The following is a 144,179-nucleotide window of genomic DNA, read 5'->3' as shown; positions in this document are numbered from 1 at the left end:
GCAGTGCTTGGCATCAGCTTTGCCATATTATATGAAAATGAGTCAGTTGCATCTTTTGATTCATTTAAATGAGCTCAATGAACTGTGAAAAATGTTAATTTTCTTCACGGGGGCCCTTTTGTGCTTCACGTCCCTAAGGAAATGGCAAGAATACATTGCAAAAGTTGGACCAGCTCGAACTTGGTTCAAATCCAAAAGTGATGTCACTCTGCGGTATACGGTAAAGCATGTCCTTATTTTAGGTGAGCTTTGCTTCACTGATCCTACATGGCGCTTTGGGTCCAACATAAAGGCAGTTAAGTTTGCCCGCTGAACACACGGTGATACACAGGGACTAACAACAAGACAGAAATACAGGCTCTTCCATTTAACAAAGACGGCACTTGAGTAGACTATTTGTCAGAGAATGCACATACACATGTACTGTATACTGTTGGGGTGCAATATCTCAAGCTAAACACTCAGGTTTCAAAATAGTCAAAAAGTTTAAAAATCACCATATGTATGTATATCATGTACATCAAACTTCTATAATCATATATGGTACACTATGGTGCATAGTTTTACAGCTGATCAAAGACTTATTTTCTAACACGAGATAGACCAAGTAGCACATATGCCCCCTGGTATTTGTGGACATTGTTATGCGTAAAGTGTATAAGCCGTGATTATAAACTATGCATGTTCATGATCAACTCTGACATCTATAATTATCATGATATAATCCATCAAAGAAAACGTGACTCTTTTTAAGACCTTTCATCATTTAGTTCAAAGAAATCATGTCAGCCATATATGATACGTCTTTCATGTTATCTGATGGCTCCGTTTGTAAGAGGCTTTTAAAGCTATGTAAAACTCACTCGAGTGATAATGACACCGCTTCTCACTTATGGTCCTTTTCTCGTCACAGTCCCCTGACAAAACTGTTGTTTTAAACAAAAAAAAATCCACAATATTACACTTTGTACCCGACAACAATTCCTTTTACAATGCAGTGAAGTAGTTAAATCTGCAAGGGGCAACAGAAAGGGTTGAGGGTGAACACAATAAGAGTGACCATATTGTTGTTTGTTGTTAGTTCATATAAAAGGCCACCATAAATATGAAAATGTGTTTGATTATAGTTACCACGTACACTGGAGACATTAGACCATGTGGCTTGGTTACTGGAGAAACCCTTTGATTTGGTATTATGAAGCATTTTTTATTAGGGCTGTGGCGGTGAGGGAATTTCCACTGTGGTGATTATGATTGGCTCAACAGCGCGATATGCAGTATTATAATTGCAACTTTTTCTTTTGCAAATTACTCTATTTATTCAGATTTTAGTGCTATATAAATAGGCTTTATTGTTAGGCTATTATAATGTATATTGTTTAGTTAAATGACAAAGATAAATAAGAATTAAATACTTGCTTATTCTTGCGGTCGGCTTGTCAATATTGCAGTATTGTGGTTATTGGGTTATTGTGACAGCCCTATTTTCTATACTGACCCACCATCAGGCTGATGACTAAATTAATATGACCATTACTCTTTTCCTACTGGGCATTGCATGCCCCACTTGCACACATGACGCACACTGATGCAGGCCACTGCCACAGCCAGAAAGAGAGAGAGAACATTCATTTCTATGTTTGAAAATAACCAAACCTGAACCTGACCCAAGCTGAAGCTAAAACTACCCAGACCAGATCCCAAACCTGATACTGAGTCAGGACACGTCAGGCTCAAGTTGGGGACCAGATCTCTCTTTATTATAAATAAAATAAAAGGTCAAGAAAGTTTAGCAAATTTATGTGAAAGGCCATAGTCAGTTTCCAAGTATAGTTAGGGCCCGAGCATCGACAACGTCGGGCCAGCGAAGGCCCTATTGAAACTGAAGGAATTATTATTATTATTTTTCAGGCAAATGAATCGCCTTTTTGAGGCCTTTCCCATGCTCAAAAAGTTGTTAAACTTGGCACACTTATCAGACGCGGTGACATTTTTTACATTTTAAGGGTCTCTGGCTCGGGTGTTGCAAAATGGCTCGCTAGCGCCCACTAGAAGTTGGAAAAATTGAGCCCCTCGCTCTGGATTAACGTACATGTATGAAATTTGGCAGACAGATGTAATATGTGGAGACGCACAAAAAAGCCTCTTGGAGGTATGCCCAAAACTCAACAGGAAGTCAGCCATTTTGAATTTAATTACATGTTGTTCTCAAAGTCTAGCGCAAGTAGATCAACAAACAAAGGCGTCTGCGTTTTTTGCTCAGACAGGTCACAAAAACTATGAATAAATGATCTGATTTGGCTCAAAATAGTTACAAAGTGTACCTCTAACCCTTCTTGATATGTGCCATGTGTGTGTGAATTGGTCAACAAACAAAAAAGCCTATATATGTACTGTATATTATTATTACTATTTTTTTAGTATTTAGTCAAATAGGTCACAGAGTTGGACAGTCCAATCGGCTACATTATAGAACACGTCTAGGGAATAAGTGTACCTCGGTTTTTATAAAACAATATAGTTATGGCTATCACATTTGTAAAAATTTGGACTGCAATTATAGCATACTTTTACATTTATAATGAGTTTCTATGACTTCCAGGCGACCCTAGAGGCTTGAAATCTTACATAACCCATACAGATCAGGAGAACAATACGGTTATAACCCTGTTGTCTTACATCCTGAACTCTATAAAAGTGGCCTCAATCAATCTGTATTTTCACCAAGTATTCTGAAAACAAAACAGCTCTGTGCATCAGCGCTTCCATCGCACCAAAACAGCTGGAAATAATTGCAAGTCATTAATTTTTTTTGAGGACAGTTTCCTTTAATGGAAAAAAAGACAAATGACCTTTTCCCTTGTCTGTGGGAGAATATTAATTGAGATTTATACCTTTAGGTAACTTTGAGTGCAGCTGTCTTGATGAATGTGCCTCAGAAAGCGATTCAGGAGGCCGTTATAAAAGTGTCAGGTTTGTGCTCCTTCAGACTCCTGTCGCTGAAGATGAGAGCGGGTTCATGTGGCGCGGTCTGTGACGAGGCAGGGCATTGATGAAGGAAACAGCAGGGGCCACACACTCTACGTCCCATCTCCATGGTGCAACATATTAAAGTCTCATTTACTGACAAAAGACATTCAGCCCTGCTGTTAGTCACACTAGTGCTACAACAAGTAGTGGCAGAATGAGAGATGGCCTCTCTTTGTCTTAATCACCGCTCAACATATCTGTTCTCTACTTTGAGCTTTTTAGTGGTTCGAAACCTCAAATATTAAATGCAGAAAGGACACACACATATCACAAAATTCTTACTTAACAACTACAATAACCGGCAGGAAGGTACAGTATGCTGCTGAAGAGAGTGATAGTGTTTTCTCGTGCATGTTTCATATCCAGGAAATGTAAATTTGCTCCGCACATTTCGGCTCCTATGTTGATAGAGTCGCTATTTTCCATTTCAAACAGGAATTAGAGCGAGAATCCTTTTTAACAGAGCAGTCTAAATTCTTACAGTACGGTAAGTGGTTTAAAAGCTGTGGACAGGGATAAAAAAGTCTGTCTGTCTGTTTAATGGTTGGATTTTGACACAGAAACACCCTAATCTGCTGTTGCTTCTGCTGTAAACAGAAGTGTTCAAGACGGCTTTGTCAAATGAAGCACCATCATTTTATGCCACTGCTTCCATCACTGATCAAAATGCTGTCTGGTATTTTCCTAAATGCATTTTCTTTTCTTTTTTTCAGTGTGCAATCATTTTAATGGCAGATGTTGTTTGTATATTCAATAGATTCAAAGCTCAGTTTTTGTTATTAACTCTGTAAGTGCATATCCAAAGCCCATGTCATGCTTTATTGTCAAAAACCACCACTTACAGAGCAGAGTTTCAGCTGTATTATTCCATATTCAAACACAATTTACAATGTATATGAACAAGAAAATTAAAAAAAAACGTAGTGAGCTCTGACTCTTTAATCTTTAGAAAAACATTTACTGTTATTTTACAATGAGTTGATTTACACAAGATAATATAAATGCAAGTTTTCTGCTTTGTGTTTTGTATTTAATAACTCTCTGTTCATTGATTTAGCCGTACAATTACTTAAGCGTAATGAATACTATAAATCATACTGTGTCCCATAATTGTTTTTCCAACTATTTTCCAAGTTGTGCACGGGCAAAATGTTTTATGTTTCATAAGCTCATGTGGCGGAGGAGGTGTGTGAAGTGGAGGAAAAGTAAAGGTACTCATGCAGCAGAATGGACCCCGTCCATGTTCTAATATTATGTTTTATAATACTGGATTATTATTATTACTGATGCATTAACGTCTATGCAGCATTTTAATGTTGTATTGGGTTAAGGTAAAGCTCCTTTAAACTATTGTATATACTGTTTGGTAGTTCAATAACAGCTAATCATACTTAATCAACTGAACACGTGTAAAATCTTAAACTGCAAAGTAGCAGTCACATAAAAGTAATGGAGTAAAAAGTACAATATTTCCCCTTGAAATCTAGTGGAATGGAAGTATAAAGTGGAAATAAATACTCGAGTAATGTCAGTGTTTCACCTAGGATCTTTGCCAGTATTTTTATTTTGCGCTGCCGGAAGATATTTAGCGCTTTCGAGAATTATTTGTACACAGTTGCAGATGTCGAATTACGATTAATAAAATGCATCAGGACTCAAAAATATACACTTTTATTGACCATATAATACATTACAAATAACATCAAATCAAATCATGTCAAATCAAAATTATGCAAAAAAAAGAGGTCAGTGTTTTACAAACAAGAAGCTTCAGTGACATAAGTCACAAGTCTGTCTCCTCCAATATAACTATAATGTTTTGGAGGAAATTGGTGGAGGTTATTGATGCTCCTGATGTTAGGTATTGCTGAAGGAGCAAACATTTTTAGCTGTTGACACATTGCAAACAAGTTTAGCTTAGCTAATCAAATCGTAACAGAAAACGTAGCCCAGTAAAAACCCACACCGTCTACTATAGGTATAGACTAGGGCCAGGGATAATCACCATTATTTTGATCAATAGAGATATCACGATTATTTATCACAATTATTCATTGATTTTGAGGACAAAATATTTGTATTACACTTTCACATTTAAGTTAACAAAGCGCTTCTTTCACTTCCATGTTGGGCTACATTCCTGCTTATGTACAAATCGTTGCACCAAAATAAGACTAGTCCTTATACACAGTTCATCTCCTAGAAGCAAAATAAAAATGGTAGCAAAACTTTTTACACAAAATTAAATCAACAGAGCACTGCTTTCACTTTTCTGTTGTGCTACATTCCTGCTAATTAACAAATCTTTGCATCAAAATAAGACTTGAAATAAGGTTCTTCTACAACTGAATTCAGTGCATTTCGTAAAAACGGATGGGCAAAGCGGGTAATATACAGTATGTAAGGAATTGACTGCAGCCGCTACATTCAGGAACGTTGTTCACAGGCTGGCATTGTAGGGTGGCATCACAGCTCCCCAAAGTGAAGCCAAAACCTTTCAATCACCCCCTGGTGGCTTGCTGTTTAGTTTAGGAAGCGCTTGATTCGATTTGCAGCAGAGTTTTCTATGAGCGGAGCACACATTTCAAACGTCAATATTGCAATCGATCATGTTTCCTTAATTGTGGGAAGCCAAAATCTTGATCACGATTAATATTCAATTAATTGTGCAGTCCGAGCATAAGCCTGAAGTTACATTCATTAATAAACCGTGAATTTGATTTGATATTTGCTACTGACGTTTCTACCCCGGGACCACCCTCGATATGCCCACAAGCGGGGACATTTTGGTCCCCTTCCATAAAGACAAAGAGGGTACCCCCTTTGACAAAGAGGAGTGGTCTAGAGCTGTTCCACGTCATCTCTACGTCTTCGCTGTTGTAATAGGTAGGTACCGAGACCTGCAGCGGAGCCCTCGTTGCCAACTGCACTTTGGAACAAAATAACAGGCTGATAAATGGTGGCAATGTCTGGGGGTGTTCGATTCATAATCTGGCTCATCCCCAACTTTGCTGCTTAAAGTAGAGATAGCGAGTTTATTGCATTTGGGGAGATTTCTATATGGCAGCATCGCTTATCATTTAGCAGCGCCACTGTGAAATGCATATAGGAGAAACACTTAAAGTACTTCAAATACAATGTTTTTTCTTGTACTTCTCTATATTCAGATTGTTAGACCACTGTTTTTTACATTCAGCAACATTATGAAATTATGTTTCCACTGAATTGCAATAAAGCTGTCATAGCTTAGTTCTTCTTGAGCCATGACAACACATTTAATTAAGTCCTATATATAACAACATTGAATCAGCTAATGTAAAACAATATCCACCACACACACCCATAAGCTCCCATATGTCCAGCTTGTAACCAGCATATGCTGAGCTGTTGGAAGACACATTGTCTCTCTACTTTAATCAAAACTGCTGTTGCAGTGTTACATCCTCCTGAGGTCCATTAACGCCAGGAAACTTTTTACTTTCCTTGGGAAATCTACCTTTTAGCTTACTGTGTATTTAAACGCTGAGGGGCTTTTAACAGAGATGAGCGACATGCAAATATAGAAATGTACTCGAAGATTACAATTGCAGCATAAATGTGGACTTTTTAAAAAGAAAAAACTAAAGAAGCAAACAACAAAAATGCTGCTTCTTTTGTTGTTTGTTTGGACCACTCATATAGACCACAGAGGAGACTCTGATCATTCAATCTTATCTCTCTGCATGCAGGCTTAAGTCTGCAAGGTCTATAATCCAGCAGAATATTGTAATACCAGTATTTAAAAAATGCCTTGATTCAACTGAATGCAATGTTTTCTACAACATGACCAGAAAGTTTTACAGAAAGCTTTGTAGAAACATTTGTTTCTGCAAGATAAACAGACACAATAGTCAAGTTCAACAATAACCGGCACCGGTGTTCTCACTATGCCAAATGACTACTTCTGCCTAATCAGGAAGGAAGAAACAAAAAGGCAAAATTCCAGACATAGAAGGACAAAGCTGCCAGAATGAGAAGACAATTTTAACACACATTTTCTCAGCTAATGATAATGTAAAAGTTTGCCCTCAGGTCCTTCAAACATCACAAATCATGGAAAAAAACAAAAGCTCTGCTGTACAGAAACTGCCCCTTTCCTCACTAAGTCACCCTGTTTATGTAACATATTATAATATGAGGGTAGGAATAACGATGAGGCTCTCTTTATTGCAAAAAATGAAATGTGATTTCAACATTTCCTTGACTCAAAGCCCAGTGTAATCTGTATTCCAGGCTGGAATGGCTCTCTGCTATTGCCTTGTCTTTGCTCATTCACCTTGTTCACAGCAGCTTTGGGTGACAAACCTAAACGGAGCATAACACACCGAGGGGTGTTGGAAAAAGAGGGATCAGTGCCCAGGGAATGAATGCTGTTCGCCTCAGACATGCTCATGTCAATGAAGTGTGATATCTTAAAGACGCCGAGGCCCAACTGGACACAGTTTAAACGGTGTGAAAGCTCAGGGGGAAGCCCAGCACCGATGGTGAGCGTGTTACACTGCCAATCGGCATTCAAAGGTTCATGTAAAATTTACACACATGGATCTTGTTCATGGAAAGGGCACCAATTTAGATTAGCTTGTTTATTACATGAACATGGTTGTCCAACGCTGATTGGATTATGGGGATCAGACAATTAATTTTCACCTGTTTGCCAAATAAATGAAGAGGCTGTGCGAGTTAACAACTTTAATGAGGGTTAGGATTGTGTTTACAAAACTAAAGTGTTCATTAAGATTAGGCCTGCAACTAACGATTATTTTCATTGATTAATCGATTAGTTGTTTGGTCTATAAAATGGTGGAAAATGTCGATCAGTGTTTCCCAAAGCCCAAGATGACGTCCTCCAATGTCTTGTTTTGTCCAAACTCAAAGATATTCAGTTTACTGTCATAGAGGAGTAAAGAAACCAGAAAATATTCACATTTAAGAAGCTGGAATCTGAGAATTATGACTTAAAAAAATATTACTCAAACCTCTCAATCGATTATCAACATAGTAATTGATCAATTAATTAATTGTTACAGCTGTAATTTAAGATTACAACAAGATTTGGTTTATGATCTTAAAGGTGCAGTGTGTAGGATTTGGCAGTTGCAGTCTGCAACCAACTGAAACTTCTAACGTGTGCCATGCGTGTAGAAGATCTATGGCCAACACAAAAACATGACCAGCCCTATCTAGAGCAAGTGTTTGGTTTGTCCGTTCTGGGCTACTGTAGAAATGCAAGACCTGCTCCCTATGTAGATATAAACGGCTCATTCTAAGCTAACAAAAACACAAAGTTCTTAGTTTCAGATGAATATACACTGAAGAAAACATACTTATTAATATTACATTCAATGTTTGCCAATATAGCCCCCTAAATGCACACTTTTCCTTTAATAAATACATTTAATAAAACAGACAATATTGGCTTATTGAAGATAAATAGGTATACTTTTGTATATGTTTTCTAATTTGTGGTTATTTAAAATTATAAAATAAATTCAGGGGAAAAAAATATTTGGCAAAAAGTTTAGGCAAATTGACGCCCCTGCAAAACGAGCCTGTCCTTCCAAGAAGAATGACGGCATCCGCTGTTTCAGCAAGTGCCCCAAAACACCACACTGTACTGTATGCTTACGTTGAAGTGACAAAATCCTCTAGTGGCTGTCCAACTTGTGATGGGAGCAAAGGAGGAAGTCAAGTGATGTTGTTTTAGAGAGCAAAGTCCATGTAGGGAGGAGGTCAACAAAACATCAGAGTTTCCAACAGACACTTTTTTTTTTAAACACGAGCCCCATCGTTCTATAACCTTAACCACGTGTTAATTAATGTAACCATGATGACAAAGCTCCCCTAACCTTAAGGGTACGTCACACATGCACGAATGAAGGCAAGTGACCATTGCTTGCGGAGGTGATATTCGCCTGAAAGTTCACCAGAACTCCACGCGAATTCGAAGATGCGAATTTGCCTCACAACCGTAAGCGAATGTTGTTTTCGCCCCTTTGCTCGCATAAAATGGAAGTGAACGGGAGGCAAATTTTAAGTAAATTTTTGCGCATGTGTGACCGTGCCTCAACAAAAGCACTTATTTTAACCCAAACCATGATCATTCCCTAAACCTAACCAAACCTTAACCATCAAAATCACCACCAAATATCGTACCATTTATTCTTCAATGGTTTTATTAACAGATGACATATTTTGTAATTTAATTTGGAGGAACTCCATGGCCAGTGTTTCCCCCATGTTGCACTATTTCAATATTGCATTAATAAACATTTGTAGCCCTGTGTGCTTCATACATCCATACATCATAATCATTGTTTCAGTGAGAGAAATTACAGTATTTTATTTTAGAGACATCTTTTCTTTTGCTTTTTTTTGTATTTGTCATGCCATGTCACCCCACTGTGTGCATATTATAGTATTTAGATGGGATTAGATTATATTTCTAAGCTTCAGACGACAACGTTTGTCTCTCGTTATATAAGGATAAAGCTCCATGGTGGTTATTTAAAACATGACGAAGGAGTTGATTTAAGAATTCAACAATTTGTCCCTTTTCCTCTCTTAAACAGAAACAGTAACTTTGCACCTACAGTACTGATTTAATGGCCTTCAGTCTGCTCATTTAGAATTGTGTACTTTTTCAGTGCACAACTCTGGGTGGCTTGTATAATACCGTTTGTGTTTAGTTAATTCTGTGGAATAACAAAGGTGTTGCATTTGGGGCCCTTGTAGGAATAAATCATTTTATAGTACGTTGGTGTTTTGACTCTGCCTTTAGAGCTCAGTGAAAATCCCATTACCAATTACTGTAGCTGCCTGACAAGTTACCACATGAGAGTAAAGCCTTTATTGTAATGCAGGTTCATTTTTTAGACAAAACATTCTGTAGCAAAAAACTAGAGGCAGGGCCAACTGTTTATACAAATTGTATTACTTATTAGCTTTGTAGAAGCAAGAACCACGTAAACGACGGCAACATTTCAACAGCTAATAGAGACATATTTGTGATATTGTGTTGGGAGTATAGTGGCAGTAGAGCAGATGGAACCAGATTGTTTCATGCAGCCTCTCAAACACTGACAGCTCTGGAGTAGCTTTTTGTGTAAACCCACAGTACTGTACTCAAGTACATTTTTTGAGGTACTTTACTGACTATTTCCTCTTTTTGCTACTTTATATTTCTACTCTAATACCTTTGAGAGGGAAAAGGTGTAGTTTTTACTCCACTAAATAGCTTGAAGACTTTACGTACAAAACATATGATCAGCTTTCAAAATGCGATGCTTTTATATAGATATAGATACGGTACTGTGGTATATTTTCAGGTCTTGCACAAGACAGCGAGGCCCCTAATTGTAAACATATGTGTAAGAAGCATACGTGGAGACATACATGGTCATACGCTAAGACCAGGGGCTGAAAGATAAACATGTAGGATAACGGAGACATACATGGTCATACGCTCAGCTCAGATGTTGCATGACATGAACCCGATATAAGGAGGCGCGAGAGCCCCAAAGTGGAGGACTTTCAGATTTGACTTGAGACCTCCGGACGCTCTAGACGTCCGTTATGACATTTGTTGCTTGTTTGTAATAAACTCTATTATACCAGCAAGAACAGTGTCCGCGGAGCATCCTTCTTCATCACTTCAACAGCACTGTCGCAGGAAAGATACGACAGTACATATGAAGTAGTTACAGTAGTGGCATACAGTATCATCTTTGTGTGTCAACTAACTAATGGTTTGGTCCATAAAACATTAGAAAACAGTGACAAATGCCCATCACAGTTTCTTAGAGCACATGGGGATTTCATCAAATGCCTTGTTTTGTCCGACCAAACAGTCCAAAATTCAAAATAATATTCAACTATCAAATTTATTTTTTTGCTAGTTTTGGGTTGAAAAGTCACGCAATAGTTGCTGATTAAGTTTGCTGGTTAAAAAGTGTCCATTGCATAGTATCCACTTGGGGATTGACAGGACAGCGAGGTTGTCCTGTAAGCATTGGTGTGTCCCAGTCTAGAAAACAAACAAACTAAGCAAGGACAAACTGTGACACTGGTTATTATGATTATACTGACTTAACTGTACCATGCAATACTCTGATTTACTCTGGAATTAATACTATATTAAACTCTATATTTCACGAAAAAATATTTATTTATACTATATTCCTGCCTTTTTCAGAATTCACATTAAATACACATATTTCACATATTTCTTACTTCTATTTTTCCATATATATTGTTATTTTTATTGTAGTATAATGCACACATGTTTACATTCTTATTTCTTATTTTTCTTATAACTTCTCTATGTTTATATATGCTTTTATTCTACAATGGAACAACTGTAACCCAATCAATAAAGTATTTCTGATTCTAATCATACAGTAGTACACAAGTCTGACTATACTGTAGGCCTTTTGGCTTACTTGTCTTTGCCAAGTTTCATATAGTTCCATACTGTAAATACTGTACATACTGTGATCCATCTCTGAGAAGTCTTTATAAAGTCAGTTACTGCGAGGCAGTACACTACAGTATATTCTGCTCTACCTGTTTCAGATTTCATCTAGATAGGCAGATTCTCCACGGCAAGCTGTGTATTTATAGCAAAGAGAGAAAAAAGCTTAGTCAGGACTCAAAAGCCAAAGCACAGATGAAAATATCCACATATCTAACAGTCCTTGCCCACAAAGGGAGATCACAGACTTTATCCAAAGTGTATGGCCTAGGTTGACATCAGGGCTCTGTGATTTATTTCTGCCCAGACAGGTAAGAATACCCAGTGATTCAGAGACCCCCAAAGGACATCTGAGAATCTGAGAAATGAAAGCAAAAGGTTCACATAACACTTTGGTTACAGGCTCTCATTTTTTCCCTGATACATTCATGAATGAAAGACTTCAGATTAATGAATTCTTGTAAAAGTGTGTGATCCAATTATTTGCAAATACAGATGTATTATCACATTCTGGGGTGAATTGCCTTGTCCCCTTTGTGTCAATGAGGAAAAATGAGTTTCCTCCTAAATAGTGCTGTGTCCACTTCACACAACAGAAACCCAGAGAATGTCTGAGGGGCTAATGTTAACTACACAATACATAAACTAATCGGACCCCAAATTTGATGCTAATGCAAGTGAGCTGTTGTGGCTAGCCCCATTACGTGACCAACATAACGTAAGCAAGTGCATATCAGATGCATTACCATCCTCATGGTATCCCAGCTGCTGCTGCTGGGTGATCTTAAGCCATATATTGTCCTTTATTTGGTTGTTGAGGTAGTTGTGTTTGTCGTACATTATTGGGTGTTGTTGGGTGAAGGGGACGGCCCATTGTTATTCCGAAACACCAATAGTCCGAAAAATGTCCCATTGGACCGAAAAAAGCCAATTTGTCCGACAGTCCGTTACCCCGCAAACAAATGCTCATTGTATCCAAGTGCAACAAACAGAAGCACATGGCTAATTATTATGCAGAATGACGGATATCAGTTGGAACAAAGGATTTCCGAAATTTCAGTCGAAACCCACTGAAATCAAGGTCCGTCCGAATATTTACGTACGAAAATCCGTGCTTGGTATGAAACGGCTTTTCCCATATAAAGTAGGAGCTAGGGTAGCGTAGCAGTCATCAGAGTCGTATTGGATTTAAAGTTATTTGCATCGTTACTTAACATATGTAGATCAAATGTACTGATCAAGTGTATATTTATTTAGAAATTTACTGTGTAATCATATTGCATGTTACATATAACTGCCTGAGAGAACCCTTTTGAAAGAGACGTGCTGTCATATCTCAGCAGAGTCTGTATTGTTTTATGGCAGCAGTGATCTGCAGAGTGGGAATACATAGAAAACCCATCTCCTGATGAAGTGGAAAACTTATTGTGTAAAGTAAGATAAATATTGAAACGCTGACGAGAAAAAATGACACACTTGGAGAAAATCCTTATTTTTATTACCCCAGAAAAATTACAAAAACACGTAAACATGAATTCACGTCTTTACTGAGTACAGCAGCTCCCATTCACTCAGCCTGCAGCCCTTCCCAGTGTCTCTCGACAACATCTGAAGGCTTAGCTGAGCAAAAACTGTCTGCTTTCAGTTTCAGGCCATTTTCCGCAGGCAGGTGCCCACTCTGAAGTTGCAACAGCAGCCTCGATGGTGCTCAGGGCCACTGCATGGGCAGATTATATAATGTCTTAATACTGTACAGCGAGGCAGATGAAGTCTCTCAGTGATGCTGTCTGTTTACCCCTTGACGTAGATACAGCATGATGACTAAAAAAGCCAGACAAACAGACAGTGCATGCAGTAATATTATGGTATACTAGGGGTTTAACGATTCATCTGCTACATCGATGTATCGATTTATATTCCTACGATCCAACTACATTGATAGGTACTCGGCAAGTTGTCCTTCATAGGGGACATATAGCGATCTAAAATAAAAAATTTGCAAGGTAAATAATCAATTATACCGATACTAAGAATTTGCACCTTGTATTTAAATTACCGTCACTTTTTTAAAATTTTGGCATCGACTTGGTACCGAAGTATCGGTTCTCGTGACATCCCTAATTTAAACACGACAAACTTTATATCGATGTATTTTTTAGCACTTATAATAGTAAAGAAATGTTAAATGTTACTCCGGTTCACGATCCCTGTGTATGACATCATTGACATGCGCCAGCAGTGCCAATCTCAGAAAGACAAAGACAAAAACAAAACAAAGCAGGGCTGATGGCGAGGAAGAGCCAGACGAGCGAGAGAAAAAAAAGTTACTGTATCAATTTCAAGTCACCGCATCGTATCGTATCGTATCGTATCGTATCGTATCGTATCGTATCGTATCGTATCGTATCGTATCGTATCGTATCGCATCGTATCGCTCTAGATGAACCAAATATCGTCCTTGAATCATATCGGAACCATGGAAAGTGATACGTATCGTATCCTTGTATCCTCGTTGTAACACCCCTATGGTATACATATGTGATTCTTGTCATTCAGAGATTTAATGAATTGTAAAATGACAGAACAATCTCACATCTACTATGGATGGCTGCAGGTCAGGGCCACCGCTAAAAGCATCCGATTCTTTTATTTCCAATCACTGAGTGCTCCTGCAGAATAGTGTTTTTGTTCGTAGCATCCCTGCCACCAGCACTTTTTTTCTCCTGGAAACACACACTAAACAAACACACACAAGCAACCACACATAACCTCTACTCCTGTGCTCCAAATAGTCAACCACCAGCAGTCTGCAAGGTGACAAATGAATCCTGTCACTTGGCTAAACACCCACTTGCACTTTTATTACAGTTATGTACTGTTGTTCAGTGTTTTTGTTGTGGGGGTTTTTCTGTATGTGTGAAAATTCTCAAAATATCACGCTGAGACTTTTCTCTTTCATACAAAACCCCTAACCTTCCTCCCAATCCTCACACACCAAGCAAGAAAGATAAAAATACACCCTTTGCTACACGAAGAATGGGGTTATTTTAAATGATAGTACTATCACTGGTATCTAAATGTGAATGCTACAATAATAGAATACATTTGACTAGATAGAGAAGTGGTTGAATAAACCTGTAACCCCGTGTCCTTCACGCCACCCAGTTTTCTATCTGAGGGCCATTAGGGGAGTCGCTGAGAGAGCGAGTGTCACTCTGCATTAGTCCACCGGTCTCGTCCGTCCATTCCTTTCTGTCTGATAGGATACAGTCTTATATCATAACCCTGCTGTGTCAAATCTGAAATCACATAGGCTGTAGCGAGCTTTATCGCCCCCTGCACTGATCCTAATCACGCTAATGCATTCTTTTATGCAAAGGCCTAGGACATAATGTCTCGGTGAAAATATCAAGATGATGTCCGTACATGAGGATCCTGATAAATCACTATATCTTCTGCAGCTGGTCAGCGTTGCTCATCGTGTCCAGACAGCAACATGAGTTCTGGGAATCACAATTTACCTTAAATTGAGCAGAAGCTGCACAAGACGTCGGGCTCTCCTCCTGATTGACCAGGAGAGAAACAACATGAAAATATACCAATTTGCGGTTCTGCATGTGTGTCAGTTGGAGGGGGGAGTTCCTGTGCGGCTCGCAGGCCGTGATTACCGAGGTTTGTTTGTGTCTGTGTAGAGGACACGAGGGCACATTGTTACATGTGATGAGATTTTGTTCATTTTGTCAAGAACTAATGTCTGATATGAGAGCAATCAGCTGAATGCACTTCTTGAACCTGTCATTTCGCTGCATTGTGGGGGCGTTTTTATCAGCGATGTGATTTGATTATGTAAGATCTTAACGCTCCGATTAGATCCTCTGGAGCTAGAGGAGTGATATGCAGTTTCTGGAAGCCAGGGACTTTGTGCTACCGGTGTTTAAAAAGACCATCCAAGTTATATCAAGGTCAAATTATTGCTGCATGCAGATTTTTCACAGACGGACAATCTTTAACAAACAGTGGCAGACATACCACTCGAAATTCTTGATCATTTTCAAAACAATGAGACCTTGATTTCACACAGGTTGAGAAAACCAAACATGGCGTTTTGGCTTAAAATAACTATGTTTCATCAATCCGATCTGCGGCCATTTGCTGCATGTCATCCCCTCTCTCTCCCCCTTTCATCCCTTTCTCTCCCTATCAATGGTCTTATCCATCACCCCCGACCTCCACCCCATACGGAGTCGCTATGTATACATGTCATGCTATGTATACATGTCATGCTATGTATACTACAGCGCCTGACTTTCAGTTCTTCTCCTGTCATAATTACTACGGTCACTGACGTGTTCTTTACCTTCTTTGATCTACCATGTGAATAGATGGTAAAACCTACTAGTGGGTCTAGTAGGTCCCTACTGACCCACATCTATGGTGCTTATAGCGACCAATAACGCCTATATAATGGCCTAAGAACAGTCTAATCGGCTGGTTAAACTGTAAAAATGTGTCTAATAGTACAGTATTTCCTCCCTCTACTACTGTATCTTCAATCCTACATGCTGCTTCTGCTTCCTCTAAAGAGCTTCTAAATGATGATCTAATATTTGCGAGACACATCACCACAGTAATTAGCTGATATTTTTTTCTCTTTGAGAAGAAATTATTTGATTAGCTTGACCTTTTCAGGGAGCTCAACCTTTTGAAATGTCAGGTGAAAAGGTTTTAAAATAAGTGTGCCATATTCTCAGAAAAATCCTGTTTTAGGGGGCTCATGATGACCTATAGAAGAGTGGCAAAAAGAAGGTCTGACAGTGATGAATCTTACAGCTCAGAGCAATTTGTTATAGTTCAGGTATGTTCTTGGAAACCCCTTAAATCATAAAGCAGAACTCCCACTGAGCTGGCCTGACCTGTCTGTGGGCTGGTATAGCACCCACCTGTCCTGACTTTTTAAAGGGATTTATCATATTAGGTTTCTGCTCACTAGGGTGTTTTATTTCTAGATAACATTAAACTAAAATCTGGGTTTACTAGATGGGCAATAGAGGAGAAAGTCTAACTGTTCCCCTCTGTGACAGGGCCATTTGTTTGCTTTGAGGCAGATCAATCCAACTATCTTTTCTGGATTTCCTCTGCCTTTGTTGTCACCACTCTAGCTGTCTTTAGTAATCATCAGCTTTCATGTCAAATAAATGAGCTGTTTTATTGCCGGTGTTTGCCGCAGCTCCACCGCTGGTCAAAAATAAATGGAAATGAATAAGGGTTATTTCGCAAGGACATACGTACATGCAGAGTAAACGTGGACGAGCAATAAAGGCTTCTGTCAGAGCGAATTGGATCAAGCAGATGACACATCTGGTGCACTTTACCTCGAGAAGAAAAAGAGAAAATATGTAAAAATTTAATGACACTAAGAGGAATGTGGTGTTCAGGAAAAATGACACGAGAAACGTGATAAACTGAAGGATGTCATAGAAGTGTCCTGGAGACAGGATGTTAAAAATAAAGTGGAAATTGTGGCAAAAAAAATATCTTGTTTTAGCACGGTGAGTGTTGAGATTATGTTATTTTCCAGCACAGTTCAATATTGCAGATCATTTTGATAAAAAACCATAAACCACAGCGTGCATCGTCGTAGGCCATGACAGCTCTGTGGTAATCAGTTAAACTGCAAGCAGTATCTTAATCTTAATGAACACTTGAAGTGACTAAAGTGCTTATGGATAACCTCTCCAGCTGTCAGGTGTGCACTGTATGTTCTAGACGTACAGTAGAACATCTGCGTCTCCTCTGCTGGCATCAGTAAATAATGCACTCCTGTGCATCTGCAGCCCAGCTTAATATATAATTCACACAACGTAGGCAGTGAAGCAACCCTTATGCCATTCACACTACGCTGCTTAAACCTACCGCAATATGTTGCTCCTGACTTTTATTTGCTCCTTTAAAACGCTTTGTGGCCAGTTTGTTTTGTGTTCTGTCAATAGGACCATTATCATCAGCTCTACTACCCACGGCTGATCTATCTTTACATGAAATCTTAATACAAAGAACATGTGGCTTGTACTGTAAGCTAAGGGTAACATTGATGGAGAGAATAATGCGCCTTGTGGATGTTTTATGACTATGTTTGCTGTCTATTTTCTTTTTTCTTTCACACTATTATACCTCCTATGACTCACAGCTGATGGAAACCTCTCTGAGATGGCTCCAGCTTTGCGAAAATGTTTTACAGAGTCACACAAGCGTGCAGAGATGGTTTTTGAAGGTCTGCAGGTGATGTTTATAGGCCGGCGGTGGCCTTGCAGACGTCCTAATGTAATTATAGCAATAGTCGTCTGCCGAGCTGAACAAACACCGAAGCGCCTCCGCGCTCCACCGCCACCCGCTGCTGCCACTGACAGCACACTACATGAGAATATGTAAATAATCATCAAAAGAGGGGGAAAATTTCCATTTAACTTCATATTCCAAGGTGATGTTTCCAGGGTGATTTGTATTGGGGGGGAAAAAAAGCTTAATTCGCGTGCAGACGAGCCGCCTGGACTTGGCCTTGTCAAGCACTCGTCAGTATCATACATGAGAGATGTTGCAGTCCAGACTTGTTGGGTTGTGCTCAGTCGGGCAAAAAAAGTGGGGGGAAAAAGTGGCTTCATTTCAACTTGCACCGCTAAACTATTCTGTTGAGAGCATTGCATTAGCTAGATTACAGTTTTATCTGTCAAATGAATGCGCAGAAATAGCTGACATAACATTATGTTGCAAATCCAATTTGGTATTGATTGACAGTGTGAGATTCACCAAGCCCCGTGTTATGGCTTCCTGCGCTATTAGAGCATATTGCGGTGTTATTTGCATTGGAAAGATGGGGCCATTTGCTGGGAGTAATTAGTTAAGCTCCTCTGACTTTGGAAATTTAATTGCAGGTACAGTAGAGCGGTCTAACAATGGGATAACTGAAGCATTACAGTCTGTGAGGGACTAACAAACAGCAGGAGCTTCCCTACTGACAAACAGCACTGGAACACACAAAAAGAGCATACATCGCCTCCTGACCTCTTGATTCTTTGATCCATTAATGACATGCAATATTCATACTCCCAGCTCCTGAATGTTTCATTATAACTGCAGAGATGTGGAGTGCATTATTAAGAAGTATGGCACATGCTATCTACAGAATGTTTATCATTTATCATGCGCTGTTGGCTTAGCGTGTTGCTTGACCTTGAATGCTGCGTTCATGTCTCCCTGTATGTTGGAAATCAAAGCACAAGGGACTACCATTAGGTCAATATCAGGCGCTAAATGTGCCTGCAAACCTGCACGTCTGTGTATACAAAGAGAAATATTTTCCCTTGCTTTTCTAATATGCCTGTGGTTATCGTAATTTGCTGCACTTTATGAACATGTACGTTTAGTGTTGCTCATCATGTTTGCCGTTCAGCAGCCTACACAAAACCGTATGTAACAGTGCTGTTAAATCACCTCAACCTGTGGTATTTACTCACAGAGAAGATCTATCATACATTATAATATGTAAGATTGATTTATTAGCAGGTTTATCTTAACACCCATAATAGCCGGAACATCACTCACAGGCAGAGTGCTGTTAACGTGACACAGTGGACACCGTTAATTATTTAAAAGGATCACTGACTGGTGAATGGTATTTTGCCTCACCTTTCCCATTATCTGTAGCAACCAGTTTGTTTTCCTCTCAATTAGGCACGCAGGCAGTGAGCAACACCCATCTCCTATTACTGGGATATGGCAACAGAGGCCATGGGGGAAGGGAAAATAACAGGCTGCTGTTGTTGTTATCACTGCTGCTACTGCTGCTGCTGCTGCTGCTGCTGCTGCTGCGGCTGAGGGATTGTTTTTAGCATTTTCTTGGCTGCCTTTCATTTCTTTATTCTTTCCACCATAACTTGCCTCTGCTATTAAACCTTTGTCGCTCCCTTTTGAAGGTCTAAAATGATTGGGTCACTGAAACCTAACCCGCGTCAGAGCCATGATGTGGTCGGTGTGTTTTTTTCTTACACCTCTGTGCTGTGCAGATGACATTAAGCGGAGAAAAAAAACCAAGCCTGAGATGTAATGAAAGCATCTGAAATTCTGCCAGTAGTGGGCAAGTGGGATTTGACATGTTCTTTTAGCCAGAGCTACAACAGCTAGCGCTGTTTGCACTTTGGAAAAATGGACAATTACATTATCAGACAGGTCATTTGATTGATTGTTTTGACTGTTTGACTGTCAAACAGTCAAAAAGGCTCTCAGACAGTTCTCGGACACATATTGATTTTCGCCCAACTAATAATCTAAACCCCAAAGATATAGAAGTTTATAATGATGTAAAGAAGAGAAAATCAGCAAACCCTCAAAGTTGACAAGCTAAACTTAACATTTTTAGAAGCAAACACTAGAATTTTAGATGCTAAAACTAACATTTTTAGAGGCTATAATTACCATTTTTAGAAGTTATAACTGGCATTTTTAAGCTAAACTAGCATTTTGTAGGCTAAACTATCGATTTTAGAAGCTATAACTTGCTTTTTTTAAGCTAAACCTAGCATTTTTAGAAGCTTTAAATAACTTTTATTTTGTAAGTTAAACTAGCATATTTAGAAGCTATAGATAGCATTTATTGAAGTGTAAAACAGGCAATTTTTTTTTTCTAAACCTAGCCTTTTTAGAAGCTATAACTAGCATTTTTTAAGCTAAAACCAGCAATTTTAGAAGCTAAAACAAGCAGCTTTAGCATTTTTACAAGTGAATACTATACATTTTTGCATTTTCTTTTGCATTTGTGCTTCTTATATGACTTCAGTGTTTAATCAATTATCACATTAGTGTCTCTAATCTTTCTGTTGACCCACCAATTGTGTAATAAACTACTCATTTAAGCACTAGACCATATATAACCTTCTGACCGCCCACACAAATGCACAGATAGCATGAATAACCTGACATGTGTCCTGTGATTTAGCTTGTGCACATGTGCATGAACATTTATGTCCATTGCATATTTGTGTGTTAAGCGTGGGGTCCCCTTCTGGGTGCACATGGCCGGTTCCATGTAGCTCAAAGCTCATGCGGTGAAGATGTCTTCCCGCCACGCTGCGCTGACTGCTGCGGCCGCATGCTTCTGACTGTGCAAAGCCAGAGGCAAGAGAGTGAAATGTGTCAGCCTGTGCAGCTGATAACGCCGCCTCTGTCACACTCAGGCCAAAGACTGTTTGCTGGGAAGCCAAAGCGCGTGATGGGTTTGTGACGCAGCACGCAGCGGCATTTAAATAGTGAAATTGGGGTGGGCGCTTTTTCCTCATCCTTTGAACTATGTCACGTCATTTATCTTATGCCACATGATGCGTTTCCTTTTTTCCTCACGGGGAGTTCACAGGGAACGCCTTTTCCATCAAAACGCTCTGCCACTTGACATACACCGCGTTTTATCCCACTGGAGATTTCTTTTTTTTACACTTTGTTAACCAAATGTGATTTCCACATTGTACGGTGTTTGCACAGAATGTTTTATTCAACTCGATTTGTTGTTTCTTTACATCTGTGTGACACTCTGCCACAATGGCAAGTGCTTCTCTATCTCCTTAGGCCATAGCTTTCCCGGAGTCTCTTTCATGGGAAGAGGCACTGACAGAATAAAGAAGAGCTCCTTGAGAGCGGAGTCTCTTATCAGCCTCCAACATCTGGCCAAGACTGATGGGCTCTTGGAATAGCTCTCCAAATATCATTGAGTTTGAGCTGCATAATGCTTGTTTAACTGCATCCTTCCTACAATACTAATTCGCCCCCTCTCAATATGTGTCTTTCACCAGAGGAACCCGTTTCTATGATTACTGAATTTAGTTTCTCAGCGGGGTGGGATTGATGTGAGACAGTGCACTAAATGGTAGGAGAAAAAAAAAAAGACCGATTTGAAAGTTGAGTCATATGAGAGCAAAAAGGAACTGAAATGTGATGTGACGAGTCCTGATCATACAGAAAAATATTGAATTTTCAAGGTGTTAAGTGTTTAAATCTTTGACATGAAAAGCAATTTTCTCTGATATGCACGCTTTTTTTTTGCAGGAAAATGAGCCTTGTTAAATTGAAGTCATCATTGTAGATTTAAAACGTATGGCCTTGATGCGCTGCAACCCATTTGATTAAAGCTCTGAGGTAATCTGCAGCTGATTTAAGAATTTATCTGAACACCTGGTTCTGTATCTGCAAGTCGCTGGATGCCAAAGCCTCTGATCACACATGAGGAGGGTTTGGAGCAGATGTGTCATACTCAGCCAGTTTTTTCTTGTCTCACAACAGTATGACAAACACATGGGCAAGACGGACCAAGCAAATTATGTTCATGTTTTCTCTTGATCACAGAATAATTCTTATCTCGGCACAACACGCTTTGTTTTCTTGTGATCATGAAATCATCATTTAGCCTCTATGTCTAATCTAGAGTCACTTTATTGTGATTGCAACAGCAACCTTTCAGTCAGTTGCAGCTCTTAAAGTGTTATTTGCTGATGTTTTTTTTAATTTATTTATTGGTTTTCTTTTTGCCATTTGTCCCCATTTGTAAAAGCCAAACCTCCATGTACCATGGACCCTGCTGCGGTAATGCCCACTGCTCTCCTAGGGAGGGTGTAGACGACCATGTGCTCCCTCCGATACGCACAGAGCCGCCAGATGCTTCTTTTCACCTTACAGCGAGGAGCTTCACCGGGTGGGTGCAGCACACGCAGAGGTTCAAAGGATCTCCTGCAGATCTTAATACAACTCCACACAGACCGACCAGTAGGAGTCACCATTGTGGCTATAAGGAACGCTGCCAGTTGGGTTTTATGGAGCTGGAAACACTGGAGCCACTGGATTAAAGCTGAATGCTGCAGTGGTGGGCGAGTGTTTTCACTCTGCACCTCCTGGGTATTGCATTTAAGCAATGACATGGGCTATTTGCTTCCCTTGGACTCACAACACTGTAGTCAAACATTTGAAAGGAAGACAGTGTTGTGAGTGTTTTTTAACTAGAAACCACTGTGTAGCTTTAGGACTCAGCATCTGGAAAAGACAGTTGTGTTTTGCACACTGTAACATGAGCTCCCAAGATAAATCAGAGAGGTCACAAGATGGTTCAAGGAATGAGTAAAAGATATGTGTGTTACACAAAATTATGTTTATTTCGTTCAATATTTCTCTATCTTTTGTTTTTTTTCATGAGAAATACTGGATACTTTCACCTCCTTAGGCCATTGAGGATTATTATTATTATTTTATTTATTAATAGGCTGTCAATGGGTTCTATGGGTACCTACGAGTTTCCCCTTTATAGACCCACTTTATGATCATCACATGCAGTTTGGGGCAAGTCATAGTCAAGTCAGCACACTGACACACTGACAGCTGTTGTGGTTTGTTAGGCTTCAGTTCGCCATGTTATGATTTGAGCATATTTTAATACTAAATGCAGTACCTGTGAGGGTTTCTGGACAATATTTGTGATTGTTTTGTGTTGTTAATTGATTTCCAATAATAAATATATACATACATTTGCATAAAGAAATCATATTTGCACACTCCCATGTTGATAAGAGTATTAAATACTTGAAAAATCGCCCTTTTAGGTACATTTTGAACACATAAGAAATGTGTGATTCATTTCCGATTAATCGCGATTAATCATGGACAATCGTGCGATTAATCGCGAATGAATGTTTTAATCGATTGACAGTCCTATTTATTAACTTTTATTTGACATTCACAGTCTAGAGAGAGACCGGAAAGGGAGGACGTTGACGTTATATGGTATGTGCTGTAACGCCTTAGGCCACTTGGGGCGCCCTCGCTCTGTAGCATCCCGGGGATCTATTAACAGAAATATAATATTCATAACTGTGTTTTTATTAGCGTATAATCACCTGAAAATAAGAATCGTGGTGTTTTCGTTAGCTTAGAATGAGCCCTTCATATCTACATAGGGAGCGGGTCCTCGTCCATGGAGTCTGCCATGTTGCTCCGTCATGTTTCTACAGTAGCCCAGAATGGACAAACCAAACACTGGCTCTAGAGAGAGCCTTTAGTATTTTTACGTTACCTGGAGGCCACCACAGTTCTCCGACACGTTTGTGAAACTGCGATAACGTGAGCCACAGAGTGCAGAACTTTAGTACCGCCAGCCGCCGTCTGGCCTCTGAGCGAGGGGAACGATGTTACTACAGTTTTCGCAAGGGAGGGGTGAACGGAGGGGTACTCAGTTGGGTGCAATCTGCAACCACACCACTAGATGCCGCTAAATCCTACACACTGTCCCTTTAATGTCAGGTCACAATTAGACATTGCTTCATTTTAAAGAGTCATCACTACACGATTACTTGATTTGTCCACCAGAAAGGACCGACCAGTGTAATTTTCATCTGTAAAATGTCCCGCTCAGTACAGACTGTGGTCTCAAATCTCGATATCCATTAGACATGTTTTTATCATATGACCACAAGAAGAAAGTTTGTGTTAAATCATTATTTTGTGATCACAAGAAAACGCGAGCTCGTTATTTCAAGATGACAGCATAATTATCCAGTAATCACGAGTAAATCAACCCTAAAAATAATCACACCCGTGGCCCCTAAACTCCCATAGAGACAGGGGCTGTCAATTTTTTAATAAACGTTATAGCTTCTAACTTATTTGCTCGCGTATCCTCAAAGAGGCAAAGATGAAGATTTCACCCTGTTGTGTGAGGACGAGCAGGCAGGGAGCAAATGAATAATTCTTGCTGGTGAGGCTCGTAGTGCTCAGAGCTATAGCCTGTGAATCATCATCATCATCATCATGAGATAAAAGGCAACATCTTTTCATCTATTTTTCAGCCTGTTTCACTTCGCCTGCTCGAGTAACACTCCTGTGAGCAAATCCAGGAAGGCATATCATATAATTATTTGTTTTCATATAGATCATATCTGGTGAATTTCTACACTTTGTGTGACAAAATTAAATGCAGAGGTTGAGCTTAGATGATAATGCAGCGTGGCCAAAATGTCCTAATGGCAGATAATGCAGCACAATTATCCCCCTTTAATATCAATTATATCGAGGCCTTATCTCAAATGCTCGGGCTCCCCTTGTAGCAGGTAATGTTTTTCCCTTACTGGTTTTTGTTTGAAATGACGCATGATTACCTTGATTCACACTGAGCGCCAGCGTGCACTGTAAATGACCAATTAAACGGCTCCTTTGGTATGCCGTCGATTAATTGTTCTTTTAGCAAACCAACATCACAGGTGGCCTCTTATTGCTGCTAAAACAAGCATTAACCGTTCAGGTGCAGGTGTGATGTGATGTGAGTTTGTGGAAGTGGCAGCGGGTCACAGTTTGACATTGGTCATGATGACTTCAGCCATTAAGGTCAGGCGACTCTGACACAGAGGCTGTGGCGAGCAGAGAATCAATGTGATGTCATCCCAGATTCATCCCCAGAGGGCCGCTGAATCGTGGGAATGGAGATCAACTTTGACTCCGTTTTGGAGAGGAAATCCCCCCTCTGATGACTTAGGTCATACCATATCATTACTTGATTGGCATTATTGATTAATACCACACTTTCAAACACATGTGCCCAGTCACTCTTATGTTATTTATATAAAAAAAGATCCAACTCATCATCCGAGTCTCTCCGATCTTAAACATGAAGTTATTTTCTGTTCTCTCATACACAACACAGGCAGAATATACATCCCTGTATTTGTCATCTCACCACTGGCTCTCCCAGAAATAGTCACAAAATTGAAATTGATTTGTGTACATAGACAAGAATTTCAAATTTTTTTGTGATGGTCAGCACAATTCGTATGTAATCCACGTACTTGTGAAATGGGAAGTATAAAGAGCGGCGAACGCCATGTAAGGAGGAGGTTGGGGTGGATGGTTGGGTCAAAAAACACAGGACTTTCGCCCACGAGTTTAAGTCAAAGTTGATTTATTTGTCACATACGTTCCGTACTTAAGTTACAGCACTTCAGGAGTTATTTTAACCCAAACCGCAATCTTTTCCTAAAGCTAGCTAAGTAGTTTTGTTGCCTAAACCTAACCAAGTTGATCTAATCCTAAACCTAACTAAGTAGTTTTATTTTTGAAAAGACTGGAGTGGAAATTGACACATACGCGACACATGTTGCTGGACATTCGTAGGAAAATGCACAAAAAATACATTGTTGGAAGTCATGCCCAACGTCATGAAAATAAAGGGAAATTTGTGTTTATGTACACAAATCAAATAGATTAAATTTCGTGACTATTTCACAAACTGCAATGAGACTGTGTTGTACCAACAGAGGTGGAAGGACTCAGACTCTTTACTTAAGTACAAGTAGAAATACCATATTCTAAAAATACTCAATCCCAAGTAAAAGTTCTGAATTCAAAATGTTACTGAAGTAAAAGTACAGAAGTATTATCAGCAAAATGTACTTAAAGTATCGAAAGTAAAAGTACAATATAGTAGTATGCACAATGTTATAGTAGTATTTCAATGTTGTAGTTCGTTAACATGGAACTAATTTTAGATACTTTGTGTACTACTGTGTAGATTAGTAGTATAGTACTTCATCATTTATAAGCATATCATATGCTTTTATGTAAGAAGTACGTAGCCTGAGTGTCATATACATATAGTGGAGTAAAAAGTACAATATTTCCTTCTGAGATGTAGTGGAGTAGAAGTATAAAGTAGCAGCTAATGTCAAGTACAAGTATGTCAAAATTGTACTTGAGTACATGCATTTGGTTACATTCCACCACTAGTTACCAGTCATTCATTTTTCTTTAGGATCAGGTTACGCAGTGTAATCCTAACCCTGCACACATCTTTTACTGCTAAAAAAGTTTAAAACATGACACGCAGTCCGTCATATGTTAAAAGCACCTCGGTGCATTGCAGTATCAATAGCTGAAGCTTCAGCCGTTTGCAATGCAATTAAAAACTCAATTTTCAAAGCGCTTTGCTGAGGGTGATGAATGGGCCAGTAATCCCTTAATTGTTCTCTCTTATAGACAGAATCACAGAAATGATAGATATTTTATTATGAAAGAGTGAGACTTGAAGTAAATAAAATAAGACTGGGAGATATAGTTATAGTTTATTCAGCTGATTAGACTGTTGTCAGGCTATTAAATAGGCGTTATCAGTCGCTATAAGCCCCATAGATGTGTGTCAATAGGGGCCTACTACATCCACAAGTAGGTTTTTATCATCCATTCACATGGTAGATCACTGAAAGCAGGAATAAAAAACATGACAGCGACCTCTAGCGGCCGTAGTAATTATGACAGGAGCAGAAGAGGAAGTCAGGTGCTGTAGGAAGGGTTTTCACCCAGGAGACCGGAGTTCGCATCTTGTGTGAAACCAACAATTTGTAGTTGTCTTTGTGTTCGTAGTTATTTTAACAGAAAACAAGATGTTTTTCCCTAAACTAAACCAAGTGTTTTTTTGCCTAAACCTAAAAAAAATTTAGTTTTGTTGCCTAAACCTAACTGTTTTTTTTGCCTAAACCAAAGAAGTTGTAATTCTGTTGCCTAAACCTAAAGAAGTTGTAGTTTTATTGCCTAAACCTAACTGTTGTTGTGTTTTTTGCCCAAATCAAAGAAATTGTAGTTTTGTTGCCTTAACCTAACTGTTTTTTGTGTTGCCTAAACCTAAAGAAGTCGTAGTTTTGTTGCCTAAACCTAAAGAAGTTGTAGTTTTTTTTTTAATAAACCTAAAGAAGTCGTAGTTTTGTTGCCTAAACCATCCATTTCATTCAGTTTTACAACATTTTAGAATGTGTTGCTTTTTAATTTTCACTTTTATAACACAGTAGGCGCAGTAGGCCCCTAATGACCCACATCTATGGTGCTTATAGCCACTGATAACCCCTAATATGTAATGGCCTGACAACGATCGAATCGGGTGATTTATTATAATCTAACCTCCTAAAAAAGGCTTATAAATAAATGTGTTTCCGGCTAGGTAAAAAAACAAAATGCAATGAGCCAAAAACATTTTTTCAGTCACTTTCATGATCATTTTCAGGACCATAGACAGTTCTATTGGCTCTATGTATACCTCACATGTGTGTGCCTGTATGTATGTGGTATTGTATGTAACTTTGTCCTCTCATATATTGCTTTCCCCTCTCTCTAACCTTTTAAAATGCCATTGCATGCACTGAAGATAAAATATGGATAGAGACAGATCACAGAATGCATGAAAACTTTCCCCACTGTGGGAATAATAAGAACCGCAGCATCTCTCTCCATGTTCGCCTCTGCGCGGTTTCTCTGTAGATCTGCAGCAGCAGCAGCAGTATTTGGTGAAGTGGCCAGCAGGCTGTTCGGAATCATTGGCCACCAGAGATTGCAGTGTGTTTCTATTGATTGAGGCCAAACAGAAGGCTATAATATTGACAAGTGCAGCGCGTATTCCGAGCCGTCGTAATCTGGTGGGTTGAGGCTTTTTTTTTTTTTTTTAATTTAACGTCAGATCAAGTTTGACCAACATCGGCTCCAATCGGAGTTCAGATCAGCTCCTTCTTCCTCTCCTCCACCACTAGCCCACCCTCCTCCTCCTCCTCCTATCCCTCTCTCTCTCTCTCTCTCTCTCTCTCTCTCTCTCTGTCTCTCTTAGTTGCAAGAAGAAAAAAAACCTCTCTGCAGCTGCTGGGCTGCACCTCAATGAACCTAATTGGTGCACTGTGAGCGACCATCATCTATCTCTCTATCCGCTGGATTTGCGTCGCGCCTCGGCTTCCATCCAGAACATATGAGTCTGCTCCGACAGACCCTTTGAGAGGAGTTGAACACATCAGGTTCGGAGGGGGAAAAATGGCACAACAACGAGTGGTTTTGTTTCTTCTACTGTGGCTCTTTGACAGATCGTTCGCGGGATTTCCCAATCAGATTAATATCGGTAAGTGTCTTTTTTTTGCTTGAGAGGCTGCAGATTGCGGTGTTTGTGTGGGAATAAAGATTGCAGTGTTTTATTATAGGCTACCGGAGAGATGTGACAACGGAGCGCGGAGCTCTGCGCAATGACAACTTGATATGCTGCGATCTTAAAGATGCTGTAAAACTGAAAGATTAAAGCTTCACAGAGTCTGTGTAGTCATTTCTTTAAAAAAAAACACATAAGTGTAGCCTATAATAATAATAATAATAATGATGAAGGAGACGCTCGATGTGAAGAGTTCCAGACAGGCGCACCGTATCAAAAAATGCATACTAGTTCTTCTTTCAGCCTCCTTTTCTATGACAGTGGGACGTTTATATAGAGTTCCTTCTCACTGAATCAAACCAACATTGACTAAAGAAGAAGGCACAGATGTGTGATCTTTGGTTTCCATCTCTCTTTGTTTTATTCTAAGGTGGACTGTTCATGCGATCCACGGTGCAGGAGCACAGCGCGTTCAGGTTCGCAGTCCAACTCTACAACACCAACCAAAACACCACGGAGAAGCCTTTCCACCTCAACTACAACGTCGACAACCTCGAGTCGTCCAACAGCTTCTCGGTCACCCATGCGTGTAAGTGTGTGCTTTCTATTTCAGTCATGTCCAGATTCAGATTCACCCCCCTCTCTATCCCCCATCCCACACACACACACACACACACACACACACACACACACATGTGTCCACAGCACAGCAGAGCAGAATTATTTATGTCAGATCTCATCCATATGGAGCTCATTCATAGAGGAGGCTACATCTCAATCCAGAGAGGAAGGAAGGAAGGAAGCAGTCAAGTTCATCTCACTTCAATCTGGCTCATAAAGTCCCCATGGGGGGAATGTACAAATAGAGATTTTTTCTAATGTACACAGTGTTCTTCACATATTTACCCGTAACATCGTTTGCTTGGGTTTTTACCACAAAATGCAAACATGGATACATTATTTTGTTTACATGTAAACATTTTACAGACAGTAGCATGTGGTTGGAAATAGGGGTGGGGAAAAAGAAATCGATTCACATATGTATCGTTTTTGAAATTGTATTTTTAATGCCAGAATTGACATATTTGCTTCATTTGAGTCTATGCGGAGGGAGAAGGAAGTTACCGCTTTTGTTGTTGTAGTCTGAGTAATGTGACGTCATATCCGTTCCGTATCCGTCAACCAAAACAAACAAGCAGAAAGTAGAAAACGGCGGAGGGTCCCACGTGGATACGATCTGCTCCCTTTACATTTTAAATTCCAAAGTGGTAAACACTTCAAATACAGTAAAGAATGGAAACACTTTAGGTTTGCCAGGAAAAGCAGAGCCGTATTGCGGTAACATGCGGTCAAGCCAGCCGTTGCTCTCGCCTCCGTGGTCAAATCATGCCGAAGCTACAACTGTAGAGCACCAATATACTGACATTTATATTAAATGCATTGAAACGGCCCCGAGGGAGCTGACCATGGATGTATAAAGAGAACGGAACTGACGGCAGAGCTAGCGACGCACTTGGAGAAGTTAGAGGAAGTATACACGTGCGACTACGTCTGGTTCTCAAAGTCCCTTAAAAAGAAAATACCACTAAAATGTGAGGGGAAATGTCTTTATTCTTTGATTTTTGGGTTGCTGGAACAAAAATTGATAAATAATGCCTGAAAATGACTGATATATATTTGACTTTAGGACATCTCTGACTACATACTGTACATGCTGAAAATTAAACATTTTAATGTATTCATTTAGATATTTTCCAAATGAAAAGTCCCTAGAAGTGTATGATTCAGCTTTTTCCTATCACAATAAATCGTAATATCGAATCACAATACTTACTACTACTACTACATATCGAATCGGCACCCAAGTATTGTGATAGTATCGAATCGGTGGAAAGGTGAATCGTCCCAGCCCTAGTTGGAAACCACATTCACAGCGTTTATGTCTGTTTTGTCTTGAGGTGATATATAAAAAATATATAAATTCCACATTGTAAAATAAGTCCCTTTGGTGAAACGCTAGCTGTATACATGCTGGCCTTGAGAGTGCAGCCAATTGCACAACAAACCCTGTAACAAGGACTCTGGAGGAGTTCATGTGTCATGGGACACAATTGGATGTGCGTTGACTTGAAGTGTTGACTCACTATCCGAGAAGGAATTATATAAATTGGTATAGTAAAGAACGCTTTCCTCTCCATGGGTGTTATTATGTGGTTATGGTGCATCCCATGGTGCAACTGGTGCAGTGGCTGATCCGACAGATCATTTCTACACCCCCATTGGCTGCAGTTTCTTGAAATCAGCAGACACAGAGTGGACGAAATAGAGTGGAGAATGCCATTTTGTGATGTCATTCGAAATGATGAGTTCAGTTTGACTTAAGAGACGGGCGTCTCTGTCTGGCCGGTCCCTCTAACCCCCTGTGTGGCACGCTCATAATGGCCCCTCTGACTCTCCATGTGCCGGAGCATTCCTCCCGCGCCGTCCTCTGACTCCCCCCTGTCTTTCAGAGCATCTCCCCCCAGCATTGCAGAGTCAGCTCATTAGCACCCAGCCCTCATAGCGCCTCACCGTGCTGTCATTGGGCGAAAGGGGGGGAAAGAGAGAAGAAAAAAAAAATCCATAGCTCCCCCAACCAACGCCAGCAAATGAGTCGGGCTCAGACCTGCAAGAGGAGGCGGGTCTGAGGCGGCGAGGGGAGATAAAGCGAAGCGCCGTATCACAGGCAGCAGAGCCGCGAGTGCCCTAACGAAGGCATTCGTAAGAAACAATAAGCAAATGAGAGTGAATAAATAATAGATAGTGCTGTGCAATTTCACGCGTGTTGAAGAGGAAGGGAAGCATAGTAGGAAAAAGGCTTGATATCAGAATCTAATTAAATTCAGGGGCAGACAGAGCTTTAGCGAGAGAGGAAGGGGTTCCTGTGGGAGCCGTGGCCCCGTTTCTTGTTTCTCGCTGCCACGTCTTAGCATCTCCATCAAGAGCTCTGTCTCAGGACCGCCTTGAACTTCAGATGCAAGAGAACTACGAGCTTTTAATGATGCAAGGAAACCAACGCTTTAAAGAAATGTGTTGCAAAAATAGGAGAGCGATTGTCAAATGTCATTAAAATGTTTGGCGAGAGCATCTCTTTTCGCTTTGATGTGCGTATTAATAATCTGCTCTGCTTGAAATGTCTCTGTCTGTTTAGCGTGCTACATTATAAAGGAAGACGTTTTACACTTTACACTACTTAATTGTAAAATAATCAACAAACTCATAGCTGTTAAAACAGTCTTTCCAATCTCATTTGTGTAACGTGTGATCTGAGACTTTTTTTTTTCAAGGTAGTGCCCCGAGACTCTCGTCAAGCTGAGTTCGCAAACCGCCGACAGCTCACGCTGAGCTCACAACAGTCCATAAGCACCTCGGATTGTCTCTACCAATGTAGTGAGCAAAATAAAGATGACGGTTATTAGATATCACTTATCTGCTGATTTCCAGAGGCCGTTTGAGGCTTTGACTGCGCTGAGTGAGGACCTCCTGCGTTTCTGAGTTTTATATTCGTCAGCGTCGTTGTGTTTGTTCCGCGAGCTGTCACAATTATTTAGTGGACACTCATCTTTCCCTTTGTCATCAATAGCCCCCCCTGTGGTTGACTCAGACCTTTGTCAGCAGTAACACACGTCTATTTTATGATTGGGCTATCGGAACTTTTTTTTTTTTTTACAAAAGTTGCAGGTTTGGGGGGTAAATCTATTTCGAGCTTCGTTGCTTTGATCGAGATGAGTTGTGGCTCTCTAAGGACGAGCAGAGTGGTTGAAATGACAGCATTTTTTTTGTCTTATTCTGACTTTCTTGAAGCTGCTGCTTTGGCGTGCTTTACTCTGGGACAGATGCTGCCAAAGCCCTTTTCCTGTGACTCATCATGTAGATCACTCCCCCCTCATTTGCTGTGCATCCTTTTAAAAAGTACCATAATGGAGACAGAGGAACAAGAGGACACGCATAACACAATAACCAAACATGCTAGAGTTTATTTCGCTTTTTTAGAAAGAAAATATGGAAATCCTTTAGGTGCGATGAAGGCAGGACTGTTTTCTTTCAAGTCGGTTTAAAAACCTTTACGCTATTAATTGAATTAGTGGCCGGCAGCAAAAAACAATGTGTGGCTCCTGTAATCCTTAAGGCATGGCTTTGTACTGCAGAGGCATGGCGGTGAGTGCTTTGGTGGCAACACTGTTGTTGCTTTGAAGTGACATCAGAAATTGTGAAATGTGTAATTACCGGTGCAGGGTCCATAATAGCTGTGGAAACTAGGAGTCAGGTACGCTTCACAGAGAAGACCGGGGTAGTTCAAAGCAGAGGGGACCAGTTTGAAGAAAGCAGAGTAGACAGCATTAATGTTCCTGATGGTCACGGCTAGCCAACTTAATGACACCACCATCCCTTTCTCTCCTGTTTACCCCTTCTTCTTCTTCTCCCTCCTTTACCTGAGGCGAAGAAAACATCAAGCACCCCCCCCCCACCCCCCCACCTTCGCCTCTCCTCCTCCTCGCCACGCCATTTATTAGATTACTCGCCTTGATTCCTGTTAAAGGCAAATTTTGCAATGCTTGGCTTTTGAATCTCATCTCCCCTATTCCTCATTCCTCATTCTGTCATTAAGCTAATGGTCTGTGTCCCCTCTGCCAGCCTTCTTACATGTGCCTACCCCTCTTTTATCGAATCCTCCAGGTCCTCAAACCCTGGCAGTTAGCAGATGCTTCTTTTTTGCCGCACAGTTCAGCCACTGCTGTCAGCTACTGTAGGCAAAGCTACTGTAGGCAAAGCTGCTGTGCTCCGAGAGTATGGAGATAAAACAAGAGTCACTGTGATTTGTCATTTACCATGGCAAGAAAGAAGAGCAACAAGCTGAGTGACTGTAAGGTGTGATGGATCTTATTGTGAATAGAGAGAAGATGAGGTTTAAGGAATAGTTTGACATTTTGGGTGGTATCAATCTTCTCATCTAGCTCTTGGCAAGAAAGCGGACAGGTGTATTTCCCAAAATGTCAAACTATTCCTTTAAGACTGCTTCAAGTGAGTGGCAGTTCATGTCAAGAATGAGTCCTAAAGCCTGGACATGAATTAGCATTTTAGCACTTCCGGTTCCTTTGTCTGATAGTTAATGGTCTGTGGTTAACACAAGCTTAAGAGATTTTATTACACGGCTTTGTTGAATACTTGATTCTGATTGGTCAATCATGGTCATTACAGTCTTTTATTCCTTTATAGCAGACCGTTGCTATGGGCGCAGCTCTGATGTAGGACTCTGGTGGACCGTTTTTAGGGCAAATGATTGATTTCTTAAGTAAGTAATCGAGTAATAAGTGGGATAATGTACGGCTAGTGGGTCATTGTTGTGAAATAAACCCTGCAAGACGCCGTCAGGGTTAATTTCACAACAATGACTGGCTTGCTGTACATTATCCCGTACTTAACGTTTTGTTCTACGATATAAAATATGTCAGTAAATACCCCACTCGTGAATTTTGAAGCTTTTATGTGTCTTAAAAAAGGCGGTTGCTAACAAGTGGCTAAATGAGACTACAATACGTCATCACGCCGACTCGTCCGTCTTTACAGACTCGTCGCGTTTACTAGTGCTCATGTGACCGCGGCGTAGTTCGTTTATAGCTTAACGTTAGCTTTTTACTTCTGGCGATTGCATTACCGCTTCAAAAATCATAGAAGTGGTGTTCATTTGTGAAGATTATCTTGCTGAACAAAACGTGTAAATATCATAAACGTTTGTTCCCCACAGATCTTATTTTCTGCAATAATCCAAAACCCAATGGAACAATCCCATTGGGTTTTTGACGAGGGAACCCGGGCGATGCTAACTTCCTAAATACGTCTATATAAAACACTCTATTGTCAGTGTGAAGCATTGTACATCTGACTGGATGTTGTATTCCACATGATGCAGGTGGGTGATCAAGGTGTGTGAGCAACATTAGGACAGTATCAGGATCAGAAAGTGTGTGGCTCAGGAAGTAAACTCCAGCAGATGCTTGTATCTGGATAGAGCATCGCAAACTCTCAATAACATAAGAGTGCACAAGCCTATTTTTGTTGTCTAGACACAACACAGTCTTAGAAACATCTTCTCCACTGACCTTTACGCCCACCCAGAGCGCGCTAGCTCTGCACATGTTGCCCAGAAACACCAACGGTCTCTTTCCCACCGGCGGCCCACACTATGACTGAGCGCATGTGGCAAATGGCATATGTTGCGAAGCGCAGTACGAAAGGGGCCCTTACCAAATCCTTGCGTGTATTGTTCTGTATAGCTTTTGGGGCTGTTGTTGTTGTCGATGGCGATGGTGGTGGTGTGTGAATGGATGGTAAACAAAGCGACAGGCAGGCATGTTTTCGCAGCGCATCATGGCCTGACAGATGCAGGCTATGGTCGAGAGAAGCTCCTCAGGTGATTGTAGTGGCGCTACACTCCTTGTCCTTGCAGGCTGTAACTCAGCTTGAAAGGTGTGACCGGGGGAACATGGTGGGAGAAGCTGAGTAAGAGAGGGGGGCGGGGGAGGATAGAGACGAAGACTGCAGTAAGAGAAAGCAGGATTGGATTAAAGGATGTTTTAGATGTTCCTTATATAAAACAGTTTGTGTGTGCACGAGTGTATGACTGTGTGAGTGAGTGAGTGAGTGAGAGCTCTCCAGGCTATGGGGGGTTGTTCTGGGACATGCCATCACAGTCCAGCTGTGTTAGAGGCACAGATGGAGGTTTGTTTATGGACGCACAGGCATGATGTGCATATGCATGCGTGTGTGTGTGCACATATGCACAGAGCCACGCGAACAGACACCGTATGCATAGACACACACATCCTGTCTCCCCCCTTAACTGAGTGCATTTCAGTGTTTTGTACTAAAGCTCCCGTGACACACTTCATCATTCATCCAAAGGAAAGGTCACGGTGAAAAATACGCTCGGCTCACCCCGTGTCTCTTTGTGCAAACACTGTTTTAGAAGATACAATTTTTGGAAATATACGCAGGCTTAGGATTCATGTGAGGTGCGATGAACAAACGAGCGTATTTGATAAGCACCATGACTGTGCAAAAGAGAGAAACACAAGCCACTGTAGAGTAACGTAATGGTGTGATTTCGAGGCCAGGCGGTCTCGGAGGTTCTCCGTCGAGGCGGCTGGATCAGTTAGATGAGTGGTACAGTAATGGGCCGGGATGAGGTTACATGCTCTGGGAACTGCGAGGCCTCTGTGGAGAGGAACGGGACGTCAGCAGAAAGGAGGTGACTGACAGCACAGCTCAGATATAGAAAGGATGAGTCAGAGAGAAGGTGGAGCCTCTGTCAGATACAGTCACATGTTATGATCTGACTCGAGTTTAAAGATGTCTGGCTGAGTTATTATTATTAGGGCTGTCAATCGATTTAGATATTTAATCATGATTAATCGCAAATTAATCACACATTTTTTGTGAAATATTTAATACTCTTTTTCAACATGGGAGTGGGCAAATATGCTTGCTTTATGCAAATGTATGTATGTATTTATTATTGGAAATCAATTAACAACACAAAGCAATGGCAAATATTATCCAGAAACCCTCACAGGTACTGCATTTAGCATATAAAATATGCTCAAATCATAACATGGCATACTCAAGCCCAACAGGCAACAACAGCTGTCAGTGTGTCAGTGTGCTGACTTGACTATGACTTGCCCCAAACTGCATGTGATTATCATAAAGTGGGCATGTCTGTAAAGGGGAGACTCGTGGGTACCCATAGAACCCATTTTCATTCACATATCTTGAGGTCAGAGGTCAAGGGACCCCTTTGAAATAGCCATGACAGTTTTTCTTTGCCAAAATTTAGCGCAACTTTGGAGTGTTATTTAGCCTGCTTCCCGACAAAGCTAGTATGACACGGTTGGTACCAATGAATTCATTAGGTTTTCTAGTTTCATGTGATGCCAGTATCTTCACTCTAGCTCTAAAACCCTCTACAACCTCCAGGATATCGATTGCGTTAATGTGGTAAAGAAATTAATGGAGTTAAAAGTAATTATTATCGCGTTAATGTTGACAGCCCTACTAAATAGCCAACATTAAAATATTACTTGATACCACAAGTGCTACAGTAATTGCTAGCAAGAAAAACACTGCCTGACTAACTGAAATTCAGTACTGATGTATTACTAATTAATGGGGCTGCCACCTCTTGGTCGATTAGTCAACTAATCGGTCGTTTTGGGCTTAGTCCACTAAGATTTCTTTAGTCGATTAGTCATTTTTTTAATGCTTTTTTCATGCTGAATGAGTGATTTCCAACAAACTTATGAGCACATCCCTGGTAAACACAAGATTTGTGGAGAAACTCAGTATTACAGATCTGCCAATTAAATGGGCAATATGACGATATACAGTATATTGTCAAAACAATATAAACAATATAAACATATTGATTGTATATATTTTTCTATATAGTTTCTATTGCGATATAGGCCAGGCATTTGTTTATTTATTTTTTTCTCTATAATTTCACTGTTTTGTTAATTTTGCACCCAACTTCTTAAAATGAGAAAATACTATTTAATTCACACTGGAGTATACAAAAATAGGCTTTACCATGTGGTTATTTCATATTAACTATTTTGAATTTCCAGAAAACATGCTGTATCGTGATTTATATGACTCAAGATATGAATTGACCTAAATTGTGATAGAACATTTTGGCCATATCGCCCAGCCCTAGAGTGTTAGTCGACTAAATTCTATGGTCGAGCACAGCCCTACCAATAACTTATCCTATCCTGCTGGCATGACTACAAACACTGGTACTGTTTGTTATGGTCACATGAGGTTAAAGCTTTTTCATACTGCAAACACATAAAAGGCAGGAAAATAGTCCAAAGGCTAAACCTCAAAAACGGAACATTATTCTGACCTAATTTTCTGGCCATGAGATGCCCTCCGCTGTATTTTTTATTTATTTATTCTGAAGTCAGGCGCACAGCTGAAGCCGTAATGAGATGCAGACTAGAAAACATAGAACACACTCCGAGGCAGATTCAACACAATGAATTTTTAATCAGAATATCAAAAGATCCTCTTAAACCCAACCTGAGGAGAAGTGTTGCTGTCGGAGAGTGCTATTTGTCTTGGAATCAATGACGCTGCCGGCAGATGTTGTTTGATAAAACAACAGCTTTTCCTCCCTCGCTGCTGCTGTGGTGGCTTCAAATCTCCATATATCTTTCACAAACACTGGGCGTTTGGCCACTTCAGCAGCTATGGAACATAAAAAAGGATCTGGTATGGGGACAGATTTTCTGATTTGGAAGATGGGTAAATCACATCACAGATGTACATTGGTACTTTTAAAGCCCCGACAGTTATCCATCTTTTGTGTTGTGTTCAGACCTACTGTGGGGGTGTTGGGGTCTTTGGATTTCTTATTGATTTCCTTTATCTATCTGCTCACTTTCCAGGGCCAAATGTGATAAATTGCAAATGAGAAGAAGGATTAAGGGGAAATGATTATGAATGGACTGTCATGGCACCCTGGAAATATCATCACCCTATATACCCCACAGTTATTTCAAACAAACAGCCAACATAGAATTACTGCTTATTAGGGCTGTGTATTGGCAAGAATCTGGCGATACGATACATATCATGATACAGGGGTTACAATTCAATATATTGCGATACTGTAAGCGATAAGGCGAACACACTACAATATGCATAAAATCAAAATTAAAAGAAGTTTACTTTTTTATTCAATCAAAACAGTTGGATCTGCATTTGCATTTATCACAGTCCCTGTAACATCAACATCATAGCTCTACTTTGAGAGGGCACATACACTGAGAGGGCGCATATCCATGCAAATTAAATTAAGTTTGACTGATTGAGTTGATCTTTGCATAAAAATTGTTGATTAGAAATCTATACTCTTTTTGAGAATCAATACATAATATCTAGGGCTGTCAAAGTTAACACGATAATAATGCGTTAACGCAAATTAGTTTTAACGCCACTAATTTATTGAACGCATTAATGCAACTTGCAATTTTTAGGCTGTAGCGGACTCAGCTTTAAAGCTAGAGGGAAGATACAGGTAGATACATATCATATGAAACTAGAAAAACCTAATGAATCCATTGGTACCAACCATGTCATACTAGCTTGTCGTGAAGAAGGCAAAATAACGCTCCAAACTTATTCTAAATTTTGTTGAGGAAAAACTGGCATGGCCATTTTCAAAGGTGTTGACCTCTGACCTCTAGATATGTGAATGAAAATGAGTTATATGGGTACCCACGAGTCTCCCCTTTACAGACATGCCCACTTTATGATAATCACATGCAGTTTGGGGCAAGTCATAGTCAAGTCAGCACACTGACACACTGACAGCTGTTGTTTCCTGTTGGGCTTGAATTTGCCATGTTATGATTTTAGCATTTTGTTATGCTAAATGTAGTACCTGTGAGGGTTTCTGCACAATATTTGTCATTGTTTTGTGTTGTTAATTGATTACCAATAATAAATATATCCATACATTTGCATAAAGCAAGTATATTTGCCCACTCCCATGTTGATAAGAGTATTAAATACTTGACAAATCTCCCTTAAAGGTACATTTTGAACAGATAAAAAACGTGGGATTAATTGGGATTAACTATGGCCAATCATGCAATTAATCGTGATTAAATATTTGAATCGATTGACAGCCCTAATAAAATCGCAATATTCAATATTTTCTTACACCCCTAGTGCTGTATTCCCATGATAACTGATGCTTTTATATAATGCATACTACAGTGGGCCTGCCAGAAATGCTTTACGTGTATGAGAGACGCTACATTATTGCTCATAAAGCTTGAACGCTTAAATAGATTTTGTTGACAATAACATTTCCACAACTATAAAAAAACATTTACGCCACAGCTGAGCAATGAAAACCCTGATGTAACCATTAACCATCCAAGAATGGGTTTAAGAATAATTTGTGCACCACTGACCCATGTGTGAGCTCCATGGCGAACCCACGAAGGCATGGTTCAAGACCCCCTTGATTTTTTCGCCAGCAGACATGATGCAACATGACAGCCCATCTATGCTCCGCACATCTGTTCATCACTGTTCAAATAATAGGGGCGGTTTCTGAACTATAAGTCAACAGTGACAGGCCAAGTCTGTGTTCCCTTATTGAAGATGATATCAGCGCCGCGTTGTGATGAACAAGAGGAGCCGGCTGACTGTATAAAAAGCAAAACGATAAACACACTATGAGGGACCGCACAGGAGGAGAAGAGACGCACAAAATCCTAGTGGTGCATTAGACACATTCGCCGCCGAGCTCTGTGTGAGGGAAAAACTGTTTATGATAAGAAAAAAAGCGACACACGTGGTGCATTTTAAGTAAAATGAACAGGGGGTTGAGCTGCCATTGTGAACTATTCATCTGAGGTGCATCAGGGATGTGTCTGCCAGCAGCTCGGCTCCGTGTGATGGCTGCTTTCCATTTTGTTTTCTCAATGAGCAAAACCTCTCAAGGAGAGTGGAATACGTCGTTTGTGGCGGAGATTATTTTTCATTTGGAAATGCCATTTACCCTTATGCTCCTGTTGTGAAAAGGCAGGGGATGCAGGAGGTAAAGAAGAAGAAAGGAAGAGCATTTTTTCAAAACGCGTCTCCTGTAAAGATCTCTTATATTGCAGTCAGCATTTTTTTTTTTTTTACTTTTTACTCCCCCTCTCTGTCTTTCTCATTTCTATATTTCTCCCTTTATATGTATTTAATCTCTTCCTCAAAGCCCATTACGGCGATGTTCCCGCAGCCGCTGCAGTCACACTCAGCTAGCTATTGGCCATTCACTAGACTCCCCTACAATACCCGTAATCACTGAATCAGTAATCCCCTACTTGAGCTGGAATAGCACATCCGCATCGCGCCTCATCGGAAGTTGCTGCATTGGCCTCTGAAACTCTGAAGTCCTCCTCAATAAGAGCTGCTGACTGCATTGTCCTATCCAAGGTCAGATAGCTTATGGAAGAAAATACTTTTGAGTCTTTTTATTATTTCTGAAAAGCGCCCAGAGAAAAGCATTAATTGGCACCTATGTGCCGTCTAATCTTGTCGGTCCACTTGGACGGCGTTATCAGCTGTTTATTGTTTGGGCGCCCCCTCTGTGTGTGTGCGCGGCGGAGTCTGATTTCCGCGCAAAAATGTCAGGACATCAGGGCGGCGTTGTGATGAATACAAAACATCAACAGGGAGTGTCACGAATGTACTCTCCCACCAACTAGTAAATATTGGATCACAGTGCGACGAGGGCTTCCAGCTTCCAGCTCTCTCTCTCTCTCTCTCTCTCCCTCTCCCTCTCCCGTCTGCCGACTGAGCAGATTGATCCGCACGTTCCTGGCCCGTTTCAAAAGAGGCAGTCGCTGGCAGAGCCCTGCCAACGCTGCATGTCTGTGCAGAAACAAGGGCTCCATCATAACTGATTGCTTGTGACAGTTCACAGTCGCCGGGCCACTGGAGCATCATAACCTTGTGAAACTAGTGTATGGGCACTCTAGCATGCGGGCTGAAGGAGAGGAGGAAGAAAAAAGGAAGGTATTAGCATACTCCTCGCAGTGATACAGGGATGCAAATAAGACGTGCCGTGCCATGAATAGCCTCTGTGGTTAATATTAAACACGTCTTATGCAATGAATGCAGACCAACACATCTGGAAACGGAGGGGGGATTTATAGACAATTACTGCAGCTGGGATTGCAGTTGCTGCAGATTGAAGAGCCCAGAAATGTCAGAGCGGGATCTGTTGACGTGTTGACGGCGAGGCCTGAGGAGCCACTCAAATCACTTTATCCGTGTTGTCACCATAACAAGCGGCAATGTATTGCTGATTGTTCACTGATTCACAGTGAATGAGTTTAATCGAATCTGCATGAATGCCGTAAAGAGTAGAATGGGAGTCAAATGGCCGTGAGTAACATGCGTGGAATTGTGACTCATCCGCCGCTCGGGTCATCAAGGAGGTGGTAGCCATTGCTCTGCGTCAGTTTTTCCAACTTAGATTAACCCTCTGAGACCCACAATAGACCCACAATAGACCCATTTTTGTCTTTTTTAGGGGGGTGCAGGGGTTCTTTAGGGGGAGATAGCAGGTCAACAGTAGATGTCACATAGAGGTGGTGTACATCATCTGAAAGCTGGGAACCTGCATGCAGCTCAGTACTGTGTGTCAAGTTGTTCTAGTAATAAATCAAAAATAAACATGAAGTAATTAATTAATTAATTAAAATAAATTATAAATTTGTATAAAGGTTTAGAACGACACTCGAGAATTGATCAAAAATGATCAAAAATCCCTCCAAAATACCACATTAAGACATCAAGACCTTGAGGAACACCACAGAAAATGCCATGCTGTGATTTGGTTTAAAAAACTTTTGGCCATTATATAGCGAGTGCTTATTGTCAATAATCCTAAGAAAGCCATCCGTCCTCTGAATGCCCAGAGAACCCATTTTCAGTCACATATCTTGAGGTCAGTGGTCAAGGGACCCCTTTGAAAATGGCCGTGGCCGTTTTTCTCGCCAAAAAAAAAGCCCAAATATGGAGCATTATTTAGCCTCCTTCCCGACAAGCTAGCATGACATGGTCGGTAACAAATGGATTAATTATGTTTACTAGTTTCAAATGATATCTGTACCTGATATCTGTAGCTCAGAGGGGTTAAGAAGATGTATTAGTAGGTGCGAACGAGAGAAAAGATTTAATTGTGACGCGGTGGGGTCTATCTTACATTACACGCGTCTTACCGCCGCTTCTCCTGTCTTTAGTGCTCACTATCCTCATGAGTGAGAATTAAGTGAACATGATGTGCTCGCCCAACCATGACCCTCCTCTGTTTCTCCCTCCAATGGTTAATTCTGAGAGTGCTGTTGTGTGGCTCTTGCCATTTCACACATGGCTACATCAAACCTGTGGGCGGTTGCTCCCAGGGCCGCTGTCCGCGTCTTGTGTGTCCACGCATGGCCGCGTGATGAAATATTGAAGTGTTCCCATCATCGACCGTTGGATAGCCGCCGGCGCGATTCCCTTAATTTTATTTTTCTCCCCTTTCTTCTTCATCTCGGCGGCGTGGCTTTATTTTCTCCGGCGTGGCGTGCAGATCAGGAAGGCAAACCTCATCTGGACCCGTGACAGAGCTAATCCATCGCAGCTGCGGAATGAAAAGGCCGTTTGGAGGGAATCTATTCCAAAGGGCCTCAATGGAAAGCCTCTCTCAGATGCCGGTGCCCTTTGCAGCCCCGACAGTGCTAGAATATGATGAAAAAGGGACCTGGGAGAGTTCAGTGGCTTAGCTATGTTTATGAGAGCAGGGAGTAGTGGAGGAGAGAGGCGCAGCGCTGGAGATGGAGAGATGAAGTGACCAACCACTGTGTTTGTGTATGCCTGTGTGTGTGATGTGAGCTGGGTTGTAAGCACACAGCACAGCAGCGCTTCCTTCATCTCTCCACCTACCTGTCTTCTATAGCGAGCTGAGGCGAGAATAGGCTGTGTGAGGATTTGTGAGGTTTTATATACGCCTCTGTAGATGAGCTGCACACATTCAATAGCAGACCCACAATGGCTGCGATGTGGACAGTGGACGAAAGTAGCAAGATGTCCGGTTTGAAATGAAATAACCATAAAGGAACGAACAGTATGCGTGAAATAGCACCTTGCTCTGTCTATTATAAACGGGCAGTGAGGCTAAAAACATACCTTTCTTTAAGTATGCCAAGGGCACAGAGAAAGTCTCATCAGTTCTCTTGCTTTTCCTCAACTCTTTGTGGGATGTATTTTCCTCTTGCCCATTGTAGAGCTGCTGCTACTGTACCAGGCCCCATCCCTGAGCTGTAAGGGGATAGACTTTGGGTCTTTTATGCATAAAGAAGCTTAAGTTTGGAAATTGCTCTCAAGTGGCCGAAGTTTGAGAAACGTCAGCGAACATTTCACTCCCAATTTCAGGGGTTTGTCTCCGAGTTAAGCTTTTCAGCCCTAGGACTCCCTGTAACTGAATGAAATATTTAGGTGTATAATGAGGAGGAGTTTCCATTGTAGAAGTTGTGTAGCAGCCATGTTATGTTCACAATCCAAGAATGAATGGGATTAGCACTAAATGAAGGTATAATTTAAAAAAAACTTGTATAACATGGTCTTAAATTGTCCGTGTCACTTACTAACAGTGGTATTGAGCCTCCACCTGCCTACACCCAAATACGATGGACGTGATTGAGCGTTCCTTTTACTCTGAATTACCCAGAAAACATGGTGTTAAAGGAAAATTATGGTTTATTAAAACTTGAGTTTTATTTGTGGAAATTCAGGTCATCAGTTCTATCTATTACAATAACATTGTATAATCACTAAAGTAATGCTGAGTAAGACCACTGTGATATCGCTAAAAATAGGTTCAGTGAGGCAATAAACCCAAGCAGTGACACGGTCATAGAGGTTTAAAAAAACTAAAAACAATGGTATTAGTCAATTTTATTTGGAAGAGAGGCTGAAGTTGAACAATCCAAATAGTTTACGGCCCAACTTCCTGGTTTAACTTTTGCTGCAATCCATTGTACCCGGAACTCGGACAAAAACGACCTCTGACATGGAAAAGAACAATAGAACGGCCATTCAAGTTGAAATTTCGAAAGTCGGAAGCTTGGGAAAGATTTATCTAGCCCAAGTTTTCCGACATAAACGTCACAAAAACATGGCGGCGCACACACTGAATTACCGTTTCATCATTTTTTGTGTTGTGAAACCAGCTGTAACAACGTTGTAGCTGCAATTTCCATTTCCATTCAGTTGATTTGTGCTTGATAGAAGTCTTTGCGAGCATGTGGTACTAGTTTACTCCTTCCGTCTCTTTTAACCGGGTTCCCGCAGAAATAAATGTCATAATGTCATTAATTCGATTTTCAGAAATATTTCCAAACAGGATTCTCTAATTGTTCATTTAAAGATGGTTACATTATATGCTTCTCTCTTTGCTGATGACGCTGTGGTAATTGATGTAGGTCGTCTGTAGATGCTTCTGAAGCTCAGCCACTTACATACGTCCATGTTTTGCCAAGCAGATGCACTGGGACGGAATTATCGACTTCCGACTTGCAATGGATTGCAGTATTTGTCCAACTGTATTTGCCGTGTACTTATTTGTGTCATTCCGGGGTGCTCTCACTTTAGGTTTTACCTCCAAAGAAAGTTGTAGCTAATCTTGCTAAGCTGTTGGCTTGTTTACAACTCGGTATGATTGTCTGACCGTTGTGCTTTTTCGCCCTTTGGTTGTATTTTTAACACCGTGAACCGATATCTTAGCAGTTACTTTGGTGAGTTCAACGTTATCATAACCCATAGAACTAACGGCCCAGAGCCAAGAAAAATAAAACCTAAGCTGTGATAAGTCATAGATTCCTCTTAACTATTTTTATAGAGACTATCTCTTTGCCTGAAAGAAGTTTCACTGAAGACAGTTTAAATTGAAGCCTGTGGATCATCCTGAGTAATCAGCACATTGTAAATATATGATTTTAGTGCAACACTTAAATGAAAATCATCACTTTATCTAGCTTAGAAGTTAATTATGCAGTATTTTGCTTTTGATCAGTCTGCCACGCGGCTCCCATCCATTTCAGGGTGTCTCTATCGTGCTGTCATGAGACTGATAGCGTTAAACCTGGGACTTATTCTGACTTGACTACATTGCAGCACAGTGACCATATCAGACAAGATATCAGACAGGCGCCAAATTACACTGAATTTCCTCTTATTGGCGTCCGTGCCCAGCACACATCCAGACAATGAAAGGTCCGCTGAGAATCCATCTTTTCATCTAATACGAGAAAACTTCTTGCTCTCCTCTCTCTAAATGTCTATATGAAATGGCTCCAAAGTGAAGCCCCTTGCTGAGAATCTTTATTGGTTTTTGTGGGGAAAAAGTGAGGTGAGTAAGGCATATTCAAGGGTTTCAATGCCAGGGCTCTGCCACATATAGGATTGCAGCTCACTCACTGTCATAGCTCTCTGTTTTCCATCTCTCTCCCTCTCTGCTACCTCCAGCATTATCATTCAGGGACGGAGCGCCATCTCAGCAAGGGCACTAATAAGATGAAAAGTGGTGCTGGACTCTACATACTTAACCAAGCTTGGATTGAGGCTGAGAAGGAGAGGGAATTATTTAAGTGATGTCTTCAAGGTTAAACAACTGGTCCCATCTACCATCCTCATTGACTTATTGTATTATTCCTGGGAGAAAAGCGAAGAGCTGGGAAAGAGACTGGAGTCCTGGAGAGGTAATAATCAAGCCACCACAATGCAAATCCCTCAATGGCTCGGCTTGGTTTGTTTCATCGGCGTAGGATATGAAATGTGACATGTAATTTGATTAGCGACACCGGGGGCAAAGGCTTAGTTTACATGCGCAGGAAGTGGACCTCGTGAGAGTGGCAGATTGTCATCCCACCTCTTGGTGGCCCTGTGCGGCGCACTCATATAACCCATACACGAGACACACAGATCAGAAATCTCCCTAAAGGACAGAAACAACCAGTCAGGAAGCATTAAACTCACACGGTTTGCACTCTAACTGGAATATAGATGTTTGGAGACTCCTCGCTGCCCCGTCTTGCAGATTAGGAAAAGAGAAAATGACAAACAGAAACTAGTTTAGCAAGCAAGACTGAAGAACAGATAGAATTGATGTGAGGCGGGAAAAACAATCCAGCATTTTTGACAGTGATGGAAAAATATATGCGCCTGGCTGCCAGACATCCACAAAGTTTACTCTGCTTGTTTTTTTCTCAATCATCCAAAATAGGAACAGGAACCGGAGAGGTTTGCAGCTGCCAGGTATTTCCCCCGCTGTGTACAATTGGATTCAAAACAAGTCAGTCGGGTCTATACCTGAAATATCACCGCGAATCTTTACCCAGGCGGGCCCGGCTCTGCTGCAGTCAAGTCGAATCATTTAGAGGCGTCTTCTTAAACTTATTCCTTTAATCTCTTTGATATGGCTGAGAGTTTCTCTCCTCGTGTCCTCTTTTCTTAAAGGCATCTGTCACGGAGACCCTAAAGTGAACTGTTTCCTGTGATTCAGCAAAGCTAATCTTGCCCGTTTGTTGTGAAGACAGAGCCACTGACCACTTCTGACAGCGACAGTTTGAGTGTTTGCTGTGTTGGTTCCGACGGGTTGAACTCCCTCCCGTTTCTCAGGTGCTCTGCCCTCCTCTAACTCGTCTCACTCCCAGCACGGAGATGCTGATCAGACCGTGTGTGGTCTACAGATGGACGATGCGTCTCCACTTCCTCCCACTGTGCAAAAGTGAAGCCAAAATATCCCTGATACCGGAGCGGTATCGAGCGGTATTGAGATTTTGACGTCATTTGGAGCCAGAGTCTGCTCAGTAGTGAGTTGGAGCTCTGGTATTGAGGTCCCGCCCTCACACACCTGCCCGAGCCAATCACGAGCCGAGCATGGCCACAGCTTGCTAGCTTGAGCCACCTAGCTGCTACGTTAGCACCATGGTAGCTGTTTGGCTAGAAAGACACAACTTACAATAATATCTCTATATTTACATTACGCAGACTCAAGAAGGTTATAGAAAGTTATAGTTACATCTCCGTTCTCCCCTCTCTCCCGAGTCTCCGGTTGCGACTACTTCACTCATAGCAGCTGTCAATCATGACGTCTCACTCTCCTTTTTATAGCATCAAATAACTAATTAAAACTAGGGCTGTCAATCGATTCAAATATTTAATATAAATAATAATAATATATTAATTGCATGATTTTCCATAATTAATCGCAATTAATCGCACATTTTTGGTCTTTTCAAAATGTACCTTAAAGGGAGATTCGTCAAGTATTTAATACTCTTATCAACATTGGAGTGGGCAAATATGCTGCTTTATGCAAATGTATGTATGTATTTATAACTGGAAATCAATTAACAACATAAAACAATGACACATATTGTCCAGAAACCCTCACAGGTACTGCATTTAGCATAAAAAATATGCTCAAATCATAACATTATTATTGTGTTAACTTTGACAGCCCTAATTAAAACCAAACTTATCAGAAAAATGAACACTTCAGCGTGACTACCTAAAATGACAGAAACCGTCTTTCGGAAAACTTTATTTTACGTGTGCTTTGACTTTTTAGTTTGGCCCATGTCCCATCCACTAACATGGAGGGGGCGGGATTTATGACCTATTCTGCAGTGAACCACCAAGGGGTGATTTAGATGTTCTGGCTTCTGTTTTGAGGAGCTGTCATGTCGTCCATCTTTATATACAGGTTATGGTACACGTCGGCACACCTTCAGGGGCCGTCCATCCTTATGTCGTGGCTCAATCCACACCCCTCTTCATCTGCGATCCCCGTGCTCTTCCTCGCTTCACGCTCCATTCGCTTCACTTCCCTTCCTCCATATTCATCTGCGAAGAAGAGCACGCTTTAGGCCCGCAGTGCTGATTGGGAGGATTAGTGGTGTGTGAGGGACTTTGTCACCAGCTTTCTTGGAAATCCAATTACAGAATATCATAAGCCTTACATGTTTCATCCTCAGCTGAATCCTCCTTAAAAAATGCACACAGACGCACTCAAAGGGTCAGCGTTGAGCAGCTGTCCTCGCTCTGTGCTGTGGTGTCCTGAAGGTGAGAGGAGTGATCATCTTTGAGAGGATAAGACAAGTCCTGTAGCACTCCTCTCTCGCCTCTGCATTGCAGCAAATGGTGGACTGCAAGAGCCTGTCGGAAGAATGGGTTGTTATTTGTTCTACGTGATGGGGATGTCGGAGCACGGCTCTCGAGGTGAAGAGAGGGGCCAAAGGGTTTAGGTCTGTTATCTGCTCGCATAGATAGCCCTTAATTGCATGTGTCAAGGAAACGACATGCAGCGGACGAGGGCAGAGTGAGATTTCTGCATGTATCCATTGAGTCACATCGAACTGAGATATTCAGCAAACGTACTGAACATTTGAACAGAGTTGAACGGACCTACGCGGTGGCGTCTGTTTGACCCGCCGAGTGCTTTCAGCCTCGCGTGTTGCTCTGTGTTCAAACAAAAGCATCATGGTAAGACCTTGGAGGTGAAAATATCTGTCAGGCTGGGAGATGGAGTTGAGAGTCATTGACTGCCTTGGGGATTGTTCACCAGCCACTCTCACGACGAGTACAGGACTATATCATCAAGATGGCAGGTGGAGAGGAGAAAGGACCTACAGAGTGCTAGACGAGAGGAAAGAGAATAGCTGATGAACTCCAGTGATGGGGAAGTAGGATGTGCTCGTGGGCCACTCCTGACCTTAGTGACCATCATTTTCTTATCTTCAGGGCACTACATGCATAGTAATTTGTAGCAGTCAAACCTTCAATCTGTCAGACATTATTAATGATGAAACAAAGGTTTTTAATGCAGACCAGGGATGTGAATTTTTAAAATGTATATAGAAGGAAAAGGTGTGCCTTTTAAAGAAAAAAAAATCTATTGGCCAGATTAGTTACATCAAGTAAAACCATAGACTGTATATAAGAAGTGAACGTAGTCATCGTGACGTCACCCATTGGTTTGTGGATTGCCGTTTTGAAGCCTTGAGTTCGTCATTTTGGCCGTCGCCATCTTGGTTCTTAGCAACCAGAAGTGAACCGAGAGGGTGGAGCTGAGTACAACTGAACGCTGAATAAGACATTTTTAGGGGACCGAAATGTTACAATTTAACTTTCATGAACTGAAAACACACTGTGAAAGGGTTTAAGTTCAGCGACAAAAACACGGACAACTCCCAGACCGGAAAACGCCGTGGTAGCGACCTGTCAATCACAAGATAGCCACGCCCTAAAACATACCCTGCTTTATGGTCTATTTGACTCTAAATGGGACCATAATTTACTAAATGAACATCATGTTGTATTGAAGAAGACATGAAACAATGTTTACTGAGGTAATAAATCAAGTGAGAAGTAGGGTCATTTTCTCATAGACTTCTATACAATCAGACTTCTTTTTGCAACCAGAGGAGTCGCCCCCTGCTGGCTATTAGAGAGAATGCAAGTTTAAGGCACTTCCGCATTGGCTTCACTTTTCTTACCGCCTCGGTAAAACTAGGATTCGTGTCACTGAGCAATCCTGATTCAAGACTTAAATGATTTCTGTTTGGAAGTAAAAGTATTATGAAAATATAAATCCAATTTTGCTTATCATTACATATTCTCGTATTAAAGGGGAACACCACCTAAATTAAGAATTTCAATATGTTACTTCCATGGCCTAGGAAAGTTCAGTCAGTATTTATGAACATGAGATACTCTCTCTCAAAGCCAGAAACCAGAGAAGTAAGTCTCAAACCTGTGATGTCACAGGGTACAAAGTCTGGAGCTGCTCCATGGACGATGATGGATGACTGATTTTGTGGACCCACAGAATGATTGTTTTCTTTTTTATACCCGAATGAGCTTTATTCTATTGTAGAGTTCTCAGTTGTGAAACAGAAAATGTTCCCATATACTCACAACATCCCCCTGGGTGCTCTCAGTGTTATCTATAACATTGTCTATGGAGCAGCTCCAGACTTTATACTGTACATTATGACATCACAAGTTAGAGTTTTAGCACTCTAGGTTTTGGATTTGGGAGAGAGTTGTTCATGTTAAATAATATTTTTTGGACTGTCTTAGACCATAGGAATAACATGTACGAATTTTGAAAATGGGCGTAGCCCCCCTTTAAAATGTTAAAAACTATGGTCGATACCTCCATAAATCCCTCATTTTAAGGAGTCATTTCTCTACAGTCTTTCACCGGCCATTAACTCCTGGTTTTATTAGTATTTCTATTTTAGCCATCCTATTAAGTCACTTAAAGTTGTTCATAAACATTCTGTTTAAATGGAATATTGGATCAATTTAAAAAGCAGACAATTCTAGTTTGCATGAGTAATCCTCCCTCGGCTTACTTTGGCAAAGATTTGACAGACGGAATCATATCCCCATAATTCAGATGTGATTTCTTTCAGTCTTTCTTGCTAACAGAGCAGAGGTCCACTCACATCTCATTAGTGACTGACTGGGGTTGTAGGTTGCATATGAGCCTTCCAGGCGCAGCATGGTATGAAATAAGTGCTTTTTCCTATAGATGCCTTTTAGGCCCAATTTTTGAAGCTTCAAAGAGAATGTAAATCACGTTAACCAGAGTTAGAATTTTATGCTTTCTCTCAGATTTCCATAATGTCCTTCTCAGTTGGATTCACCGCTCTGCATCGAGCTCAGAGAGAGAAAAAAAAATACCTAAACTGAAATTTTAATGTTGTACTTTCACACAAATTTCCATTAATTCCTTCTCGGAGGATATTTGACTAGTTACCTGGTAACTATACAGCTCTGTGAACATGTTTTCTATTGGAATACATTATGATAAGTTTTACACAAACCAAAGTAAGTCTTCTGACTTGAGTTTAATTAAAACATAATCACTGTGCCATGTTAATAAATGCTTAACACTGTTGCTATACACTGGATAACATTTCCGTTTGCTTGTTCTGGGAAATGACTCTTTCTCTGCTCTGCTCTTCATGTGTTATACTAAAAATATGAGCTTTAGAGGTGTCGAAAAATGACTTACACTTGTTTCGATATAAAACCATTTCACATATTGTTAGAGAAATAAACTTGTGTTATTTCTCACGTTGCATTCGGATCGAAATTGTAACTGTGAGCAAGAAACTTGACAAAAATCTCACACATGGCGATTGCCATGTTGGAATAAGATCATGTTTCTTCAAATAGTTGACCTGTTCTCCGTGCATCAAGGCAGTGGAGACATTTACATTTAGTCATTACATTTTGTGACATTTACTAATGTATCTAGCAGAGAAGGAACTTTCCCTTATATATATAGTATACACTAGATAGATACAATGAAACGTACACATCCATTTTCTGATAGCATGCTCTATTGTGGCTTTACATGACCACAGCATGATCTATGACTCTTTATATGAGTTTATTCAGTTACAGAAGTATAAATAATCAAAGTTTATAATAATAGATAGAATATGTGATAGGAGGAGAATTGACTATAGGTAGTCGTCAGTATGTGGAGATGCTTATCTCTTGGTGGGTGAGCTCCAGGCTAACCAGCCCAAGTGACAGAGCATCCCAAGGCCAGGCTCCTTACCCCCCTATCATCCATCATACACTCAGACACACACACACACAAGTACATGCGTGAAGACACATACACAGTCTGAACTCACCAGTGGATTGCTTGTACTCGTACAGCAGATGAGGTCGTTAGCAGAGGTGATTCCCAAACTGGCAGGGTGAGCAGAGGGCAGGAGAGAAATTGGACATTTTGTTTACATCCTTGTTTACTTGCTGGTTCTTCTTCCCTGCATTGCTGTGTTTCTCGGCCACCAGTTATGAGTGTGAAACCACTGGCAGGACTGTGTACTTGCGTGCACATGTGTATCCACAGAAAAACTGCTCCATAGCGCTACTAGCGGTCAATAATCAACTTTTTTTGCAGATTTGCAAATTTGATGAAAGTGTGTGTCATAGCCTACGACAGTTAGGGCTAGGTGATAAGGCTGAATTTACAGTAATTAAGGGCCTCCTGTGGCTTAGTGGTTAAGAAGCCGACCATGAACTTCACCTTCCTCGGTTCGAGTCCAGCTAGTAGCGGTCCGGGAAAAAAATCGATACAGTATAGTATCGCAATTTTTTGAGTGGCAATATTGTATCGATACACAGACGTCAAGTATCAATCTTTTATTATGTAAACTATTAACCTCTTAAAGCTGAAGTAGGCGAGATTGGAGCAAATATGATTAAAAAAAGTTATTTTTATAAAACGGTTGCTATATCATGACAGTAGTACATGAAACAGGTAGCCTGAAAAAAAATCATGTGCCTCTGTGTCCTCCGGTGCTCCTAACGGCATCTGCAAGATTTCACATAACATAGCAAAACAAGCAGTAAGAGGTGATCTGAGGTCTGCTGTCCAGCTGCTGTCTATGAGAGCCGGCTGTCAATCAATCGCAAACGCCGACCAAACGGTCAAACTAGGCAGCGCTGATCAAATATGAATCAGTATTATGTTACTGTAATGCCTATTTCTCGCCTCAAATGTTTTCAAAACCATCTTGTAGTGTACGGTTTAGCTGTAAAATGAGAAATGTTGTGACGCATTGTGAAATCTGGTGAAGGAACGCCAATCTCCGGTCACCTGACCGGAGCACAGCCAATAGAAACTCTCTCTCTCTGAAATGACCTGTGATTGGTCAAAGTCTCCCGTCATGGGCTAGATTTTTTAAAGCCTGAAAACAGAGCCATGAGGAGGAGCAGAAGTCTAGTTATCTCTCAGAACACTTGAATTACAATATGCTGAAAGGTTATTATAGAATTTTTGCCCAATGATGCAAAAAATATACCGCCTACTGCCACTTTAACAATCTGATGGTCTTTCAGACGTTTCAGAGTGAAAACTGTATCTTATTAGATAAAACAGATAAAAATAAAGTTAATAAACTGCAATATATGTTATTGCAATACTCAGCATATCGCAAAATGTTTAAAATCGCAATAAAGTCACATCATGACTTAAGTATCATGATAGTATCATACCGTGGGTCCTCTGGTGATTCCCATCCCTAGCTGGGGACCTTTGTAGCTCTCTCCCTTACTTCCTGTCATACTACCACTATCTAACAAAGGCATAAAATACACCTGAAATTACAGTAATATCAAAACATTAATGAAAATATTTTTCCAATATCAATATATATCATAATATAACAAATGTAGGCAAAAATCACCGAAACAATTATCAAAAAGGTGTATTGCATTGAACTGCGTTCCATTGTTATGCATTACCTCTGAAAAACATGTTATACTGTATGTGTACAACAACTTATTTAGTTAAATTATAGTTTGCAAGTAAATATGTGTTTTAGATTGCTCTCTCTCCACAGTGTTTGTGTATCGGTGTCATTTAGCCCAGCAGGTAATTTAAAGTGTAAATGGATGCTGGCTGTTGACGGAACAGGACTAGTAGCAGCTTCCTTTTAACGTCTCACGGCACCACTGCAGTTGTGTCGTTCTTGAATCTAGGTCTGCCATTTGAATTAACAGTTTGAAGCACTTCACATCTCTGTATGACAAGAGCCGATGCAATCCCCCAGGGCTCTTACGAGCTATCTCCCAGTGACAGCATCCCCTCTTCAGAGCAGGACATGCTGGTCCCGATGTAGGCCGGTGAAAACTGGGGAGGGGGAGGAAGGGAGCGTGGGAGGGAGGGGGTGACCAGAGAGGAGCTACGAGGACCAGGGGGGGTGGGGGGGGGAGAAGAAGGATATCAAGACACAGGCAGGAAATGGAGGCCATGAAGCTGAGAGGAGAAACAACGGAGCCAAAAAAGAGAAAGAGAGAATGTGGGTTTTGAAAAAGACGAGGAAAACAGCTAAAGAGATACAATCATCGTTGACATTTACTCGTTCCCAGCTCTCCCCTTCCCAAGGCTGTGCAAAGCTCTGGCTCATGGGCTGCGAAAGAGCACCAGATTCCAAATACTGTGAGCGCATGAAAAGGTTTTTTCTTTTTTTTCTTTTTTTATGAATTAGCTCAGCGTGCCTGCAGGATACCAAATATCCCTCTGAACTAGCATTCCAGGCCAGCCATCTCAAGTGATGCATCAGAAATGTAACATCCCCGTAGCTCTGCCGAGTGTCCTGATTATAGAAGGGAATGAGGGCGGCACACTGTGTGTGTTTGACCAGTGAACTGGAGATGGGATGCATGGTTCCCTGCAGCAGGGAGGGGGAGGAGGAGGAGGAGGAGGAGGCACGGTTAACTGCAGAGGAAGAAAAAAAAGGGGGGAAATGGGATCGTAGGAGAAGGAAAATAGAAGGAGCAGATGAGAGAGAATAATCTTTGTGTTGTTTACCACTCAGTCCTCCAGCAAGCTCCTCTAATGGCTACATGGTTGTCTGTGGACCTGTGAGTAAATTGGCGTTATTGAAATTCAAGGTGACACTCGCAGAATCATTGGATTATATTAACTGATGTGTTATTTCTTCAGGTTCGGCCGTCTTGTTTCCACCTACATTTATTCCGTTTTTATTTAATTACCGAGAGGGATGAGGCCGAGGCAGCAGCAGCAGCTCTCTCTCTCTCCTGAATGCACTTTTCTTTTACTTTTCTTTTTTTTTTAACCACAGTCCAACACCAATCTCTGCTCCGCTGATGGAGCGGGGCGATATTATGGGGGAAACAATGTGAGAGGAGAAGGAGAGAGGCACTCAGGTGGAGAGAGATACTGCCACGCTTGAAGAGGATGTATGCTTTGGGGGATGACCAGATGGCTGAGGCAACAAAAGGAGAGGTCAAATAGAGTGGTGAAGAGAGAAGGAAGAGGAGAGTGAGGTGTTGGAGGAAGGAGGAGGAGGAGGAGGAGGATCAGTACTGCATGGAGGGACATCTCTAGGAGGAATACATACATATACAGAGTATAGCAAATTTTTGGCTGCGAGAGGGTAATCCAGAAGTTTCCATCCATACAGTCTGTCAAAAACAGTTTGACTTCTGAGTTTGGGTGCTAAGAATTGCAAATAATAGGAAACTATGTTCAGAAATGAAGATACAACCAGTCATTTGTGTTCTTCTATTGAACTTATTAAGCTGCAATCTTGAATTGACTTTCCTTTTCACTGCAAAGGAAACATTCAACTCCTCTTGGTCAATATGTTTCTACTGATTGCTTTTTTTTGTTCCTATTAATAAACTTCCCCTCCTTTGTATAGTCTACTCATTTGTACTGCTGTCTTGTTATTCACCCTTGACTGAAAGAATTAGAGTTTATTAACATTTAAAAGGGTAAGAAATTTACATACGCCGCAAATTAGCGAGGTAGCAAATCGGTGCAGCTTGTAACAAAAAAAAAATGCAGATTAATTAGAAAGTTACACTGTGATGCAAAAGAATGCGTGATTTTAAAAGAAGAAAAAAAAGAAACTAGCTCATTCCTCGCAGGTGATCCCGGCTGTTGGTGATAAGAGCCGACACTTCTTTTGTTTTCCTCCACCGGCAGCGCTGGAGTGAAACAGCAAATTGTTTTTCTCACAGCAGTTTGTGAAAATGATGGTTGCAGCCTGCCAAAAGGGAAGGGGTCATTTTTTTTACTAATGCGGGGACGCATTTGCTTAATCGATCATGATCAACGGCGCTGCTATAGCTCCACCTGAGAGCTCAGATTTACCATCACCTCCATGCTACAGTGTATAAACACCTTATGACGCCTCAACGTGTGGTGTGGCCTGTTAGCCTCTGACCATGGAAATGTGCCAGTAGTGATTAAAAACAAGAAGTTTCTGCACAGCGCAACGTATGGCTCTCCATTAAAAAAAATAATTACGCTGCTTTCATTGATTGTATGTAGCGTAACATTAACTGTGGTTGGGTCTATTTATAGCATGCATGTGGCTGCGAAAGCAAGCCCTGTAGGGCCACAAATGCTCTGGAGAAGGTGGAGGTGCAGCTGTGATGCAGGATGCTGGCAGATCTGGTGCAGTGAGACCGGCTTGTGTGTGCCTCCAAAACAGAACAGGTCATGTCAAACCTCACCGCCATGGGAGAACATACTCAGATCGCTCTAGATGGCACAGCTCATGGGATCCCCGCGACACGCAAACCTTTCCACTGCAATAAGGTGGCGACCCTGAAAAAGGGTGCAGTGTAAAGACACTGTATGTCTAACGGGGTTACAGGGAGCGAGATGAGTGTATGTGTGCGTGTGTGGACATATCTGTTGTTGAAGCTCGCTCAAAGCTCAACCTAATAAGCAAGAGGACAGCCGAGCAGAAAGAAAAGAGGCTGCCAGATCTGGTCCCCTGGGAGAGGTTCTGTGTCAGTACTGGCCCAAATTAAGAGGGAGTGCAGAGAGAGAAAACTGGGCCTCGGCGAGGGCTGCGGCTCCTACTGGCTCCCCATTCAGCGTGGGAGATTGCACCACTCACCCTGCAGCACTTACCCACAATACTGCTGTCCATCTGTTGATTCACTTATCAGTAAGCAGCGTTGTGTGTGTGTGTGTGTGTGTGTTTGTATGTCTGCATCCGTGTGTGTGAGCTTGCCTGTGTGTGTGTGTTGCTGAGAATGGATGCTTATACCTTGGGAGAGAGGTGTCTGTACCAGGACAGATAGGGAGGGAATAGAATTAAAAAGGATGAGGCAAATCCCACCAGCGACTAGATCCCTCATTCACACGGCAATTGTGCTTAAGAACCGAATACGTGAGCGCTGTCATGTTGTCCTCTTGAGTGTCTGAAAGGTTTCGCACGTACTGTAGCACCGTTCTTCACAAAGACGGCAGAAAAAGATTGTTATTGTGTGTGTGTGTGTGTGTGATTTTTATCTTGATTAGGATGAAGGCACAAAATGGAAACTGTCACGTTGGTGATGAATTGTTTCCAGTTCAGCATCGGCAACCTCGGAGAATGCTAAAACTCCGTATTTTGTATTTAAATAAGCTATCCCACCATGCCAATTGAATGAATCCCCGTCAGCCAATCGTAAACAAATATTTAACATAGCCATTATTGGATAGTGCCTTCCCTCCTGTCATCCAACCATTGTACTGGAATATTCAAAGTGTTTACGGATGTTAAGAATACTTGATTACCCAGCGGGAGCACTTGAGAGTCAATCAGAATAAGTGAGCAGCCATTCATGATAGGGCGGGAAAGCAAAACACACCTGTAGCTCTGAATGTTAGTTTACGCATTAATGGCTTCTGACTGAATGGAAGTCGCTCCTGCCTGACAATTTCACGCCATCCCACTAGAGCGCCTGATGATGAATACACAAACAAATGGAAACATTTTTTTTTTGCCTCTCAAGAAATGTCATCAGATGCACGCGCTGATGCTTGTATTACTCAGATGTTCATTCCCCCCGAAGTGGTTGTTATAGATTTGTTCAAGTGAAAAGCATTCAAATGATGGTGTAACTGTTTATTTTCTTTTACCTTTGGTCGCCTCAGATAGTCATTTCACTGAGCATGAGTCTAGTTTTTGTGCAGCTTGTCAGAAAGGGTTGTTTTTTTCCCTCAAAAGTGGGGTCAATCTTGTATTGAAATACCTTGTATCTATGCAAAGACACCAAGTAGCTGTTACTGACATGGTGGCGTCAACAAAACACAAACGTCGTGGGTCATTGGAAGTGAAACTGCGTTCCACTCGAGGCAGAAAGAGTTGTCTTTTTCAGCTCCTTCGTAGGAGGCAGCAGCAGCAGCGGTGACAGGCAGCAGTGGCGCTCCCAGCTGCTGCGAATGCTGCAGTGAGTCGTTCAACGTGGATGAGGGAACAGAGCGATAACTGGTGGGAGCTAGAGACCTTCGGTGAACGCCGTGGCTTTTTCTATCCATTGGCTGCCACTTTGCTACCAAAACAAACACACTCACTGTACCGGCGCCTGCATTTACTGCTGACAGCCTGTCACATTGCAGTCCACTAGTGCAGCGGTCCCCAACCCCCGGGCCGCGGACCGGTACCGGTCCGTGGGTCATTTGGTACCGGGCCGCACAGAAAGAATAAATAACTTACATTATTTCCGTTTTATTTATTATCTGAATCTGAATGATGTTTTATTTTGAAAAATGACCGGATTCTCTCCGTTACATCGTAGTGATACGTTAACGCTAAAATTTAACCCACAAGCTAGCAAAATGAGTAAAAAACAGACGTCTTTGGAGAGTTTCTTTGGGAAGGGGAAAAGGCCCAGTGAAGAGACAGAAGAAGGGCCAACGACTTCCAAGAAAAAGAAAGCTGCATTTAACAGACAATACCAGGAGTCACTGTCTCCTATTACCCCTAGATGGGACCGTCTCGTTGCAGAGAAACAAGCTCAGGGCTCACATTGATTTAGCGTTATGGTGAGTTAATTTTTTCATGCACTTTATATTCGTTTTTGTGGTGTATCTGTATCTTATTTTTGTAGGCATGTTTAAACGTTACCATAGCGACCAGAGAGCGTTAGGGGGCAGAGAGGATGATACTCATGTTATGTTGTTGGCGCGATGTTAAGAGGACGCTGCTAATAAAGTTGCATATGAGTACACAGTGCATTCACGTTTATTATTATATTTACAATATACCACTGTTTTTATGCCGGTCGTATCATTTTATTTTGTTGTATTTATCCGCCACACCTTGAAGGCCTGTCCGTGAAAATATTGTCTGACGTTAAACCGGTCCTTGGCGCTAAAAAGGTTGGGGACCGCTGCACTAGTGCATTACCAGATTCTTTCACTATCTGATGCAATGCATGCGGTCTTGGTGCATTGTTTATTAACATGCATTTCTCTTATTCAGATAGATTATCCATATCCAGATAATGAATGTTGGTGCCAGGTGTATATTGAATTATATTGGGATGGGTATTATTTAGAGCTGCAACAAAAATCATCTTGTCATTATTGATTAAGTCACCAATTATTTTCTCAATTAAACAGGAACTCCAGTGATTTCACAGTAGAGGGGACTCGAAATAGACAGATTAGAAAAGAAAATTCGACCAAGGACTTGTAGTTCTTAGTCTCCAAACTCTAAAAACTCTGGATCCTTCACTTCCCATAATGCTACTTGATAGTGTCTTTCATTACACCCTTGCTGTCTGGTAAATACCCACATCTGTCAAACTCCACAGCCCCAATGTGTAACACAGGATACGGTTATTTTTTCAGTCCTTGGGACAGGCTGAGTAGTATCCCTAATGACAAAGACCATTGGCTACATTTTTTATTTAAATCCTTTGATCAAAGAATAATAGAGGAGCAATGACTATGTTTGCATGCACAAAATATTCTGTTTTTTACTCTTATTCCGAAAAAGACAATATTCCTACTAAACTGTTTACATGTATATTCCGCTAATACTCCTGTTTACATGCGTGTACTCCGATTAACGTAGCCGGTGGCGGACTTGTTCGACCGTGTGAACACAGCCTCCCTCTTTCATTCCTTCAAACACCATTTTCAAAAGGTCGGCGTTGCAATATTTGTGCATATCCAAAAAACCTGTTGAGATCCAAGTCTGTCATAATGTTTAAAAGTAGGTGTGTTTCTCCTGTCGACCAGAATTGTGGACTTTTCTATTGGGCATGCATCTACGTAAACTATCGGCTAGTTGGTTTGTGTACAACGCACAGAGCTGGCAGTAAACAGGCAAGAGGCTGTGTTTCTCAAACTGCTGTAAAAACACAGATTGAGACGCATATTCCGAATGTGCTGTATACATATTCAAAAAATGCTTCTAAAATCTGAATAATATCGGCATATCCCACATGTCTTAATCAGAAAATGTTCCACTCGGAATAAGGCCTAACTCAGAATATCCAAATTGAATATGCTGTTTACATGACCCTTATCAAATTTGAAATATTGTCATATTCGGAATAATAGTGGAATATTAATGTGCATGTAAATATAGTCAATGATAAGTCTATCAATTAGTCAATCGTCAGAAAATTCACCGAAAATTCAATTCAAATTTTGCTTTAGTCATTTTTCAAGAAAAACAATGTCATATGGACAGATGGTCAACTAAAACAAACAATTTGAATACATCACCTTGAGATGTGGTTAATTATTACGGTCATATTTCACTATTTTCTTACATTAAATAAACAAAATAATGAATGTATTAATCAAGGAAATGAATGTCAGACTAATTGATAATGGAAATAATTGTTGAATGAGAAAACAAGTTGTTACAGTGACTTTATAGAGTTATATACTGTTGTTGTATAATTATTCATATTTGTACAGGATATGCAGTATTAGAAATGCTTTGTCAACATGCCTTTGGGGTCATTTAGAGTCACATAAAGCCTTAATTGGCTATTAGTGGTGGGTCAAACCACCCAGTTGATCTATTTCTGCCTGAAGTGATGAGGCACACATTTGTGAATGTGCATATTTTGCTGAATAATGTCTTAACGCTCGTGTCCTCTTCTCGCCCTCTGCTGTCCCTGCAGTTTGCTCCCAGTTCTCCCGCGGCGTGTACGCCATCTTCGGATTCTACGACAAGAAGTCCATGAACACCTTGACCTCGTTCTGCGGCGCTCTGCACACCTCCTTCGTCACGCCCAGTTACCCCACCGATAACGAGGTGCAGTTTGTCATCCAGATGCGCCCCGCCCTCCGGGGCGCCGTCCTCAGCCTGCTCTCTCACTACAAGTGGCAGAAGTTTGTCTACCTCTACGACACCGACCGAGGTAGGTGACAGCGTGGGCCTTGAGTCGGGGGGCTTAAACCTTGAGTTACAGCGTGGAACCACAGGAAATGTTCCAGTGGCTCAGAATAGCAGCTGCACACCAGGGTTAGCGGAGGATAGATTTACCCTGTAATACTTTATGAAAGCCCTGTAAATGCTTGAACTGTTAACACTGCACTATTTTATACAGTAGTTTGGTGTTATGTAAATGGGAAATCTACTGTATTCGCTAGCAGCTCGTAACTCTTGTAATAACACATTACACTTTAAGAAACGACGCATCTTATGAGCTATAACCTTTGGATTGGACTGGTTGGTGCCAGTTAATCTTCTGTTTAATCATGTTGTTGATATTGGCTCGTCTTTCATCTGAAATGAGGTATGTCACAGCTGCTGCTGAAATGTTTTCTACAGGAATCAGAGTCTGTGCCTGCCTGTGGGGGCTGCTTATTGTGTTGCGTCAATGAGGGTTTTTTGTGTAGCACCCAGATTGCATTGCCTTGTTGACAATAGACACTGGCTTAATGCAGCAGCGCGCCGCCTGTATGACGACCTGTCAACACGGCGAAGTGCTCGTTTCTGGGTGTTCTAATGTCAAATGAGAAAATGAGCTCATTATCTCCCAATAGAATAATGATCCCCTCCTCCTACAGAAACTTCAATTTGTTCAAACAGCACCTGGGCAGGAGGGATGGATGTGTTCAGGATGTGACAGACAAAGACACAAGATGTCTTCCTCTTTGTGAGGGTGCCAGAAAGGGTGGCTGCATATTCCTCCCGCGCCGCAGTTCGGATTTGCTATGTTTATTTGCTCATTATAGAAAGGTCCAGATATGCTTCAAGCTATCTTCCTCTGTCTGAATGGTTCTTTTTCCCAGCCTCACGCCGGGCCCCCACCTCCCTGTGTCTTGCTTTGAGGCAGAATGTGAAGTGTGCTTTAGTCCTCTGTCTTTGGGTCTCCGGGCCTTTAGGGTCCAGAGCTGAGGGCCTTAATCCTCCGCACAGCCTGCAGATAATATGTGGTTAATTAGGGTCACTCTGACGAGAACACTCATCGGATCTTCCCTGCGGATGGCAGCAACCCACACGTCCTTCAGCACAACCAATACTGCCCAGCTACCGGTCCCCATCCCTCTGCTTCTCCTCTTCTGTCTGGCAAAGTGAGACTGTCTGGGGCAGAGTTGGATGCATAGCGGAGGTGGGAAAAGAGGCTGAAATACAAAAAAAGAAGTTAGAGAGAAAGAGTGATGACAAATAGGCGCTACTTTAAAGAGAAAAGAGAGGGCAAAAGAAGGAGGGGAAGGTGAGGAGGAAATAAAACACCTATTCAATCCGGCAATTAAGGCAACAGCAGGCGCGTGTGATTTACAGGCTGATACCTGTGTACAGACAATTCCCTGCGTACAGTACATCCCCGTGCAGAGGCCCATGCCAAGCCACTTTTAGCTCTCTCCTTGCTGCCAGTGGTGTAAGACGATCCCTTATTAGTGGGAGGACATTGGCCCCAGGAGGGGATTAAAGTCGTTTATTGATGCACTCCATCCAGCACTTTGGGGGGCTTTGACACTTGGCTCATCAAGCAGACAGATGTGTCAGAGAGCCTCTACCTCCGCTTATCAGGTAGTGCAGCTCCCCAGGCAATATGGACACTGACTGCTGGCTAAACCAGGAGGAGTGACAAGGGAAAATAGTCTTCAAGGGTGTATGTTTTTTTACCCTCTGGCTCTGAGGCAAAAGGAAAATTGACAGACAACTGCGTTTGTCTGTATTATTTTGAGTTATTTATTTATTTTTTTGTGGTTCCCGACCGTTTTTGTCTGACGTACCCCGACAACCGTGTCAGATGAGCTTAAGTACCCCTTCATTGACCCCACCCGTCACGTGCCAAATGTGTCTATTAAAGTGTATGTCAGTAACACCACATGAAGTGAATATTGTTGCAATATTTACAATTGAATTGTTCATGTTAATATCGGTTTTAACCACTTATCCATCACCTTTAGCTAACTGTTCATGTATTCAACTGTTTATCCAAATACTTTTACCCAACAATTTAAACTCTTTATCCATTACTTTTAGCTAATTATTTCAACTATTTATTCATCACTTGTTCGTTCCATTCCATCCATTACTTAGGCGTTATTACTGACCCATGTTGGTGGGTGCAGTTAGCTAAAAGTAGCTGTAGGTTACTGGTTATTGTAACTATACATTTACTGAAGATCAGCATCACACCAATTCATAATTCTTTTGGGATTTTTTATTTTCTTCCTAAACAGAAAATATATGGATATATATTTTTACTCAACTCATAATTTCTTTTTCTTTTTTCCAAATTAGTTGAGCTAAGCCACAATCGTTCCACCTACCCTGTTACAGCTACAGAAGTATACCCTGGGGTATAAGTACCTGGTTGGGTATGACTGATATCTTTAGGCTACAGAAGTATACCCTGGGGTACAAGTACCTGGTTGGGTATCACTGGTATCTTTAGACTACAGAAGTATACCCTTGGGTACAAGAAACCCCAGTTGGGTATCACTGGTATCTTTAGGCTACAGAAGTATACCCTGGGGTACAATAAACCCTAGTTGGGTATGACTGATATCTTTAGGCTACAGAAGTAAACCCTGGGGTATAAGTACCTAGTTGGGTATGACTGATATCTTTAGACTACAGAAGTATACCCTAAGTATAAGTACCTGGTTGGGTATCACTGATATCTTTAGGTTACAGAAGTATACCCCGGGGTACAAGAAACCCTAGTTGGGTATCACTGATATCTTTAGATTACAGAAAATATACCCCGGGGTACAAGTACCTGGTTGGGTATCACTGATATCTTTGATTCGTTGTTCACTCTCGCACGCTGCTTTGGGTCACCAAATTGGAAGTCAATGAAAGATCATTGATCCATTGTGTTATTGCTTTGCTGTGATTTTCTTGTTAGCATTGTCTGAAAAAGATGCCTGTCATGTTGAGAAAAGCCGCTAAATGATCTCTGACCTTAAATGCAAAAAAATCTTTACACAAGTTAAAAAAAAAAAAGCAAAAGCATGTAACAATACATCTTCTCAGATTTCTAATTTTGCTGTTGATAAAACAGTGAATGAACAAAACAAACCCACATGACAAATGACCTTCTGCTCATGATGTGCGACACAGAGCACCTGTTGTGATGATGTATTATGTTCTTGAGTGCCTTTTTGGCTTTTAATTTGTATTTGATAAAAGCATTGATCATCCACAATACTGGAAGCAACTTTGCAATTATTCTCCGAACTCCTATACACCTACTCTCCTATTCTGTGGTGAAAAGGCAGTGCATTCGCTCGCTGAGTTCCACCAAGAGATTTTATTCAGTCAATAGAAAAGATTAATTACGGCCACACTATTCATTTGGCTCTTATATTGGGGCTGGCAAAAAAATGCTTTTAGGCATTAGTGTAGTGCTTTCAGTCAGAGAGCGATGGTCCATATGCTTCAGGCTCAGATGTATTGGAGGGAAATGAAGGTAAATTTGTACCCTAAATGCCATTATGAGACAGCTGTATGAAAGCAGACGTTATGATGAAGGAACTGCACTGGAAGCAAATGGAGCTTCCGTAGGCAGTGATATTAATGATTGGCTACTCTTCTTTTATCTGATGTAACATATTGACAGGATACCGTACGTGTGTGTGTGTTAATACATGTGTGGGTAGATAGAGATGAAAGGTCCAAGCTGACATCACCACTCGTTCTTTTGAATCACTCCCAAACATCACATATGGCTCACCGGGAAAAAACTGACAATCCCCGCAACACTCCTTTGACCAAATCCTCTGTTTACCCCCGATTCTTTACTCTCCAAGAGTGAATATTGCTTTTTCTGTGCTTTCGGTTTGCATCAGCAGACAAATTTCCCCTTAAAAATCTCAAGCTCTATAGGGTGAAGGTAGCTGGACCTTGCCCTTTCTGTTCTGGCGGTCAGGTATGGGCAGATAATTGCCAGGTCTGTGCAGCAGAGACAGATGATTACAGGCTTTATTGTCTCTCCCAGGCACAATCAACCCTGATTCAGCAATCTCACCTCTCCTTGATTTATGAGTCGCTTGCTCCCTCTTTTCTCTCTTAACCCCTCTATACGGTGTCTTTATATGCTTTTAGCTTTCTCTTATGTCCCTCCTTCTTCCTGAGTGTCTTCCTTTAAGCTTGCTACAGCAGTCACAACCTTTCCTTCCTTAAATGCCGCAAAGTGGTCAAGAAAAGGCAACTTATGAAACAAACCACAAGTGTGCAGTTTACAATGACAATAGTGGCAGATTTACCACTCAAAATTCATATTTGTTTTTAAAAACAGTTCAGACAGAGGAAGGCAAAAGCATGCTTTTCATTCTGTTGTTTGCCGGCTGAAACAACGCCTGTCTCTGGCAGATTTTATCAGCTGTAGCTTCACAAGTTGGTTGAAAATGCTGTCTCCAGTTGACTTCTTAATGTTTTTAGTCAACTCATTTTAAAATGAGAACCCTGTAAAAAGGCGGTATAAAAACACACATGATGGCTACATAGGCTACATGATATTGTGCTATGAGGCTGAAGCTAAAACTAACATGTCCCAGTGTAGACAAAGAACCTATATTGCTAAGAAGTGAAAGTCAATTGTTTGTTCCATTGCAACGTCAGCGCCCAGCAGCAGAGCTACACCTCCACCATTCTGAACTGAAAGGACGCCGGTAAAACGTCCCCCTACAAAGTGCCGTACAAAAGTAAAATCAATATTATATCTATTCTATTGTCATATATTTAATGTCTCTACCAAAATGGCCTGTGTTGAACAACAAAATATTATAAATATGCATACCATTATAACTAATTACTGACTTATTTACTTATTAAACTTTTTTGCCCAGCTGCTTCCCAGAGGAGCATAAAGTTAGCGATGGACATACATGGAAGTTAGAAAAATCCAGCACACAGATTGTGAGAGCAATCTCAAACTTTTTCATGTCAAGGACCTACAAAATAGATTTCTCTTTATACATACATGGCCATAGACATCATTGGCATTTTCAGTCCAAAATGGCGGCGGCGCCACAGCAGCGTCATCTAGCAGCTGTTGTCAAAAATGCACCGGAGTTTCGTCTCTTTGCTTCTATATTCTTTGGTGTAGAGCTACTGTAGTTAGTAGGAGAAATGGTTAGTTTGTTCTTACATAACCTTGTTTGGCTGCTTAACTTGCATATTTGTTCATGTTTTCAAACACTTTTAAAGTTACAGTACAAGAGAAAAGTCTTTTAGGATGAAGAGTAACCAATGTGTTTGGGAAACGCTTTACTATAACGCTATCTGAGGTAACGTGACTGGGGTTGCTGGATTGTAACGTAATGGATAAGCTATTCATCAATGGGCATCCTTTTAATGTAACCTATAACCCCATAAACTTAGGCTGCTGTGTTCACAGATATTAGCCCTAATACTCGGCTACTACTGTAGGTAGTGAGCTACATGGCCAGACATGCTAACAATTGCATCTCAAAACAGATAATCCATGACCTAGGTACTCTGTTGCTCTTGTGTTTTTGGTTTGAGAAAGGCTATTAAAGGACACCACCATCCAACCACTTTAAATGCAGAGTATCGCTCTAAATCTAAAGCTTGACAAGCCTGCTGTGCTTGGTTACAGTTGCTAAGCCATGATTGGACGATCGCCGTAGGGGGGGGAGGGGTTTAGCAAAGGGTCAATCGTATGCCTGTCCTCCCTTCATGGCCGCTGTTTCCCTCTGCTCCATCAGTGTCTACATCGCTCCCCTGCCTCTCTGTGTTATTTTTATTTTGTCAGTCTTGAGATAATCCAGTTCACCTTGAACTGAGCAGCAAGACAATAAAAAATAAAAGAATGTGAATGAAGATGTAAATATGACTGACGGAGTCCTCTGACGGTGGGAAAGCACTTATATTTTCCATTGACATTTAGCGAATACCAATCTGCAGAGAGCATTGCCAGTGATATTTTGTGGTAAGACCTGGAGCTGCCACCTCTTTATATTCGTGATGGCGTTGTAAGACACAGGATTTTAGCCCGTCTCACAATATCCATCGCCACACCACAGCGTTGATGACATATGAATAACAATGACGGGCCTCATGCCGTCGCTTTCCATCATTTCCTCTACGATCAATATTCTGAATGTGATATAGTTAGGAGGAAAGCGATCCAACACGTTGCTGCCGCTGCTCTGAAAGCACAGAGCTATTTACTTTTATCATTTAACTGCTGACAGTTGAAATAGTGTTCGATGTCATAGCCTCATTATAGCACCAGGAAGTCAAATGTTCTCTGAACAAAAACCTGCCAGGTGGAAACTGTATTCTAGCAGTCAATCCAAAAATATCTCCGGGGCACTTCTCTTTCATTCACTCTGTCGATTTTTCCAATGACCCCGACTGCTGCGGAGTCAATTCACCAAACTTATCTGGAACAATAAGGCGCATGTACCGTATTGATCATTAGAGGCTACTGCAGTATTTTGTAACCACAAAGGGAACAGTTTATTCCAAAACATGCAAATATGTGCAAATTCTGACCTATACTATATGGTCTCCAAAGTGTATGCATGCAGGCATTTATACAGTATTTATCAGAATCACTCGGCAGTCACATTTATTGTTAAAGGTCTTAAAAATGTCAATATTGAATTGAAATGTTACTTCTTATAGCAGAACACAAGAAAGCCCTTACAGTGCAGGAAGAAGTTGACTCAATAGAAATATAATTACTTTCTAAAAAAAAATATATCACTCAGCTGTCTCCTAGACAACAGTCTGAACTTAAACCTAAATCAAACAAGCTGATTTGGGTTTCTCTCTCAGTGGAAGCAATGATATGATTCTGTGGGTTTTAATTAAAACAAATGAAATCATAAATATGTGGTTCCGTTCTTTTTACAGTCAAATGTGTGGTTGCGGGACACAGTGTTGTAGTCGAGACCAAACTCATAACCAAGACCAAGACTTTGAGGGGTTGAGACCAAGTCAAGACTAAGACCAAGGCAGGCGAGACAGAGTCAAGACCGGACCAGTACCAGTCCCAGTACTGCTGTGTGTTTTTAGGTAGCCAAATCTTCTCCCAGACAGCAACAGCTCTGCGTTCACTTTCTTGGAGTGTGTGTGAAGGGGGACAGGAAAGGGTGACAGCCGTTAACAGTAACAAAAATGCAGGACTTGAGGCAAGGTGTTTCAGGTAGTTCAGAAGAAGTGTTTCCGTGGGGGAGAGTAACTCCCTTTGGCGTGGACTTTGGGCTTTGTAAATTTGCAGACCTTTTACATGCACAAAAAACTATATACCACACTACAGGAAAGGGGAAAAGCATAATAGGTCCCCTTTAAAAAAAAAAAAAAAAAAAGGATCATTTTAAGCTCCTATTGTGATTCGTGAGTCAGAAGATCTTGACTGCATGTGACAAAAATGACAGAGTGGAACCGGTGTGACACTGACAGAGGACATGCAGACACTGCTGACACGCTGCTTGTGTAGCATTCACGTCACATGTAGTAACCGTGTAGCCAATCTGCGTCCAACAGCAGAATTCAGCTGTTCAGCATGCTCAGAGCAACAGACACAGCATACTTCATTGCAATTATACAAGGTTAATGTGCAACTAATTTGAATCACCCAATACAGTCTTAACCCACTCATTCTTATTTATCAGGTGTTAGAAATAGAACGTCGTAATATTTAGTCTGTCATTTTATTTCATTTTAATTTTATGAGTGTTTGAAGGGCCAAATTGCCCTCCTTAGCTTATGTCAATTTTAATCTATTGGTTAAACCCTTTTAATACCGGCCCTGATGACACACACCTTGTCAGTGTCCAGACAGAGTTGTAATTTTTCATGCTAAATAGCGTTGGTACCTGCGGACACCAAGTGTTTTTGCTTAATAAACAGTGCAATGAAGTATGAGTTTTGGGAACCCACAAGTCTTTCCTTTCCAGACATGCCCACTTTATGATAATCACATGCAGTTTTGGGCAAAAACCATGCAGTTTTTTGCATGCAGTACAAGTGTGTTATTTTCACCTATTCTAAAATGGTGTATTTCTTGATGTATTCTTTATACCATGACAATATGTAATATATTGTCATGCTATCAGTATTGCAATATATTGCAATATATTGAATTGTTACCCCAGTATCATGATATGTATCACTAGATTCTTGCCAAAACACAGCCCTAGTGATTGCCTCTGTAATGGCTGTTATTGTCAGTGGATGTGTAATTATTATGATATGATTATTTGCAAGCATGCTAAAATGTAAAAAATGAGATTAATGATATTCTGGTTGCATCAATCAGGACCACTTGGCTAGGAATGAAACCCTCATAAGTCACCACAGAGCCTGTTGATCAGCTGTTAAACAGACAGACAAGATAACTCCGGCCTGACACAATTGGCAGAACGATGTGCCAACAGGGCCAAGAGGCTTGTGGACGGGAGGATTGGATGGCCGCACATAGTTAGCCCCATTTCTTCTAGTTCCTGCCAAGCTACTGTAGATAGAAAAGATAGGACAGATATGAGGGGGGGGGGGGGCAATCAGGCAGATACAGTGAAACCAAAGCGAACCTTGCTCCCTATTCTTCAGCAATCCCCTCTAATTGGCTATCCAGAGACAGTTGCCTTTGTTCCCCCAAAAGAGTCAAATAATTAATGTCTCCCGCTGCTCTCCTGTATCCTTTGATGGCGAACCAAATCAAGTCTGTCCTTTAATTTGATTGTAGTCGCTTGGCATTGCTCTCTTACTGTTGTAAACAACACAACAAATCAAGCAATGTGATGCACTACCAAAAGGATAGTCCAAACTCCAGTGATGAAACGCACAAAGACAAGGCATGAAACGGCTAATCCTTTTTTGTCTTTTACACAATCAGTTAAGAAGGTGACATGTTTGTGCCATTAGTTTGCGGATGTGCGACAAGCCAAAGCGATATTTTTCTATGTGACTGCAAACCATCAGCTGCCGATTTCCCCTTTCAATCGGTTACACAAGTAATTTTTATGCCACTCCCGACACATTTCACACAAATAATGTCCAGTCAAGTGCAATATTGTCACCCACAATTGTTGATTTATACTCTAGGCTCACAATGTGAGATAATAAGTGTGAATGCTGGCTCCCCACTGCCTCCCCATGTCTATATCATAGAGCGCAGCTTGTTTCCTTGGCTTTTGTGGTCTCATCACAGCCACTATAATGGCACATCAGCTGCACCCAGCTGAGACTTTACACACACATACACACACACACACATATGCCTCTTGTGCTTTAGTGGCCTCTCTCCTTCACGCCGGCTTCATAACAGCTAAATTATGCATGCATCAGGAGAATAAATCAGCTTGGACACGCTGACAAGAAAGGGCACATCAGAGCAGCCATAAAATGCAAAAGAAAAATAATATTAAAGAAATATGGATGAAGCTATGCATCACTGGTGTTTTCTGTTTTTTCTATTTTGCACACATAAACAGGTGCCAAAGTGACATCCCAATATATAGATAGCCCAACCTGCAGTCGCCAACCTCTGTAATTCAGTAACCTCCTAAAAAAATACAGTCAAGCACAGTGCTTGGTGTGCCGGTACTCACCAGTACGCAGTACCAGCACTTCTTCATTTTACTCCTTGGGGTACCGGGACTTTTTCCTGCGTACCAGAACTTCTCACAAGCTGCCGGTACTCTTCTCTGCCCTCTCCATGTCAGGTTCTCTGGGCGATTCATAACGGTGCAGCGCCAGTGTATTTGGGCCTAACTGGATGCGATGCGAACGAGCGGACATCAGATTGTATCAGTTTTTCACAATGAAGATGTCCTAACCTGCTCCGTACATCAGCGAACAGTCTAAGTGACGTGTCACGCTCGCCCTAGCAGACGAAGGCTGTGATAAATAATAAAAATAGTAATTTAAATAGTAATAATAATGGTCCAAAATTATGTAAAATCGCATTGTTTTAAAGCTGCAGTGGGTGGAAATGGAGCAAATATGATTTAAAAAAAAAATATTTTTATAAAACTGTCACTATATCCTGACAGTAGTGCATGAGACAGGTCATCTGAAAAAAAAAATCATGTGTCTCTGTGTCCTCCTAATGGCATCTGCAAGATTTCACAGACCGGAGGAAAACAACCAATCAGAGCTGAGTCTGCCGTCTCTGAGCAGCTGTCAATCACTCAGGAACTCCGAGCAAACGGTCAAACTAGGCAGCGCTGATCAGATATGGATCAATATTCTGTTAATGTAATGCCTATTTCTCACCTCAAATGTTTTCAGAAACATCTTGTAGTGTACTGTTTAGCTATAAAAAGTGAAAGTTTGTGACCCAGCAGCCATGTTGAGATCTGTTGAGGAAATACCAAGCACCGCCCAGCAGCTGGAGCACAGCCAATAGGACCACTCTCTCTCTGAAATGACCTGTGATTGGCCAAAGTCTTCCATCACGGGCTATATTTTTTAAAGCCTGAAAACAGAGCCATGAGGAGCTTTCTCTCAGAACACTTGAATTACAATATGCTGAAAGGTTATTATGGAATTTTTGCCCAATGATACCAAAAACGTTCTGCCTGCTGCAGGTTTAACTATTAACACTATGGGTAAATATACAAACACGCCACCGTAATCCTATAATGTTCCAGTTGGAATATTACTGGAGTATTATCGGTCTACTGTAGAAGATGCATAGCCCAAGTATACTAATATCGATAAAATCACAACTGATTATGACTGACACAGTATAACATGCTTAAAGAAATAATGAATAAATAGGAATAATTACAAGAGATTGCTGATAGCGGCAATACACACGCCAACATGTGAATAAGGGGGCACTTCCACTTACATCACTGGTCAAACACCTTAAAAAGAAGAGGTACGCGGGAGGCCGTCGTCCGTCACAATAAGCACACAATAAACCTCTACGCTTTCTCAGTGTCCTCCTTTAAGTGAAGCTGGAATAAAGCCACTTTACCACCTACCCACTGCTAGCTTCAGCAGCCATGAAATTACTGCTGGGAGCTTCTTCTTCTTCTTCTTCTTTTTTTCATTATAACAAAACGTCCTGGCCTTTGCTTCATGCAGCCATAGTAGAGGTTGATTGCTTTGATGTTACACTATGTCACAGGGCCAATTTGTTTGTAGAAACAGCAAATAACATATATATATTCTCAAGAGTAAACACGAGTAAAATAATATTTGGACTTTTTTCATTAAAGGTTCTCGTCCTTCAGTTTCAGCTGATCAGCCGAAGCTGCCCGGAGAGTTTTGTGCAGCACTTGATCAATCCCTTCTCACACACACACACACACGACTCTGTGTGTGTGTTACGCTCATCAGTGTACATGTGCTGATACGTCACAGTGTGTGAGTGAGAGAGACCGGGGAACAAAGACAGGGAGAGATGGAGAAGCTCTGTGGGTGGATTTTCACAGTGGAAAAAAGGCGCTACTCTCCTCCCTCCTGCATGTATGCACTTCTAAAGATACAGACAGCATGCTGCTTCTGTTTTATTTGACATGTGCTGTCTTTTTGATTAGGACAACACTTGGCAGTGAAGCTGTTTTTGGTTATAGGGCCTACTGTACACACCACATCAAAGCCTTTGGCTGCACACTTTTGGGCTACTTTGGCATTCGCGTCACGGCGATTGTTGCGTTTTCCACCACTGAGACGTGGAGGAGCTCGTGCTGCGGCTCCGGCTATAATGTTTCTTTCCTCCTCTGAATTGCGTAAATTGAATGGACCTGTTTTTAAGACTATATATTTCTTCCTCTCTTAATTGTCGGTAGTTAAACACTTTCCTCAAAGGCACCTCAATTACCATGTCTTTACAGCACGCTCAGAGATTCTCATCTCATTCTTCATCACCCGTCAGACGTTGATTGCCTGTTTTCAGTTTGCTGGACAAGTCAAGCGCACGGGTCATATAATCCCAGCAAAGCTCAGCCTGTTTTATATAAATTGTGGGCCCGTGCCAGATGACTAATGAGAGGAAACATAAAGCCGTCTTCCTCTCCCAGGCCCAAGATTTTGATCTCCACTGCACAAACACTGGAGGGATCCTCAGAGCCCTGTGAGCATACTTAGCCCAGAGGCAAACACTCAGCAGGCCCTAAATACTGTACGTATTTATTTTGGCTTCCTTCGAAGACAATGGAGACGAAGCAGCTCTGGGAATATTTGTAAATTAGAACATACATAGAGATGTAGTTAATGAAGAGTGAGGGTTTGACAGCTGGAGAATGTTAAGTAGATATTTCTAGTGTGCTCTCGGCACAGAGGGGGTGAAGGAAGCTGTCAGCTGTTGTTTTATGACCTCCCTACTTGTCATATTCCAAGATCCAAGGCCACTGAGTTTGCTAGGATTTACAGTGTTATTGACACGTTTCATCCAGTTAAATCCACAATTCTTGTGAATCTACCCAGTGTCAGGGATGATAAATCTCATGGTATCTAGCCATGAAGAGAAGGGTAGATTTGTCTATAAGATATCTGGAATTTCTTCTGTGAAATTTCAGAAATGGATATAAAAAAAACTGGCCAAAAAAACCCACAAACTATCTGCATGGCTCAATACCACTACGTTAGTCATATACATGTATTAAAAATCCAGTATATTATTTTTTTTTAGGGCTGTCATAGTTAACGCAATAATAACGCATCAATGCAAATTTGTTTTAACACCACTAATTTCTTTAACGCATTAACGCAACTTCGGATTTTTAGGTTGTAGCACACTGACACTGACGGCTTAAGGTACATTTTGAACAGATACAAAATGTGTGATTAATTAACTAAGGACAATCATGCGATTATTCGCAATTAAATATAATCGATTGACAGCTTTGTTTTTTGTACTTTGGTGAACTGACCCTTTAAAGTTTGCTCTGACCGATGGGTACTTGGTCTTGTCTCGACTATTTTCAACATAGCTGCCGGGTCACAAACTTTCTCATTTTACAGCAAAGCAGTACACTAAAATATCTAGGCATTACAGTAACAGAATATTGATTCATGTTTGATCAACGCTGCCTACTTTGACCGTTTGATCGGAGTTCTTGAGTTTGGTGAGCAGTGATTGACAGCTACCCAGAGACTCCTCGACTCTGATTGGTTGTTTTCCTTCAGGCGCGGTGAAATCTTGTAAATGCCATTAGGAGCACAGGAGGACACAGAGGTACATGATTTTTTTTTTCAAATTACCTGTCTCATGCACTACTGTCAGGATATAGTGACCGTTTTATAAAAATAACGTTTCATCATATTTGCTCAAAGTGACCGACTGCAGCTTTAAAAGAAATATTTCATATTGCAGCAAACGGCAGCAAGGAAATCACTGTGATATCTGTGAAGTTCACTGTTCATCTTTCTCTGCAGGCGTTCAGTCCTAAACTCTGTATCAAGCCAAACCTCACAGTTATGAGTCAAAGCCATTATCTCTGTGGTTTCAAATCAGTTGTTTCTGCTGCCCCCTGAGACCCTGGACAGTGCTCAGCAGGGCGTTTCGCCCAGCCAGAGACCCTCATTTACCAGTGGATTGGCAAGTTAGAGGGGAGAGGAGCCACATTTACTGTTGGCTCAACAACCACCGCCTTTCTTCATGTGTGTGCTTTAGACTCTGATCCTTCAGAAATGAGTTCAGATCTGTTTTTTTGATGCCCTTCATTTCTCACTTTTGGCTGTTAGCTGGTAGAATCAGTCGCTTGTGGTTCCCTTTTTCAACTGTGTGCTGTAGTGTTGTTGATGGTGACTTGTTTACTCATTTGTTTGATTAGATTAGTAGATTAGATTGTGGATTGATGTGGATTAGTGTAATACCAACGATGACACAGTGTAATGTAAGCGAGCGGTATAGTTGTGGCTCTGAAGCTGACAGTCAGTTGTGGCTAACACCGAGCTGAATGCTTAGAGAAATTTGCAATATGGTTTCTCTGATTTGCCTAGTTAGCCCGTATCAGCTGTGAGATATGAGAGGGTTGTTGTGAGTGTGAGAGAGAGCGAGATGGAGGCCTGTGACACTCTGCACCGTACCCTAATGAGAGGCAGGGAACCAAAGGAGCTGGGCAATGAGATTAGATGCAACTCAATTCAATTACCGCTGAGCCGCCACGGGTGACGCTTCAAAACTCATCCTGTTAAGATCCGGTTCACAGACGAAGACGAGGACTGCAGCTCTCACTCAGCTGCTGTACGCTACGCTGCCACAACATCTCATTCGCAACAGCTCTGATTTATAAGCACACGGGGTGTCATTAGACTCCGTCGGGATTTGCTAGCAGACTCTGCAATGCTCTGATACAGAGTTAAAGGAAAACGCAGAAATAATTGAGTTTTCACCCATCGCAGCCGTTTATACACTGCTCCGCAAACTACAGAGTTGTTTCTAGTGTGTGTCTAGAGATTAAAGAGAAACTTAATAACCCGTTTTAGATTGAACATTACACATATTAAAAAAATGCGTTGAGAACTGGACACACAGCCCCGAGGCTCTCGGTTACACCACAACCGCTGGCACTCCCTCTCCCTACACTTCCTTTCTGCGAGTATTAACTCTGCCTCCTGTTCAGCCTATTAAGCCTGTTAGACTGAGGCTGGAATTATGCATCTGTGAAGATACATGTAAACTAGAGGTCGAGCTATATGGGTATTTTATGGCCGATGCCAATTTTTTACAGAATCAGGACAGCCGATGGCCGATATATGATGCCGATTTTTTTTTGACGATATGTTTGGCTGGTTTTCTTTTTTTCCTCCATCTGATAAAATATAAAAGCTTAATAATAACAAATAATACACACAATTTCTTAACTTAAGTAAACATTTATTGAACAACACTTCTGTGTCTGTCTCTCTAATCTGCATTTTGTGTCTGCACTGTGTCTGCTTTAGTGTCCTAAAGCATGTTTTTTTTAATTTATGTTTGTTGATAGACACTGTTACAAGCTATATGGCCATAATCTAAGTGATCACAAAAAAATAATACTAACTTTGTTCACTCGTATTACACAGCCTGCTGCTCATATCTGCTATGCTGCGGACTACACACAGGCCACTAGCCGTGATGTCATAGAGGCTATGTACGACCCGTAGACACGTTTAATGAGGAAATGAACTTTTTGCTAAATGTTTCGACACATTGCTCGTGTTTCCGCCCTCACACGCAAACTTGCACTTATGACAAGCATTGTCAGCATCAACTCCAGTAAAGTGGAATCACGCTTTTGAAGTTTAGTTTTCTCCGCCATAGTTACTAAGACCAGAAGCTTTGTGTGTTTGAACACGGCGCTACAGCAGCGTGTATGCGAGAGCTGCTCCGCCACGCACACAGCTGACGTTACAGACGGAGGGAAATTCTCCGTTACCAAAAACAGAATTGATAATGTCGGAGCCTATCAATACTACGGTCTGTAATAATTTAGCTCCTGAACCCGTTACCGGGTTTCGGTATCCATCCCTACCTGTATGGTAGCTGGTTGGAGGCTCGCTATCAATACAGTTCCAAAGTATTTTCTCTCTAAAAGTAAGATTTCACATCTAACCAATTAAATATATAGGGCTTTGAAAGAGAAGAATTTAAGCCTTACCGGTTTATCCCAGTTACGACGTTACTCTTCTCACGCACTCTTGCAAAGGTTAGCCCACTGGGCTACATCTACTGAGGTCTGCCGGTGGAATGGCTATTTGATTGACACAAGGGGCGGTGTCACACGTGTTCCACAGCAACAACCACACTAGGCTGCCCACAGATGTGCCTGCTTGCTAAACGGCTTAATATGCTCAGGCATCGGCCGATGCTGATTATGAAAAAAAAAAAAAAAATCTGCCGGATTAATCGGTCGACCTCTAATGTAAACATCTTTTCGGTTTGAACGCAAAGAAAGGTGTTATGGGTAACCATAGGCCAAGAGGCTACAAAGGTTATACTTTAGTCTACAAGTACAAAAGAAACTCTCAATGTCTTCAGATGACCTCCGTGCAAGTCCGCCTACATGCAGCCTCAGCATATTCCAGCCTTTAGAAATTCAAGCATGCGTTTTCTGTTTCAGTGCACTCCTCATGGTGGAGATAGACCAAGTCCGGTGACGTATATCATGTCGACGGATCCTATTCATTCTCTATGGAGAGCAGGAGATCCGGCCACGCGTTGTGACTAACCAATCACCGTATCTGAATTTCCATAATCATGACTCATCCTCAATTTTATGCAAATAAGGTCCGTCCATCACAAGGCAGCAGGCTCATGAAACTCCGATCAAACGGTCAAACTAGGCAGCGCTGATTAAATATGAATCAATATTCTGTTATTGTTATGCCTATTTCTCACCTCAAATGTTTTCAGAAAGATATTTTAGTATACTGTTTACATGAGGAAGTTTGTCACCCGGCCGCCATGCTGAAAACAGTCAAACCAAAACCATGCACCGCCCATTGGCCGAAGCGAACCCGGACCGCTTTGTGTTCCGTCACATCTTTCCGTTTGTTGGCCGGGCTTGTTGTATCTGCACCTTCAGTCCGGGGTTCACCTTTGTTCAACTTGGACCTGCATCCTGTCAGTGTTGGCCTATAGAAACACAGATGCACTGTGTTTGGAAATGGAGAAGTGTTTATTTTTGTATGCATATATACATTACCACCAGACTATAAACTGCAGCGTTGCTCTCATGCGTTGTTTACAGTCTGTGAGGGTGGTGGATGTTGCCTTTTACTTTTGGAGTGTGGAGTACAATGCAGCGTCATTTATTTCTCGCAGGTCTACAGGCAGCATTACTTGGTTTTCTCTGGACACACACACACACACACACACTTTAACAATGAACAGTATAGACCGGGACGAGAATCAATTGACAGTATAATAAAGTAACCGTAGATATAACTTACTGAGTCAAAAAAGAGGATTTAGTGTTGAGTTATTCTATAAACATTATGCAACCCACTGCTGTCTCTTGTGGCCGATGTTGGAAAAACACCTCTTGCAACTGCAGTTATGCAATCATAAAACCAGCACAGTCACTACTTTTAACTTACACACAATTATTTAACCTGTCTTAACCACATACTGCAATACAATATAGCACCTATTACATAATTTAATCTTAATGATTCAAGTTTTATTTGTCACATCCACAGACAATATCTGTAGTAAATTGCTTAAAGCTACTATACTATGAATGATAATGATATATATATAATACAATCAAAATTTAAATAAGAATTCGAAAAAATAAATATTAAAGGACCAATATGTAATATATTTACTGTACATGTCACAATAAGTTCAAGTACTGAATATGAATGCACTCACAGACCATGAATATGAGGTCCTGTGTATCCTAAGCTAACGTACCAAATGTGTACAAATATGCACATTTGCACTACGCTACACTGTCTGTATGTTTCTATGTTTACAGTTCATACTGGCAGCAGTATTACAGCATGTTAAAACGGTCCCCGTCTCGATGGCATGATTAGCTCTGAGGAGTGTGATCAGCAGAAGCCGCTGCGGCATCTGTACGGCGGGGATTTATAGCTGGTGATAAGGAAATCTTGTTGTTGTCTTCCATAATTTATGTAGTTGACTGCATTACATTTTTAGATGCAACACAGCTGTGGGGCTCCTGAAGGCGAAGAGGTGAAAGGGATTTATAGCTTCTCTCCATGTTGCAAATAAATATCAGTAGCAAAAGCATTTATGAGGGGTCTCCGACGCCGTTCAGGAGATTGAATCCATCGATCGGCTGCAGTTGGAATGGACTCCGGTCCGAGGAAGGTGACTGGCAGATTCAAATTTATGCAGAGAAGTAAAGAATAATAAAGTTATTCTTTACTTGCCGGCGGAGATGAAAAAGGAGCCGTCAGTCTTGTCGCTGCTGTCAGATTAAGTTGCGCTCAAAGGATTTTTTTCATTTTCGATTTTGAAGTCCAAATCACTAAACATAAACTTTTCTGCTGACTGTAGAGAGAAAAAAACAGGAGCAAAAGTAATCCATTTCTGGACAGACTATTTACCACCACCAGATTCCATCTCTTAATTTCCATACAAATGTAAAACTAGGCAGGCATGGAATCTTCTGTGAATCTTAAATGAATCCAATTGTTTCAACACAGTTCAGGGTTTGCCGGCGGCGGCAGGAGACGAGCGGCGCACAAAATCAGCAATTTCAAAATAAAAGCCCTGTGTGATTCTAATCTGATTGACAGGACGTTGTTTCCTTCGTTCACACAAGAGTGAGAGCATAATTCATGTTTTTCTTTGCACCTCAGACCTCGGAAATGAAAATTTGAAATGCACAGATTTTATTTAGACAGAACACTACAAACATATGAAGCACAAATCCCTAGAGGATTCCCCTTTAGGCTTTTTCTTTTGACATGTTATTGTGTCTTTCAAGCAGCACGGGAATCAGTGATTGCACTGATACTTGCAGCCCTGAAACAAATGTGATTTGAACCCATCTGCATGTCGTACACCCAACGTGATTACCGCGTGTTAAATGGTTCATCGACATTTTTTACCTTTTACCAGCCGTAATTCTCTGCAGTTTCCAAACCAACAGAGACCATTTTGACCCAGTTAATCTGCATGACATCTCTTAATGTGAGGAGCTTTTATTGCTGGGAAGACTGCCATGCTATCCAGCTGGCTTGTGGTTGGTGAGGTTCTGAGCATATGCCTGAGGAAAATGAATAATGCATCCATGTTATTCAAACCTGCGTTCTGTGACTTTCGCTTTAGGTAAGGGAGATGCGAGGAGGTATGCTACATGAGAGGCTGCCGCTGCCGCGCTCATGTAAAAATGATGATTCTTCAGAAAAGCTTCAGATGTTTTCTCTTCACTTTTAGATTTCTTTTTCTGAAGAAATTGCGGCTTTTGTCCAGGTAGAGAAAAAAAAAGTACATTTCGATGGTTTTATTGGCTTCCGGCTACGCTACCTTCATATTCTCAGTGTCCCGTGGTGATTCATGTCAGAAGTGTTGCTACTTTTAACCAGCTGCGTGACCCAGAAGCCACAAATATGTGAGCCACTACATGCCCTCAACATATCATCTGAACCCGAGTTCCATTCATGAACTATAGGCCGAACTCCTCGGAGATGTGACCTGATAACCGGGTTGCCAGATAACCTTGAGGTCTGGCAGGCTAATGTCTCCTGGCAGCGTGCCATTGCTCCTCTGGACAGATGACACGCTGTGCGTCGGCCTCCGCCGCTCGCTGTGCCGTTCGCCAAAGGATCATCTGGCGGAGACGTGGCCGTGTGCTGCAGGGGCGGCCGCACGCAGGGAGTCTCAGAGCATTTACAAGTCAAGGAAAAAAGCTGCTCGACCATTCAGTTGGAATGGAAAAGAAGGGAAATGCAAAAGTAGAGAAATGAAAAGGAGTCACAAAGTGGTTTTCTTGTTATAGCTGTTGTTGAGTCTTTTGGTCTCTTTGCCGGCTTTGTTGGCTGCCTGCAGCCGGTTCATAGAGATAAGCTTGTACGGAGAAATGCAAAAAAATATATGACAAATGTTTACTTTGCACACTGCTGCTCAGAGTGTGTCAATTTCCATAATCACATATGATATTAATATTAATCGTCATATAAGATCTATATGTGTGAATGCCAGAATTTGCTGTTGCTGCAATTTTTTCTCCCTTTTCTGTATCGGTTAACCACATGACGAACGACGGAATATGAACAGAGAGATGGAGAAGAAGCTGATTGTACACACAGTTTGCAACAGCGCTGTCCACGGCTTAATGAAATACCAGCAGCGTGCTTGATTATCATTAATAACCTTCATGTTCATTCTCGACAGTCGATCATTGGAGAGGAGTTAAGCCATTTTTATTCTATGTGCAATCTATCCTCCCCAGATAGGACTACATTATTCATTTTGTGGTATGTGATTTGACCACAGTGTTTCTGAGCGCTCTGCTAAATGAAAATATTTCACGTGTGAATTAATCATTAGGAGAACTCATTCTCCATTCTTCTGGTAAGCATAATGATCTCCTTCTACCGAGTGGCACGGATGAATCTTTCATTGTCTTTATATCTTTAAATGAGTTGGCACAATCCTCAGAGGAGACGCGGGCCGCGTTGTGTTTCGCCACACTGTCAGAGCTAACATGTGGCTGCGCTAAGTGCCGTAATTTAATTGATGCCAAGTGCAATAACATCAACCCGCTGATCTTTTAATAACATGGAGATACGATTCCTGTCCTTTCACTTCATTATGATATTGCCTTCTCAATATGCAAATGTGAATTCACAATCACTTCCACGCTTGCACACAAAGTCTAGACTCTAGACAATATTTTAGAGGGGCCTGCAGACTTTGCGGTGCTATTTTAGATTGTAATGAGATGGCCTTTGACCTTTGGATTCAAGCAAAACCCTCTCTAGAATAAATTAGCAGCCTCTCAGTTCATAACTTGCATAACTGTCTCTTTTCTGTCTAATCCTCTGGGTCTCTCTCTCTCTCTCTCTCTCTCTCTCTCTCCAGGTTTCTCTATACTGCAGGCCATCATGGAGGCAGCAGTGGCTAACAACTGGCAGGTGACCGCACGCTCTGTTAGCGGCACAACAGATGCAGCAGAGTTCAAGCGCATCATTGAGGAGATGGACAGGAGGCAGGAGAAGCGCTTTGTGATTGACTGCGAGGTGGGAAGGATCAACACCATTTTAGAGCAGGTGAGCCTCGCACTCGCTGCACATGTGGCAACACCTGTAGGTTATATAACACAAACACCCCTCTTTATATGGTGGACGAATGAGGAAAAAGTGCCAAGCAATAATAGATTTTAACAGGTCAAAGATAAGCACAGTTCATAGTATATTTGTGTAGGTATATAGAGCCTATATTGGATACCCTTCTCCTGCCTTTTAGTAAGAGATGTTGTGAATGAGGAAATAGAGTGATTTAATATGTCCATCTAGCCCTTTGTTGCTTCCTGCTTTAGTCGCATGATTACCAAGCATATTTAATGTACAGAGTAACAGATATTAAAGGGCCACTTCACCAATTTTTACATGTCATCATTACAAGTAGTCACGGTGATTTTGAGTTGGACTGGAAGACTACAAGTTTCTAAAAACAACGGGGTGCTTGGAGTATGAAAGACATGGTGAGGAAGAGCTTACAAAAGATGCTATTGAGTTGCATTATGGGAAATGTAGGATCCACATTTTGGGAGGTTGATCCATCCATACGTACGTACGTCCCATTCTCGTTATATCTCAGGAACGCCTTGAGGGAATTTCTTCAAATTTGGCACAAACGTCCAGGATGAACTGATTAGATATAGGTGGTCAAAGGTCAAGGTCACTGTGACCTCACAAAACATGTCTTCGGCCATAACTCAAGAATTCATATGCTAATTATAACAATTTCACACAAATGTCTAATAAGATGATGATGATATGATGATGTGAAGACATTCTGGACAGACATGGATGTAAACCGCAACTTGATTGGTTGGCGGAGGAATTCAACCGCGAGGTAATTCTAGTTCTATAAACAATGGATCAAATGACTAGGAGTGTTGTGAAAGGTGTCGACAAACCCACAGAGAATTGTCACCCAACTCTGCAGTTTCCCTCAGCTCTATGGTTTAAGGGCCAGCAGCTTTACCGTTCTGGCTCGCTCTCACCGCTCTCATTAGCGTTGTTTTTTTGGCTGCAGGAGGCAGCTGTTTTGAGCAGTTCTAAAACCCGACTGTGCGCTACCACCCCAGCACCAATCAGCACACTGACAATGTTAGAGACTAGCTGGTGAACATAGCGGAGCGTTTAGCAAACCAAAGAGCCACTTTATTCCGTCAGGAGTTGGTGGAGACAAAACAGAGCTACAAGAAGAGTAAATATTGGACTCAGGTCGACTGAGACGTGACTCCAAATACATGCTAATGTTGGTCCATGGCTACTCTATGCCTCTGTTAACATTAACATTTTTTAAGGTGATAAATATGTCAGCGTTTTCCCTGATGTGGCCAAAGAAATCAGTCCATTTTCGCATGCGAGTCCCCTAACTTTATGGAAGCGCTGGAGTGGCTCTTTAATTTGGGGAATCATTCAGTCCATAATAGGCCTTTTTCACAGGGAAACCTGCAGGGAAACTGCAGGGTATTACTAATAACACCAGCGATGGCTGTGAGAGTGACAGTGAGCCAGCATGCACAAGACCAAGACCCTGAAATCAAAGTACCTAAATGGAATTCAGCCATCATTAGTTTGATTATTTATAGGTGTGCTTTTCCTACTGTGACATGTCAAAATGTAATCCATGAAAAAGGCCTATTCACTATCTTAGAGCAGTGGTTCCCAACCCTATTTTCCTTGAAGCCCCCCTACGTGTATCTAAGAAAAGCTGGGCCCCCCAAAACGTCATCACCCTGAAAAAAATGACAAAATCCTCAAACAAAATCCTCAGCTTGAATAAAGTGAAGTCAAGTCAGTGTATTAAATGTTTATCTTTTTTTTTATTAAATCAACTTTCTTATATGATTAGAACTCGTCAGTTTCGTCAACATAAAGTGATGAGGTCTTGATGGATTCACCAAGTGACAGCCGAAAAATAGATTTTTTGTTATTGTGGTTGAATAAATGTTATTTATGGTGTGTAATCGCAATGAAAAGGTACTTTTTGAAAGGCTAAACGCCAACAAAAAAGGATTGAAGCAGAATATTTGGTTCGATTTTGCTACTATAGATTTATATACAGACGTTTGTATAAATTATCCAGTAAGTGTGTTATTATGATTTCAGTTATACATGAGCAAATCTATTTTTGACAACCTTAGCGCAGACAAATTCTGGCACATCTTTTGCGTCCCCCTAGAGGGCTCTTAGAATGCGCTAACATCTTCTGTAAATGTTTGTAGTGCTGCTTGTTTTGTATGTGAGCTGATATCTAGTTTTGTTGAGTTTGTATAACCTCATTAAAGCTGTGTTAAGTTGAACGTGAGGCACAGCAGCAGTAATCCCACCTGTTTGAGTAGCTCGCCGTGGTTTGGTTGCTAAGTTTGAGGCCCGGCTTGTTTGAAAGTCAGCGCGCGTTTTAGCTGCCCGAGAGCCCGAGGTTGAGAGGTCCGAACGTGAGCAGCCATTTGGAGCGACCACTGGATGATGCATCCTTTTTAATCCTCTCCTAACAACCCCACAACCCCTCCTTTTCCTCTATCACGTCCATTGCCTGCGGAGGAAATGAAAGGTCCACCAGTCCTTGTAGTAGGGGAAACACAATTACCATGAATAGATGAGTGGCTATTACGCCATGCATCTCCTCTGTTCGGCTGCCCCGCTCCACCCTGCCCCGCTCGCCGGCTGCCGCCTGCTCACAAGGCAATCAGCTGCCGCTCTGGATTCTGCTCGTTAACATTCATTTAGATATTGGCTTCTCTCTGCCTCACAATATCCCTCAACGAGTGTTCCTTTCACTTGTTTTTTATGAATCTAATTTGATCCCAGAGTCATAGTTTAAAGCAGAATGGCTTTTAGTATTAATTTGCTGTGTCTAATTTAATTATTGTGCTGCAAATTTCCTCACTTTACTATTCAGGGACTATACTGACATCTATTTCCTTTTTGTGTTTAGACCGTGCATCAGCTTTTAAGAAAAGCTTAGAATATTCATTACAAATCACATGTGAGGCGTATTAATGGTTGCGTCTGTAATTGCTTTTTTCCCCCCTCTTGCAAATAATAATAAGGAATGCAAGGCAATCATCTGTTTGATGTTCTCCTGTGTCTGTCTTTTTCCCTTTAATGAATTATTTCTTCTAGAGGGAGCTCTTTCCCTTCCTCCAACTATCACCATCAAACATTTTTTTCTGCCTTAACTTTGTTTCAGCTCAGAAAGGGGAAAATAAAGCTTTTAAAACAGCTAACCTTCAAAGCAGCAGTGTGCTCGATTTTGCCCCTTGTTTCAGTGACAACCTCAGCGTGGGATTATTGTTGTTGTTGGAGCTAATTGAAATAATCTGGCCAGCTCTGCCATATGGATGAGTCACAAGCATTCAGGGGAGCTGCTGGACTTCACTCTGCAGCCGCCCCCTATTGGGCCGTACCATTACGCATTGAAACAGGCTTGGACTGGCTTCCCGTGAGGGCAATCTCACCAAAAATGGCACCCTCACTGTCAGCTATGTGGATACCCGCTGCTTTTACCTGCTGCTATAGTTCTATTAGCCAATGATTGACGGATAGAGTTTCATCCCCGGACAGGAGTGAGAGTTTGAAGCGAACCTGTGTGCCGAGGCCAGAGTCTGTGTGTCGCTTCAATCCGTCAAGGTCACTGCTATTGAGAGAGGATCATGAGGCAGGAGGACAGATTCAGCCAGCTGATTGCTGGGGGAAATGGGAATCAGCTCAGTGGCTTAGTTTTATGATTTCCGTCGGAGTAATCCCACCACAGAATGAACGTCTTTGTACGAGGCAATGAAGTTCATGGAGTGTAGAGCTATCTTGAATAGACAAGTGTCGAGCTTCCACTATTTGCACACTAAGAAAGCCGTCCGTGCTGCTCTTCATTAGCACCACTTTTGATCCAGTGGCTGCTAATGCTTCGGTCCTGCTGGGCCTTTGTTGCTCTGCTACAGTACTTCACTGCACTGTTAAGAGTTTTTCAACATTTAAATAATGTTCCTAAATATTTAAAGGAGCATCCAGTGGTAGTATATTTACTCAAGTACCGTACTCGAGTATGATTTGCTTTTTACTCACCGACAGTTATTGACTGACTGTGGGAACTTCTTTTCATCATTTTTAAAATCGAGTGTACTCTTGCTGGTTTCTCAAGATTACCAACCCTAGTTTAACATAATAAAACTAACAAAAATATATGGATATTCAATCAATTAAAATATTTAATCACGATTATTCGCAAATTAATCGCACATTTTTGATCTGTTCAAAATGTACCTCAAAGGGAGATTTGTCAAGTATTTAATACTCTTATCAACATGGGAGTGGGTAAATATGCTGCTTTATGCAAATGTATGTATATATTTATTATTGGAAATCAATTAACTACACAAAACAATTACAAATATTGTCCAGAAACCCTCACAGGTACTACATTTAGCATAAAAAATATGCTCAAATCATAACATGGCAAACTGCAGCCCAACAGGCAACAACAGCCGTCAGTGTGTCAGTGTGCTGACTTGACTATGACTTGACCCAAAACTGCATGTGATTATCATGAAGTGGGCATGTCTGTAAAGGGGAGACTCGTGGTTACCTCACATATCTTGGGATCAGAGGTCAAGGCAATTTTTCCTCGCCAAACTTTAGCGCAAGTTTGGAGTGTTATTTAGCCTCCTTCGCGATGAGCTAGTATGACATGGTTGATACCAATGGAGTTCTTAGGTTTTTTAGTTTCGTATGATGCCAGTATCTTCACCCTAGCTTTTAACTGACAGCATTAAAATGCTGCTTACCTTTTGATACTTTAAGTATTATTTGGCTTTGTCTGTATTACAATATAAGGTATATTGTTATATACAGTACTTGTAGTATTTTTACACTGTAGTAATGTAGGTAAAGCATTTTAGTATTTCCTCTTCCACTGGATTTATTCTAACCAGTGGTTCAATTAACAATTTTCACGATTTTTCTGTTGATTATTTTTGGCATAAATTGAAAAATCACTGTCACAAATTTTGAGAACCACCATGTTGCATCTTCAAATGTATTGTTTTGTCTGAGCAACAGTCCAAAACCCAAAGATATTCAATTTAGAAGTGTATAAAACACAGAAATCCTCACCTTTAAAGGCCCTAAAAGCGTATTTTCTCAATCAGCCTCTTATTATGAGTGATAGGGTCTTACATAATCACATTTCCTGCCAATGTTGGCAACAGTTTTGCTACTTTTACAATCGAGATTTTTGTATTTGCATGTCTGTATCTCGGCTGGGAAAAAGATGTTGCCCAATCTGTTAGCCAAATTGTGATCAAACCACACCCACACAGTCCTAATGAGGTAGATTATCTGAGTGTTTGAGGGTTAAGCTATTAATGAATAATAAATAGAGAAATACTACTAATTTTACCAAGTTTCCAGGGGCTTTCCAGGTGCTAAATTCGAAATTCAGAGCATTAATATAGCAGCAAACAACTATTTGCTATGTAAAGATATAGAGGAGTAATGTCTACCTGAGCAGAGAATGAAGTCTCTGTCTTTGTGTGTGTTGTAATCTGAGTTTCTCTGTGCTTTGTTTATGTAGTGCGTAGTGCACTGCACTAATACAGCAGGTACCGCTGATAACGGCATTCCGACCCACTGCGTCATCGTAATCCCTCAATTATAGTTGGGCTCTGAATTGCTGGAACCAGCAAATATTTGGCATTTTTGTTTCATTAAAAGACAGATTTTTAGATCGTCAGAATTGTTGCCCTTTTATTTCATGTTGAAATTGTTTCAGCTCTAGTTACAACCTGTGCTTAGGTGTGGGACAGCATTTCCTCATCCTACTGTACACACACAAAAACATTGGATGTACCTCATCTTCAGTCGTAAGAACACTCAGCTGAATGTCACTTTTATTAGCTTCATTTATCACTTGACATGATGTGGAAACGCGGTGAGGAAAGTATTTGCATACTGCTGCATCAGGCGCCGTTCTGTTTGCTCGTATGAGAGCCGACCGAGTCTCCCGACAAATTTGTTTTGGGATGCTGAGGAGAATGCTACACCCGGGCTATTATCATTTTATGCTGTAACAACCACTCAGGATTTATCGCCCATAGGACTTTTCCATCAATATACTGCACTGCAGATAAATTAACCCAATGGCTATCCTTCCCTCACGACAAAAACGGGAGAGCGTCTGCCAGCTCTGCTCTCTGAATCATATCCAGCGAACGTGTTTCATTGAACCATCGAGGTTTATGATGTTATACGTCGAGAAAAATGTTTGTGGCATTAAAGAGGGGCAGTATAAACAAGAACTATGATTGAATATAAGATAATCGTCTTTGTATTGCTACCACTTGTCTTAATGATGATTTTTCAGAGTGTGTGTATGCCGGTCCCTCGAGTGCCTGCGTGTGTGTTTGACTGCACATACGCTCATGCCTAATCTGATCCATCTATAGAAATTGCACATACAGCATCATATCTGCCTTTATGCTCCTTCCTGGCCCTCTTTCCTCCCGGGATTTCTGTGCTGGAGTCTGCTCAGAGGCAACAACCTGCTCATCACTAGTGTAAAGAGAGGCAGGCGGGGGGGAAAAAAAGAAAGAACGGCGTCTGGGACAGGCCCAGGGCACGCAAGCTGTTCAAAGACAGGCAGGCAGCGAGCGCCCTGCCAGCCGCAAAGATGCATTTTCATGCAGGAAAAAAAAAAAATACACAATAAGAAGTGAAAAGGATTCACAGAAAGAGAGAAAAAGAGAGGTACATCTGGGGATTTGTTAGGACAACATTCTGCCGCCTGTAGAGGCATGAAAGGTGGCCATATTGCCTCCCCATGGAGAATCGGAGATCCTCCGTATCCCTCTCTCTGCTCTTGAGTGAAGAAATGGGAGAAAAATCCACAGTTGGGTGTATTATAGAATGTGAAATCTTTGTGTCATATCAAATTCAAGAAAAGGGAAAGAAATCTGACCATGGGAGATGAGAAGTCGTGGGAGAGAGGGAGAGAGAACGGACGATAGATTGCCAGCAGTTGATAGAAAAATGTCAGCAATGAAAAAGGAAATGCTCAATCAGTCTTGTTGTGGATGACACAGTGAAAAAAAGGAGCAATATCAACATTCTGTAAAGCGGGGGATGACATTTGTATGCTCAAGCACGGATGTAAGTAGAGGTATTACAATCTGAATAAATGTACTGTAGAAATCGCCACATAAAAACCCTCGCAGGCATTCAAACCTCCTCGATTACGCTGACTCTTGTTTCTGGTAACACTTCCTGACATGTCACTCAGTTTGTTCCGAAAGATAGAGGAGAGAGGCGCGAAATTGAGCTAATGTCTCGTGAAAGGTGCTCCTGATCTCTAGAGAGAAGGGGCTGACAGATATATATAGCCAAACCCCTCCGAAGCCGGGGATACGTGGTGCCTTTAAATCCCCGGCACCAACCTTGGCTGTTGAGGGCCATTTTACTAACTGCGATTATAGAATTAAATGGGATTATAGTGTTATCATTAAACAGAATGTGACCTGCTGACTCCACAACTGAATAAGAGCCTAACACCGGTGTGCTGCGACCCTGACGATTTGCACGTGTAGTTACAGCTGTATCAAGAACACGGTCTTATAATAGTACAGGCTGTAAATCCGATTCCTTTATCAATCATGAAAAAATTCCCCATATCATTTTCAGTGAAAGCGGAGTAGGACATCTCGCTGTTTCCGAGCCAAGTTTTGCCACACAAACACGATGCAGCTGCAGTGACTCCATCCTCCCGAGGTATCAAGTCTCGCGTTGTTCTGGTATCTCAGAGCAAATGATAGACATAATCATTTGAATATGACTCAGGTGTTTCTTAAATGTTCTGCATTTGGGTGGAGGCCAGCGGTATATGCCCCTGATATCTTCAGCCCCATATAATGTGACTGCCAAGAAAAGCATCTCAGCCTCAGCCTCAGCCACTATACTGGCTGTTAATTAGGGAGTGCTCCACCAAGAGCACTTCTACCAAGAGCCTCCAAGCAGAACTGGAGACTGAAGGAGAGGAAAGTCCTTTTGTGTCAAAGCATATAGCTCTAATTCACCCCTTTGCCACAGCATGATTCATGTGTGAAGTGGAGCACTTTTATACATTACAGGAACAGTTAATGCAGCTCTTTATTAACACTCTGATTAATGCAAATATGATTTACTATGTTATTTAGGGTTTGAGCCAGAAATGTAAAATGTCCAACCTCGACCCTGCGTCCAGTTATCCTCCAGAAAATCAAGGGGGCGGGATCAAGGCTTTTCATCTTTACATTTTTAAGCTGTATCAAGATTTATTTTGTGAGTTATAATTGACCAAAAATGGTTTGTAAGAAAGAAAACCACCTAGAATTAGCTTAAGACCACGCAAGTAATTGTCCTGTCCCGTATGTTGTAACCATAGACTGTATATAGGAAGTGGACGTAGTCACCATGATGTCACCCATTTGCCGTTTTGAAGCCTGGAGTTTGTCATTTTGGCTGTCGCCATCTTGTTTTTTTGCAATCAGAAGTGACACGAGAGGGTGGTGCAACTAAAAGCTGAATAAGACATTTTTAGGCGACCAAATTGTTACAATTAACTTTCGTGAACTTTAAACACACTATGAAAGGGTTAAAATTGTAAGACGAAAACACGGACAACTCCCAGACCGAACAACGCCGTGGTAGGGACCTGTCAATCACAAGGTAGCCACGCCCAAAAGCATCCCCTGCTTTATGGTCTATGTGACTCTAAATGGAACCATAATTTACTAAATGAACATCATGCTGTATTGAAGAAGACTTGAAACTAGCGATCGAGACCATAAACTCATGTTTACAATGTTTACTGAGGTAATAAATCAAGTGAGAAGTAGGCTCATTTTCTCATAGACTTCTATACAATCAGACTTCTTTTTGCAACCAGAGGAGTCGCCCCCTGCTGGCTGTTAGAGAGAATGCAAGTTTAAGGCACTTCTGCGTTGGCTTCACTTGATGATATCTGATATCTTTGTTTCTTTATCTTTATTTTAATTGTAAGACATGACAGCAGGTTGTTATTATTACCCTGAGTGGTAATGTAATGATTAGAATAATGAAAAAGTTATTTAAGGTAGCTATTCTCACTAAATGTGAGCCAAAGTAAAGATACAGATACATTCTTTGAAACTGACATCAGGCAAAGTACTGATTAAAATACATTAAATAAAAGTCATATCTGATCACCTTATGTTTGGTCCATATGATTTTTTCCTAAGAAATTCCATGTGGTTAGTAATTAGAAATTAAATGTGTAGCACTCACCCGGTGTACAATTTTCACATTATTGTTTATTGTACCCAATGGATGGAGCAGTGAGCCCCTACAAAAGCACTACTGGGCCAAAGATCCCCTCCTAGACAATCATGGCTTAAACACTGATTATCTTTATAATTATACCATGCCAATTAGGGCTGAAACGACTGTTTGACTAATGGAATACTAAATCTACATGAAATTATCATTGACAATTTTGATAATTGATTAATCATTTAGGTCATTTATCAAAGATCATTGTAGATCTTATATGTTGGAGGTATGGAGTTTTGGTTGGTCACCTCCGGCTTTAAAACACTGTGAAGGTCGTTTGATATTTTATACAGATTAATTGCAGAAATAATGAACCACCTAATTGAAATATTCACATCCCTAAGGCCAACGACATATACCGTACCAGCTTGGCTAGGAGTCTGGTGTTTGAGTTTTCATAGCTCAGGAAGAGGCTAGAAATAATTTCATCATTATTTGCTCATCTTGCCGGTGCCTCAGAGAATGGTATGATATTTTCAAACTCTGGGGAACCTATCATTTTCAGTCTGCTTCTTACTGCGTTGTGGCAAACTCCGCAGTGGAAAGGTCAAACCTGGAGGGAAAAAAACGGTCTGGCGTTTATTGAGAATGTGTAGCTGTAGTTTTACATTTAGGTCTCTCTCTCTCTCTCTCTCTCGTTCTGGCGGTGACGAGGCACGCCGAGTGTGGATAAGGGTGAAGTCAAGGTCATCCTGGTTGTCTGTCCCCATCAGGCTTTAAAGAAAACTCCAGTCTGCAAAATGCTGGCTCTCCTTCAGCAGCAGAACAAAAGGTGGTGGAGCCGGTTAGTGGATCGATGTGCAGGAGGGTACACTGTATGAAAAAAAAAAGAGGAATGGCATTATTGAAGCACACTAAACACATTCCTTCTCGTCAGTGTCACTGGGAAACAGAATAATTGGTTAGTAGGCTTGTGTTTGTACTATGTATGTTCTCTAAAGGCGATTAACAGCAGCAGAAATCGATTCAAGGCGAATGGGAGGCAAAAAATAGAGGATGATGAAAATCCAGGGAGGGGAGTAGTTTTTCGAAAAGAGATAGCAAAGTCAACCGAGGCTGTGCTTTTGGTGAATATCCATTTCAAGCTGAAGCCACAGTAGCAAAGTTAGTGAATAGTCTTAATTCACCCTCTTTTTTGGAAGTGAGATTAACATCACTCTGATGTGATTAGCCTAGTTTAGCTTAAAGACAGGGGGAACAGCTAGCTAAGCTCTGTCCAAAGTGAAAGAGAAAAAACATTTACCAACACCTCTAAAGCTCACTAATGAACACGTTGGGATTCATTTGTTTAATCCATTCACAAAAAAAACGGAGGCTCCATTGAGTTATATTATGATGTGTCAAGCTCTACTCAGTAAAAATGAGATGGTAAATTATAACGCTATCATGATGTGTTCAAATGTAATCTTATAAAATGTAGTTTTTGGCGAGAAACTTGAATAAATCCAGTTGTTTGAAGGAGATGTTTTCACAGCAATATAAAATAGATATTAGAGAGAGAGAATTATGACCTGTTTAGCTTCCTAAAACTATCTATAAGCAGCTTATAATACATCATTAACACTACTAATGCCAGTAATTATTTTTTAATCAAAGCAAAAATTTAAATAAAAGTACAATCATTTATTTATTATTTATTTAAATTGTGTGTTTTTATGCAAATAACTAGTATAGATGACAGCTCTGTTTATTTAAATGCAAAATTGCGATGAAAATATTTTGTACCTAAAATCTATGAATAATTATGATCTCAATATTTAGCAAAATTATCGCGATTATCATTTTGGCCATAATCATGCAGCCACAATTACACTAATAAATATAATTTAACCGTTTTAACCACCTTTGGAGGACGGCTATCTCTTCTTTCCACTGGAGTAAAACATTAGCCTTGATAGTTTTAAGTTTATTTGTGTGCAGATTAAACAAACAAGACACCATGTGTTAATTAATGAGCTTTAGTTATTGGTAGTATTTTTGAACTACCACCCTGTATTTCCAGTCTTTATGTTAGGCCAAGCTTATCATGTCTGGACTTCAGCTCCGTAGACATGAGATTATCATCGGTGTCCTCATCTCACTCTCAAAAAAGAAAGCAAACAAATGTGTTTCCCAAAACGATGCCTTTAAATGTGCAGTTTAACAGCACTAGTTTGAACCGCTGCTCATTTTGTGTACACAAGTAAGCTAGAATTTATTATCTTATGTCTTATCTGAGTAAATATTGTTTCAGGTAATAGTGCTCAAATAATATTGGACTTACAAGGAAATACAAGAGAATCACATCTTATCAGCGCCATTAAAAGATAGTTATCACCGTCTGCAGTGTCGCAGGGATTTAGGGACGGGGCGATCAGCGGTGCATCACAACAACTAACAGCGAAATCTGTCCGTCTCAACTGGAGTCGGGACTCGCCGTCTGCCTAATTAAAGAGGCTGAGGGGAGAGGTTGGCGCGATCTGGCCGGAGGTTCTGTGTATCTCTGTGTCATCAGTGTCTCGCTGTGCTTCATCCCAAGGTTGCTGCTTGTAGCTTTTGCCAGGCTGGCTGTGAGCTGCAGGTGGGGGGGGTGAAGCTTTTCTCTGCCCAGCTCCAGGGCAGGTGTGAGGAGGCTTACGGCCCGAGTCAAGGTTAGCAGCACACGGTGAAGGAGCTGTGGGGTTTGTCCGAGAAAATGCAGCACGGCTAAAAGTCTGAAAGTTCGACTTACAGCGGGATCAATCTAGCTGTGATATCACTGCAGTAGAGGTGTTGCAGAGATTTCTTTTCACGGAGCTGTCTGTCATTTTCTCATTAGACGCAGATTGATGAATTCTGAAAAAAACAACTCTTGCTTTTTCTGCATTATAATCAGCTCATTTCCTCTTTGTTTCTATTTCTCTTTCTTGGTTTCTTCCCCTCTGTCTGACATCCTGCAGTGTTGGAGGTTTAAAGCCCTAATGATGAGGAAGCTGTCATAGAAAGCTGACCCACCCGAGCAGCTTGATAGCGTGAGAGAAAGGATTTGTGTGTTTGTGCTCCCTCACCACCAACTTCCCTTCCCTCTTCATGGACAACCTTCAGATTCCCACGAAAAGAGGGAAAGAAGTGGTTCATTATGATTGTTTGGCGCTACTGTATACAGCACTAGTGCGCCCAGATCGGTTTAGCTTCAACGTAACTAAATGAAAAGCTGTAATTGTAGTTGAACTTGGTGAAACTGGAAACGTCCTTCATAGATTTTTCTTTTGCAGCCTCGGATGTGAAGACACACGTTTGCATTTCATCACTCTCCCCTACTCAGCGGGAATGTCGTAAACGATCCACAGTAACAAATATCCCTTGTCCCCGGCCCAACACGCACACAAACAGATGATAAACTGACAGTTTGTTTTTGTGACAGAGCCAGAACATGTGCAAACATGCTGATTTCGCTGTAAACTTGTGTCGCCGTGTTTGTAGAACGCAGATGAAAACCGAGACGCGGTTGACAGGTTTCTGCATGGCAGCTCGCTCAGAAGTCCGTCCACAGCAGACTGCAAAAACTCATAAATAACAGACCTCAAGAGGCCCAGTTGAAAAGCATGTCCGGCATGTAATGAGAAAAGAAGACAGGACAATTTAGAGTCTCACTATTTGATTTATCTGGAGGTCCGAGAACAAAAGGAAGAAGGAAAATCTGGAATAAAAGGCAGCATATGGTTGGTTCTGCAGTGATGGAATGGCTTAGAACACCACTTACTATTTTCAGACGGGCTGCGTGGGTTGAAACATGCTGTTATGCTCCGAAGGTGTGATATTTTCAAAGCAGAGCGAGATCTACATCTTACTGTCTCACTGTAAACGCCTTTGAAATGTTTTTCTACCTTCTGTCCAGCAGTCGCAGAGGACTCTGAATGTCTGCGACGACTTCAAAGTGAGCAGAATATTTAAGGGGGTTCCACGTTGTTCCTGTTTCTCTCTCATTATCGGCTCCACCTTAATGAACACTTCCTCTAACCGCTCCCTCTCTTGTTATTCCGCTTCGCTTTGTTTCAACTCCGTCCTGCGTGCATTTACAGAGATTGTTGTAACCACTTATACGAGCCGCGGCTCTTGGCTCTCATCTCATGGGTGGTTTACTGTATCGATGTTTTTCTCCCATAGGTTGTGACCCTGGGGAAGAACAGCCGTGGTTACCACTACATTCTGGCCAATCTTGTGAGTAATAACCGAGCCGCTCCCCTGGGAGGGTGTGGAACCAGCTTTTTGCTGCATGTGATGGGACTTAGTCTCAGCCATGAGCTCAAATGTGCATGCACAATAAGTGGATTATAGGCTTTTGTATGAAAAACTTGTATATATTTTGCTTTTTTCTCTCTCTACTGTGTATATGTAGGGCTTTTTTTATGTTTGCTGCTTTAATCAATCTCAATCGGACAGCCAGACTATATAGCATATTTACCTAAATGAATATATTCATATAGTCGAGTGTCCTAAGCAATAAATAAACAGCATTTAACCTTTTTAACCGTCTTTGGAGGGCAGCCATCTTTCCTTCCCACTCTGGGGAGGGAAATGTTCATTTAGCCTTGATATTAGCATGAGAGTTTGGAAGTGGAGGCCGGCCCCGCTCTCTCTCACTCACTGATCCCCTGCTGCTGTTTTCCCCGACTTTAGAAGATGTGATTATGCAGCAGTCAAACACATGTCCTTGCACGCCATGACACAATGCCGTACTTTAAAAACAGCAATTTGACCATAAGAAGAAATAACTCCGTGTCACAGCTGTAATGTGAAGAAGGACATTTAAAGGCAGCGGGAGCAGCAGAGGTTTTTGAAATGTATTAGAAAATGTTTTACATGACAAAGACATCTGAATAAAAGTAAGCCAAATATTGTGTCTTTTACATGATCTGACAAACTCACAAACTCTGAAGTGGGGTTGTATGAGGTACTCATCCATAGTCAGTGTATTACTTACTAGTTTGGAGAAGCAGACAGAAGTTATAAAACCGCAAAGCAATTTACTGCTGTGGACGGTGCCGGCAGCAAAACATATTTTAGCCACCTAAAAGAAAGGCCCACCCAAAAAATCAATATCAGTTTACACTATATTTAGAATATTTTCATAGATTTACCTTGCCGTCAGACCGCGATACAGTCTATGTTTCCGACGGGGAACTAAAGCCGTTATCTATGTTCTCGCCAAAGCAGCCAGACTCTATTGAAAAAAACTGTAAATTTATCTCGAAGAACACGGGGGTTGCTGTTAGTTTGTTTATAAGTGTGTGACTTTGGTTTAGTTCGGATTCACCAAAGTCACACAATAGCACAAACAAGCTAACAGATCGAGGCAGCGGTAGTCCAGCAACTGTTGCGTTCTGCGAGGTAAAATTACTGTTTCTTTCCATGGAGTCTGGTGGCTTTGGCGAGAGCATAGATGGACAGCTTCAGTTTCCCATCGGAAAGGGCTGTCTGACGACAAGGTAAACCGGTAAAAATATTCTAAATATACATTTAAAGTGATATCGATTTTTTTTGGTGAGCCTTTCTTTTAGGTGGCTAAAATATGTTTTGCTGCCGACCCCGTCCACAGCAGTACATTGCTTTGTTCTGTGCGGTAACTCCTGTCTTCTTCTCCAAACTAGGAGCGTGCCAACTGTCATCTACTGTAGGTAATACACTGACTATGGATAAGTACCTCATACCACTTCAAAACTATCCCTTTAAGTATCTACTGGCAGGTTGTTTATCTGTAAATGAATTCAGGTAAGCCAACAACACAAAGTGTGAAGATGTGGGTGTAAAGGCTACCACATGTTGCTTTCTTATAGAGTTCATAATATAATACACCTTGCTCGCTGCCAGAGTAGCTTTAATACTTTGTGGTGCTTCACCCCAGGTTAAATCTAAAAATGAAAAACATGTGACATGAATCCTGTCTTCCCCCATTTCCCTTTTGTCTCATCTCAGGGATTTACCAATGTGAGCCTGGACAAAGTCTTCGCCGGTGGAGCCAACATTTCAGGGTTTCAGATAGTCAACCCTGAGAACCCGATTGTGCAGCAGTTTATGCAGCGCTGGGAGCGGCTAGATGAAAGAGAATTCCCAGAAGCCCGAAACACTCCTCTGAAGGTACTTTGCTTTGCGAGGCCTTTCATTGCGCATGCAGAATACGACGATCATCATCCCCTCTGAAGTGCTCTCTATCTATCGCTTCTTCTCCTCCTCTCATCCTCTGTTTGCCTTTGTCATTCTGCCTTCCTCCCACCCCCTGGCCTCCTCCTCTTTGCTTTGCATCCCTCGCAGCAATCAATATATTGATAGGCGGTGCAAGGCAAGGTTATATCGCAGCTTCAATTTACATCTAATTAAACAATGATCAAGGAAGAAATGGATTTTGAATGGCATTTAATTAGATTTTGTCATGGTGCAGTGGTCAACAAACAAGTGGCTCAACCCTCCCTGGTGAAAAGGTCAGGCGAAGTTGGAGAGGAAGTGCGTGGGAGATAAAATCACACATTAATGCTCTGCTTACCTCCCGTCTCTGCACTAAAAGTTTTGAAAGAGGTCCTGACCATCAGACAAGTCTTGGCTTTTCTAATCAAATCTGTCTAATCAAGCTATTTTTATCATCTGAAGCAAGGCGTCAGAGCTTGCACCCACTCCACCCACACTTCCCTGACCGCGGGGCACTGACATGCACAGGCTGAAAGCAGCACATAGACTGCCCCGATTTTCACTGTGATTCATTTTACTGCAAATAAAAATACAAACACAAAATATTGAATATTCATATAAAGGTTCTACCCAAAAGTGGTTTTAACTAAAGCAGTCAAAGTTAACGTGATAATAGCGTCAATTTGTTTTAACGCCACTAATTTCTTTAACACATTAACGCAACTGAAGATACCGGTATCATATGAAACTAGAAAAAAACGAAGGAATACATTGGTACCAACCGTGTACTAGCTTGTCGCAAAGGACTGTATATCGCTCCAAACTTACGCAACATTTTGGTGAGGAAAAACTGGCATGGCCATTTTCAAAGGGGTCCCTTGACCTCTGACCTCAAGATATGTGAATGAAAATGGGTCCTCTGGGTACCCACGAGTCTCCCCTTTACAGACACGCCCACTTTATGATAATTACATGCAGTTTGGGACAAGTCATAGTCAAGTCAGCACACTGACACACTGACAGCTGTTGGCTTGAATTTGCCATGTTATGATTTGAGCATATTCTTTATGCTAAATGCAGTACCTGAGAGGGTTTCTGGACAATATTTGTCATTGTTTTGTGTTGTTAACTGATTTCCAATACTAAATATATACATACATTTGCGTAAAACAAGCATATTTGCCCACTCCCATGTTGATGAGAGTAATAGATAACCTTTAAGGTACATTTTGAACAGATAAAACTATATGATTCATTTGCGTTTAATAGCGATTAAATATTTTATTAGATTGACAGCCCTAGTTTTAATCTTTTGACTTTTACTCTTACAAAACATATTACGCAGTCTTTGCACAGTATAAAACTATATATATATAAACCTGTAAAGGCTTTGCTACAAAACCAGTAATCTTATCTCATCTCCTGCCTCTCCCCATGTGTTCCTGTCTCACAGTGTGCTCTGCTCTCTTTTTGATTTTGTACAGTACACTTCAGCTCTGACCCATGATGCCATCCTGGTGATAGCGGAGGCCTTTAGGTACCTGCGGCGCCAGCGCGTGGACGTCTCTCGCCGGGGCAGCGCTGGAGACTGCCTGGCCAATCCAGCCGTGCCTTGGAGCCAAGGCATCGACATCGAGAGAGCTCTCAAAACGGTAGGGGGGGGTGGGAGAGAGAAACAGAGAGAGAGAGAGTGAGGGAGAGAGTGGCAAGCTGATAACTAAAGAAGAGGCTAGAAGAAGTGAAGCAGAGATAGGGAGCGAGAGCGTGATAAAGATGGAAAGTGACAGAGAGAAGGGACGAGAGCGCCGAGCTGTTCTCCTCCCTCCTGCCCCCAGATATCTCTGCACAGAGCTCACTCAAATCCAGGCCCTCATTACCATAAAACTACATCTTTTATTAAAGCGTATCCAGTTCATCATTTGATTAACAGACTGCGCGCACTCCAGTAGCTCCATGGACACGAGCACCTTAATATCAGCTATGTATGCAAAGTGATGGCTATTACACATTCCCCCTGTGTCTGTCTATGTCTGTCTGTCCCTTGTGGCAGGTCCAAGTGCACGGTATGACCGGGAACATCCAGTTTGACAACTACGGCCGCAGGATCAACTACACTATAGATGTTTATGAGATGAAAACAGGTGGGCCGAGGAAGGTGAGTCGCAGCGGTGACCTCTATCAACTCTCATCCGTCATCTGTCAGATCCAGACCTGATCAAACACCCTTTAGCAAGCTAACAGCAGCTAACAGCTGGCACACATCAGGGTTCGGTTCATTACGTTGTCAAAATCATGGAATTTGGCCAACATGTAATTTCAAATGGTTTATTGATCACCTGTGCTGAAACTCAGTGAATGTTGGCCACATGTCTTTTCTTTGAGAGAACTGATTGTGTGGAGAAAAAAAAATCAAACGAGCCTCTACCTCCGTTTATTACAGCACTGAGGGCTTCTGCAGTCATGTGGGACCAGCGGGGCTGACAGGACAGTGCAGAGTAATGCTAATTGCCTTTCTCTACCTCTGCTAGGTAGCAGCACTGATGAGCTATCCCAAGCATCACAAGCCACACAAATCACACACGGCCCGCGATCTGATAGCTAAAACTGCCATATCAAAAGAATGATATAAGACCATTTCCCTTGCCATGTGATGGCGCAGATAGGATTTTTGGTCCTCTCCTGACAGTAATTACCATTCAGATAACCAATTACTATAAAAGGGGATCCAAGAATTCCTCTGGCTTCTCTTCAAAATGGTAATTCCCGGCGGTACATTCACATTATAACCGGTACCATATGATGACCTCTGGTTTTATTTCATAACCTCTCCGAGTTCCAAGCGACAGCTGTGAATTTCTCGTTAGCTCTGATAGGACGTGTGATTACGCCGCCTGCCTCCCAGGCCTCTGAAGCCCACACTTCAGTTAGCATCACACAGCCCTCGCAGCCAAACTGAGAGGACGGAGAGAGAGAGAGAGAGAGAGAGAGTGGGAGTAAAGGAGGTCAGGGGGGAGAGAGTGAGGGAGCGAGGGAAGATGAGACAAGCGGGGCAGCAGTTTGTCAGGACCCGGAGCCCCAGTCGCCCCACTGACAGTTAGAGGATGAAGGTTCTTAACTGTGACTGTCACGAGTGATGTATGAGCTGATATCTGTCCCAGCCGCTCAGGGTGAGACCAGGACTTTGCCTCTGGAGCGGTGACACAGCTCCCCCGCGGTCTTCTCATCCCCCCCGGGGGCAGCACTTCTCAAATATCACTGTCGGACATAAGCGGGGGAATAAACATTTAAAGCTTCCTCCAGTCTGGAAAGTGTACACTAACTTTTGGCCATAACTGTAACCACAGTTTGGAGCTGAGAAGATTGCTGCTTTCTAGCGCCTCCACTTGGTGTTTAAAAACTCTGCACTGTTGTACACCTGTCTGGCCCGAGCATTTAAAAAGATCTGAGGCAAAAAAAAAAAAAAAAATGCAGACCATATGTGACGAGGAGAATCCTAGCCAGCAACAGTTAGACTATTGGCAGCAAACATACGCAACACGTTTCATCGCGAGCCAGAGCAGCCATTATTTCAGATGGGCAAACAAACACTTGACATTGGTTTGACTTAAGCATCTGTACAGCAGAGTACAGAGAAACTGCAGCGGCCGTACCGCGCAGAAGGAACTGTGCAGCCACTGGAATATTATGTTAAATTATTAAACGTGTATGCAGTTCACAGGCCTGAATATCAATTATTTACTATAAAACCTGGGGAGCTGCAGGTAGGGGGGGGATTGAAGTTGTCTGCCGTATGCTCGTGCAGCTCAGTTCCTGCACATTTGGCTATTGGAGCGGATGTAGATCATAAAAAGCTGTAGTATATTTTCATAATATCTTTGATCATGACACTAACTGCATGTTGAATATAGAGATATCAACTGTTTATTCCATGCTTGGATCACATCTTTAGCATTCTGCTCATTCGTTGCTTTAGGGCCTCTGGGATATGCAGTGTTGTTTTAATGAGCCCTTCATCATAACAGTAATACTTAGACGTGTCTGCTACATGTATTGCAAATCGTCAGCGTGCTGGAATGCATCACTAACCGCCGTTTTCTCTTTGCAGATCGGGTACTGGAACGAGTACGCGCGCTTTGTAAATATTATGGACCCGCAGGTCTCCAACGACTCCTCAGTGGAAAACCGAACGATTGTGGTCACTACTATTATGGTACACTTTCCACGCAGTTTTAAATGTGTCACGTATTCTGCCACTCAAGGTCATGGTGTTGATTCCAATGAGTTCAATACATTCTGTCCTGGGCGGGTAGAACCACATCTTTTTTGTGTTTGCTTTCCATCCACTCACTACACGTTGAAACAGTCGGTCCGGCGCGCGGGGGAGTGTTTCAACTGTATCCGTGTGGGTGTCAAAGCATTTTGATTTTCCATACTTCAGTGGCCTGTCGTAGCAGTGACATCACAATAATGGTATAAATGATAATGGTTGACTCCATCAGTTACAAAAAAAAAAACATACAGTACGCATACGTAAGTAGACCTGTCTGTCCTCATCAAGTAAATGTTCAATGACACTTGGGATAGACTGGCCGACGAATGACTAGAGGATGATACTGCGATGGTTTCTCGAGCTGGGCAAAGCAAAATAAACAGTATTGGAGGAGGGATAAGCAGGCGTGGTGTTCTCCGTTGTTATCGCCTCTCCAATCTATTTTGTTTTGCTCCTACATGTGTTCTGTGTTGAAGTATAACTTCCAGTCTGTGATTTAGGAGGAGTCATTTCCTGGGAATTTTCCCAGACCAAAGTATGATAAACAAACAAAATATCCTTTCAGCTGTATTTACTGAACTAAATGTGTGAGGCTTATTGGTTAGCTCCCATTGCAAATAAACTGACTGTACGTATAATGGTATTATAATTACCTGATGCAGCACCTCATTCGTTGCAAACAAACATATTAAAATGATAAAGAAAGCCATAAGGATCGCTGGTATTTATGGATTTTTGGATCATCTGTATTCCAAGGCGTAATCCGGCATCACTCCATAGCACAGCAGGACACATTTAACGTCTCTAGGTGAGGAATACAGTCAGGAGTTAACATGTGTTAACTGGAGGAGAACACTCGATAGATCCAAGGTGAGGAGGGGATACGTTCAGCACAGAACAAACAAACCATTGCTCTCCTACTTGCACTCTAATTGTGTGTGGCTGTAATGACAATGCCTGCTCTCCTGAGCGGTCCTATTGTTTGATAATGATGATGTGCTCAGTAAGAGAGAAAAGACGAGCTGCACCAAAAAAAAGGAGAGGAAAAACTAGCACGCTCCTGCTCTCCTCATGTAATTATTTTATTTATGGAGTATTTTTTTTTGCATTTTTCTGGAAAGCAAATAACAGCTTTTTTTCTTTTCTTTTCTTTTTTTTTTTTTGGAATGAAACAGCCTTTAAACTGCGCATTGGTGCAATGTGCTTGACGATGTTGAGATACTCTGGGCACTCTCTGATCCCTCTCCTGTCACTGGCATTTACTTATGAAACCCATCCCCATTCCCATTCCCACCCACCTCTGAGCTGACCCACACCTCGCCCACCAATGACTCCCAGCCCTACTAAAACTCATGCTGGCCTTCCGTCTTCTCCTACAAATAAATTAAAAAACACCCTTCTCATAACCCCTCTTTACAGAGTTGCACCATTGGGCTAAAAAATGGGGTTGGGTGCATTGGTGCTTGGTGTCTGCTGGCTGCCACGGCTTGATGAAAGCGGCGCGACCACGCAATCGCACCGCTGTTATCAGAGTACTAGTTGTGCATTCGCGGGGCATCATCTGTACATGCATGACTGCATGGATGTGGTTATAGCAGCTTATACTATGATGAATCTCTCTGTGAGTGTGTGAGTGGACACATATGAGTGCATGTATGCATATTTCTGTATAACTGACTGTGTGCCAGGGCATGGGAGTGAATAAACCAGCGTGTGTTTGAACCAACAGGAAGCTCCTTATGTGATGTACAAGAAAAATTATATGCATCTGGATGGGAATGACAGATATGAAGGCTACTGCGTCGATTTAGCATCTGAGATTGCCAAACATGTTGGAATTAAGTACAAACTGTCTATAGTAATGGATGGGAAGTACGGAGCCCGAGACCCCGAGACCAAGACGTGGAACGGGATGGTGGGTGAACTGGTCTATGGGGTGAGTACTGAGACCTCACTGATTACATGACAGTTTGCAAGGAACTTCAACATGAGAGGAGATCTCATTTTTCTGTCTCAAGGTTATCACCAACCCGTTGTGAACTCATCAGCTCTTGCCCAGTTCAAAGTCTTAACGCTGCGTCAGGACGCTCGGCTGTGAGTGAATTTGTCGAATGCAGCCTCAAGAATTGGGGAGAGTTGGTGATCATCTTGAGACGGAAAAAAATGAAATCATTTCTCAGTGCTGTTCACTGCAATTAATCCCTCTTTTGCTTAGCCTAGAACGCTCTCTCTCTCTCTGTCTCTCTTACAGTCGCTAAACAGAGGTAGGTACATGAGAACAATGAGTCCATATGGCAAACACACTGTAATCACTTTGATGAATGAAAGATTGTATGCCTTTGAAGTGATTGTGTAATTATGTTCATGTTTGATGTGTATGATGAATATGCCACATTGTAAATTCACACAGTTGAGAAAATCTGCTGCAGAATCAACACGCTAAGTGGTGGTTTGCGGTTCGAGACAACAAGCTCCATATGTGTTGTGCTCCATAAAAGGTTGAACCTCTCGCATTAGGGAAGGGTCACGCCATGTTTTACATCTGACAGAGCGGCTCGGGGCTCTCGCAACACCTCAGGCATTCCAAAAATGAACCCGCTCCGCCCCCCCCCACTCCTTTTCCCAGCTTTCTCCGAGGCCACAGTAGTTGAACAGGGGCCAAATGCAAAATGCATGAGGGTTAGGCTTCCTCATCTGTTCAATTTCCCAACTATCAGCCTGAGAGATTGCTTGGTTTGATGTGCTATCGCCACCAAATTATCTTTCAAATGGGAAAAGTCCACTCCCTGCAGATGGATGGCGAAAAAAAATATCCCACTCACGTAGCTGTCAAGTCTTTCCAGGCCTGTAATTTTAAAGCAGGTGGGCCGGGACTAATAGTTTTGTACATTTTGACCTTTTGACCAGTAAATTAATTTGATTTTAGTTGTCTTTTTAAAGGTTAGGCCCGAGGCCGCTCTTTATTGCTTTGTTTCCCTCAACATTGATTGAGCGCTGCTTACGCCTGCACGAGGATTAAATGGTTATAGCCCCTTCACAACGTGGTGTTGACAGGGTAAAGAAAACAGCCATGTTTATTGGGTCTATTTGTGCTGCTCCTGGTTTGACCTTGTAAGAAACATTTTCCGCCCCGCGCCGCTGCAATCCAATGTTTTCTCAATTTCGACACAGAAAGACAATACGGTGCAACACAAAGAGTTGCCTTTGAAGAGGAGCAGTTATTTAATTAATCACACGCACACACACTAGCTGCAGTAACACTGTCTAATGTGATTAATTATTTTCCTTCGCTTTTACAAAGAAACCCATTGTGATTTCTAAAAAGGCAGCGCCACCTCCGTGGATGTGTTTTGATAACATAATGTGATTGAAGCAGCAGAGCAAAGGAGGGAGATAAAGAGAAACAGCTTGGAAATAAAAAAAAATAAGTGAATAAAGCTAATGCCAGAATAAGCCGTGTTTGGGAAATCCAGCCTGCTGAATGGCGTGTGATGGAGTTTACACAGCCAGGGCTTGCTGATTTCTTTACTGCTGTTTAAAGAGGACCTATTATGCCTCTGTGCTTTTTCCCTTTCCTTTAGTGTGTTATATATATTTTTTATTTGTGCATCTAAAAGGTCTGCAAAGTTGTTTACGTAACGTGGTGATGTCACCAAGTAACACATTTGCATAATACATGCCTAGTGGCTTGTTTGGTACGCACTTAAACAAAGTTAGTTAGAGCAGAGCTGGAGTGGAGTCCGAAGAGTTTGGTTCGGGTGACCAATCACAATAGAGTGGGCCAGCTGACCAATCAGAGCAGACTGGGCTTTTCGGGGGCGGGGCAGGAGCTCAAACAGAGCGTTTCAGGCAGAGGGTGAAAAGAGGTGCTGCAACACAGCCGGTATGAGGAAAATAAAGCATTTTTTGAACATCAAAGCATGTAAACATGTTCTAGTAGAAACCCCAAATACAAGTATGCACCTGAAAATGAGCATAATAGGTCCTCTTTAAAATGCAGCCATTACACTTGTTCTTCTAAAGACATCGCTTCTTATTTAATATGCAATTTTAACGTAAACCATTCCATTATTGAAACAGCAAGTCTCACAGATGTAGTATAAAATTGCTTGTTTTATTACACAATTGAATAGTTTCTCCCCTCTGTGTCTCCTTGGGTCCTGATTAAGGAAGCATTTGGTCAAACATGACTCAAACTCCCATCTGCCTCGGCAGATTCTTTCCAAGCTGTCTCTCTGCAAGTCTCACAGAGCTTCTTCCCCTTCTTACCTCCCGATGAAGCAAAATGTCGGCAAGAAATCTGATTAATTTTACAGTTTGAATCTCGGATGTATTAGCTAACATCGCAGGTCATAACCTTGTTCAAATGCTACTCTACTTTTCTTTGTGTGTGTTTTTTTTCCAGCCTGCCTTCAAGTGCCACAGTCGGTGGCTTATGTCTTATAATCGTGTGATAACATTGTTTTATTCTCCCTCTCCAGCTCCAGTCATTCATAACACACACATTAAAAATGACCCGTTTCTCTAAGCAGGTCTTGACTAACGCTCGCTGTGCATGTCCCTGTTTCCAGAGAGCAGATATAGCCGTTGCACCTCTCACCATTACTCTGGTTCGAGAGGAGGTGATAGACTTTTCCAAGCCATTTATGAGTTTGGGCATCTCCATTATGATAAAGAAGCCGCAAAAGTCCAAGCCCGGCGTTTTCTCCTTCCTGGACCCGCTGGCCTATGAGATCTGGATGTGTATAGTGTTCGCCTATATCGGGGTGAGCGTGGTCCTGTTCCTGGTCAGTCGGTTCAGCCCTTACGAGTGGAACCTCGAGGATCAGGACGAGACCAAAGACCCCCAGACGCCCCCCGATCCCCCCAATGACTTTGGCATCTTCAACTCTCTCTGGTTCTCGCTTGGCGCTTTCATGCAGCAGGGCTGTGACATCTCGCCCAGGTGGGTCAACTTCACAACAGACACAACAGAGAGACAGTATAGAAACAAATACTACTTTGAATTAAAACAGCAAGTGATGAGATGCGCTCTTAATAGGTACACAGATTCACTCAAGCATCTGCATTTTCTGTCCTCTTCCTTTAGGTGTTCATTATTTGAACTCATTTCACATTTATTGCAGCTATTATATGTATAATTGAGTTTGAGATCACCAAAATGGTTTCATCAATACTCTCCTTGAGCTATGATGTGAACTTTGACCCTAATTGTTTCGAAGCTAATTAAAGCCTTGGATCAGAGAACATTTTTAAACTACTTTCCTTGGAAATGTGCCGTTTTAGAGTGCTGACGCAGCACCACGTTGATTTACAAGGAAATTCTGATTACCGGTGCAATTAAACAAAACTGTTAGCATCTTAGCACGTTGATGGGCACCACATGTCCCCGTGTAATTACATTCTGCGTTTCCCCCCGTCATCAACCTCCCTCTCGCACGCAGGTCTCTGTCAGGCCGCATCGTCGGGGGCGTTTGGTGGTTCTTCACCCTCATCATCATCTCCTCCTACACAGCCAACCTGGCTGCCTTCCTGACAGTGGAGAGGATGGTCTCTCCTATAGAAAGTGCCGAAGATTTAGCCAAGCAGACAGAGATAGCATACGGCACTCTGGACTCAGGCTCCACAAAGGAGTTTTTTAGGGTGAGTAGTACCAGAAAACTGTTTCACACACACACACACTCATACACACACACACACAGCACCTTACTAATCGGCATTTGCTTTCAGATCAGATGTCCAAAAAGATGCCTAAGCATTTTGGCTTTGCATAATGTCCTTGATAAACTCCTCCCTGCACCCTTTTCCATTTTATACCTTTAGTACCGATCTTGTGACCCACCCAAGATTGCTCCAAATGAGGCATGTTGACAGAGAAGCAGTTCTTGAACTCTTATGACACGAATGTGAAATTTATGCGGCAGAACTGCAGCGTGCAACCTTGAGGCACAGGGGCTGTCAGCAGAAAGTGTGATAACAACGTGGAAGACTCGGAGGTGATAAAAAAACAGGAGGCTAATCAAAGCACCCGCATCAGACTCGAACTCAGAGGGGTCAGCTCATGAAATATAATTAGCTGGCTGGCTGTGGCTGGCAAATTGGACCTGAAGAAGAAGAGCCCTGCAGGTCAAACGGAGCGGCTGAAAGACGGTTCAGATGGAATAAGCAATATGTCCGTCGGCGTGAGGGACTGGCCTGGCAATTAAGGCATAAATTAAGTAAAATCTGAAGCGAAAGTGTATTAGTCTGAAAGGCATGCCACATGCTCGCTATGCGGGAGTTAAACGGCGCTGCATATCTTTAAGGCGATCAACCCTCTGCTGTGAAACCCGTAGATGTCTTACAGCATCGGCGGTCCAACCCTTTGCATTTGCGGAGCAATAAGTTGAAAAAGAATTAATGAAACAGCACTCCGCCTGCGATGACAAAAAGGCAATATGACAGTCTTTTATCCCGCGCTCCCTCATTACTCATCAGCAGGAGAGAAACGATTCATATGTTTCACAGCTGCAGCCTGTTGGCAGAAAGAGCAATTCATTCATTTGTATTACCCCTGGGTTGAACAACGAAATGCAAAATCAAATCCATGTTTTGTATTTTTCAGTCAAAGAAGGACAAGATGATGTCTGCAGAGTTTGATATGTAAAAGAGGTTTGTCTCTTAGCAGCTGTATGACATACATGACAGCAGCGCTCTATTCTCCGCACAGCACTTGTCATCACTTTTCCTTTCATCAGAGATTCTGCACAGATGTATATACAGTATATATGTCGTCTTTGTGTCACAGACATGATGGATGCCAATTACAGATTAGGTTTCCAGACTGGCATCGGAGCCACCGCGTGTCTGCTGCTAGAACAATCCGAGAGGTGGTCTTGGAGTCACAGTTTTCCTGTATTCTGTATAATGAGTGTCCTAGTTACACCCCAAAGTCTTCAAATAGGAAATGACATGCGTGAACCGCTACTCTGAGGGACTTTTAATTAAAGCAGTGGAGGGCAAGGAAAAAAACACGCTGATTAATAGGAGTTAAAGTTCTATTTCAGATCTGTTTTTCAGGAAATACATTCGGGCTTAATTAGACCCATACGGCATCAGCCAGCTGGAAATTTTAAATCAAGTCCAAACACGACATATGTCATCATCTCTAACCCCCCCCGGTCTTGAATATTTGATGATTACACCTGGTTTATAATATAAAACTGCCTGACAGGTAGAACAAACAAAAAATGCTGCTGCCTTTCTGAGCAGAGAGCAAAAAATAAGATGCAGAAACATGAATATGGCTTGTAATAATCCATCCATTATGTGTAACCTTATCCTATTCAGGGTTGCGGGGGGGGTGGTGGCTGGAGCCGATCCCAGACTATCACAGGGCTGACACATAGAGACAGACAACCATTCACCTACCGCCAATTTAGAGTCAACATTAACCTAACATTAACCTAACCTGCATGTTTTTTGAGAGGAAACCAGAATACCCGGAGAAAATAAGCTATAAAACTCTTATTTTGATGGTTCATGCTTTCAAATTAGTTAAATTATCTCATTGTCTTCTTCAGATCTTCTTTTCTTTTAGCTCCAGAAAAATTGACAGTGTGGATATACGGCTCATTAGTGACAATATTCACATCACCGCCACCGCCGCATGTCTTCAGTTGGTGGTGGGAACGAGGAGAAGCTGCAGAGGAATTTTCAAAGAGAGAGGTGTTAGACTAGAGCCACTAGAAAAGCCCCCGATTCTGCTGCTCACTACCAACTAGGACAGCTGGCCTGGGAGCCCGTCGACGTGCCCAGTGGTAGCCTGAATGGCTCCAGGCGCTTGGCAGCGCGGCTCTCCCCGCTCTTGGCTCCTCTTCCCCAGACTGCCCTGCTTGTTTGGGCACCCTCTCCTCCTCTGTCTCCAGCCTGTCGGTTGCTTTACCTTGAAACAATGCGGGATAGCTCCAAGCTTTGTGCTGCTCTGCCTCGACGCAGCAGCTGTCATGCGCCGCCGCACCGCCGTGATTTGTTTCATCATTTTAATTCCTGTCATGGATCTTTTCATGCAGTCAGTTGAATATTTGTGTTTTGGATGATGAGAAAATGATGAGTCGTACCAGCGAGGCCATGTTTATCCGCTTGATGAGGGCTCCATTCCATCGAAAAGGCTCGGATTGTACATCGAAGGAGAAGCTGGGTCGTCATAATGGCCGAGATGATAAAATGTGGCTGATGTGGCTGTTTAATTACGTGTAAAGACCGGGGTGAGACCATCAAAGACAACCACACTGCTGTCCCATCATGCACCTCATTTAACAGCGTAACAATGAAAGAATGATAATTGCGCCGAGAAATGAGACCGCCGCATTGTTTTCTGTTCCCCCTCGAAAGATTATACATCACCCTCAAAGCCTCCCCGGCAAACATCATGCGTCTCGCTGACGTGCAGGTGTAGGTGGAGATGAGAGCAACAGCTTGGGCGCAGCCACCAATGCATTTTTACTAAGCATGAAAATCAATTTCACGTCTCAGCTATTGTGGCGCAGACGCTGTAGCTTCTGCATGGTTCAACACAATGTTTAATAAGTAGCTTTTTTTTTTATTATGCAAAGCAGACCTGCATTAGGCCAGGGTTGCATACATAGGGGCTGGCGAGGAGATGTGCACAAGGAATCCTAAGGTTGCCCTGCAATCATATGCAGCACGATGTAGCACAATTCCCTGAGCTCTTGTCACTTTGTGTTCCAATACAGCGCTGAGTGAAGGGGAGGCTCCTATAAAGATTAGAGCCCGTTTGCATAAAAGAGAAAGCTGACAAAAGTGATGATAGACTGGTGCGAGATAGGCGTAGCCTCCAAGGGAATGCACTGTCCTCGGAGGGCCTTTTTCCAACTTTAGATGAGCAGCAACAGCAGGCGCGAGAGGAGCTATTGGAGTCCGGCAACGAGCATCAAAGACGAGCAATTGGTATTCAGGGCGTGTAGCGCGTGGCACTTCAATGACAAAGTACAACCCCAGAGCCTCAACTTTCATTTCTGCATACTTGAGATACAGGTAGTCCTGGCATACAGGATATTGGGGGGGAAGTGGTGATGTCCATAAACAAAATGGAAAGGAAGTAAAGAAGTGGAAGGAAATGTAGTGGTGGGGTGTTTGGAGATGGCATTTAGATGCCACACAAGCAGTGGAGCGTACGCGGGAGCGGGCATAATGAAAGCAGCCCCGCAACGCCAAAGGAAGAATAAAAAACAAGCTGCAGTTCGGAGGGTAGTGGACAGAGGTCTGGAAATGCTGCATAACTGAGAATCAATACAGATTAAGTGGTTGTTTAGAATGGAGAGGGCAATTGCTTTGACTTTGGACTTTAATCATTTGTCCCGTCTCAGACGTTTTAATGACATTTTTGGGGGATTTCTGGAACGACAAAATCTCTAATCTCGCGATTTACTAATGATCTTTCAAAAAATACAGAAAAGCAAATCTCTCTTGTCTTTCCATCTTCCTCTCGGCTTTCCTTCTGTCTTTCACTGTTATCACGGAAGACTCTAAAGGCTTTCATTTTTCTGCCCAATAAGCATTTAATCCCTAGACTGCGAAGGATACCTACAGGGTGGGTAGCCTGTTTTAGAGTAAGAGAGTCAAACTGGTACCTCTAAGGCAGTCGTACTCTAGGCTAATCTGCCCCTCCAACTAAAATATCTGTGTTGAACATAAAGGGTTTGCATCAAAACGTTTAACTGTACTGTAGATAACAATGTAAATACAAGGCTCATATAAATCTCAAGAAACATAACCCTGTAATAAGAATAATAAATAATATACATGAATTATGCATAATGTAATCCATTTCTTTTGATACAAGTACCTTTTTGAATTCAAACACAGTGTTATTTCGGTAGCTTTAGCTTATTTGACATAACAGTAAGGGGCCGTGCACATGCCGCGTCTTTTGCATGCTCAAAACCATTGTTGTCAGTGTAGACACCGTCGCTGCACGCAAGCGTTCCCAAGCACCTATTTTTCGGGCCGCAACGGCTACGCCACGAGATAAAGATAGTTCAACTTTTGGAACACTGCAGCGTGCGTGTCAGGTGACGAGGAACAACCAATCACAGCCTGCAGATATCTTTTCTTTCTTCCGTAAATATATGGAGGAGAAGTTAATCATTTTAGTGCAGGGCTACCCAGAGAAATGCATTTATCTTTGTTTTGACTGTCTTTAGTTTAGTCAGTGAGGCTTCCTTTTAAATTAACGCAACTTCATCATCGTCATCACAGCACGCAGGTTTTGGTTGCTTAGTAATGGCAGGCGTGTCAGGAGTGCAACATCCCAAGTACCTTGAAAAGAAGAAAAAAAGCAGCATAGCTGGCATTTTCAACGCAATTTAGACGCGGCATGTTTACGGCCCCTTAAGAAGAGTAAAAGAGATGGCGGATAACAAAAACATCAACAGTACTCTTATTTAACCACAACTGAAGCAGGCTACTGTTTATTGTGTGTGAATAATACAAGTACATCTTTGTATGAGTCATTTATTACTTAAGTAGTGTTCTAATGTAAACATCTGCACTCAGACATAATCCTGAACCTATTATATTAATACATTTTATTCTTATAGTGTCATTTCAACTGTTTCTAAGAACCGACGTTACCTGTCCAGCACCAACGGCAGACAGACAAAATTAGCAGCTAGCTGATGAACATAGTGGAGCATTTAGCAGCTAAAGAGACAGATATTTCCTTCAGGAGTTGGTGGAGACCAAAACAGAGCTAAAAGGGTGAATGTTAGACTTACATTCTTCATATGGCAGGAAACTGAACTCTAATGCAAATGTTACTCCATATCTGCTGCTGCTATGTGTTAATGGGCGACTGTTTGCACACAAGTTCACCATATAAAAGTCAGTGTTGTTTCTGCTGCCCCCAATTGGCCAAGGAATCACTTATTGTAGGTTTAAGAAAAAAAATATAACAAAAATATTACAGGTTTCCACCTTTCCTTTAAAAAAAACTATGTTGGGCCCCCATTGAAAGATTGCTAGAAATAACTGACCACTGCTTGCAGGTAATTGCTGACCCCTGCTCTAAGGAGACCTTCACTAGCATGTTCATGCTTTAGAGTTCCCAATAAGCATCCACCTGTTTTCCTCTGGCGTCCCTCTAACCTCGTCTTGCTAAAGAGAAGTCTTGACTATAGTGAGACAGCAGGAAACTCAGTGCTTCAGACAGATTTGCAGGAGGAACGCCTACACAGATGATGTAACTGTGTCGCCTAGGTAGGAGGGTTGGCTGAGATCGACTATTTAGGTACTTCATTACGAACGGAGCAACATTATGATTGCTTTAGTGTGATCTGGAGACATTTAGAGGAGGCGGATTACGTCGTTTGCAAGTTACCCAACATAGACTTGTTTTTCTTTTTGCTTCATACAATAGCTATTTAATGTAACCACTCCCTGTTAATTGTCTCAGAGCTCATTTAGAATACAGCAGTATGCTCTAACAGGGCCATTATATAGTGTGAAGGAGAGCCACATGTATAAAGCTGTATTTATGGCACTCTATAATTGCTCAACGAATCGTCTGTTCATCGATGATGGACTTTTTCAGTCATTATTCCCTAATTGAATTTTAAATGACCACCGTGGACCGACGTGTGAATGATTACAAAAAGGAGATGAGAGTTTCAATGCGTTATGTTCACGTGTGTGTGTGTGTTTGTTAACCAGCAGTCAATAATCAAATATCTGTCTTTCCCTGCTGGGCTTTCTCATCTTGTTTTCTCCCTCTCTCTATCAGAGTCTGCTTTAAGCGTCTCTCCGGTGACTTTAGTTGAAGTGGAATCCGCCTATTTCGGTTTTGGTCACACTCCGTCCCCGCTCTGATATTGATGAATTGACTTCATAAAGCACTGAGGCAGCACACTCTGTCGTCAGTAATCAATGCCCAGATCCATTCTTTTCTCTTCATTTGAGGAGGCGTCTGGAGCTTTCCCGCTGCAGAGCAGATGAGCCAGAGTCTTTGGGGAAATTGCCCTCTAAACTTAGCGTCCTTTCCATGATGTCTGACACATGCAAATAGAACACATTTAACAAGATTGTCAACAAAAACATCACATCTAGCTCTCCGCCCGTTGCATTAAAATGGAACGGCCATCACCCCAACTTCAAGGCTTTCTTCATCCGAGCAGAGGACATTCATCATGCAGGCTTTTTAATTTGTGTTATGCTGCTGTCTCATCTCATCCTCACCCTTGGCTTGATGCTCTCTGACAGATGCCTACAAACAAATTGTATACGATTACATAAAGCCAGTAAAGCACTTTGGTTAGGTCAAGGTTAATGCTTTTGTTTATTAATAGAAATGCATTAGAGATGGATATGCTCTTGTTTAGGGGGGCTTTTACCAGTTGAGGACAATGAGTGTGTACTGATCGGTATGGTTGGACAGTATCTATGTGTAGTTATCTAACTGTACTTTATCTGCAACTTTCAATAATAGAGCTTTACATTACATGATCTTTACTGTTTTTCTAGCATACCTAGTTGACTGAATGACCTGTTAATTATTACAACTAACAATTATTGACATTATTGAATATCTTGTGGATTCTTTTTTCCTTTAAGCACATTTATTCTATAAAGTGTCAGATCACGCTAGTGAGAAATTACCATTACAATCTTCCAGAGGCCAAGTTGACATTTTCAAGCTGCTTGTTTTGTCAAAGAAACAGCAGAAACATGGCATGTTTAGCCACGCTAGCTAGTTAAAAATGCCAGTGGCGTTACTTAAAAGCGGCATCATCAAGGCAGATTATGCAGCCGCGTCAGCGACAGCCGTGGTCGGCTGTTTTCGGGTTGTCCTTCCACCCATCTGTCCATACCAGTCTTGTGAAAACATTATCTCAGGAACACCTGGAAGAAATTTCTTTAAATTTGGCACAACGTCCACTTGGACTCAAGGATGAACTGATTAGAATTTGGTGGTCAAAAGGCCCAGACACACCACGCCGACATCAAAGAACCAGCGGTGAAGAAGGCCACCAGTGGAGTTGCCTCACGTCACCTTTGTCTTGGCCAAAAAGTTGCACTCGGACATACCGCAAAGACTACAGCCGACAGCCAACTACCACATACGTACGTAGACGAAATAACTTTCCACACCAGCATGTAGTGGTAGTTGGTATTCGTCATTCAAATAGGGAAACCAGAAGACAGAGGACTGCAGATATACAAGTCGTTGTTATGATACGTATATGTAACGAAGCGGCATTTGCTGACCATTTTCACACCACTCTCACTCACCACTTAGCTTCATTCTAGATGGCCATGTCGTTGTGAAAATATCCGTGTATTGGAATGATCAGATGAGATGAAGATGAACACTGAAAAGAACCTTCTGGGTTTTTCCTCTTGACTTTACTCGTTGACTTGCTTTCCTCACGTCCTCTTTTCATGCACTGATTTGTTTAAGCTGAACAGCCAATCAGAGTGATTTCTCTCACCGACGGGCGCCGCCGCCGATTCAACATGCTGAATCCGCCGGAAAATAATCAGACACGGGCAGACCAGAGCAGACGGTGCGGGACACACTGAAAAAACTAGGCCGACGGACGCAAACTGTCCGATGGTCAACTGTCGGCTTGGTGTGTCAGGGCTCAAAGGTCAAGGTCATTGTGACCTCACAAAACACAATTTTGGCGATAAGTCAAAAATTCCTATGCTAATTATGACAATTTCACACAAATGTCAGGACAAAACAGGATAAAATGATGAAGTGGTGACATTTTGGACAGATATGGATGTAGACTGCTACTTGACTGATTGGCGAAGACGTACAACCGCGTGGCAGTAATTCTAGTTTTGTCAAGTACTTTGATTTAATGTCAGTCTAAGATAATGAACGATACATTAGACTTGTTAAACATCCACATGTTAGCATTACCCTTGTGAGCATGTTAGCATGCTGATGCTAGTGTGGCTGTAGACTGCTGCTGATTATTTTTCTGTCATCAAGCAATGAATTCATTGACTAATCATTTCACATTGTAGTATCACTAAACTGATGTCAAACAACACTGCAGGGCAGTATCTCTGGCAGATGCTGGTGTATCAACAGCTTGTCCATATTCCATACACAAACCCTTTGGTTGACAGTAGACCTTTTGATTCAGCCAGTTCTTGAAAACCATCCAACCCCCTTCGTCTCTCTCTGGCCTTTACTAAAAGAAAGTATATTTTTCATGTGAGATCCAGTCTGCGGTACACACAGTGCCACTCGGGAACTGGCTCATCGCCGCTTGGACCGGGATCTGTTCAAAGTGTGAAATGCCTATGCCAAAATAAATCCAGCGGCATTGAATAATTTAATTGATGCTTATTATAGATAGCGCTCAACTCCCACAGATTTTACAGGCTCGCTAAGCCTGACCCCAGGCGCTGCATGGGAAAAGGCTCATCTGTGTCACTTTGTGATGGGTTGCCTTGTGTCTGTGTAACCCGCTTTCTTGTTCACTTCTCTTGCTTCTCATGCGCGTTGCCTCTGAGTCACAGTTGAGATGTTACATCGAGGACGGTGTTGTTGAAACGAATGACTGTAATAAGTTCTACAAGTTAAATTAAGACTATAAAGCAAGGCTCAAATTCACCAAGAGAAATCCAAAACTTTTGCAAGTTTCCATCTAAATTATCATTATCCACACTCCACTGACACAAACGTTTAATTATTGAAGATATTTCTTGCACCACCAAGTCCACAAATGCCAGTATTTCTGCTAAAACCCAATTTGCATGACACATTATGTACTGTACAGGTGATGAGTGGTCCTCATTCGCTCGGTGAATCTGAGCCTCCAGCTGCAACATAACATTTGAAGAGTACATCTATGCTGATGAAGAGAAATGGGTTTTATAAATTTTTGTACTTCATGATCTTGCAAAAGTCCACCAGCTATATTTTCCGGAAGTATTTAAAGATATCACTCTGCCGCTTTTTCCAAGATGTCTATAAATACTTCATGATGCCAGTTTTAAATGAATGGATCATTAAGCACAAAAATCCTACAAAATCCATTAAATGCCTATGATTCTTGGGCTATTTTTCTAAACTACTTCTCCTTTTTTTTCTCCTCTGCACAGCGATCCAAAATAGCAGTGTATGAGAAGATGTGGTCATACATGAAATCCGCTGAGCCCTCAGTGTTTGTTAAGACCACGCCCGATGGCGTAGCCCGGGTACGAAAGTCAAAAGGCAAGTTCGCCTTTCTCCTCGAGTCCACCATGAACGAGTACATCGAGCAGCGGAAGCCCTGCGACACCATGAAAGTGGGCGGCAACCTCGACTCGAAAGGATACGGTGTGGCGACGCCCAAAGGCTCAGCATTAAGGTGGGTGGAATAATATAACAATATCCTCCATGTTGTTATAGTATTCCACCTACCCTGATGTCCCCCTGTTGTCATTCTCTTCTCTTCCTCTCCTTGTTTTTTTATGGACACAGAGGTAACGGTAGTATGCCTTTTCAATGCACTTGGATACAAAGGTTAAATGATAAGAAATGTTTATTTTTTAATATTTTATATATGTTGATAAGAGCTGCTAATTTCTCAAATCCAAATGATAAGGCTAAAGCTAACAATCACTTCATATTTATGTCTCTCTCACTTGCTTCTCTCTCTCCTTTCGATCCCTCCTTCTGTCCCGTGTGCTGTCCTACCTGACTGTTGTGTTGTCACTTTTAATTTAACAGTTCAATGGTTTTTCAATTTAGCCTTTAAAAGCTGCGCTGTCACTTGTGACGAATGTTAATTGCATGATGTTTGTTGTTGTTACTTTTCTTCTCAATGACAAGTGTCCCCATCCCGCACACTTCAGTTCTAAACTACGTAACCCCTTCATGCCACCTTTTCCAAGATTTAACACTGTCTTTACCTTTTTATATGATCTTATCTCTCCACATTCCTGAAATTTCTTAAACAATTTGTCCTTTCCTAGACCATTCTGATTAACAGATTCTGTGCATAAGCCCCCCTGCTTTTTGACAGTGGTAGTATCACTACCATTATCATTATGATGCTTAGTACAATTATTACCTTGCATTAGATTTCTCACGGACCTGTGCATTTTCTTACAAGTTATGTTTTATCGTTTCAAGAAATGCTGTTAACCTGGCAGTTTTAAAACTGAATGAGCAAGGCCTCTTGGACAAATTGAAAAACAAATGGTGGTACGACAAGGGAGAGTGCGGCAGCGGGGGAGGTGACTCCAAGGTCAGCCTCGATGTCACCACAATCGGGTACTATAGTGCAGAGTAATCGGCAAGGCTGTTACGACAACCCAACCAGAACCAAAGCAACTGTCCGCCCCCACCAACCAACCAACCAACCAACCGACCAAACTGCTGCTGCTCCCACGGCAGATTACCAAATTCACCACTAGTCTGACCAGACGCTTTAACAGCTCAGATCAAACTAAGGAGCCTTTGCTTATCCAACAGAAAAATAACTTGTGGTTATTGAGACTGTAATGTTCACAAAATAAGAATTAGGAGAGGTGAATGTGGTTGCCCTGCAGTTGTGAAAGGCTGAGCTTGATTTATTCACCCTTACACATGTGTAGGGCAGATCACCTAGTCGCAGATATTAGGGAGTTTGTCTAGGGAGCTTTGACAGTTGATGACGTCACACGCATGTGATGCAAGAAGAGTGATAGAATATTTGACATCGGAAAAAAGGGCGTAACCTCCAGCCTTCCCTCCTGAAGGTGAACTTTGCTAATCCTCTAAAATACATAGCTTTGCAGTACTTCGCCGCACAGCTGCTTCACATCCATGACACTGGCCCACAACCCATCCATGAGCTCTAAAAACCTCAAAATGGCAGCTCAGGATGAGGCCCGACAGGAAAGCAAGGGGAACAGCGGCGTCTTGAGGGGACTAAGCATTGCAGGCAAACGTGAGAATTCTAATTAAACAAAAGATTTCTTCTTAATGAGTCATCTGATAACCCACCTGTGGTGTGATTCCACTACATGCAGCTCCTACACCCACCCAAACTCATTAATTAATAACACAGCTGTGACCCCTTTGACCATCTTCCCTCTTCTTCTGTGGTTAAATGATGAATGATTTTTTCCCTTTGTCTCCATTGTGGAAGCTAATGGTGCAAAGAGTGAAACCCCCGCTCAGCCATGACACCTTTAGTATGATGTCACTTAGATTATGTGCCATGAAGGATTGTGCTATTTTCGCCAGATTACATATAAGGCGGTAGCATTATATTCTTTACAATACAGGTCAATTTAGTGACGGATGATGCTGTCGGCACAAATGTGATGATATGGATCAGGTAATTGGTTAGATTACAGACGAGCTGCAAGGTCCCACGGACTGCAGATTGTGTCATTACACTCTTAATGTCATTTGTCACACCGACCACGATGACCAGCTAAGCTGTAGCCAGTCATTTTTAAAATAGCATCACCATGAGAGGCTGCATGATAGATCACATAATATCGAACTCATTTCTGATACAGATTTTTTTTTTTATGTCACTTTTTTCAGTGTTTGCATTGCTAACATTGCTGTGTTCTGTAGTCACTGAGCTTAGGAGCCATTTGAAAGCATCTGTCTCTTGTGCCGCCATCGATCTTTTACCATGCACAGGTATGTACTGTCTGTTTCCTGGCTTGTTTCGGCTCCCCAGGACTCAGTGGAAAGGCCCGATTAGGTGGAATAAAGCGGCCTGGAGCGCCTCCGCTCCAAACGGTGCACCGCTTGGCCCCGTCCCACTCGCAGCTCCGTGGTCCAAGAGACATCAGGAGATGCGCATAATCATGCACACAGCGGCATGCACGCCCTCTCACACACACTTAACACAGCTCCTCTTTCTCGCCCTCAGGCACAACACAGTGCGGCCTAGATTGAGTTTCAGACACAGAGCATGTTGCGGGGTAATTGCATTGTTAATCAATGTCTCTCCGAGCCAAGACAATGGTCTGGTCTTCACAGTCCGTTTCTCCAGATTGGCTATGAGGGATATACAGTGGTGTAATCTTCTCTCAGTGCATTATGCATTGCATGAGTCCCCTCGGGGGACAGCTCTCCCAGGGAGAAGTCACTCATTTATCGATGCGCTATTTTATATTTTCTTTTGCTTTTCACTTTTACACAAAGACTGACATGAACCATAAATGATTCACTGACACATTATGACTACAAAATATGATTTTTATTGGGTTTTTTTTCCTAAAGTAATTTAGTGCAATCGAACATTATGATCATTTTATGATTACATACAGTAGTTTGACGTCTATAGATATCGAACAGCTGCGTCAGACGTTAGATTTTGCAGCTACAGGCAAATATGAGAGGAGTTATTCCAGTGATATTTTTGAGCTTAGTCCTGCAGCTCTGTGCTCAGTTTGGTCGGGACACACTCATCTGACACTAATCTGGCGTAATTGGGAGATAAGGTTTTTCTTAGCGATGTGTCGTGATAGAACACGTAAGAATTAATTAAGCTTTCACTTTTGGGGATAGCTGCTTGGATGTGAAATTGGTTGTAATACCTCCAGAGTTGATTGTTGTCGTGCTTAAGCAGATATTGTGGAAGTACAAAAGGTAGTGTCCATCGCTTAGATTTTTCTGTTTGTTAACACAAAGCTCCTGTAGGACTGAACTTGTTAAACGCTGTTCAGAAAGCCCCTGTGATCCGCTACCCGCCCCCCTAAAACAATGTACCCCGGTGCTTTTTGGATACTCACAGACTTGCAGATTGTACTTCCGGTACCTGCTCGTCGCCCCGTTAACAGCGTCTGCCGATTACTCAAAGCGATACGGGCAGGACCTGGCTTTAGACTAGGGGTTATGAAGGTAATAGTTAGAATGCCTGCTCTCTGTGATGTTGACATAGCCAGGAGCCCTGCCTTATCGCTTTGTAAAGTATGTAGTAGTTTAAAAGTTGAATAACATAAAATAACATAATATAATGTTATTTATGTTATTTCCCACGTGAAGAACTCCTGTAAACCTTGCAGTATTGAAACTCAGTGAACAAGGCATCTTAGACAAGCTGAAAAACAAATGGTGGTACGATAAGGGTGAATGTGGAACCAAGGACTCTGGAAGTAAGGTCAGTCGCTGCAGGTCTTTTGTACTGATTCCAAAATTGCATTTTGACGTACTGTTCATATGCAAGACAAGACTTCTCTGACATCTATAGTGTACATTTTGTTTATTTGCTACACATAATTTTTTTTTTTTTTTAGCTTTTCTGCCACAAACTGTAACACAGTTTATACGTGGCTTTCAACACAAGGCACTGCTTCCCCAAATTCATTTTTTTCTTTTATTGCAATAGAAATGAGACATTTTTTGCTGCAATATAAAATGTAGAAACTCATTTTTGTGAGAACTGTAATGATAATAATGCGGGGAAGTTGCCTTTTAGAAACACTAGTGCAATTGAATCACAGCAGTTAACAGTTGTTGATAAATGCTATATTTTTGCTCATTTTCACTCTTGACATTCATGATACTTTGACCATTATGCTGCTGTTCCTATTTACCAAACTGTTAATGAAAATTTGATTTATTTGCGTTGTTACTAGTTTGCACCGAGATGTGTCTATTAGATTCTTTGGCCTCCTGTGGTGTGATGAACAAGCAAAGCCTCTTATTGTGATGAGTTACACAAATTCAACTCCTCTAAAGCGTCGAGAGCGCCGTAGGGCGTCTTCATCTTGTGGCTGCTCGGAGTTGAGGTTAGAGGCTCTGTTTGCGCATCACAAGAAGTTGGGGAATGTAATAAACCCACTATTTTAACCCTCTGAGATACAGTCAAAGATTATAGGTTAGGGGTCGCTAGATAGCTTTATGATACTCCCACGCTCATAGGGTTAAACTGCAAATAGTAAAACTCTAATGAACAAATTTTTAATGAATATGTTTGGTAGGTAAGCAGCAGCAAAATGGTTTGATTTTTAGTTTTTTTTTTAAACTTTAACAAAGCTATCATTCATCTATTATGACTGTACTGTATGACAATGTTGCCAAGAGAGTTATACGTACATGTCGCCAAGAGGATAAAAAAAAAAAAAAAAAAAAAAGATAGGGATTTTCAGAGCTGTCGACCTATGCGATACTGACCACCTTCCTTACATGGTCAAGAGCAGAAGCCATATTACATCCATGTAGTGTAGGGAAGGGAGAGCTCTACATTCACCAGCAGATAGATAAGAGTGCTAATAAGAGTTGGCTTCTTTCTCCTCAGCGGAGAATGGTTTGACTATGGCAGTCTGAAGTACAACTTTGTGACAACCATAGTAAAATCAGTTCACTCGAAATTCTAGCCGTAGCACCTCATTACATCTTCAATTTTTTGGTTTGCTTGTAGCCGTTAGTGTCCATAATCTGCCATACAAGTAAGATAGAGTATGATGATGTGCTAGAGCAGTTTAAGTCAAGGCTATGTGAGGCTCAGTTTGAAGGATGCAGGCTGTGTTTTTTTGTTCTGCTGCCCTTGCAAAACTCTTAACTGTGTTATTCACTTTCCCCCAGGACAAGACAAGTGCTCTCAGCCTAAGCAATGTGGCTGGTGTCTTCTATATTCTGGTCGGAGGGCTGGGGCTGGCCATGATGGTGGCTCTGATAGAGTTCTGTTATAAGTCACGGCAAGAAACCAAACGGCTGAAATTGGCCAAGAATGCCCAGAATTTTAAGCCGGCTCCCCCGACCAACACCCAGAACTTTGCCACATACAGAGAAGGCTACAACGTGTACGGAACCGAGAGCGTTAAGATCTAGAGGTACGTCGCCTCCGCTCACTGTCCGCACTGTCCCTCCGGGCACTGTGTGGATGATGAATCATTTAGCTTCCTGTCATACCAGCGAGAGTGAATAATTCATTTGTGTGTGTTGCTGTGTGGCTGACTGCTTGTGAACTTGTTTATGGTTGTCATGTAGGGCACAACAGAACACACATGCCCACTCAGATACAAAACTGTGAGATGTTGTTTATGCCGCCTTGTAACGTATAGCTGCGTGGACAGCGCCTCAGGCTACCATGAAGGTTACAGCACACAAACTTAGCAAGTTACCAGACACACACCTGCTTGTAAACTTATTTATTTCTTCTTATAATTATTCCGTCTGAACAATCTAATCTACTTCTGAAAACATTTTAAGTGAGAAATAGGCCATGCCACTGCTGAATCTCCTTTCATTTTAGAACTAGATTGCCTAGTTTGACAGCTTGGTCCAAGTTTCTTGAGCCAGATGTATTGCGCTGGAAAGGCTCAGTCCTCACAGCGGACTGTTCTCCGCCAATGAGGAAACTCCAGCACTCGGCCAACCAATTGTGTAATTTCATCACTCAGTCAGTCAGTCAGTCAGTCAAACTTTTGTGTTTATAAGGCTGGCCCTCTGCCCTCCAGCCAAAAATGACATTTAAGGCAGTATTGATTGATTATTTTGTGGCCACTTGGGGGCAGCGTAACAAGCCTCAAACATAACATTTATATATTATCATGTTATACAGTTGATATGGCGAAGGTGTTGGCAAACACACCAGACACAGGCAGCATTAAGCTATGTTCACACTACGAGCGACAAAAGCAACAAAACGGCCAGCTACATTGTTGCTACGTCGCCGTTGAAGAGTTGCTCAAGTGCTTGTTGACGTAGAACAAAAGCATATGATTGTTTGACGCTTCACCGCATCATTGGAGCACTGAAAAAAGTAGTTGTAGCGTGTCACGTCTGTCAGCCAGCGACCAGTGTCGCGTCAGTTTGTAGCTTTGTGTCACTGGCTTCCATTGGAAACTACTTGCAGCCTGTTGTTTTGTCGCTCGTAGTGTGAAAATAGCATTAGGATAGTATTAGCATAACTCCAATATTCAGTCTGTTTTGGTGTCCATCAACTCCTGAGGGAAATATCTGACTCTTTAGCTGCTAAATGCACAACTATGTTCACCAGCTAGTTGCTCATTTTACCTGTCATTTCGTGCTGGGCAGGTAATGTACAGTCGTTTCTTTAGATTAAAAACAGCTGAAAACATTGAGGAGAGTGGTAAGAGATAAAAAAGGCTTAAATGCTCCATAGTGCTGAGGGGAAATTGAAGAGTTGGGTGATATTTCTCTGTGACCCCTGTCACATTAGTCATATAGTTATATATAATTACATCCAGTATCCTCTCTTTAATATAAAATTATTGATTAGTGCAGCCTTAAAAAAGTTCAACAGCAGCATTTCTTTTTTTAGAGACAGTGTTACTGCGTTACTCTGTATAATCCACAGAACACACTGTGAACAGCTTTCACAGGGACTATTTCTTCTGTAGAAACTTAATAGGAAGTTCCACTGAATGCTCACTTGCACTTTAATACCACTAGAGGTAAATGGGGAATTAAAAAAATGTCTCTATACAGCAGTTCTTACAGCATTGAACTAAACAAAGGGGACCTCGATCACTGTTAAATAAATTGTTAGTTTTGTATTTGATTGGATTGATCGCATATGTGTTCTGTTGCTCCTCATTAAACACCAAGTGTGATGTGTCTGTTTACAGAAGTACAGCTGTACGACAGAGCAGCGTCATTTAAAGGCCCGGAAAACATATTAACATTATTTACATGAGAGCCTTCTGTATTTATGCGTTTTGTCTGTGCTCTTCTCACTGATTTCGAGTGGGCAGGGCTCACGTACGTCAGATAGACAAAATCTGATGACAGCTGGTGGGTTGTTTGCTTATGTTGCCGCTGCTGTCAATCAAATCTGATCAAACCACACCAGCACAGCTCTGATGAAGCAGATAACCTGAGTTTTTCAGTGTTAAATGCTTGTAATAAATAATAATTAAAGGAGCTAGATTTGAAATTCAGAGCATTAATATAGCAGCAAACAACTATTTGCTATGTAAAGATATAGAGGAGTAATGTCTACCTGAGCAGAGAATGAAGTCTCTCCCTCTGTGTGTGTTGTAATCCGAGTTTCTCTGTGCTTTGTCAGGCCTGAATTTAGCACCATTAAGGATTCATTTTCGGAACTTTGTATTCAATTGTTGCTTATTTAATCACAAATATTTGCTGTTATTGAGAAAAACATCAGTAATAAAACTAGGTTTTCAGGGGCTTTAAGAAATATAGGCAATAGTTTTATAAATAGCTTGCATTTTTAAGTTCAATCTTTAAAACTCACACCGATTTTATTTTATTTTTTTTAAGTTGACATTTTCAATTCACAGCCCATATTTTCACCCAACATGAGTCATAATTATGCAGATGTTAGTTTTTTTTCCCCCTGCCAGTCATTATATACCTCAACTCTTCCCTTCTTTGCTTCTGCTCTGTATGTCGACAGGTTTAGGAAACATTTCCACTGTCCCTTACAACTGTGACTGAACATCTAGGAAAGGACAGGATCGCGGGGATTGAGCTCCGAGCCAAATCCTCTCGGGCGGAACACGGCACGATAATCTGCAATGACGACACGACTGGACTGGTCACGGGAAGAGCCGATGCGGTTCCCTCCTCTCAGTGCCTTATGGAACTCCGAGTCCAATCAATGCAACTCATTCACAATGATATTGCTTTTTGCTTGAAACTCATACAAAACAGAAGAATGGTGCAGTGATTGAAATATATAGATATATATATAGATATAATACATTTGACATGTTACAATGAATGAGAGAACTAAAGCCATCCTTTGCAACCCTAAGCACACTTTGAAGTGCCAGAAAGACGACGAATCTTATATGACAAGTGTCTAATTGGTTTCTTGTAATCAATATGATCCGATTACTCTTCATCCTTCTGCTGCCAGATTTTCACTGGTTATATGTGTTCAAATGATTTTATTAGATCTACTCAGTGCACTGTAAGACACTGGTTATTAGACAATAGCTTTTATACTGTTGTAAGTCACTTATAGTGACCCTGTACTTGTTTTAAAAAGACAGATTGATCTTATTGGAGCGAGATGCCATTCAGCCCAAAACAATTACAAGTGTGTTGTTTGTACTCTAAACTCTGGTGCTGCTGCCACTGTCTTCTGAACGTTTGATGGGACTCACGAAGATGAGAAGATGATCTGGTTCGGCTTTCACGCACTACAGAACCAGGTCATAATTCGCACTTCCAATACTGCCAAGAGTGTGTTTTGTATGACAAAAGAGTGTTTAAAGCAAAGTATTCATGCTTGAGTAAAAAAAAAAAATCTGTTTGTGATCTACAGTTTGTAAAATATCAAAGGAGCACCGACTCGACGAGGTTCGTCGCTCCAAACAGTCTTTCCCTGAAGTCTCCTGTAAATGAAAGTAAAACCAAACAGAAAGGGTAATTCAATTGTAGATTAACTGCAATCCAATTAAAGGATAACAGTAATGGCTTTTAAACTGTAGTATTTTGGATTACCTTACCATTTTCTTTTAACAATTGCACATTTTACAACGAGCTGTGGTTTGCTTTTAATTTGATTTCCTTTAAATGAGCATTACAGTGTTTGGTGACTTCACTTAGTAAATGAAAATGAAAAATATACAACGGAAAACATAGATTTATACAAGGTTATACCAGGGAGAGCCCTGAAGCTTAGCACATTTCCATATTGCTGTAATGATTTTCCTTTCTTTCAAAAAGACTGTGATTCCATAGGATTTAGGACGATAGTTATCTAATCACCTGAAACTATGGGCAGATAGTTTTATATATAAAAAACAAAAGAAACTGATAATGTGAAGAAAAATAAAGTTGAGAAAGATGTGTACATTCATATAAATGAGAATTATTTATATTACATGATTTTGGTTCTTTTTTTCTAAGAAATTTGCATGTGAATTCAGTGATGCTTGACGAGCTCTGCTACTCACAAACCGACCTTAGGTTGACGTCCAGCCCTGGTTATTCTTTTGTAAATCAGTTTTTTTTTTCTTTTTTGTATACGCCTCACCTTCTGCAACAACAAAAAAAAAAAAACGCCAGGCATAGTAGTGGGTACAAAAGAGCAAGAGATGCATGCATAATTTTGCTGAACCTCATTAGTGAGGCGCTGTACAGAGAATTTTAATACATTTTGTAAATAAAATGTACAGAAAGGTTTGTGTGTCCGTGTTGGTGTCCTTTCACAACACTGAATGAAAACACTGTGGATGGTTTTATGGCCTGCGGGAGGCTGCAGGTTAAACACGCAGCATATTTGACTCCGGTATATGGCGAAGTATCAGTAGCCCCCTGCAGACAAACACACAAAGAGAGGAGTTTTTCCCCTGTAATAGGTCCAATATTGAGCTGTTAGTCAGTGGAAGTGTGTGTGCATGTTTTGGATCAATAGTAAGCACCATCTGCTTCACTCTCGCTCCCCTGCCTTGCATCCACTGATTGAAGGCTCCATTGACAGCTTCATCTGCCATGTGATCTCTCTCTCTCTCTATACGACGTGACACAATCAATAATGTATTATTATAACCACCAACTGCTTACAAAACATGCTGCACACGGATGCTGTGTCGCTTCCAAGTTGTAAGCTTTAAAAACTATATTTTAGGGAAGACATTTTCATCAGGATTTACTTAAGTAAATACAGCAAAAGGGGGACAGCTAATCATTTAAACCCTGCTTATTCCCACAGTGCAAATTCTCGCAGTAAATCGGCACAATGCTCAATAGATTGCCCAGACAGTCTGTGTCATTTTCCTGGTCTCGGGATCTGCATTGTGTGGTAAAAATGAATTCCTTCTTCCTTCCAGAGATCCAGCCTGCCACCGCTCAAATAACAAATCCAACAAACATGGCAAAAGACCATTTTTTTCCTTTCATTTTTGTTTGGATGCCGACACTATGATTCAGGATTTATTCACTGCACCAGTCCTGTGGAACAGACTCGGGCTGTATGAAATGCTACTGTATGATCCAAACAACCCATTTCTGACAAAGCATGAAAGGATATTGCTTTTTTTGTTCTTCCTTTGCTTCACTGCCTTTCCTTTTGTGTGTGTGTGTTTTGTTTTTTTCCTTTGCTATGCCTGGACTGCTCTCAAACAGGAACAACACAACGTGGGGGAGTGGTGATGGCACTGCACTGCAGTACATGATGCTCATGAGACTATTCTGTGGAAATTAGTTTACTCACCTATAAAGAGGGAGACACGGTGGCGGTGTTTCTCCTCAAAGAATAGGAGGAAAACGAGCAATTAGAACGAGGCCTTTCATTCAGAAAGTGACACGAGGAAAGAGCCGTTAGCCTAATCACGGGAGCAGCAGGAGAGCTCACTTTCCTTCCACCAGAGGACAACTAATCATCCTCCTTGCATGTGTCGAACTGAGCTGACTATAGCTCGCTGCCTCTTCGGGCCTGTGGCTGTGAGAGCTAATCTGATCTAACATGGGCTCTGTCACTAAGGGGGAGTTTAGTTATATATGTGTGTGTGAGAGAGAGAAGGAAAGAAAGAAAACTCAAATGGCTGAAGGAGGACATGTCATGGGGAGGATACTTTGATTACCGCCACAGAAAAAAAAAGCTTTCTGGTTCACTAGCTCCCTCACTTTGCAGCGTACTGCAGTCTTTCACCCTCTCTCTCTCTCTCTCTCTCCCTCTCCAAGGACACAATGAATAAATCAGATTCCAACTCAGTTGTTCCATTTCCCTCTTTTCTCCACTTTAGCTTTGCAGCTATCTTCAAGTGCACCTGAAGAGACCCGCACTTGACATTCAAGTTCAGTTGACATCGATCAGCTTCCCAAACATGTACCTGTTGGATAAAATGATAGTTCAAAGGCATTGAAGTGTAAAGTATGGAATCTCTGTCTGTCTGTAAGTCAGTCAATTTTCCTTTTTTTTATTTTGTCTGTCTGTGTATGTGGGTATGTCCTTTGCATATGTCTTCACCCTTCCCTTATCAAAATGAAGTTTATTCAAGTGTGCTATTAGTATACTTAAAATAAGAGAGCATACTTTCAGTTTACTTCTTATGAATTTATAAGAGATATACTTAACAATAGCATTCAAACTTGGCTCATACTGACGAGTAGACAGAAAAGGCCAACTTGTACTTAATCTTTTGATTGAGATATATATTTAAGAAAAGTATAATGAAGTATTCTTGCTTCATAGGCCTTCAGAAAGGTGTGCTTGGCTTGTAGTTGCACATACTTTTTGGAGTAGCCTATTAAAGTCTGTGGGTGTATTGCTCTGGGGCTAAGGACATGCAGTGTTGAATTTCGTGCACACACCCATTTGCGTCAAGCTTTTCTGCCATTTTTTATTGTTTTTTGCTGCTCCTCCTACAAATTTTTAGCAATCGTCACCAACTTTGGTACAGAACATCTCTGGACCAAGCCGGGAAAAGATACTCTTTTGGATTTTTGATGTTCAATACAGTTCTGCTATAGCTGGCCTTCACAGTTTGCTCAAATGCTGTGGGCAGGGCTTATACTACAAAAAAAAGAAGTCAGCTCTCTTGAACGTTTTGTGCTATTGCAACCACATTTGGTGGACATGTGGAGATATGATGTCTGAGTGACCGTGGCAAATTCGGTGCCAAATAGGTCAATAGGTGGAGCTGTGGCAACATCATCTAAGTATAAATAAAGGAATCTCTATTTGTCTGTGTGTCCGTCGCATATCTCAAAAAACGTTCATTCGATCAACTTCACACTTGGCGGGTGTATTGCTGGGGACCCAAGGACCTGCACAATTGGTACAATTTGGATCCGTGACATGTTCCACATTAATAAACATTGAATAAACAAGCGACCAGCGCTCTGTGCAGCAGCGGGGACGAGGCGTCAGGGCTCTGCGGACTGAGTCGAGCATGTCGTCCACAGCGGGCATTTACTGGCTGCAGTGCAGTTCACTTTTGCTGCTGGATGCTAGATATACTAACGTTACAACCGAACAGTTCTTCACTTCCTTGGAGTCAACGAGCGATGAGCAGTTCTTGATAATGCTGCAAGCAGTTTTTCCACATTTATATCTATTTAATCTGTTTGCCATAGTTAACTTTTCCAAGATTCTGTTTGTTTTGCTTTAATGACTGCATAGACAACAGAGATGTAGAGAGATGACACATGGAGTTCATATGTGACGCCTTTAGGGCATGAATGAAACAATAGCAAATATTAGCACAGAAACACCATTAGCATTCTGCACTGAATAAGAGAAAATGATACACAGGAATAACTGTTACATAAAAGATGTACATTTGCCTTGTTTTGTAGGCATGTCTCCCACCTCAAAGCCACACTTCTCCAGACGGTGACTAATACAGGTGTGACTCAGAAGCCGTGCAGATAGCGAGAGGAGATCCTGTTACTGTTTGACTAAACCCGAATGGGCAAGACTCATGATTCGACTTTGAACACAGCATGATTGCTGGCGATAGATGTGCCAGATCCAGAATCTGCAGAGACAGCTGTCCTCATGGGAGTTTGGTGCACCACAGACAAACAAGAGAGGTCACATGAGAATGGCAAGGGTCGCTCGAGCTGATTGGCAGACCACATGTGTATGTAAGTAGCAGTTCAGAACATAAAACGGTATGTTATCCAACAAATCCTGCTTTTTCCTGCTACATGCGGATAAAACAGCAGACCTGTGTTCACCTGAACATTACTTGTGATTAAACACTATTGTCTTGCAGGTGGACTTCTTCATGGCTGCCTTTGTCAGTCGCAGTCATGGAAGTATTTAGATCCCGTACTTATGTGAAAATGTTAGTAAAAGTATGTTAGTATTATCAGGAAAATGTACTTAAAGTATTCAAAGTAAAAGTACTCAATGCAGACAAATGTCCCCTGTGACTGTTATACTATTATATATTATATCATTAGATTATTATTACCCATGCTTTCTTGTAAAAGCAGCATTTTACTGTTGGAGTTGGTTGAGGTTTAACCATTTTGCATAGGACTGCAACTAATGATTATTTTCATTATGGATGTATTTACTGATTATTTATCGATTGATTGTTTGGTTTTTAAAAATTTTAAAAAATAGTGATGAAAATGCCGTCAGAATTATTAGTCCAAAGTGATACTTTCACAATATTTGTTTTGTCCAAACAGAATGATCAAAATTATTTTTAAAATTAATTAAATAATTGAAATAATTAATCATAGCAAATCATTATATTTGGAAAGCTGGAAACGTGAAATAATTGATTAATCGACTAATCATTTCAACTGTAATTGTAGAGTTTAATTTATAACAAAACATTATATCTAATAAGCTCCCTGTATGATTTGCAGGCAAAAAAAAGGAAAAGAAAAGACTCATGTGAAGTACAAGTACTTTACTGTACTTGAGTAAATGTACTTTACATTCCAGACGTACACTTAAACCCGGTTAAGGTCGTTTGTCACAAAGCACACGTTTTCTCCAAATTCAATAATGTAGCAGTGGATTAAAGAACAGGTCCACTTTCAGAGACTCCAGCTCCTGAACATATTGCAGGAGTTGTTTTCACTTCCCCTCCACCTGCCTCGGTGATACCCTCCAGGTCATCATTTCCTACATTTCTCTCATTTCCATCCAAAAGAAAGTGAAAGTTGTGCTCAGGGAGGCTTTACAGACGATGTTGAACCTCTTGCTCAAAACACAAAATATCTCTCGGCTGCATTACATTATTGATTGTTGAGGCTCTGTGGAGAAATTGGTGTGTCTTCTCTCAGTATTAGCACTGCAGCAAAATACTGAGTGTAGGAAGCCTTTGCTCTATGATTCAGAGTGAAACCTGATGGTTAAACATTAGCTGTCTGGGTAGCTGTGCTATGAGGTCATCTACATTTGCCTCATATCCTTAACCTCAAAAATAAAAAAACAGCATTTATAATCAGTATATACAGTCAACACACTATATGGTTTAGAACAGTGGTTCCCAACCTGTGGTCCGAGCCCCCCTTAGGGGGGCGCCAAAGATCACAGGGGGTGGCCAGGATTTGTCTGCTCTGAGGATGTCAAAATTAGATTTGCTCATGTATGACTACAATCATAATGACTCAACTACTGGATCATTTATGCAAATGTATGTATATACAGTAAAACTATTTAAAAAGATGTACTTTTTGCTACTTAGTATCAAAATCTAATGAAACATTCGGCTTCAATCCATATTTGTTGGCATTTAGCCTTTCAAAAACAAAATTTTTTTAATGTATTTGTTTATAAACTTCTATGAAGCATCTGTTTTATACAGTGTAAAAGTACTCATGTGTTTTAAAAATGATTTACCTAAGGTCCACTTATTAGACGTCTTCTAGAGTGTTCAACCACATCTTTGTTTTTTTGTACATATTAAACAAACAAGATATATCATGTTAAATAGTGAGCTTTAGAGTTGCTGGTAGGTCGATTTTACAACCATTGGACAGAGCCAGGCTAACTGTTTCCCGTCTTTATACTAAGCTAAGCTGACAGGCTGCTGACTGTAGTTTATATTTAATGGATGGACATGTGAGTGGTATCAATCTTGTCATCAACTCTCTATTCCAGAAAGCAAATAAGCATATTTCCCAAACTGTCGATACAGTTACAACATACTTAAGGTGTATTCTTTTTTTAAATGACTCCAGTGGTTCCCAGATCTTAATTAACCAAATAGACCACCGTTGGGGATGAGATGCAAAAAAGATGTTCACAACATGGATGAAAAATCTGCAGGTGCTGCATAACAGCCGCAAGTCAGCGTGGACCAACATCCCTGTGGAGCTTCTCTAACATCTTGCTGAATCAATGCTTTGATGGTTTCAGCTGCTCTGGCAGTAAAATGAAGTTTTAGCTATACTAGCAAAGAGTAAGTGAGCCATTGAGTGTATCTAACTGATTTATGGCAGCTTTGATTGTTCGTGTGTGTATAATTTTGTACTTCCGCTAAACATGTGGAGGACAGAGGACGATACTTGCAGTGTTGGATCAGAAAGAAATGAACAAAAAGTAGCAGGGGTTGAAATCCTGCAGAGCTTCATTAATACGCCCCATTAGAAGTGACAAGTAGCTCAGTGGGACTTCACATCTGGACATTGCACTTCTTCATTGCAGCTCAGGGCAGCAGGCTTTTACACAGTAATACATTTGGCATACAGCTGACTGCAAAAAATATCCCCATTGAAATGGAATTCATGTTGACCCAAATATATTGCACAGCTCAGTCTACATTTATAAAGTGAAGTGATCATCCGTCATCAGCTGCCACCACGCTGCGAATTGTTTTATTTTCTCACAAAAGGAAATTGCTTTGGTGACTGTCTGTTTGTCTGAGTTGTGCCGGTCGCTGGTCCTCAGCTTTGGCTTCTGTAGTCTAATGTGCAATCCAAACATCATAACAGATTTTCTATGCTGTTATAATTGCTCTCCACAATAACAAAAGGGAATATGAGTCAGCTGTGGGCCGTCCCTCTAGAAACCACTGATTGGCTTTTGATGAAAGCTCAATTGTACGTTGTTACTGAACTGCAGCATTTTCTAAAATCGGAATGTTTATACACACTGTAAGAAATGATTTGTCACTAAACTGTGGGGAATGATGTGTTCTACCATTCTAAATAAACACATCAGCCCATAAAAAGGTCACTACATAATTTGTTGACTCATCCGTGAGTCATGTGAAATAATGCCTGAGACTGATCTGGGCCATGTTTAACCAAAAGTGTCTTGAAGCTAAGATGATTGCTGCACATGACTTACAATCATAAATGATCTCAGCCTTGAAGGAATAGTTTGACATTTTGGAAAATACGCTTATTCGCTTTCTTGCTGTGAGCTAAAGCCCTTTTACATAGAGCAAGATTTTTAGGGCGAATAATTCACAATATTTAAAAATAGATTTATTCACTCCGAGATTCATTTTCTCTTGTTTTTACCTTCGATAATGCAGGTTCAGCCCATCGAGTGAAGTTACACACAGCAATGTAATCTTATCGTTGACATTTAGATAAAGTCTCATTCAGAAAATAAGAACACATTTTTGTGCATACATATCCTATACGTATACTGCACTTATATAGCCTTCCCTGTGAACGCAAGTAGTTTAACTATCTTGATTCAAAACTAGAACAGCTGTGGGTTTGCCAGTGCCACGGTCTCTGTGGATTTGACTGAAGACTAGGTCAATGTTAGCCCAGATAGATAGAGCCTTTTGACAGCAGTCACATCTATTTGCCATGATAGGAACGGCTCATATATAAGAGTGGCTCTTCTCAAATGCAAGGCTTTGCACCTCTGAGACTTACTCAAATTCAATGTCATCAACTTTCAATTAAATTTTTTGTTGCAAAATCTTGTCACAATAACAGGCAGATGTCTTAAATGGGCATTGCAGTAGATGTGAGCACTTTTAATGGGATCATTTGCATTTTGTTGCTGTTTATTTGTGGCTTGCTCTCTATAAAAAAGGCCTTTAAACGAGGAGATTGATACCACTCTCATGTCTGTGGGTTAAGTATTGAGCTGGAGCCAAGAGGCGTTTAGCGTAGCCTATAGCATACAGACTGAAATCAGGTGGAAACGGCTAGCTTGGCTATCTCAGAAGTTGAAAAATAACAACACCTCACTACTTAATATGTTGTGTCTTCAACCCTGTCTCCTACAAAATAACATTCCCATAAAACTAAACTGGATTCTCAATTATGTTTTGAGGGAAAAGTATTATCTCCAGGATTACGGTTGCAGTTTTAAACACATGGTTGACATGAACAGCGGTCTCCTGGGGGAAAGTCTGGTGTTTGTCCTGCTCACCAGTAACAGACTTTTTGCATGTTATACTCGTTATCATACTACGTAACTTTCAATAACGTCATTATTCTACATAACTTTCATTAATGGTGGCCCGATATACCACGCTCTGTACGTCGCTCATTGGACTACGTCACTTGCTGCGGCCGTATTTATGATATGTCAAAGACAAGCGTAATCCGTGACAAAATATGTTTCCTTCCGAACGTAATTGAGAATGCAGTTTAGTTGTATGGGAACTAATTTGTAGGAGATAGGGCTGGTATCTTATTTGTTTGAGGGGTTGTCATAGGGGTGCTAGTATTTCGAACTTTGGACTGGGCAGGCCAGCTTTTTCCAGTCTAAGTGGCTAAGCTAAGCTAGCTTCATATTTAGCTTCATATTTAGCTTCATATTTAGCGTACAGACATGGGAGTGGTATCATTCTTCTGATCTAAACTTGCCAATAAAGCAAATAAATATAAAAAAAATGTCAAACTTTTTCTTTAAGACGCTCAACTGATAACTAATTAGACGTTGAATTGTGGAGAAAGTGCTGCTACGGACATTCACCTTTCCCTAACTTTTCACCTCGGACCAAGATCGGAACAACCGTCTTATTTTTGCTTTGTTTTGTGTTTAAATTAGATTACAATAAATTAAATTAAGTTTTTTTGTATAATTTGCAGTGTACTTCTGGAGACCTTTTGACCATAATCATCAATCACTTTTTTTAAAATTTCAATATGGTTCCTGCAGGAGAAAGTTCTTATATAGTATTGTGAACTCACATTTATTTTCACACACTTATACTTAGTTTATAGACTCTTCTCCTCAGCATTCAAGTTGTGCCAGTCCATTAGAAGCTCAGTGTATCAAAAGCAAAATGTTCTGTCAGTATATAGGCCTATCTGACAGTGCATGAAGTGAAGTCCCATCATTGTTTTAAAACACCAGGCTCCTACTACAACTCCTGCAACAAAGTCGAACGAGGTGCAGGCCGAGACATTTACTTGAATAGCAAGGATGAGCCGGAGAAGTAATTTCATTCATTCACTGAAGCATCAGAAGAGAAAACCAGAGTGTGTGTGTGTAAGAGAGTGAGTGTGAGAGGATGTGGTAATACTGTGTCTGTTTGATGTTTCTATTCATAATTGACAGTAGTTACAAGATAATAGCAGTGCTTTTTAAATTTGACAAGCCCTTGAGCAAATAAATAAGATGTACCGTGTGAAGGTGAGGATGTAATAAACAAAACCTGCATGAGGCAAACACAAAGGATGTGCCCAGCTCATTACTGTCGAATAAAAAAATGTGTGTGTACAGTAGATGAGCGACATAGTCGGCGTCTTTGAACAGGAAGTGATGTTCCTGTCACAGCCGCTCCTCTAGAACCTAATTAGAGCTCTGAAGGCAGAGCGGCTCTTTCTTGTCGGCCAGGTATGTGCGGATGTACCTCAACACACCTTTGAGCAATCATCAAAAGTTCAATCAAAGCTCCAATTTAAATTGCTTTTCCACGCTCCCTTTTAATGACACGCGCTAGGTTACAGTAGATGAGATGCAAAGTGCAAATGCCATCTGTACTTTGTGTCTCGCATACAAAACAGTCGCTAATGAATCTCATCGCAAGGGCACACATGAAAAAAAAAAAGGATCTATTACAAATAATTTCTACATATATGTGTCTTAAAAGTCTGTTTTGCTCCCATTATACTGGCTCTGCAAGGGTGGCTGTAGTCTTTTAATGAGCTATTTTAGCCTCTGCAGGAATGCTTAATGCTAAAATGCCTTTGGTTTTGAGCAGGAAATTAATGAGGTGCTGTTTTATTCTCACATTTTTAGCAAGTGAAAGGTGTTAAGTGGCTCTTAACCCCAAATGGAAGCTTTACAATTCCATATCTCAAAAGCACCATAAGGTCAGACATGCAGGGTAACAGTGTTTGCCAGGAAATATCCATGACGTGACTTCCTCTCAGCCTTAGAATTGGTTCAGTGTGAACATTTCATGCTGCTAACATGAATAAACATGATGTGGTTTTCATAAAATGTTTACATCCAGATGTTTATGTATTCCCATGTTGCGTTAAGGACTGACTGGAAACAAAAAAAATGGAATCCAGTTATGCGGTAGTGTGATCTGATACCCATATTGCTGTAGACAACATAATTTCATCTCCGAGCTGAAATCTCTGCCAACATCATGGGAGACCCTGTGAAGGAGCCTGGCTCGGCTGGTGGGTTGTGTGGATGTGAAGGAAACACCGCCTCTTCTAAATTCAGAGGAATTGCTGTTTCAAGTGGAGTTATCAGCATATTTTCAAATTCACTGTCATTTCCTTCATTGGCCGTAACAGCAAAAAACACTTCATCCGCTCCGCCGCTTGACGGGCGCTATTCAACAGGAAGCGGCTGAATAGAAGCGCCGAGCCTGCAAGAAGGCCTCGTCCAATCACGGGGCGCGGACAGGCGTGCCAGCCCGAGGAAGAGAGAGCCGGAGCGGCGGGAGAGATACTGTTGTTCCGAAATTGCATTACAGGAATATGTGATATAACAATAGGAATGGGTCTAGCTGATGTATTCTCTCTAAATGTCAGAGAGTTTTGAGGAAATGAGGATTTAGCTGCAACATTAGGGTAAAATGTCTGCATAGCAGCCACTCCAGCTAACCTTACATACTGTGAGTTGCAATCTTTTTCTTTTTCCTTAACACAAAACATTGTCTGCACTCAGATGGTAATGAAGGGAGAGAGGGGGAAAAAAAGAAACTTCAAAGAAAGATTCCTTTAGGAAAAATGTTTTACAGTGCCAAATTTATGGGATTTTTCAATTGTCTGCGCATAACACCCATGTCTTATGCGCAAGGCTATATTTGAGCCATCTCCCACAGCAATAGCTCAATTTAATAGAACAGTAACGGGATACTAGCCTAGAACACTGTTCAATTTGATTACGCAGTTCATGGGGACTGCGGACTTTGATAACGGATTGATTTATTTTGCAGGGAGCTTGAAATAATAATCCTCCGCTAAACCTTCATGGCCTCCAGGCTCAAACTTTTAATAACGTTATGAGAGAGATGAGAATAGTGCATCACTCCAGGCCTGGTGCGGCTCTGCTCAGCCGTCTGCTCGGCTCTTCCCGTAGCTGTTGGTGCCTCCGCGTGATGGGTTGTTTGTTTTTGTTTGTTGGTAGGCCTCTAAACCGTCCAGGAATTTGCCCTTGGGCTTATCTTAAAAGTCATACGTGCACTTAAATAACCTGTGCCATGAATCATAGAGTGTTTACAGAGACAGTGGCTCTTTGTAAAGGCTACACAATCCTTATTATAGCGGTGGAGCTTGTTATTAAAAACCAGAAGAGAACACAGAGGTTATAGGCTTCACAGACTGCAACCAAATGCAAAATTAAGAAAGGCTGGGATGAGGGCACATGAGGGAGATTGTGATATAAACAGGCTGAAACTGCCTTGAACTGCCACTGGGGGCTCATAAAAACTGAATGGAGACTGTGCTTTGTGTGAATTATTTAAAATCCGTAGAGCAAAGACCATACAGATGCTGCATTCTCAATGAGGAGAGTACGTGTGGGCATGAACATCATTGCTGACATGACGAACAACCCGCAAATACAGACATGATCAGCAGAAGCCCAGTCAAGAGTTGATGATTTAAAGGTGAAAAGATGTTAAGAGATCTAGGTTAAAGGAATTGTGTGTAACATTTCATGCCATCTATTAGCAGAAATGGAATATACAATGTTTCATTAGTGTATAATCACCTGAAACTAAGAATCGTTGTGTTTTTGTTAGCTTATAATGAGCCATGTTTCTACAGTAGCCCACAACGGACAAACCAAACACTGGCTCTAGAGAGAGCCTTTCACATTTTTACGTCACCTGAAGGCCATTGTAGTTCTCCGACACGCAGGGCCGACTTAAGGCATAGGCCATAGGCTAGGGCGCCAACTTCTGGGGGGCGCTGGTCGCCCTCTAAAAAAAAAAAAATACATTATTATTCTTTTTTTAAAAAACAAAATTACAGTGGGCGCCCTTCCTCATTTTCTGCATTGAGGTAACAAAAGAACAAAGAAAGAAAGAAAGAAAGAAAGAAAGAAAGAAAGAAATACACTTTTCACCCCTGTAACTCTCGTTGTAGTAAACCTGACTAAACACTTTGAAGCCAACAATATCAGGGACCAATCATGTATTTATATTGTTATAAATACAGTTATTTATGAAAATAAAAATCTTAATTTTAGTTTTAAACCCATTGTGATGTCTGATGTGTGTTGCGGTTTATGGGGCTAGGTTTAGGGTTCTGGGGGGTTGAACCCTAACCCTAGAGCGGCGCCCCTGGTGGGGGCCTAGGGCACCAAAAAGGGCTAGAGCCGGTCCTGCCGACACGCTTGTGAAACTGTGGTAACGTGAGCCGCACTGCGCAAAACTGTGGTAACGCCAGCCGCCGTCTGACTTCTGTTGCTCCTAAAGTAGTGTTATTACGGTAAGGATGGCCTCTGAGTGAGGTGAACGACGTTACCATGGTTTTGCACTCGGCGGCTCACGATACCGCAGTCTTGGAAAGGGAGGAGTGAGCGGAGGGGTACTCAGTTGGTTGCAACCACACCACTAGATGCCTCCAAATCCTACACTTTTAAAACTGAGTACTACATTTTCTACTATATTTCCTACTAACACTAAAACTATATTGTATATTGGAACCATATTTTTTAGAAGACTGACAATTTCTGTATTTTGCGCTAATTAGCCTTCTGGCTAAGACTTAGATGAGCAAATTGATACCACTCTCATGTCTGTATGGTAAATTTGAAGCTACAGCCAGTAGCCGGTTAGCTTAGCTTAGCCTAGCATAAAGATTGATTCCTGTAAATGTTGTTGGAACAACAATGTAAAACCAAAACGGTGAGCTGAGGGATGCTAATGCTCACTAGAGCTGAGAGGAACTGTTGTGTGATAACTCTCTGAGGGTTTGTCGTTACGTGCGACCCCTTTCTCGTTACACATATTGTTCATATAAAAATATTGATTCAATGAACTCACATATGATTTCAACAAGAGCGACTGTCAAATGAAATATCATACATCTCAATTCAAAAGGCATCAGTGTGCTGATGTTTCCATCGGACCGCTATTAAACTATGAGATACTGTATGCCCATACCACCTCCCACACATCATATCATTAGGTCGAGATGAGATAGGTGTCTGGCCTTATATACCTGCTATCATCAGACCAAAGATGTTATTACTTCAGCAGCCGGCGCCCGTCTCCCACGACCACAAAAGCTCATTACGATTGATAACTGATAGCATCGCTTAATCATGACTGGACAAAGGCCACGGCCATCCAAACAAGTCCCCCGATTGAATTAATGGTATTCATTAAGCCACAATGAGAGCCTTTACAGATGCCGCGACCTTATCCTGCCACTTCATCTTCTTGGGGGATTGACTGAGGTAAAATATAAGCTCAGGGAGGGAAAGGAGGAGGGAGAAGGAAAGAAAGAGAGGGAGAGATTGAGATTAGGGGAAGATGAGAGAATGAGCCCCCGGAGAAAGGGAGAAAGAGAGGAGTGTAATGTATGAGAGGTGTTCATTTCACTGCTGGTAGATTGACACATTCCCACTGGGGGGAATGGTTCCAGCACAGCAGATTACCATCAGCTTTAAATCGACTTGAGCATGCCTGGACTAATGGCCCTCCAATGCCACATTTCATCAAAAGTCTCCTGAAACATATGTGAACAACCTTACAGACATTCCTCATTAATAGGACTAACCTGGGGCGTAATATCCACTCAGGGACCCCCAGACCTTGAGTTAGAGGACATCATTCATCCTCTGCTTTAAAATCAGCACTAGCATGAACGTGCCTGCCTGTACAATATGAATCATTTACAGCAGCGCCCCTGCTGCTTGCTAACACGCTGCTGTGCTCCCGGACTCCCCCAAGCAACCCTGAACCAGCAGCTCAGGAATACACAATGATTTTGACCCCAGAGGTCCACGCTGAGACGCGATGTTATGTAGTTAAGGAAGCATTGCACACTGTTCACCCCTTTGGCAGGGCTTGGTGTTAGGTCGGGGCTGACTGCACTCTCTTATGAGGCTTTTGGACCTGGTTTAGGCTCAACTGGTTGGGACAGACACACGGCGAGCTCTGCGGTGGTCTTGTCACACATGTGCTTTGTGATCCCAGGAAATGGACCTTTTTTTAGAGCTCAAAGTAAAAACAAAGATATGTAACACACTGTTTTCACATATGAACATCCTAATACTGTGATAGACAAATAATAATTTAATTTCATAGTTTCTTATGTATTTGGACTTTCTGGGTGGGCGACTGGGGTCACAAAGATGAAGCAACAAATGGTTAATGCACCAACATTAATAATGTGTTATTTATCAGTGTTAAAGACGGACCAGGTCACCACTTTATTTAAAGGTCATGAAAAAGTGATGCTTATAGTTAATCATGATTACAGCACCTGGAATTCAACAGAATACATGTGCACTGCTGTGACTGATCAGTTTTTTGACCTGTCCCTTTAACTGCAGATTTACCTATTGAGAAGGCATGAACATCATTAACAATTCAGAAATCATGATGATTGAGATTCCTTAGTTGTTGCATTAATTTTAACTTACTGTTCTTGCATTACCTCATGCATGAGATACTTTTAAAGGAACAGTGTGTAGCATTTAGGGGAATCTATTGACATAAACGGAATAGAATATTATTAAGTATGTTTTCATTAATGTATAATCACCATGCTTCTACAGTAGCCCAGAACGGACAAATCAAAAACACTGACTCTAGAGAGGGCCATTTGCGTTTTCACATTTTCGCGTCGGCCACCTATACGCTTGTAACATGGGAGAAGTTCCAGCTGTTTGCAATCTGAAACCTCCCTACTAGATGCTGCCAGATCCTACACACTTCTCCTTTAATTCTTGAAATACAATGACAGAATGACTATTTTGGTCATGGGTTTCATACACTTTATGTAATAAAACATCTAAAAGCAAAAATCCTATCAGACGGGCGACCCTGGGACAAAATCAATCACTCAAATGGGGGTCCATGGTCTAATTTGTGTCAGTTTAGGGGTTCTTGACGAGAAAAAGTTTGGGAATCACTGAGCTAAGCAACTTGCAAAGACGTCTGAGAGACACGAGCAGACGACTGGATGCAAAACAAAACAGGTAAAAATATAATGTCACCGTGCGCCGATTATGGAAACGCTGTATGTAGCTACAGTGCCTATAGCTGCTTGTGTTGTGTAGCACAACCAAAGAAAAATGTGGAAGCTAGAGAGGCCACATGGCCAAGTATTCTGGTCAAGTGTCCTCAACAACTTGGACAACTTCATGCATTCAGTTCACACTTGTGCCACGTTACTTACCAGGTCCGACCTTGTAAGATAGCTGTCAACACTTTTATGTACAAGTGGTGTGCAGGTCTTTACTCAGACGTGCATGTTAAACAGCTATTACATTTACACAACGCGGTGCATGTCTGCAAGGGGTCTATTAAATATCATTTCTGAACTGAACCTGTAAGTGCACAGACCTTTGTTAATAGAATTTTTGGCCTTCTAAAAAATGTAATCACCCATGTCCACAAAAAATTAAATGACTCAATTTGAGACAGACATTTATTGAGGTTGTTAACACAGAGAAGGCTTTGTAGGCTACCTGACTGGATGAAGAGGATTGCATTTAAAACATTGATGTAGCAGTAAAACATGAGGCAGCAGGGCGAGTGATGATGTATGCAATCAGCTTCATTAACACTCTACACGTGGAGATATATGTGCCCTCCTTAAATTAGCTCAGTATGTCAGGTGAGCTCTCCTAAAAAAACACCAAGAACAATCTACAAACACCCCCACAAAACGTGCTACCATCACCACCAGCCACTGCAGAGATGTGTCTCACAAGCTTAGGTTAAATTGAAGACATCTGTACTCGCATTGTTACACATTACGCCCATGCTGAGCCTTTACACTGGATAAACTGGGTTAATCAAACGAGTGTGAAGCACTTTGCACCACACATTCGAGGAACCTCTCGCTGCCGTATGGCGCCCTCTGTTAAAAAACAGTGTCACCCCGCCGCTGGCTTTGTTTAAACAGCGATTCTTTGAAGTGAATACATTCCTTTTTTATTATGCACTTGATGTACGGAGCTTCACACATGAGAACAGACAGGGAGCATGTGTGTGACAAACAAGCACAAGTCTATTGAGTTGCAAAGTGTGCGTGTGTGTATATACATACAATTTAGGCTGACACTTAAATTCCAGATTTAAGGTTCGGGGGGACAAATTGCCCAACTGTAGTCATTCATCATTGTCAGCAGTCAAGTCTGCGCACACATAGCACTCCCCCCTCGTGAAACATATTGTTGACTAATGCATGTGTGGTAAACACACCATTTCTTTCATTTAGTCACAGCTCAGTCTGTAATTACACAGAGGGATAGCTATCAGAGTAGCAGTCATTGTGTAAAGCTTTAGTGGGTCATCTGCAGTGAGACAGAAAGGGAATGAGAGAGAGAGAGGGAGGGACAAAGTCCTGGATAAACCTTTCAGGGTATCAGATTTGCAAGCAGCAGCGGGGAGTACACGCAGGGGGAAATGAAAAAGTGTGTGAGCCCTGTGTGGAAGAGCTGCTGCTAAATGTGTTTGTAATTATCGAGCGAGTGGTCAAAATGCCGTCATTAATAAACAAACATGCTCGGAAAAATCTGTGGGTGCAATTTTGTGGTGGCATTTTATAGCTTAATCTCTTTTCCGTGCGCATGAAAGTTAATGAGTGAACCTACAGTTTCTTAAGAGGCTCTGAAGTTCACGGGTCAAGCTTCTTTATTTTTTGCCCTCTTCCTTTTTTCCTTTCTCGCCCTCCTCCACAGCGACTGGGTAACACAGCCGCGAATCATCTGTGAGCCTATTAATTAGTCCAATCACTGGCGAACAGGCCCGCGTTATCACTGCAGCACGACAGTCTTTCAGAGCTGAAATTAAACCGTGCACACTACTGTTTCAGTGCCAGGGGGAGTAGAGATTTAGCTCCACTGGCACCGCGCATGGATAAATCACCAGCACTAAGCAGCCTGTAGCACTGTCATAGCAAAAAAAAAGAGGAGAGGGCAAATAAAATGCTGCTGTTTATGACAAAAAAGACCATTATATATGATGACAAACTAGTGATGAGCACTTTGGTTCAAAGAGGAATCGCTCCGCAGCTTCAAAAGGAGGGAATGTCTGTCAGAATAAAAGTGGGAAGACAAAAGAAGAGATGCCAAAAAAGATCTTCGGCAAACCAAGGTCTCCTTTTATTGAAGGAGAAAGATGAATAGCAAGAGATGTCAGAATTAAGTGACTGAGAGAATGAAGGACAGGGAACGGGAAAAGGCTGCGATTGGAAGTGTGTGCATCGATGTGTGTGAATAATAGGCATGTATCTGTGTCTACATGCACAGACGTGTGCATGCCCAAATGTTTCTGGCCCAGACTTTTGGGTTGTGGGAGTATCACGAAACTGTGTTTCCCAGCTTAGGCCCTGTTTACTCCCCTTAAAATGCAGATGTTGGTAATAAATCCTGCGTTTGCTCATTTATTTGGGGGGACTGCACCTTGCTTTATTAAAGCCATCTATCACTCAGGGCTCCTGAATCAATGAGATGCAGAGGAAAGCAGTGTCAGCACAGAGGCACGCAGGCAGAATACCAGCAGCCTGTACAAGTCGGAGGAGAGAGGAGCGTTGAAGCAGGAATAGATCAAAGCATCAGTCACACATTGTGAATGCGTGGTGACAGAGGTCAGTTTCTTGTGGGCACTACTACAGAAAATCCATCTACTTTGGTGTAAATGTAGTTTAAATACTGCAAACTCTGTCAAAAAAAAGTATCAGGTGCAGTATGTAAATAAAGACCTAAATTCAGCCAGGTAATTAATCTGCATTTAGTATTCAGATATGCACTGTTATCCCGTCTGGGGCTCATCGAGGGGAACCAGGGGTGAACTGCTTCAAACCGAGCCCATCTGGAGGCTCCCTCCCTGGGATTCACTCTCCTGTGGTAGAGAGGGCCACATCAACCTCTTTTCCACAGCTGCCACATCCACCGCCCAGCCTGCCAGGCACTTGTTAAATAAGTCTGTCTCTCAGCCCGCGGACCTGAGCAAAAGGAATATGGAAGAGATCTGGCTCAG

The 144,179-nt window shown here is 41.5% G+C and overlaps 1 protein-coding gene across 4 annotated transcripts; it reads left to right on the top strand.

Annotated features, from left to right (window-relative positions):
* Nucleotides 1-27,866: 27,866 nt before the first annotated feature.
* On the top strand, nt 27,867-126,337 carry gria3b (glutamate receptor, ionotropic, AMPA 3b). Of its 4 annotated transcripts, XM_074648323.1 has the most exons (18): nt 27,868-28,484; nt 28,939-29,097; nt 60,600-60,839; nt 81,360-81,547; nt 94,976-95,029; nt 96,785-96,946; nt 98,476-98,643; nt 99,042-99,146; nt 101,097-101,201; nt 102,991-103,197; nt 105,833-106,206; nt 106,706-106,904; nt 116,382-116,629; nt 117,397-117,537; nt 119,264-119,284; nt 120,259-120,373; nt 121,801-122,048; nt 124,601-126,337. In XM_074648323.1, the coding sequence occupies exons 1-17, from the start codon at nt 28,400-28,402 to the stop codon at nt 122,044-122,046; spliced, it is 2,817 nt and encodes a 938-aa protein (XP_074504424.1). In that variant the 5' UTR covers nt 27,868-28,399; the 3' UTR covers nt 122,047-122,048; nt 124,601-126,337. The 4 variants fall into 4 exon arrangements, with proteins under 4 accessions (XP_074504423.1, XP_074504424.1, XP_074504422.1 ...); XM_074648321.1 differs by lacking the exons at nt 117,397-117,537; nt 119,264-119,284 and having other exon boundaries at nt 27,869-28,484; XM_074648320.1 differs by lacking the exons at nt 119,264-119,284; nt 120,259-120,373 and having other exon boundaries at nt 27,869-28,484; nt 117,397-117,511.
* Nucleotides 126,338-144,179: the final 17,842 nt, after the last annotated feature.

Source organism: Sebastes fasciatus, chromosome 10 (genome assembly GCF_043250625.1).
Source record: "Sebastes fasciatus isolate fSebFas1 chromosome 10, fSebFas1.pri, whole genome shotgun sequence".
In the NCBI taxonomy this organism is placed as follows: domain Eukaryota; kingdom Metazoa; phylum Chordata; class Actinopteri; order Perciformes; family Sebastidae; genus Sebastes; species Sebastes fasciatus.
This window is presented reverse-complemented; position numbering and strand designations above follow the sequence as displayed.

What these genes read in the sequence shown, in the direction of transcription:
- gria3b (XM_074648323.1), top strand. Translation starts at nt 28,400, where the DNA reads ATGGCACAACAACGAGTGGTTTTGTTTCTTCTACTGTGGCTCTTTGAC. An exon ending in TTGTGGTCACTACTATTATG is followed by an intron (nt 101,202 to 102,990) that starts GTACACTTTCCA and finishes TTGAACCAACAG; the next exon opens with GAAGCTCCTTATGTGATGTA. An exon ending in CCCAAAGGCTCAGCATTAAG is followed by an intron (nt 116,630 to 117,396) that starts GTGGGTGGAATA and finishes TATCGTTTCAAG; the next exon opens with AAATGCTGTTAACCTGGCAG.